The 109,831-nt window shown below is 45.4% G+C and overlaps 4 protein-coding genes across 4 annotated transcripts; 3 read left to right on the top strand and 1 right to left on the bottom strand.

Annotated features, from left to right (window-relative positions):
- Positions 1 to 11,151: 11,151 nt before the first annotated feature.
- LOC135897372 (uncharacterized) lies at positions 11,152 to 26,765 on the top strand. Its single transcript, XM_065425977.2, has 4 exons — positions 11,152 to 11,566; positions 19,770 to 20,758; positions 23,648 to 23,966; positions 25,751 to 26,765. Exons 1-4 carry the CDS (start codon positions 11,264 to 11,266, stop codon positions 26,660 to 26,662), a joined length of 2,523 nt encoding a protein of 840 aa, XP_065282049.2. The 5' UTR covers positions 11,152 to 11,263; the 3' UTR covers positions 26,663 to 26,765.
- A 4,920-nt stretch (positions 26,766 to 31,685) lies between these two features.
- Positions 31,686 to 37,081, top strand: LOC135897400 (scoloptoxin SSD976-like). Its single transcript, XM_065426015.1, has 2 exons — positions 31,686 to 32,017; positions 35,611 to 37,081. The coding sequence occupies exons 1-2, from the start codon at positions 31,712 to 31,714 to the stop codon at positions 36,328 to 36,330; spliced, it is 1,026 nt and encodes a 341-aa protein (XP_065282087.1). The 5' UTR covers positions 31,686 to 31,711; the 3' UTR covers positions 36,331 to 37,081.
- Positions 37,082 to 47,829: 10,748 nt separating this feature from the next.
- mRpS22 (mitochondrial ribosomal protein S22) lies at positions 47,830 to 68,649 on the top strand. The gene is made up of 8 exons (XM_065425999.1): positions 47,830 to 47,972; positions 48,115 to 48,296; positions 49,139 to 49,303; positions 50,942 to 51,085; positions 53,361 to 53,444; positions 59,839 to 59,984; positions 61,687 to 61,789; positions 68,475 to 68,649. Exons 1-8 carry the CDS (start codon positions 47,849 to 47,851, stop codon positions 68,595 to 68,597), a joined length of 1,071 nt encoding a protein of 356 aa, XP_065282071.1. The 5' UTR covers positions 47,830 to 47,848; the 3' UTR covers positions 68,598 to 68,649.
- Positions 68,650 to 72,894: 4,245 nt separating this feature from the next.
- Elp5 (Elongator complex protein 5) lies at positions 72,895 to 100,814 on the bottom strand. The gene is made up of 9 exons (XM_065426008.1): positions 100,796 to 100,814; positions 91,384 to 91,460; positions 91,226 to 91,286; positions 85,377 to 85,457; positions 83,609 to 83,790; positions 79,957 to 80,126; positions 74,820 to 74,900; positions 74,256 to 74,353; positions 72,895 to 73,052 (listed from the first exon to the last, which is right to left on the bottom strand). Exons 2-9 carry the CDS (start codon positions 91,436 to 91,438, stop codon positions 72,950 to 72,952), a joined length of 831 nt encoding a protein of 276 aa, XP_065282080.1. The 5' UTR covers positions 91,439 to 91,460; positions 100,796 to 100,814; the 3' UTR covers positions 72,895 to 72,949.
- Positions 100,815 to 109,831: the final 9,017 nt, after the last annotated feature.

A 109,831-nucleotide genomic window follows, 5' to 3' on the forward strand; every position in this document is an offset into this window, starting at 1 on the left:
CGTTGGTAAGATAGAGGAAGTGCAACATTCATCTGTGCCTGAACGCAGCAAACAACTGTTTCATTTCATTCCCCACATCGCACTAAAAAGACCACCGTCCGTGAAGGTTTGTTTTCCGCCCATGGCAGCAAGAGCGCTCAGCCATCTTCATGGTGTGCCATATTTGGCACAAAGCTTTATCTTTATTATTACAGTCGTGTTTGCTCATTCAATCAATAATGAAAGCTGAAAAAATGACTTTTCATAATTCATGCAATAGAGCGTCAAAAGGAATTTCACATATTTTTAATTTGTGATCTCGCCTTTGAGAAACATGTGGGCGGCTGAAAATACAATTACCTGGCTATCCCCGCATTAGAGTGGTATATGTTATGAAGAAATTTTAATCTGAGGTTTCGGCGACGGTGTTCGAGAAGATGCCAATTTAATGCCTTTTTGCTTTCTGTCATGCTAAGCATCCTGTCATAATTGCCAAGGACAAACCGAACTGCCCTGTTCTGCACTTTTTCTCGTTTATCTACAAGTTCTGTAGTATATGGATCCCAGCAAACACACGCATACTCTAGTGTACTGCGCACATGTGTGAAATACAGTTGCTCCCTAAGTTTCTGTGGCAAGCTACTAAAGATAGGTTTCAAGAAACCTAATGCTCCGACAGCCTTGTTCCTAACATGAGTAACGTGTCTGTTCCACCTTAGATCAGCAGAAAAAAATACACCTAAGTATTTATATTCTCACACTTGTTCAAGAGTAGCATTATTTATAGTGTTACGATTGCTGTCATATGAGCGCTTCCCGGTAAAGGTGACGTGGACACTCTTTTGCTCATTCAGTGACATTTTCCATTTTTCACACCATGTGGCAATCAAATCCAAATCATATTGTAGTGCTTGTTGGTCAGATTCGCTGTTGATGACCTTATATACTATACAGTCATCTGCAAACATTCTAAATATTTATTTATTTATTGACGTGTACCTTACAGGCCTTCGAGAAGGCATAGTGTAAGGGGGAAATACGGTAACATATTAGTATGGAATCGGGAAAGAAATAAACATCAGCATAATGAAAGGAGTGCACACAGAACATGGAAAATTAATACATTAGCAAATACAATATGTAGAGCAATAACAATAAATGGTAAACAACAACATAATAGCATAATAACATTGTAAAAGTTTTTACATGTTATACAGTAGTAAGTATTGTAAAAAAATTGGGAGCGCTGAAATTCTTTACCTTGTAGAAAAAAATGCAAGTAAATTACAAAAGACATGACGTGTTTAGACGGTTGAAACGGCATATTGATTGCTTAGCAGATTGCGAAATGCAGTGTGTTTAGATTGGCATGCAATGGTATCTGGTAGTGCGTTCCATAAACGGACCGCACGGGGCAAAGTTGAAAAATTAAAAGCGTTGTGTGTTGCCATAAATTCGGGTGTAGCTGAACTGATTGTTCAGTCGTTGTGACGTCGAGGATGCTTCTTTCAGGTTTGATAAGGTTAGGCGAACTGTGTGAACAAATCTGTGAAATAATAATCGTACAGAAGATGATATATTGTTCAGCAAGTCGTTAATGTAAATTAAAAAGAGAAGAGGCCCAAGTAAACTGCCTTGAGGTACACCAGAGGTGACGTCAAAGAGGCCAGAGGAAAAGTTAGCAACAACAGTGAACTGTTCGCGATTAGTAAGAAAATTACGAATCCATGATAGGGTTAGTGAGTTGAGTTTAATTGCTGAAAGCTTTGATATCGGGTGACTATGGGCTACACGATCGAATGCTTTCGAGAAATCCAAAAAGATGCAGTCAATTTGTTTATTACTGTTCATATGAAAATGTAAGTCTGACGTGAATTCTAGTAGTTCGGTTTCGCAAGAAAATCCTTTTTGGAAACCATGCTGTAAATGATGATGTAATGCCGGAAGTGGTGCCATGAATGTGACTTCTGGGGAACCCCAGAAGTCACAGGTACGTATTCAGAGGAACATCCGTTGAGAGCCACAGACATCTGTCTTGAGCGAAGATACTCGGCAATACATGCGATAACCTTCTCATCCAATTTGTAAAGTAAAAGTTTAGCGATCAGTAGACTATGCGTAACGACGTCAAAAGCTTTTTTGAAATACAGAAATATACAATCAACAATTTGTTTCTTGTCGACTGCTGAGACTAGCTCATGAGTGAATGCAACCAATTGTGTCGTACACAAAAAACCTTGCCGAAACCCATGCTGACTAGGATGAAGAAGGTTATTGTTATCAAGATGAGACATGATGCTGGTATACACATGTGCCATAACCTTACATACATAAAATGCTAGTTAAGGATACTGGTCCGTAATTCTCAACTCTGTTCCTCTGTCCACTCTTATGAATTGGCACCACTCGCGCTAGTTTCCAATCACCAGGAACAACGCTGTTATTTCAGAAATTTTGAAATAAGCGACAGAAGTACAAAGATGCCCGAGCAATTTATAAGGAATGATGTAGGGATATCATCCGGACCACACACTTTTGTTCGTTTCAAACTCTGTAATAATCACTCGATGCTCGTCACACTAAATACAACCTCAAACATTTCGCCGGCTCCGACCGGAAAATCAACTCTATTAACCCCCCTAATGTTTGAATGAGTAGACTGAAATACTGATGAAAGGTATTAAACAAAAATGTCGACCTTACTTGACGCAAGCGATAGTAAATAGCTTGACGATTTCCGCTCAAGCTCGGGCCATCTTCTGAGCGGCAACACTAGCGCGCGACCACACATCAGCCATAACGGCGGTGACTGAGCGAATCGCGACAGCACGTCGACTTGGCGTTGACCTATTGAAACCCATGCGCCTGATGTTCACCTCTTCGTCGGGCTCAAAGAACGGCGGGCAGACTCCGATGGCGCTCGCCCGCCCTCGCGGTCCGGGCAGGCTGCCTCCTCCGGTTCCTCTGTGATTAACACGTTTGTTAGAATATGGTGCGCAAAAGCTCCGTCAACGAGTGTGCTTACCTGGCTGCATCACGGCGGGCGTTATACACGTCTTTCTTCCACACGCCGCGCCATTGGGCTGCAGTTTTCACTGCCGGGCCCTCAGCGTTCAGCAAGGCAATCACTTGCTGCGAGAGCTCCTCCTTGCGCGCCGCCGTCAGCTGTTGACCCAGCACACACGACGCCTTCGCAAGGTAGGGGTGCTCTTCAACAAATGACACGAGTATATCGCGTTGCCTCGCTGAAACATGAGGACCCAGCAGCCTAACCTTCTGCGAGGACATCGTTTTGGATCCGCGGCGCGCAAACTGGCAAGTCCAAAACGTAAACAAAGCGAGGCAACTTGTTTGCATAGCGTATGGCACACCACCTAGCGACTAAATAAGAAAACAACACAAATAAACTTACAACTCCCAGTAGCGGTCTGCGCCGCAAGCTCACATTTATTACTGAAAATATATTTGCAAGTGTTCTGTAGAAACCAATGTTTTTTTATCAAACCAGCAACATCCTTTAATTGCTATACCGTCCCCCAAGTACAAACAAAAATGATGACGTGATCTTCCGGCAGACCGCCGCTCGTTGATTGGTTCGCCTAACGCCGCCCCAATCCACTCTTTCTCCGAGTTACGTAATCCCGACGTAACAGCCAAAAGGAACCGGTTCCCAAAGGAACCGTTACAGAATACGGCCCCTGTTCTGTTCTGGCTGCATGGCTGAGGTGTAAGCATTATGGAACGTTCTCGCTGTCTCGGACAGCTTGTATTTTCGCCGTACATGTTCGAACCGACAGCCGATACGGAAAACGATGGCGGCAACGGCGGCAACGACGATGTTGAGTGTGCCAAAAGCGAGAGCGATGTGTACACTTTCTCGCGCGCTGGAAATCTTAGCTGTTACGTATGCTTTTTTTTTTCATGTAGCTGCACGTTCCAATGACGGGAGAAAAAATGCGCTAAAGTGTCACTGGGAACTTGCTGCTGGAAGAATGGCGAAGCACTAACTTCTCATTAGATTGTAAACACGGGTACAATTCCGCGATGTCAAGCACCTTGCCGCTGCTTGTCTGAAGTCCCGTGGTTTTCTGAGCGTTGATACACGATCGCGAACATAAGTGCCGCGTTTCAAAGCGCGCACATGCAGTGCTGCGAGGTACAGTCATGGAAGTTGCTTATCATACACATCCAGATCGAGATGGTCAGGGGGATTATATGTGCACTATTCAGAATATGGTTCGACGACTTTGCGATTGTGGCTCGCTCAAGAATCGGTATGCGCGCTCCATGCTAGTGTTGACATAAAGATATTAGGCAGTTTTAGCACCGCCGTGTGGTAAACATGATAACTGCAACCGTACGTCGAATGTCACTAGGCAAGCCTATGCTCAAATTTATACCTCAGGTGCAACGCTGTGGAAGCTACGCACGAAGTCCGGTTACCAAAATTTATTACTGCGCGAGTTTCGCTGCGGCATTTGCTCGCGCGAGCATGCACGTGAAGCTGCCGCGACGGGCTGCAATTAAAGAATGCCGAAAAGAAAATTGATTTAAAAGAACGTGTTAGCAGCCGTATAAGTACACGGATTGTTTCTATGGGTAAATTCTTTTTTTTTTCATTCAGAACTGAGCTTATATATGAAAAGTTTTCTCAAAAATCGGGTCAAGAAACACCGAACTTTTTCTAAGTGCGAACGCAGCCACTGCAAGAAGTATCTCAAGCCTCCACAGCGTTGCACCTGATGTATGAAACGGAGTATAGCAACGCTAGCAACAACGCGTTTCCGCATTTGTCGTAAGGCTATCCGGCTATCGCGGAAATGGTCCGAGCACAGCACAGTTGATTTCGTCGGCACGAACTTATCTCTCCTCACCGCACTGCGCTGCAAGCTTCTTGTGCTTCGGGAACCTGTGAAACACCACATCGTCTCGCCCGCGTGTGTTCGCGCAGCCGATTGCTGCACAGAACGAGGGCATATTGGGCGCCCTTGGCTGTAGGCACTCACGCAGCACAGAAGGAAAGAACAGTCTACGAAAATCGCCAAACAAACGTGAGCGGCGGCGGCGGCAAATCTCTCGTAGCGTCTTTCAGTAAAGCGCAGGACGGAAGGAGGCATGGCAGCGCATGCCAGCACGCCGGTCCGGCAGTTCGGTCCCCGCCAGTGACGTCACTCTCGCCGGTTCTCTCCTCTGGTAACCTCCTCACCCGGCGCTCCGGGAAGCGATGGGGGCGTGTCCGCGGGGGTGATTTAGAAAGCGATTTCCGCCCCTTATATTAACAAAACGAAGAAAAAAATTTCGGAACCGTAAATTATTAGGTCTATTCTTCCCAATCCCAGCAATTCATGGAAATTGAAAACCGCTTCAGCTTCCTTTTAAGAACGGCCAGCTGCAGTGCAAGTTTTGCCGGCCAGTTGCGACAGTGTCGCAACTTTCCTGAAGTGCCGCTGCCAACCTCTAGCCACGGCGTGACTAAGTCGACTTCGTGTCGGGAACAATACGCGCATCCTCCACTCTCCGTCGCTTCAGCTAGGATGCGTTCGACGAAGCAGGCTTTGTGCCTGCTTCGTCGTAGGCCGAGGCCGCTTCCCACGCACCGTTCTTGAAGTAAGCCCCGAGTTCTGCGAAGACAGTCGGACGGCGGCGGGCACCGTGAACCTGTGTGTGGGTGTGTGTACTTCCTCGGAAGAGGCGGCTCGTCTCCGGGTCGAACGTTTTCCCTTACCTTGGATCGAGGGAGGACCGAGTGTATATAAACCGCTGTTGTGCGGTTGCTCAGTACACTCTCTCTCTCTAGCAGTCATGTTAAACTGACGTACTTTCTCTCGCAGTCACACTAGGCTGATGAACTGCATGTAAATAATGTAAATAAACCCATATTCCTCGTTCTAGATGAGAAGCAGTCCTTCCCTTCATCAACGTCCTCAGCGTGGATAAGTTGGACGACGGCATGGGCCAGCTACCTTCTAATTCATGCCGGACTCCAATCTGTACAACTGATTACGAGCGATGGGATTGAGCCCCCAATCCTGAGAGGCCTTTACCCTGCAGCGGAAGTAACCAGGCTGCTGCTGCTGCTGCTCAAACGTGTACTCCTTGCCTCCGCTGAACAGAGTTCACTACACGTGGACCGCGATCCACCACTTTCAACCAGCCGTGTTTCCTCAGTGGCTATGGTGTTGGGCTGCTGAGCACGAGGTCACGGGATCGAATCCCGGCCGCGGTGGCCGCATTTCGATGGGGGCGAAATGCCAAAACACCCGTGTACCTAGATTTAGGTGCACGTTAAAGAACCCCAAGTGGTCGAAATTTCCGGAGTCATCCACTACCGCTTGCCTGATAATCAGAAAGTGGTTTTAGAACGTTAAAGCCCATATTAAAAAAATTTAATCCACCATTCTAGCCCTCGTTACGAACATCCTGCAAGGGTACCAACCTACAAAATTTTCCCAGCCAGCCACAGCTGCGAGAGTGGCGAGCTTCCCACAAGTGACCATGGAAGCCTTCTCCACCTGCCGCGGCGACTTGTTTTGTAGGGACGACGGTGTGCCGCATCAACACACCCTCGGCGTCGCTATAACTAAACGCGGTTGGCGGACCAAGTATTGCTCGTGGATTTGCCGTGGCCGCCATGGCTTGTTAGAAGCGGTGAAACTCCTGGGAGAAGATGTCTGGCGGCCGTCTCACGGGGTTTAGAAGTCATGGACAGACGTGGCGGCCATTGTCTGCGGATTCAACAATGGGATGAAGAAGCGCCTGCTCGGGGCAAAACCCGTGTTCGCGAGAACCCACGCACCTTGGCGTGGTCAGCGAAACCTGTGTGGAAGTGTGTGTACGCCCTCCCCCTCAAAGGCGGGTCGGCTACGATGCTTTGAACACTCCGAATTGGTAGCAGGTGGAACGGCCGTTTTCCCTCACCTAGGGATCTAGAGAGGACACAGTGTTTTTAAGGAGCCTTTGGCGGCTCCTCAGTGTGCATTCCTCTTTCATTCATGTTAGACTGATGAACTGTAACGTTCTCATGTAGATACTGTAAATAAATTTTATATTCTTCTATGCCGATGTGAACAAGTCACTCCTTTCAACAACGTCTTCAGCGTGGGTAAGTTGGACGACGGCATGGGCCAGCTACCATCTATTTCATGCCCGACTCCAACCATTACACCCTACGTCCGCTGCCATCAAATGCGTCGACATCTGTTATCTTTAACAGATTCACTATACGTGCGATCAGCGCTTGCTCAAAAAACAGACTCGATTACACTCCAACGTTTTGTTCGTTGGTCCCTCCACACTAACAGGCAGCCTTCTAACTCGTGTTCCTGGTAAATGCAGATTATATTTAAACGAAATGGCAGTCTCTCCCTATGCTTCCCTGGATGGCGCGGTAGTTTCCACTTTTCCCTTTGCATAGCATACGTCTCCTCAGCAAGGTACAGAAAAATTCGGCCTAAGGCAAGCTTCTACAATACAAGCCATATTATTGAATTTTGACATCCAACACCTGCAGCTCCCCTGAAATTTTTAATGGAGCCCGTCGAAAGCCAGTATGAAGTCGCTTCTACGTGATTGCAATGCCGGCGTTCCGCAGCTGCAATTCTATATGTACAGGGCTGGTCTAACACCGTCCCGTCTTTCATTTTTGTAATGAACCTGAGACAACTGAAAATTTCTTTTTGTTCTGTCGTCGATTCACTTATACGAATCAATGCAGGCTCCGTTTCGCCAGCTTTGATTTTCACTGACTTCCGCAATTATCTTTTCTATGGGGGCCTCGGATCTGGGCTTCAGCCACAGGAATGTTTGCAATGAAATGTGCAATTTCATTAGCAACACGAAGATATGGCTGCGATATATGTAGATGTAGAGCCTAGACGTAATTGGCACATACCCACACTGGGGGATCGGCTAATTGAACCGGGTTTAAGCTACTGGCGTTGTCGCTCGATAGACAAAGCAGCAACGTGGCCTCACACAGGCCACCCAACGCCAACAACAAAGATGGCTGTGGAAACTGAACCATTTCGCCTTTGGCAATGGAACTGTAGGGGCTACGTTCACAAAAAGGCCCCCCTGCAGCAATACATTGGAGCCAAAAAAGACAAGCCCCAAGTCATTCTGCTACAAGAGACAAATACCGCTACACCCTCGCTATCCGGCTATGACGTGACCGCTACGACACCACAACACAAATACAGAGGTATCGCCACGTTGGTCAGCAACAAGCTAGCCCTCACGACGCGCTACATTGATCACGACCACAACAATTGCGAATTTATTCTCACGGAAGTCTTCCCTAGAGCCGAGAACGCCAAGAGCATATTCATCCTAAACGTTTACAGCAGTCCCAAGCACAGAGCACAAAAATTTAGGCAAATACTTCAGCTCGCCCACAACCGTACTGCCGACAACCCCATGATTGTAGCCGGGGACTTCAACGCCCCTAACACGGCCTGGGGATATGTCGCCAGCAGGGCCAAGGGCAAGGCCTTACTAAACGACGCCGATGAACTTGACCTAACGCTAATGACGAACGCCGCATACGCCACAAGAACAGTAACTCGGTCAACCGCGACACAACGCTAGATCTCACTTTCGTCCGCAACGTTCCAAACTATCAGTGGAACAACCTCTTCGAGGATCTGAGCAGCGATTATCACATTGTGGAGACAACGATTGGCACCCCATCAAGAGAACCTAGACAAACGACGTACGTCGACTGGGACAAGTTTCGCGAGTTAAGACACGAACGCCGAACAAGCAAAGAGTCAATGGAACAATGAACGTCGCAATAAAGGCCGACATTAAGGCGGTCACGAAGGAAAAGGAGGCAGATCTCCCAGTTCAAAACATGGACAGCAGACTGGCTCACATGCTCGAAGCCAAACAATCGCTCCCCAGTAGATGGAAAGAACAAAGACAGGAAAAGAATTTCTTCCCTCAACGGGCTGATTGCAGAATATTGCATACAACTATCTAACCAGCAATGGAACGAAATGTGCGACGCCGCGGACGGCCGCCTCAACAGCGGGATGATGTGGCACCTGCTCAAACACCTTTTAGACAGAACCAAGACCAAAGCGGACCAGAGTCGCTCGCTGAACATGATCATGCACGAGGAACTCAAGATTACCACGAAAAATGAGCTCATTGACCGTCCCGCCGACGAGTACCTCCCGCTGGCCAGAAATGCTAGAGGCACGACCACCGAAGCATATAGCGGGAAGGCCAACCCAGAGCTAGATCGGGACTTCTCAACTGAAGAGATACGCACGGCGCTTCAGAACCTAAACAGCAAGTCAGTGCCGGGGCCGGACGGCTTAAATAACAAGGCACTTAGAAACCTAGACGACATCTCCATCGAAACCTTCACAGAGGAAATCAACAAACTCTGGAGGAGCGGAGCCCTACCCGAAGATTGGAAAACGGCCCTCATCGTGCTCATCCCAAAGCCTGGCAAGCACCCAACATCACTAACCTCAGACCGATCTCGCTGACGCCTTGCATCAGAAAGGTAGACGAGCACGCGGTCCTAAACAGGCTCTTGAAACATCTCGAAGAAAAAGATAATGCGTTGAATCTTGTAAGACGCGTAGCAAACTGACAACACGGCCTTACGTAAGAAAATCTCCTCTAGCTAACACATGCCTTTACGCTATGCCACTTCATGTACGAGGCGGCCACGCACAGATGGAAGGTAGCGTAGAAGGACAAACTCAATGTGCGACTGAGGAAGCTAGTCAAACTAGCGCTGGGAATCCCCAAGAACACCGAGACAGAGCTCCTTCTGCAACTAGGGGTACACAGTACACTTGAAGAAATCGCCGAAGCTCAAGAACGGGCTCAATTGACAAGACTCTGGAACCAAACCAGGTAAGAAATCCTAGCCAAACTAGGCCATAACACCACAGCAATCAAAGATCTATACTAAAGCGTTCCAACGGACACACACAACTCCTACACGGTTTGCCCACTCCCGCGGAACATTAACCTCGCGTACCTTCAACCCAAAAGGCTGGCACGCGGATCGTTCATACTGCGCGAAATACGAGATAACAAGATCCTAGCCTGTTCCGTAGACGCGGCGCAGCACCCGTCTAGGAAGGCCTTCTTTGCCACCACGGTCAATAAGCAAGGTCAAGTCATAAACGCTTGCACAGTCAAGACCTACAAGTCCAAGATAGCAGAACAGGTCGCCATCGCACTCGGGCTCACAGCTCCGACCACCACCCAAGTCCATAGCGATTCACGCTCGGCCGTCAAAGCCTTTCAGAAAGGAGCAGTTGCACGCCAAGCACTACAATTTATCAATACATCCGCACCGCTGCAGCATCACACCATCTGCTGGTTCCCGGCACACCTCGGAGAGATCGATGACGTCCCTACCATTCTCTATGAGATGGCTCACAGGAGCGCGCGAGACCTAACCCTCCGCGACGCCACCTATTCTGGTCGTGACCATCCCAGCGTGAATCGGGACCCTACCTTCACATATACCGAAATCACAAATCACTTTTATCTATACTGCAGAATATACAGTACACTTCACAATAAGCTCACCAGGTCTCAAGCCATCATGTTCAGAATGCTTAAAACCAACGCGTGCCCCACGCAGAGCAAACTACATCACTACATCCCTGACCTATACACAACATCATATTGCGAAAATTGCCATAGCGCACTAGACGTATATAACTTGCTCTGGCCGTGTGGTCAGACGCATGCAAACAAAAATCAAGACTCCGCCAGGCTACAAGAAGCATTACGCAGCACGGACCTGGCGGAGCAGCTCTGGGCAGTCCAGCGACCCCACGATACGGCCAGGGAGTTACAACTCCCGGTCCCAACGTGGGAGTAGCCCGCTCTATGGGGCCTTGCGCCCCGTAGCTCGCGGGACCTTTCATTAAAGTTATTCCATCCATCCCCCCATATTATCGTCTTTCTTCTTTGTTCAAAATTGTTATGGAAAGTCCGAGTCCAACTTTATTCATATTCGAGCTATCCTCCGTGATTTGATTTTTGTCTCTTTTCTTGAGCTCTTTTATTGGGCTTTTATTTGTTCATTTATACCTTATATTATTGGATCGTCCGCTCCTTTGTCAGTTTCCCTATCTGGGTACGTGCCACAGTCTGGACATAATACTAATCATCATCATACCTCACGGTGGGTAGTGTAGCATCGCGTGAGATCATCATCATTATCATCATCAGTCTGAACGCCTGTGACCTCGCGCCCATCACGAGTGCGAGCGACGAGAAGCAGGAGCTCGTTCGAAGCAGCAAGATGGTAGCAACCGCCGTTGGCTTGCTGTTACTGCTGACTACGGCGGCCATCCAGTCGCCTGCTTCGGCTCAGTTCTGCCCGTCGTCATACCGCAACAAGAACCCGGAGCACACGGCGTGCAAGCGGCGGAACATGTGGTGCAGGATAAAAGGCGCTGGCGTTCACCCCAAAATTCGCGCCACGATCTTGAAGATGCACAACGATTTCCGGAGCCAAACCGCACTGGGAAAACTACCGGGCTTCCCAACGGCAGCTGACATGCAGGAGCTGCTTTGGGACGACGAGTTGGCAACCGTAGCGCAGGTGAGTGCCGTAGAGCTGAAGCCGGAACCGAAACCGGTTAATCACGTCCTCTCGCCTTCCGCTATACGCCTTAGCGCCGCCACCCACCAGCCGGCGCTCAGCGTTTCAATACAATGGGCTTCTTCGATTTTCCACTTCTGGCTACCCGCGGGCTGCCAGAGCCAGCCAGAGCGCCTTCGTTTTTCTCGGGTTGCTCCGCCCACCGCGCTACGCACTTCCGCCGGGCGTTCGTTTTGCTCGCGCTGGACGGTTCTGGCTACCCGCGGGCTGCCAGAACCTGCCAGGACGATTTTGGTCTGGCTGCTCTCTGGAAGTTCTCTGGCTAGCAGACGACTAAAAGAGGCGATGGGCGCTCGCCGCCATCTTTACGGGGACTTCACGGATTTCAACGCGGGCGCTTGCTCAGCCAACTGCATACGGTCATCTCCTGATTTCCTTACTTCTAACGTTAGGTGCTAACGCTCCGTTCCGCATCGCGAAGCGGTGTGATACGAGCCGTGGTGAACCGTTTGAAGCTTTTGTGTGTGTGTGTCCCCTGATTGCTTCTTCGCGGCGGTGAGCAGCGCGCCGCGCTCTCATGCGTGCATGTTATCTGCATCGTGTTCGACGCAAGTTTTAGACGCTCATTCACACATTGCGGTACATCTTGGTTTCGTCTTTCTCTGGTGGCGTTCCTTTTCACATATTTCGCGTATGTATATCTCTCCTTTCTCGGCAGTTAGCCCGTGTTCGCTCCGTCTCTCCGTCGTATGCTTAGGTGGCAGCTCGAAACCGATATGTGTTCGAACTGCAGGCCGTTGATCTAAGAATACACTGATTGCACTCGGTACATTTAGACACACGTACATTGGCTTATAGCTCTCATGATTGCGACCGATGTTGTTTTTCGTGTGAAACGTTTCGCTGGTCACAGGCGACGTGCATTTTCACGCGCCAGCCGCGTCCAGCTCCTTAAATGAGAAGCACCATCAGCCACAACAAACTTTCTGAAGTCGAAGCTCAAGCAGGTCGGCGCGAAATTTTATGCGTATGAGACGTACCCGATAACCTGCTTTCTCATGTCTTGTGATGATACAGCGCCAACTCGTCAATGTCGCCGGTGGGCGACATGATCGCTGCGAACAGGGATCTTCCAGCTATCGCTTTCGAGTATACAATCACGATTTCGCGTCTTGTCATCTGCCGCGTCGGAGGCCATCTGTTGCGCTGCGCAAGGCGAGGTTGGCACAGTACGCGTCCTGCGACGAGTCGCGCGAAATCGCGCGAAAGCGATCGTATTCCTGAATGCAACTATACATTTTCAAGGTGGCAACGCATAAATGGGCCGACTACGCCGAGCGCGCGTCAGCCTCGACGGGCGCTGCCATGCTGGTAGCATGTTTACATTTGGCCAGCTGTACCGGCGTTCGATTTTGCAAACTTCGGGCAGGTTCGGGTTGTCTTGGGATCCCAGCCCACGTGACTTCCTGTCAGAACCGGAACTAGCTGGCTGCCGTCTGGCTACCAGCGGGCTGCCAGAACTGCGAAAATCGAAGAGGCCCAATGTCGCGTTTAGACTTTCGCGTTGTAGCGGCGCCGACAATGCGCGGCTTTGAACCTTACCCGCTTAACAGAGGAGCGCGCCAAGCGGGCTGATGCGCGACCGACTCAGGCGCTAACGAGGAGCGGGAGAATAACTTTTTGTTACGAGATATATCTAAATATTTAGCCTGGAGGACATCACGGGGTGCCTCTAAAATTGGTCACTATAGGAGTCACTATATATTCACCCAGCCTGGGCCGTAGCGAACGTTCAACTTCCACAATCACCGGAGTCCGAAGCTGATGGGAGATATAACTGTTCAGCGGTCGACGTACGAGACCTTTAGAGCATTGGTGGAAAATACGCAGGGAAGAGGTGAAGCCACCACGGTCGTTACAGGGTTTATGTGCAGATATATTGGTTTTTAAGAGGTGATATGCTATAAAGTAGAGGTAGGCAAAATGCCAGACTGGAATATATGTAACAGACATTCATTAGGTCAAGCAGGCTAGGTGACCTTCTGGCCGCTGCCCCGTTGGAAAGGAAACGCCACTAGTCATCGTCATCAAACTTCTGAAACCGAAACTGATACAAATCGGAACACCACACAATCCATGCAGCTGCCATCATCCACGTTCAAATGACTGCGACAGTGGCACATTGTATTTCATACAGCTCGTCACCTTTCAGGTAACTTGTCACCGTTAAGAGGAAGGTTTAGCTCGGGCCACGCTCGGGCCACGCTCGGGCCCAACTCCGACGCGGCCTATTCAAATACATGTAAAAACGCAAAAACGTTTTTCTGAGATAACCCCTGGACCGATTTTGATGAAATCTGTTGCATTTGAGAGAGTAAGATAAATTCTAGTGACTGTTGGAAGCAGAATTTTGATTTAGGGCTTGAATTTTGTTAGAAAGATTTTCAAAAATTCAGAAGTTTGAAAAAAATAGAAGCATGAAGTTTACAAACTAATAGCTCTGCATCAATAACAGATATCGCGGTTCTGTAAACGGCATCCATTAGATCATTCAAAGCGGACAAATATTATATGTCATTTTACATCTTACGTGAATTTGTTACATTGTTTACGAGGGTTCTGCAAAAGTTGTAAATACATATTAATACATTTTTTGAGGTTCATGTGTAACATATCAATTTTGTCCGCTTTAGATGTGCTATCAGATACAATTCACAGAATTGCGATATCATTTTTTCTTATTGAGTTACAGAGTTGTAAACTTGATAGTTTCATTTTCTGAAAATTTGCAATTTTCGTCAATTTTTTATAAAAAATTGACGACCTAACTCAAAAATTTGAAACAAACAGTCACTAGATTTTAAGTTTTTCTTTTAAATGCAGCAAACCCAGTCAAATTTGGTGCAGTGGTTGCCGAGAAAAACGAATTCTCCTTTTACATGTATTTAGATAGGAGCACCCGAGCTAAAGCTTCCTCTTAACCTTTGCGCGCCGCATCCGAATTGAGCGATCGTCTGCAAGTGGAGGAAAACAGACGACACGTAGGCCCTTAGCTATCTCTCACTCGACCAATCCGCAATTCATTTATGCTCAATTTAGTAAACGACTTCGCCAAATCAATTGCAGCATTAGGCAGATGTGTCTTGCCGCTGTACTATCCATGCTGACATTTATACGATATCTTATTATTGAAAAGCGTTGCAGTATGCTTGTGGTTCAGTGTTTACGGATCTTTTTCCGAAATCCCATGCGTTTCATAGCATTTTATTTCTTCCGAAAATTTTTTGTTTATTTTTTTATCTTGAGGCATGTATTTCTCCTGATAAACTTTCGCCTTCTTTTTTCGTGCGTGTTAATTAATGTTCATATTCTACTTCGTCGAGCCTACCGGATGGTTCTATTTGTGAATATCAAGCTCACTAATTTTGTTGGCACTGAAATAAGCTTTATAGCTTGAGATCCTGCTATTGAACACTGTACAGTTGCACACAGAAGGATTATTGGAAAAGCAGTCTAACAACGCCATATGCTGGTATCACTATCCAGGAATGAAAAGAGATCCGAATGCAAATAACGAGAAGCTTTATTTGTAAACTTGTGCGAGTAAAGCGCTCCACGGTACAATGTGGAAAAGTGACAACGTGTGCATGACGAGGTCTCACGAGTAAATGCGGAAATGAAACCGTGTTTTGACCGTTAGAGGGCGCAAGGTGAACCGAACGGTAAAACCGGGAAAGGAGGCAGCCATCCGCCGTGTAGTATTCTGCGTCATTGCTCGTGCTTCCATGTTTTGATTCACGTTCTGGGCGCAAAATAAGCAACGCCGTTCGCACACGTGTGGCGGCCAAAGCTTCAAGGCATGTCGAAGAACAATGGTTGCGCGTTGAGGTGCTCATGCAAGAACGTGCCGGCGACAGCTTTTTTAATCATTTAATCAGGCCTCATGATCGGGGGCAGCGGCAGCAATGGAACGCCGCCGCTCAGCGGGAAATTTATCGCGCTTTCTTTGGTTATCTCGGTGTCTGTTGCACTCAAACAGTATACACGGGCAAGCGACGAAGTTGGTCACAGCCTACCCATGTTTTGGTTCTATTTGTCTAGCAGTGGCGCGTACGAGTTATAGACATATTGCTTACATAGGTACTCAATGCCGCATGCCTTTTCTACCGTTTGTGTCTTCTTTACTGCCTTGCTCCAGCTAAGGTGCACGAGTGTATCGTATGGCTTGCAAAGCATGTTTTTAACGCGATGACGTTAAGAACCCCATGTCGCATTAAATTCGGTGTCGGCATCGTTCTCCGTGAGCGAAAAGTGCCGTATATGTTTAGGTATATGTATATGCCACGCCTTGGTAAGTGACGTGCTGTATATGCAGGCTATACAGCCACGCCATTCTATAGCTAAAGTTGTCTCATACTTTATCTTGCCTTTTTGAAAAAGTTATTCCTCGTAAATTTGAGAATGACAGCCCACAAACAAATTTCGCGGAACAAAGCATGGACAGGGCATGCCTTTTAAGCTAAATATTCTCAGACTTCAACATTAAAGGGGCCAAACGACAATATCAACCTGAAAAGTAGGTAAACTTCTTGGCGCTGCTGTTCATTACCTTAGGGATCGGCCCATGCAATAGGCCGCGTTTCTACCAGAAAGCTCTCCTTCGTACTTCGTGCACTCATAAAGGCGAAGCTTAACTCTTTCCGTACAGCGCCCAGTGGGGATCGTAAGCCCACTAACGATTGTTTGAAACGCCGGTTTCGAGACCTTCCACGCCACTGGCTATAGTGTTGGGCTGCTGAACACGAGGTCGCGGGATCGGATCCGTGCCACGGCAGCCGCATTTCGATGGGGGCGAAATGCGAAAACACCCGTGTACTTAGATTTAGGTGCACGTTAAGGAACCCCAGGTGTCGAAATTTCCGGAGTCCTCCACTACGGCGTGCCTCATAATCAGAAAGTGGTTTTGGCACGTAAAACCCCATAATTTTTTTTCCGCGCCACTCACGGACTCACTGTGCCATAGGACGTGAAGGAGAAATGGCCGCCTCTGGGAGTGGCGCGGGCGCTTCCAAATATCGCAGACCTAGCGATTGCGCTGCGTTCGCATCTGGTCTTATCGATGGATCGAGCAGCAGCGAGTCTGAGGATGCAGTCTTTTCATCAGGCTTTGACTGTCGAGCAACGACCGCGCAAGCTAGCCCAGAACATCGGCGGACGCATCCGGGCACGTCAAACTGTAGTATGGGTATGAAGAACTTTATTTAGGTCCTGAGGGATCAGTCTGGGACTGATGCGGGCCACTCCCACGTCGGTACAGAGAGGCCGAGCCCCTCTGCTATCACACGGGCCCTCTGGACAGCCCTGAGTTGGTCCGCCAGCACTTCACTGTGCAGCATTCGCTGCCACCACTGTTCACCTCGAGAACCATCACCGGCCAACGCCAAGCAGCGCCACAGCATGTGTTGTAAATCGAGCAAACCCCCACACTTACTACAATAGACTGAAACCCCGCAGTCCGGATTAATTGTCAAACTGTAGTGCTTGCACTTAAATTGTTCTGGTGGTATACGTGCTCAATGAAAAATTTAGATTTTTTCGGATATAGTGCCTATTAAACGGCAGTACATTTTGTATGTCTCGTAGTCTCTGTTGCAGTTTTTTCTTAGTAGATACAAGCGTGTCTTTACGAAGTCTGTTCAGTTTTATCCCACTATCTTTATTGGGGCAAGTCATATCCTTTTATGATATAAATCTCGCTAAGAACTCGTTTGCAATTGAAAAGTTCATTCATTCTGCCTTTTGTTCATGCATTACATAATATACTGAGTGCTATAATGCCTTCAGAAAAGAAAATCTGGCGTAACCGACAAAAAATCACGTATTTTTCACATGGTACGGAAAGAGTTAAACGTCCTCCAATTTTTTTTTTTATTTTATGCGGCCCGTTAAATCGTCTCATCAGCTGTCACGCAGTTAATGTTACCTACATCCTGCTGGAAACAAATCGCAAGGAAAATACAAACTTATCACGTCAATAGTGACGTAGGAGCAGGAGGAAGGGGTTTGTCAACGCCACCTAGATACCAGTCGTGTACACTCCGCTTTATGTCGTCATGCTACTTGGAGAGAAATTTCTATTGCCAAGTCTGGCGTAATGAAGGGGGGGGAGGAAAGAGAAAAGAAGAAAGCAGGGAGGTTAACCAGAATAACGTCTGGTTGGCTACCCTGGCGTAATGAAAGGCGTCAAAACACTGCGACCTGCTCTCGAATCTAATCCCTATTAGATAATATTGTTACGTAGGAAGACGCAGACGAAAAGCTATTACAAGTATACTTACAAGAAAATGCGCCGCACTTGGCCAAGGAGCAGCAGCCCGCGCTAACCTCTAATCGTCGTCGTCGTAGTCTTCACACTGCTCGCCTCTTCGTGATCGTAAATACTGTTCCGTAGCAATGTGAGATTCGGGCAAAGTAACATGACGTCATGGATCGGAGTTCACCGACATGGTATGCTGGCAAGCCGCTCTTTGGCGACAGGCGAGCGTGGTTTGTTCGGGTGTTCTCGTGAACGTACGAACAATGCGTCGCGTCTTGCAAATTTCTTGTTATTCATTTTGTTCTCTTGCTTCCGTGTGCTTAATTTATTTCCGCTGTCATGAAACAATAAATATGCGCTTGTGTCAGCACGAAATACACTCCGCAGCACCTTCATCCGCGCAGCATCGTGCATTTATAACAGGAGCGATTAAAGATGACGGATTTCTCGGGCAGTCAAAGGTGCACATAGTCCAGAGCTGATTAGCGTCTTGATTTTTATTCACACGTTTAGCACAGTAAGATTACTGGAAACAAGGCGAAAACTTCAGAACAGATAAGCAATTTTCGTTCAACACTTCGATTCGTGCATATGAAGCGAACAACGGTGTCGAAATGTCCCAACTGATATTATAACGATCAAGGCAGAAAGCTGGGATAGTTGGTGTGACATCATTAATCAAAAGACTAGCGCAAATAACACGAAAACAGACGGAGGAAGCGACAGGCTGAGCGCTAAAGCAAATTAGCACTCGTCCTGTCGCTTCCTCCGTCTCTGTCCCTGTTATTTGCGCTAGTCTTTTGATTAATGATGCTATAACATTTCTAGCCGTTTTCGAGTCTCTGCAATCGGCTATGTGACAACGCGCAACTTCCGCTCAAGTTCTTTCCCTTGTGAGGACATCTGCAGTCGTCGGCGGTACGAAATTTGGTAGAAAAGGCTTGCCTATATTTTAGTCTTGAAAATATCGGTGTACAAAGCAAATTATGAAGAAAATAAACAATGTTTACCTCGATTAGCGCGAACTCAGGCCCAACATTACAAGTATGTATTCCCCAGAACCAAGTGCTACGAGTCACTGTCAGCTGGAATGAACCGAGAGACGCTGTTGTTACATCACTGAGGCTTCCGCAGAAACGTATATAATGTTATTCTCATGCAAGAACGAGTACTTTCACGGTCGGTAAGGAGTACAATGCGACAGCACGTCGAAAACTGGGTCAGCCCTTGTGGCCCGTCCGGCTCAGCGCCTACTTTGCGTGCGCGAGGAGACAGCGTGCCTCAAGCAACCATTCTTCGCGACTCACCTTCGCACGCTTACCCTCGCGCCCAGCAGGGTGTGCGGCTGAGGGTGCGATTATGCGGGCGAGTGGGGTTCGAAGGCGTGCGTCTCTACTACTCGTATTTCGCAGCTATAGGGTGCCGCCGTTAGCGCCACATATATAGGCCTCGACGCATGCGTTATTGTTGTGCTGGCATAGGGTCGGCTGGAAGAACGTATCAATTCTATTGCAGTGCTGTCCCCTCTTGCGCTTCGTCAGCGTCGCTAGCGACACTTCGCCCACTTTATCGTCGGGACCGGGCTGGCCGTTACCGGTGGATAAGGAGTTATTAGAATGGAGCAAAAGGAATCCTTGCGTTATATCAAGTCTGAACGCCAGTGCACCGCAGCGTTTAGGCCGAGCGCGTGCGTTTTTGGCGCCAAGCGCGCAGTTGCTCTAAACATGCTGTACAATATGTCGAATACTTTAACTGCGTTCTTATATTTATCTTCGTTTTTTGTGGAAAGCACAAATTCCACAAAGACCAAACACGACCATCCTGACTGATGTGAGCGACGAGATGAGATGAGCGTTGAAATTCGACCCCTCCTCGCCTCTTCTGCAGGCTCACGCCACTCTCTGTACGACGCCGGACGGTGACCTGAAGAATGATAAGATTGAGGACCGCTTTACGGATCGCTTCGCAGAGACGGGTCAAAACACGGCCTGGTTAGGCCGGCCCGATTACGTCGAGGGACCCAACTGGACCTGGGCTATGGAGAGCTGGTTCACGAAAGAGTACAAACTCTACCCGCCGCGCGACGTACCCAAGTTCGCTCCAGTAAAAGACGCCAAGATCGGCCACTTCACCCAGATAATCTGGGCAAAGACGCACTACGTCGGCTGCGGCTACGTCTACTACAGCGTCGACGGGGCTCTTTACCCGCACATGAAGCAATACACCTGCAACTACGGCCCTTCTGGGAACTACATGGGGCAGCCCATCTACCAGGAAGGCCCGACGTGCAGTGCCTGCCCGAACTCCACTCAGTGCGACAAAGCCACAGGTCTGTGCATTACGTCGCGCAGTCCTAACTGGAAGACGCCCGCACCGACTCCGTCTCGACGACCTCCGGTTACCTCTCTGCCCCAGCCTCCCACCTCTCGGCCCCAGCCTCCCAGACAGCGCTGTCCGCCCTGTCCGTGCCTGCCCTCCAAGCCGTCTCGGCCCGCATACCCAACTCAGAGTCGGAACCCGCCGTACGCACGGGATCCGGCGCCGAGGCCTTACGCGTTACCCTACAACCCGCGGCTGGGCGGTGGGCTGCCTCGTTGCAAGGATATGGAGGGCTACAAGCCAGGAAAGCCTGGGCAGCCACCCTGTGTGGAGGGTGACCTTGGCGGGGTCGGAAGCGGTACTGGGTCCGACGATAGTGACGGAGCACACAGTGGACGTCCTGGCCGAGATGGAGATATCTGGCTGCCCTTTGCTCTAGGCGCCGTCACTGGATTGGCGGCGCTGGCGCTGTTTGGTCTCTTAGTCTTGTGCCTCTCCAACACCTCTGCAGATCACACAGAAGCGAAGCTGTCGACCGGCGCGACGGTGACGCCGGCGTACTAGGGCACGCCGGCGTAAGTAGCCGCTAATGCCAAAGCGGGTGCCCCCCCTGCTCACGACGGCCGTAAATATTCGAAGCCCCGCATGCACCGGCCGTTTGCTGAAATAAAGAATTCGCACGGGCCACAGAGCGACGTGCCGGTGCGACGTTTTCAACTCCTGGCACAATTCTTTACAGCTTCATTGATAGTTCTATTTCCTTGTTCTTTTTTTTTATTTTCTTAAGCACGCAAGTGCCGATTTCTCTTAAAAACAGAAATGTGAGCACTGTTAAGAACCATGAATTTATATTAACGATTATTTGTAGAAATGATGGCACCTTCGTTTGCATAGATTAACGTGAAGCGAGTAATTTTACATGATTTCTAAAGTCACTGAGCTACAGCCATGCGGTCGGTACAAGAGAAATGAACAAAAAAATTCGCTGTTCCACCCGAAAGGCGGAGCACGGATGTCGATAGCAAATTAGTAGGTAGCTAATTTAAGGTAGCTAATTAGTAGGTAGCTAATTTAAGCGTTAAATTTTTTTTCTATTCGATGTTTTAATTATTTGATCTTTAACATCCAGCAAAGCTTTCTCATTTGACTTATCTTTCTGAAAGCTGTATTGACATTGTGCAAGGAGATTGTGTTTCATGAAAAAAATGTGAAAGTTTAGCATAGACAACACTTTTGCATTCAGTAGGAACAGAAATCGGCCTGTAATTTGATGATTGGTCTGCGCTTCCACCTTTGTATATTGGGAAGTGCAGAGGTGCATCACTTGAATTGCTGGGCATTGCACCTTCTGTATATCTCTTTCAGGGCTGGTAGAATGTAAATATTCCTTTCCATCAATTTTACTGATTTTCTTTCATGCAACACTTGAAAAGTTTAGCCGTTATGGTAATAAAAACTGGCTAATCTGGCAATAACATAAGCGGAGTACCATTCAAGCCACTGAAGAAAGTTGAACAGGAGTAAATCAGCTTCAATACATGGTGGCTATGACGCGTACTCGACTTCTTTAATCACTTACGGGTGCCCTAATTAAAAAAAAGGAAGGCCTTCGACATTGGCTGTCGATCACTGGAGGTGATATTTGAACATTACCTATAGCGTTATAATACAATGGTTACATTATTCCGGACCAGAAGGCCCTAATGGCCAAACACGCATGCCCTGCTCAGTGAGACTAGACGCTCAACTTTTCATCCAAAGCAATGGATACAACGACGAAACCATAAGGAAACTGGAAGGTTATGCAGCACAAGTCACCGGGATATTCAGAAGAATAGCTCTCAAGGGGAGAGGGCTAAGAGAAAGAAGCCTAGTTAAGCTAGTACAAGCGTACGTCATCAGCAGACTTAGCTACGCCACACCATACCTTAACATCCGGGCTTCAGAAAGAGACAAATTAGACTCGATAATCAGAAGATGCTATAAACGAGTACTCGGACTACCCATAAGCACCTCTACTGAGAGACTCCTAACAATGGGAATTCACAATACTTGGCAAGAAACAGCCGAAGCAGTTAAAACCGCCCAACAAGAAAGACTCAGCCAAACATATACAGGCAGAGCTATCCTGAACATGGTGGGGCTGCAGACAGACAGAGGCATGCAAAAGAAACGTGACATCCCAAGAGAAATCAGAGAACAGCTAAGGATAGACCCACTTCCCAAAAACATGCACCCCACCTTCAACAAAGAAAGGAGAGAAAAGAGAGCCGAAGCACTGGTCAGACGCTTCAGCGAAATAGATAGAGAGATAGTGGCGTACACGGATGCGGCCAGCGGCAAACTGGGTGCGGCAGTAGCCTCAGTGGTAGATGGCCAAGGCGAAGCAGTCACAGCAGCAACAATACGCAGCCGCAATCCGGAAGCAGCGGAAGAAGTAGCAATCGCGCTTGCTTGTGTCGGGACCAAGGCGAGCTACATAATAAGCGACAGCAAAACAGCCATCCACAATTACGGAAAAGGCAGAATCGCACCAGAAGCGATACGAATACTAACAGGAAAGAAAATTGACAGAAAAATCAGCCTCGTATGGGCACCAGCTCACACGTCGGTCCCAGGCAACGAGGTGGCACACTTCCTAGCCCGAGATCTCTATTTCCGGGCAGGAGCAGAGCCGCCCGCTTGCAAGGAACTAGACGAGAGACTACAGACCTACACAGAAATAATTGAAAACTATAAGCTTCAGCGTAGAACTGTCCCCCCTCCGGACAAGGAGCTCGGAAATAGAGAGGCGAGAGCCTGGCGCAGACTGCAAGCAGGAAACTACATAAATCCAGTATGGGCGTCACACGTACTGAAAGACGAAGATATAGACGATAAATGTAAGAGATGCGGGGAGAGGGGGACCCTCGACCATATAATCTGGCAATGCGTAGACTCCCCAGGTGTCAAGGAAGGAATAAATAGTAGAGAAGCCTGGGACACCCTTCTGCAAAGCGCGGACCCCGCCATGCAGAGGAGAGCCATCCGTCTGGCGGCAGAGGCCGCGAAGAGTCAACAACTCTTTGCCTGCATCTAGTCGCGGAGACCCCCACCCCTGTCCCTAGGCCTGCGCGCCAGGGGCAGGGAGTAGGGGGTCTCCTTCTCTGATGGAAATAAAAGTTTTTGGAACGGAACGGAACGGTGCATGACGTGCGATCGTTGCTTAAAAGCAAGCTCGGTATTCGATCTCATATTGCTCGCGACTGTACCTCTTACTCTTGAATATGCATGCTTCACTTCGATTTTATAGTTTTTTTTTCATAGTTTTTTTTTATTTCTCCCATTTGACAGCTTCGTTATTCAAGTTTTCTTTTTCAATTATATATTTTTTGTTCTCTCATAGCCGCGAGCTTCTTGGTCAATCGCCCGTAGTGGGGCGAATGCCACCAATTGGCGACGTGAAGGACAATGGCGACGACCGCCGCTGCCTTAGCGCTTCTTCTGACCACGGCGGCCATGTGGGCGCAGCAGTGGATGCGGGCCGCGGCCGCCGACTGCCCCGAATTTTACCGCCGCAAGAACCCGCAGCACACGGCGTGCAAGCCTCTCAACTCGTGGTGCAAGATCAAGGAGAGTGGCGTGGACGACGTCCAGCGCTCCCTCATACTGAAGCTGCACAACGACTACCGGAGCCGAATCGCACGTGGCAACGTGACCGGATTCAAGCCGGCAGCCGACATGCAGGAGCTCTTGTGGGACTCCGACCTGGAATACGTGGCTCAGGTGCGTGGTTATGCACACACGAACGTGGTGTAAGGCGGAAGTCACTGAAACGTGTACGTCTCTAAGCAACGTTTGTCAAATCAGTTCTCCGGAAGCCTGCAAAGAGCAGGAAGGAACACGAAAGAAATATTTCTCACCCACTGGAATCTCGCACGAATGATGCAAACGAAACCCGTACGGTTTATTCAAAAATTAAGCATCGCAGTTTCTTCTGTTTTTTATAAAATAATATTGTATCCTCCTGCTAGTGTCGTGGTTAGCAGGGACGACAACCCCGGAAAGATGATGGCCCAGGGTTCGCTCCGCGGATCAGTACGAATTTTTCACCAAGTTCGAAGCTTCATTTCCGTTACAACCGTATTAGGCTTCCTTCATAAACATGTGCTATATGTTCTGGTGGATGGCAATTTTACCCTCTCAGAACAACGTCTACGAAGCTGAGAAATGAAGGAGTGGTTACGGACCGGCGATTGGGGAGAAGCGGGAGGGGAGCGGGGAGAACAAACATTATCCGATGCGGGTGCTTACCACTGAGCATAAAGGCATATATAATCAATGCTATCTCACTGACCTTTACGAAATAAAGAACAACAAGAAAACTTGAAAGGAAGCTAAACGCCGTGCGATGAGCGATGATTACTACGATGATAATGATGACGAGGACATGACAATTCTTGTCTACCGCCAAAAGTGACCGTCATAAACTTTTCCCTGTATTCACGCCAGACGTACACTTAACGCTATGATACTTTACGCGTGACTTCAGTATACTATTCAACGGCGTTTACGCGTCATTTATCGGTGAGTATGGCTTGACTAACGCCGTTACCAAGCCAAGGTGATCGTTTTGACGCTCCACTAAACCGACATCGAAAGGAGGTGCCGTCTCCGAGTCTGGAGATAGCACTTTCTATGCACTCTGCTTCGGTTACAAATCGTTAGCGCTCTGGTCTAGAACACAAGGTCGAGGGTTCAGTTACCAGCCCACCTGCCTGCCGTATGACCAGTGGGGCACAACGCTATGCAGAAAGTCCGTGCGGACGTTGCTTACTCCACTGGTTAAAGAAGCTACGCGAGATAATAACTCAAACTAAAATTTCCATTACCATGCGCATGCATCACATCCCAGATGCACATAAGTATCCTTCGGACGTTGACCCAATCAATTTGAGCATAATAAAATACCGAAAGGAAAAGCAAAAAGAAAACAAGAAGACAACTAGTAAAGTCGGCGATGAATCAATAGGATATACTGATAGGCTAGATTTAAAAAAAAAAATATGGGGTTTTACGTGCCAAAACCACTTTCTGATTATGAGGCACGCCGTAGTGAAGGACACCGGAAATTTCGACCACCTGAAGTTCTTTTAACGTGAACCTAAATCTAAGCACACAGGTGTTTTCCCATTTCGCCCCCATCGAAATGCGGCCGCCTTGGCCGGGATTTGATGCCGCGACCTCGTGCTCAGCAGCCCAACACCATAGCCACTGAGCAACCATGGCGGGTGATAGGCTAGATTGTATGGCATCATGTACAGTACAAATGGAACACCATAAACGACAGAAGTACGGGGTCATATTGTGGTGAAGGCTGTTCGAGGGTACGTTAATAGTTATAGTTCTTTCAAAAACCACAATAGAGAGTTTTAGATTAGGGGACGCAAGCGGTTTGCGGCTCCTAATCTAAAACCCTTCAATTTCTTTTGCGATCGGGCCGCGTGGAGCTTGCGCCACGCCAGCTATCATAATGCTAGCATCAAACCTCAATCCCTTCTTCTACACAGGCTCATGCTAACCTATGTACAACTCCCGACGGCGACCTGAAACATGACGACGTGCGGGACCGCTTCACGCCACGCTTCAAGTTCACGGGTCAGAACTTGGCGTGGATAGGCCGGTCGTTCGGCAACGGGGGGCCCAACTGGACCTACGTGATTCTCGGCTGGTTTGCGGAGTACAGGCTCTACCCCGCAGGCCTGGTGTCTCGGCTCGAGGTCACATCAGGCGTCAAGACGGGCCACTTCACCCAGCTCGCCTGGGCCAAGTCGCGCTACGTGGGCTGCGGATACGTCTACTACACCGTCGACAAGGCCCGCTATCCGCACATGAAGCACTACACGTGCGACTACGGCCCTTCCGGGAACTACCTAAGGCAGCCCGTCTACCAGGAAGGCGCCACGTGCAGCGCCTGCCCAGAGCCGACTCAGTGCAACCGGCGCAAGGGCCTGTGCGACGGTACGTCGAACGATCCGGGTGAGATGAACCCGTTCATACGCTACCGAGCGCCCGTCCCGATTGTAAATGCTTCGCCATCCCAACCGCGTACTGAGCCACCGACCACGCTTGAGCCTATGACTGAAGGTCCCTACGTACAAGATTTCTACCCAAAACCATTGCCAATTCCGGAGTCCGATGATCCGTATTCAACGATCGAACCAAGTACAGATACGGTCCAATTTCCTCCAGTCGGAGTAGGCGGCGGTTCTCAAGATGCTCAGGGCGACGAGGACGCTTACCGGCATGTCGACGAAGAAGGGATTGGCTGGCTGTCCTTCATCGCGGTCTGCGTCAGCGGGGTGGCGGTCGCTGCGCTCGCCACGTTCTTCGTCTTCTGGCGATACATGGCCGCGACGCCGCTCCCGGAACCTGGCGGTGCGACGGGAGCGCGGAGTCTGACTACCTCGGCATTGCCGTAAAAAGCACGCAGACGCCACATCTACACTTATTCAACATATTAAATGTGCACGAGCTGGATCATCGAGATGATGGCCGAGCTTGTAGCAGTGTGTTCTATCCTCATTCAACGGCTTTTCCTTCTTTTCCAGCGTGAGACCTATTCCTTCAGAGTTTTACCGGGTTCCTTCAATACTGTTTTACCTAGGCGGGATACACGTTTCCGTGATACGGTCGTATTTCTTTTCGGTCGTGAACGCTGTCGCTGTGACACTATATACTGCAAAAAGTAAAGCTTGGAGAACGAACGGAAATGAGGGAGGTTCGACGTCTGAAGATGAGCCCGTAGGTAGCGCCGTACGTGCACAGGATGTCACAGCACCTCAAAGAGGTTGCTAACGGACATGGTGTGCCTTTTGTATTATTTCGATAACAATCGTATGCACACTGCAGCCGAACTTCCGCCATTGGCGTCGACGTCGACATGTGGGTTCTCCGTAAAGCCCCATTGCGAAAAGATCACGGCCGTATGCCGTATGCTGTATCTAAGCGGGTAAGGGTGAGCCGAATAGGATGGTGGCGTGATGCCCGGCGTCTTATCGCGCATGCAAATGGTAGCTGGGCAGGGAGAATGCGCGCGCTTGGAGAAAGTGGGGACGGTTAGTACGTGTCTTCTATTCCGGTCGCGGAGGTGCATGGTACGACTGAGTGCGGCTGCACACGTCCTATAGACTTCCCAGCCTGGGTAAGAGCAGTGCTACGGATGCTGTCTGGCGGCTCCACTCGCGGGAAAAATTAAAATGTTGTCAAGCAGCGCGGTTGCGTTATAGGCGTGTTGTGTATGGGAGTTGGCGCTACGAGGTTGTCTCTCCCGTTCATTTGTCCGCACAAGCGGGAGTTGAGTGCCGCAGCAGCCTCGAAAACACGAAGGGCCGACTACTACCCGTGAAATGCTACAGATTTTTGGGCAAGTTGTGCAAAAACTAAAGCAGACAAGCGGGCACCACTGCTGTTGTTGGCAAATGTCAAGTAATTCGGGCTTGTTCGCTTTCGCATGCGAAGGTATTTAACATTTACGCATGCGAAATTTTTATGTCTAACGCGCAGTGGGTGGAGGGGGCTCTCGCAGGCAACTGAGGTACATTACTAAAAGAGGGGACACTGGGACTCGTAGCCTCCGGAGGATGCTACCGCTGCACCCTGTGGCAGCGACATCTTCGCGAGGGTGCAGCAAGTGGCGTGATGTTATGTTCCTTTTTTTTCGCCTTCAGTGCCCCATTATTGATTGCCACCGTCAATCTTTCTAGTTTCATCCTTTTCTTTTACAGCCATTTTCTTCTTGCTTTATTTATCTGCTTTTTCTTTTTTTATCTGTCGCTAACGTCATATTTTAAAGATTTCGTATATCATAATTCAAAATCTTTGTGAACAGACTGCCTGATCCTTCGCCTATCCTGCATGGTAGGTAGTGCCTCTGTTTCCGAAGAGATCCTCATCAACGACAGCAGCAAGGCAAGCTTAATTCTTGTTCTATCCCCCACTGTTGATTTGTGACACTTTTTTTTAGAAAGTTATCAGCAGCAGCACGATTTGGCGGAGAAGGATACTGATTTCTATGTTAGGCTGCAAGGATGATTACACTTGACGTCTTTTTCACACAATTGCGCTGGCACATCTCAACTTCCCCCAGTCCTCGTGAACATTTACTTACACAGTTCAGGCTTGTTGCCATCTCCTTTGTGCTCTATTTGCAACGAGGAACGCACAATTTGAAACATCTGTCTATCTTGTGACCGCTTTACTGTTTACTGTTTATTTGTACTGCTAAAAGATAATGAATCTCGGAACTACCTCTTCAAAGTATTGGCCTGGGCTTATGAAACCCCATTGTTTTATTTGTGGGCTCAACTCACAGATTCATCAATAAGAGATGTTTACTCCGCCTTTATAGAATTCAGTTTTAAGTCGATGTTAAATTTTTAGTGCTTTTCAATTAAATATTATGTGCATCCTGTGCCGTCATTCCTCCGGTTTTATCGGTTTCGCCTTTCAACAGCATTTACTCTGTAGCGTGTCGATGGCTTTCCTTTCTGAATGCAACGTGAAACAATCCACCCATTTTTTTGGCCAGTCCCGCATAGTGGGTGCGAGCCACTGAGCGTTTTTGTTTGTTTTTGGCCCAATGTATTCGTTGTGGTCACCCGCTTCAAAGGACAGTAGCAACTTAATCATCATCAAGAGCCTGGGGATATGAAGATTTATTTCAGTACGATGCAAGAAGAAGAAGAAAAAGGCGACTTTGTGTATCGGTTGCTGTAAACCGATACACATTGGCGTTCTACGGACGCTCTCCCTAGGCCTCGTGTTGCGCGGTAATAGTTAAGCACCGGGAGCTTTATTAGTTCCTATTTTCGTTTAGTATTTTCTTCTGATAATCTGGCTGGTCTCACTATGAGTTCCTGATGTATCTTTCTTCTCTCAACCAGCAGTCTTTCCTCTGTAGGGCTTCCCTTCCCACTAATGATATCCCTATAGAGGTTTCCTTGCGCAGTGGCATTCTCAGCTTTCCCGTGGCCCTAGTGCCGACTAACCGGGCATTCATCCGCGTGAAGAATCCGAAGGCCATTCAAGAAGAGCTGCGGAAAGCTACCCGCACTTCCAGAGCATAGCCGATATCCTGCAATTGGGCAGAGGAGTAATTATATGTTGTTCGCTCGACCAAACCTGTGTCTCCGACCTTCAAAACTATGGAATGTTCGCGAGTCACCTAGTGAGCCCTTTTGTTCTTGTTCATCTAGCTTCCGTTCGAGGAGTCGACGCGAGTCTGCATGCTTCCGAGGCACTGCAGATGTTTTCCATGTAAGGTGCCACATCCGTCTACCGATCTTCACGAGTTTATGGATATCCGAGGCCCCAGGGAGTCGGTCATTGCGACTTTTGCAGGCACAACCTGGCCGTCAGAGATCAAGGCATGACCTTTAATATACAGGGTTGAAGCTCTTTCCCCCCGCCTACTGCAATGCATTCAGTGTTGGCGATATGGCCATGTTGCAACGACGTGTCCATCCCAGAGTGAGCGATGCTGTTTGTGTGAAGGTACCCGTCCTGCGGGCTGTTCGAAATGTCCTGCGAGAGGCCAAGACCTTCAAATTCTGCAAGATATAGAACGGGAGCGATGTTCGTGCTATGAGACACGGGTTGTTGTATTGGCGAAATCACGGTGCACACGCTGAAGCTGCTGCACGTCCCTCAAAAGCTATGGATCCATTTCTTGGTGATGTTGTAGTTGCTGCTGGGGGTAGAGCTACGGCAAAAGCCCATGACAGTCTTTTATTGAGCCTTTCAAAGACCATTGGACAAGCTTTCACTGCTCAGATGCCACAACTTTTGCAGGTTGCTGCGCGACAATATGTTTCTGGGATTACAGTTTCCCATGAGCATATAGACAAATGCGTATCGGTAGAGGCCTCACCCCGCAGTCCTGGCGACACTGAATCTTTGGAATCTCATGTCGAACGCGAGGGTGGTAACAGTTGTGAATCTAGTTCAGAAAATATTGAGAACATGGATTTTGATGCTCAAACGTGTAAACCTTGTGCTGCAGTTTGGTTGCGTGTTATTTTATGGAGGTCCTGCCTATCAATTACGCCCTGTCATTATTTCAGCGAATCATTACGCCTGTCTTGGCCTTCCAACACTTGTAGCGAATAATATTCTTTATCATGAAGCTCATCTGCTTTCTCTCCAAACTCGATTTCGGATACTCACAGTCCAAACATTACTGAATATGTAGGCTTCTCCCCAGAGGCACTCCTCCCATGCGTTTATTGGAGAGCCGACTGCATTCTTTTCGAATCAATGTTCTTGACTGCATCGTCCCCAGGTATTTATTGTGCAGAAGCTATTAGAACCATTAAAAGTATCAATCCGTGATGCGGTTATCCCAAGTTTACATAGTGCGACCGTAAGCATTGAATTCGATTATATATTTCCTAATAACGCTGAGCTTCTGCGTATTAGACACCTGAAAGGTTTGTTAGATGACCACTTTGAGAACCTCCATATAGCTACAGTAACAGCCACAGATGTTTCTGTCAGTAAAGAGAATGCAGGTGTAAGCGTTTCCTCGCCATCAATAAATTGGTCTTTCTCGCTTCGACTGCCCGACTTTACACCAATATTTAAAGCAGAGTTATTGCCTATCATTCTAGTTCTACGAAAACTTCCCTCGTCTATTATTTCAGCCTTAATCGTGACCGACTCCTTATTCGTATGTTCTGCTCTATCAGTGCCAAATTCATGCAATATTATCCGAGAGTTTGATTCATCTATGCCCAAACATTTACGCCTCATCCGTTTGGTATGGGTACCAGAACACGTGGGACTCACTTTAAACGAGTCAGCAGACGCACTCGCGGCGGCATCTCTTAAAGGCCCGCTGCTGAGACCCTAAAACCTTCGGCATACATCACGGCTGCAAGATTTTTGAAAATTTGTGTTCAAGAAGAACATGCCAAGTCTCGTGTATTAAATAACACAGATCTTCAGGAGCTTAGATTCTCTTGGCACCGCAGACGGTGTTAAACAAGAAAGTTTCATTCATAGAGAATGCGTTGCCGAATACCAACGCTTAATGTTTATTCCCACAGGCCGGATTTAGCACCTTACCCTCAATGTTTTCATTGAAACGAACCTGAAACCCGAAGGTCCCTTTCGCCAACTTAGATTGGTCATTACGCTTTCTATGATAGTTTCTCTTGGGGCGTGTGCAGTAGTATACTGCAATAGGAACGTATTTGATGCCATATTTCATTTTGTAAGTGTAACAAAGAGACGACCCTGATAATTTCATCGTTTTACTTTCCTCAATATCAACACAAGAATACTGACTTCAAATTTTAAAATAATATAGCCTGAAAATTGACATCAACGATTAGTATTCACATAATGGCATCCTTAAATTGCAAAGTTCTACTGAAGTATTCTTCCCTTTTTACCTACTGCCGCCCGATGCATGGCCGATACCCCGTAGTGGGTTGAGCCGTATCCGCAGGCACCGAACCAAGACAAGGATGACGACCGCCGCTGCTGTCGGCCCGTTGCTCCTGGGGACGGTGTGGACGTCGCTGTGGACACCAGCCGAGGCCCAATGCCCGCCGGATGTGCGCCGGAAGAGACCGACGCACACACTGTGCAAGCCGCCCAACAATCTGTGCACCATACGCGAGGCGGGCGTGGACGCCGCTCAGCGAGCCCTCATTGTGAACCGCCACAACGAACACCGGAGTGAGGTGGCGCAGGGGCGGCTGCGCGGATTTTCACCGGCAGCCGACATGCAGGAGCTGATCTGGGACGACGAGATGGCGCAGGTGGCACAGGTGAGTGTCTAGTCTGAATATTCATGTGCGCTCTGAAAAGAAAGGAATTGACTGACCGAATGACTGAGTGGATTGATTGCAGGCCTGCGAGGCGGCGAAGAGGCAAGACCTCGACGTCCCCACGTGGGAGGCCTATATGCCCAGACACTGAACTGCATACTGGGGCCCTATAACATAAAGTTATTCCAATGTGTTTTTATTCCAATCTCCTGACGTCAAATTTGCGTAACCGCCGACGTAAGCATCTGGCGGTGGCCCGCAGGGTTGTCTGAACAGACCAATCAAACGCTCTCCTCGTTCATGGGAGGTCACTTTTGTTTGCTTGACAAACGAATAACATTTCCTGCACTGTGCGGCTTGTGTTATATAATTGGCTGACAAGAGGCGAGAAGCACGCTCAAGTGGAGAGGGATTCGATGGGGCCGAGCCAGTGCACTGAAAATCGACAACCGGATGAAGAGGGTGAGGCCGGCGTCTGCGATTGGTTCACTTTTTCTGACTTAGCTCGCGGTGGCTGGTCGAAAATCGCGGCGGCATGCCATGGAAGCTTAAGAATGACGGTAAAACGGATTCTCAGCAAAGAAGAGTTGGCAGAACGAGGTCGTAAACGTGCCGAAGGCGCTCGAAAACGTTACGCGGCCACGGAAAAAGTTTCATAACACGCAAATAAACCAATGCTTTCCGGCTGGTGCGAGTAGCCATTGCCTGAGCGATCGGCGGCAGCCATCTTTTATTCCTTTCGGAACGGGGCAGGCTGCGGCTATTCAGAAGAAAATTCAGTTTTGTTCGGCATATTAATGCATCTTTAAAGCGTACACGTCACTTTGACGCGGGAGTATTCGCGGTTTTTTGACGTCACGTGACAGGCAGGTGGAGTGGGTGCAGCCCGAAAACTTTTGACCAATAGCCGAGGGCTAATTGCGAATAGGCATCGAATCACAAATAACTATTTTTCTTTTGTTCGGTCAAATCATGCATAATCAGTGTTTACACATCATATCAGATGGGGAGCTATCGCGGTGTTCGTGACGTCACGTGACAGACAGGTGAAATGGGGGTGTTCCAAAAAAGTTTTTGACCAATCGCGGGGGGCTGAGTGCAGAATTGGAATAGAAAACTTTGGAATAGTTTTACGTTATAGCGCCCCCGGTTTCAATAAAGGTTTGTTCCATCTCCTCTTCCTCGCTGTGTGTCGTGGCTGACAGCGTAACAGGACGGACGGGCGGACAAGGCAAACCCAGTTTCGAGCTGCTGGCGCAGTAAAAGTATCTGTTTTTCCCGAAGGCTAAGCATGGAAGGCGACGTTAAGGTTTAGCGTTGCGCTGCGAAGGCATCTCGGAACGGTGACGTAAGGGAGCCTTCATAGCTGAATCGCTCAGGCCGCGTGCGTGAGTATAAAAGACAGTTTTAGCAGAACACTTCCTGTGCCCCGCTCCGCTCAGCCAGCGAGCGGAGTCGGAAGTGCGCATGCGCTGAGCGCTCAGCAGCGAGCGTGCGAGCGGACGTGCGCCTCCGAGCTCGCCGAGAGGAACGCGCAAGCGCTGCAAGCGAGACGAACGAAAATACGCGTTAGGGTGGCTATCCTAGCCGCGGGTCGGCTGATCTGCTCGGAAGGCGCTTTGCATCATGGAGTGCCTAACGAAACGAGACGAGGGTAAGCACGCGGCGCCAAAAGTACGGTTGCGAATACCACGATTTTTTGACGAGTACACAAGTGGCACGTCCAGCTTCTTCGATTCGCTGTAGCCTCGCAGCCTTTGTGTGACAATGCCCCGCGCCCGTAAGGGAATATATATATATATATATATATATATCTATATATATATATATATATATATATATATATATATATATATATATATATATATATATATATATATATATATGCATGTCATCAATCGTCAAAGATTTGCAACATTAAAGTAATATCCTTGCTTGACACTCATCAACTCGAATAAAATGCTACATACTTGCGGCTGTTTATTGAGCTTCTATCAAAAGGTGGCACCGCATGCGACTACACGTCCTTTTTGCGCATGCACGCTCAACTAAAACCCATTCCTTTTTCGTTAAACCGTTGCGGCGGAGGTGGTGTACGCGAGCGGAGCGCGTATAAGAAAACGTTCTGCTAAAACCAGAGCTGCGAAGTGGCAACTCCGCAATTGAAACGAGTCCGGAATCATTCCACATTTTCAAACACCCAGAATGGAATGGGAACGCAATGTTGGCGCGCCAGTCTGGCAGATGGAATGGCAATGGAATTGGAGTCCGAGATTCCGGAATGGGTGCATAGTCCTTGAGTGCTGAATGCTAACTTTAGACGAGATAACAAACTGGGTAAATTTCCCAATTATATATATACCCTTTACTAGGCTTCGACAAATTAATTCCATTTCTCCATTTTTACTCAGTACCGCCTATTTCAACATCTACGTACAGGTAACTGCCGTTGCACGGTAACTATATTTAGAGTACTTAACACAGTCTACGCTTCTGAAGACCCAGAAACCTTCTTGCTTTAGTAATTTAAGTCCTATAAAGACACCAACTTTCAGCTAAGGAGTAAACTTCTTAACCTTTACTTAAAAGGTCAAGTTGACAAGAATGATCCGATTTAGCAAGAGCAGGCCTGACCTATAGCACACTAGGATGCAAGCAAAAAACGACGTCGCAAATGGTTGCACCCTGCGCGAGTCCCCAATGATTTGGGAAGCGCGCCATGTGTTTTCTCACACTGTCGACTATACAGAAGGTGCTCCAACTAGATTTAGTTAAATAGCGCACTTAAAAAAGCACAGAGAGATAGAAATTATGAGGACATGCACAAGCGCTCGAGCGTATCATCGCCCGCCTCGTGCGTTCGCATTTCTTCAAGTGCGCTGCTTAAGTAAATCATAAGTTATCAACTAGCCCATCAGTACCTATTAGGCGCGATAGCAGGCGGTCATAGTGGTGTGCTGTAATATAGAACCCAAACGAAGTAGACCTTTTTTTAGCGCCAAGAAACAGCCTCTCATTTGATATGAACGCTGTTAGACATCTGTGCCTAGAAAATTGTTCATTAAAAGACACCCAATCCCAGAATTAAAATACATTTCTTCCCCTTATGTACTGCAAGTGCGCATCGCTTCTTATGATGACAAACTTCCTGCTCGGCGTCCTTTATGACTAAGACTTACGATGGGGGCGAAATGCGAAAACACCCGTGTGCTTAGATTTAGGTGCACGTTAAAGAACCCCAGGTGGTCGAAATTTCCGGAGTCCTCCACTACGGCGTGCCTCATAATCAGAAAGTGGTTTTGGCACGTAAAACCCCAAATATTATTATTATTATGACTAAGACTTAACCATGACTACTTCGATCCAGTCAGAGACGACTGCAACAGATTCGCTAATTAAGCCAGAGACTCAAAACTGGGAGATGGGGACCGCTACTCGGTACTCGTCCATGTTCGAATGTTTTTTTTTATTAGAATCTGTACCGGCATTCTATCTTCCGCACCGATTATGGCTATCTCTTTCATTTTTCTTCTTCAATCAGTCGTGTAGATCTTAACACGTGCATCGGGATTTCCATCTATACGCTGTGACAGGCCCACGCCAACCTCTGCACGCCATCCGACGGATCTTTGAACCACGACACGCGCGATGACCGCTTCACGTCACGGTTCCAAATCACGGGCCAGAACCTTGCGTGGGATGGACAGACGTTCCCGGTCGGCGTGCCCAACTGGACGAATGCCATCGACGAGTGGTACGTTGAGCACACGTTCTTCCCGCCGAAGTACATCAGTCAGTATCCCGGCGTAGCAGTCTCATCCATGGCCACGGGCCACTTCACTCAGGCCATCTGGGCCAACACTCGCTACATCGGCTGCGGCTACGTCTACTACTCGGTCGCCGGGGCGCGGTACCCGTACATGCGCAAGTACACGTGCAACTACGCTCCGGCTGGGAACTACAGGCGGCGGCCCGTCTACCAGGAGGGCGCTACGTGCAGCGCGTGTCCACCGGCCACCCACTGCAGCCAAGCTACGGGTCTGTGCGGCGACCAAGCGCCCGCAGAGAAACCCGGGGACAAACCCTTGCCGGCACCTGGGCCCAATTCTCCACCGCCGAGCCCTCCCGACATGTCGCCTTCTTCCGAACCGGAAGCGGAGACTACGATGTGGCCTTACGTAACACTTGCCGTGTCCCTAGCCGTAGTGGTGTCCTTGCTGGTTGGCCTCGTCGTCGGTTGGCGCGTTATCGCTCGTACCGATTACTTGACTGGAACGCGGGCAGCTTCCGATGTCCCCCCGGCGGAGGAATAGTGGACCATGCCAACATATTTTGCATTCGTTTTTGGAACGGTTTCGTTTCTATGATCACAAACGCGTGACTGAAACTGGTTGTCTTGTGCTGCTGCTTCTCGCGATACTTTCTTCTTTTTTTTGCGTTACGAGCGGATTTCTTTTTTCATATCTGTGTACTTATCGAATGATTTAAGTGTGCCAACGGTACGTATAAGAAGCACATGTGTCTGCTGATAAATGTTGGCGAAGTGCTTATGAATTTAGGTTCATCCTACACGAGTCCAGCGTGCTTTTCTGCCGTTCGCATCGTTCCCCACACACCTTCTTTTGCGGGATAAGGGTGGGCTGGAGTTATTTGACGTCGTGTGACCGTAATAACGTAGACGACAGAGAACAAGAGAACATGCAAGTCCACAACATAAGCTATCAGTTTTACACCTTGACCAGTGACGTAGCCTGTAATCTTTCCGGAGGGAGTGGGGGTGGGCATGCGCTTGACCAAAGACTGAATGGAAGGAGAGAGAAGGGGAGGCACGTGTCCAGTGGGCCATCCTCCTGGTTACGTCCCTGATCCTGACGTTCCCCATTACGGGTCAAGAAGATTGATTATAGTTGAGCTCGGTGCACGCCTATGGCTCTCATCGGCTCTCGCAACGAGCAATTCACCTCACAATCGACTTTCCTGATGTGCCGTAGAGACAAACCACGTAGCATTTACATCTACTAATCGCGCATTTTCCTAACACTAAATAATATTACGTTTGGCCTAGTTGCCGTTCTTTTCTTGTGTGTGTGTCTTCTTCTTACGTTGATTATTCTGCATTTCACATTCACGCGCTTACTGTAATCTAGTTGTATTAGCCGCTATCTCTCTTTCAATAGCACCTCCTAAATGGTATTACTTATTGATGGTTTATATTCAGACACTTGCCTTGTGTCCACTGTTCTATACTATGTTTTAACTGCATATTATTTTTATGGCCCTGTGGCCGCGTATTTTTATTTCTTCCGCTGACAATTGAAACCGTTGTTCTTGTCCTCCTTGAGTTATACATGTTATCCGCGGAGCTTCATTGTGCGTTACTTGCCTTTTGTTTTTTATGTATCTACTACTACTACTACTCGGTGTTTTCTTTTTTATATATATTTGTGCTTTAATACTTGCCGTACATCCCCTTTACTTACAGAATGTATCTATCAACTTCTCAAATACTTTAAATGAATGAATGAATGAATGAATGAATGAATGAATGAATGAATGAATGAATGAATGAATGAATGAATGAATGAATGAATTGATCGCGCGTCCGTCGTCGTCTTCTTCCTCAGCTGACTGCGGTGCCGCTCATCACACCAGCATTCCCATACTGCCCCTCCCGTCGCGAAGGTGCCGACGGCACCGGCCCACTGCCAGTCCGTGCTGTGATTTCGGTCTCAAATTCATTTGCCTCAATATATGGCGAAATGAAAGCACCTATCGAGCTGCGCTCAAATTTCGTGTTATAGAGTATGGTAATCGTCAGGCATTTTTTTTTTCTTGAACGTAGTAATAGTTGTTGAAGTGTGTTATCTGAAACGTGTATCTCACAGTAGCCTCTGAGAGATTAACAACTAACGTCAAACCTCAGAGGACGCGCGCTCGAAACCCAGAAGTGGGAGGTGATGGCCTGCTGTCTTTCTTCTGGCCCTTCTCGCTCAACTTATGGACCGTTTGACAAGCGTTGCCAGCCGCTAAGAAGCTGTCTATAAAATAAAATAGCCTTGCGCAAAGAAAAAAAAAATAAAGTAAAGCTGTTGTCGTCCCGCACAAGAACCGAGTAGAAGGCGACTCTTCCGTTATGACAGAGTTGACAACCTTCCAACTTGGCTTTTCGTGCGTTGGCACCTTACTTTGCCTTATGCAGTTTAGCTCTGTACTCACCGATGGCGAGAATTCCCCAGAATGAGTCACGAAGGCCATGACGTCGCAGTGGTAACTAACTCGAAGATGAGCGCGTACACTTACGCAACGTTTTCTGACCCGCCACGTGGTTATCGTAAGCGCTCCAAAAATACTTTAACACGTGCGCTGGTTAGACGCTGGTTGCGCCACCTATTCTCCTCAGACGGCGGAAATTCCTGAAACGTCGCCGCGCAGAAGTAATCAACACAGCCGTGGTTTGGCTATACGCGAGGCACGACTCTCGCTATACGCGTGCGGTACTTCATTTCTCGTTCCATAAATTGCCACACACAACCTCGACCGTGTGCAGCTTCGCATCACGTGCGCGGTCGTGTCACGTGCCCGGTGTGTTGCAGAGAGAGAGAGAGAGAGAGAGACAAACTTCGTGCGAGTCCGTGCTGTACATTACGATTCTGAGAAGCGAATGCCAAAACAAGTATGCTTCTGACGCATCCGTCGGGCACGCTTTTTTGCACACGTCGTGCGATATGCACTGCCTCAAAAACTACAAACGTGACTTGTATTGGAATCTTTCCCCAAACAAGGAAAGTGACCCTATAGACAACTCGGCGGCGCTACGTAATATTCCTCCGCTTGCAACTGCAACAGAGCGCTGCGATTGTAGTGCTGCTAAGTGGGCGAAGAAGACACATTGTCGCACGTGCTTCGTAACCTCCCCACCCCACCCTCCATTTTCTTGTTTTTCTTTTAGGTTTCATCTTGCAAGAGTCAAACAGTTTCTTACAACTCTCGAGAAACCAATACGGCAAGATTCAACCGAGCAGACGTAAGGTACTTGCCAACAAATGGCCTTCTAGAAAGTGAGGTACGCCTGAGAGCTTCAAAAGCGTTGAATTTTTGAAGCTGCTTGTTGAGGTGCACCGGGTGCCATTCCCCTTTCGCTCTGCTTTCGAGAGTTCTTGCAGATGCCAACGACGGTACTTTATAGAGGGGCCATTTCGCAGATTTTGGGTCGTCCAATTTTGGAAGATCTGGGGCTCGTCGAATAATTGTGGAGTGTTACTGGCTGCAGTTTTATAGGCCTTCTTTTTTTTCTCTCTCCCCTACACATAGCCCATTGTTCTCACTTAAAACAAAATTCTCGAAACAGCAATTCGACTTATGGATTATGTGAGGCTCACTCGTATACGCTCGATAAAATGCTAAAACGCTGGCCTGCTTAGTTTCGGGAGCTCATTCACCAAACCACCGGGGCTCGAACTTCATACGAAGCCCATCCGCGCGGCGTCCCTCACATACCAATTGTGCTGCAGTTTCCGGACATTAAACCCAACAAGGTAATCTTATTTGACTCGGTGCAGTATACTGTTGAGGAACAAAAGTTAAAGCACTCAATTGTGGCGACCACGGCGGCCGCATTTCGACGAGAGCAGAACGCAAAAAAAAAAAACTGGCTGTGGCTTAGCTAAGGTAAGCCCAGGATGCGAAGCATACTAGCCTTTATTTTAACGCGACAGCGTTAAGGAGCTCGTGTCGCAGAAAAGCCGGTGTCGTCGGCGTCGGCTCAGGCGTGCGGCGCTTGCTCAGACGCACATTTCGTTGTCGCGCCGAACGCTGCGTTGCTCGACGCTCACCGCGTCCGATGCGGGGCGCGTAGTCGCTGCGCCGTAGCAAAGCCACCTAGAAACAGTCTCTGTAACACGCCGCAACCTTCGCTTCTCATTCCAACGAGCAGCTCTGTCTCCAGGAGGCATCTCACCTCGTGAGTGTCTAGCAGAGGCAAGCGCAGCTGCTTATATACCGCCGCGACGCCGCGAGCGACGGCGCGAGTTGGAGCCTCGTTTCTCCTTTGTCGTGACGTCACGGTGTCACGTGGTATTGAAGGCGACACCGCCGCGCCTGAGGAGCTGGGTTGAGCTCTAGTAATATGCTTCGCATAAAAGTTATCGTGTGTAATTAACAGTACACAGGAATTTAAACAAGATACACGAGCATGTCAAAATTTTGAAGTTATGCTCGTCATTTAAGTGAATGATAGAGGGAAAAAGAAAACTGGTCAATATCATCGAGGAGCGCTGCACAGCATGTCTCAAATAGTCCCGGTGTTAACATTGATACGTTAAATCCGATTAAGCAATCGTCGAGCAGTCGATCACAATTACGTTTATGAGGAAAGTGACGCACGCGCTTGTACCGTAAGACATATGTCCGAAAGAAGCGAGAACCAAATCAACAAAAACGCGCCCGCTGTTAACCTTCGGGCGCCATGTACAGGGGACACAATTAGAACCGCGAATCCTTCAATCGGCACTTTGATTACTGCGGATGTCAATCAATGAACAACCCGGATCCAGGATTTCAAGTTCTACTCGCGTGGTATAAAGAGCGAAAAGTAGCGGGCAGAGCGGGATGTCGCCATTCGGTCGGGACGGCCGCAGCTTATTAAGCAAGCGTGTGCGTGGACATCCGCAGAGCTCGATCGAGCGCGCACTGCGTCTCATCGCCACGCGTCGCAGTTCTCGCTACGCACGTGCCGATTGCCCGGTCAGCGCGCGCACTCTTTTGCGTCCGCTAGTCGGTAAACACAGAGGCGTTAGCGGACGCCATGCGCAGCTACCGTGGACACTCAAACTTTACATGCTTACTGTAATTGCTTGCCTCGAGGTCTCTGCGTCAACAGCACGACATTCTTGTGTGTGTATACGCGTGTGCAGACAGAGGCCTTAGGACGCATCACGTGAAACTATCGCACAAATACCCGAACTCCGTGAACTTGCATTGATTATGTGCGTCCAGGGTTAGTTCAGCATATGACCGCCGTGGTGTGTGCGTGTGTGTGTGTGTGTGTGTGTGTGTCGTTACTGCACAGTGGCCGTGAACTTCTAATAATCCACATGGAGCACTTCTCTGGTTAGATTTACACATGTTTCTGATTATATTAACGCGACATCGACAAAAATCTGGCGTCGGCTTCGGCGGCGTTGTCCGTGAGCGAAAAATATCATACCGAACCACGCAGGTCCTCCGCGTGACGCGTAGCCATTACCGAACTGATTGAATTTCTCAAAGTAAAATGCGTCGGAAAATTGGCAAAATACGACTTACATACAACCTATACAGACATGATAGCGTCGGATTGTAATTTGAATATATCAGAAAACATAATTCTGTTACGCGGCAATTCAAACACAAACCCGTTTGCCAGTTGCCGTTTGCGGTTTGGCACGGTTATGCACGACCTCCGGGATCGGACCACGGAACAGGCCGCGTTTCTACCAGAAAGCTCGCCTTCGTGCATACCGCTCGCCGCCAGCGTTTACCGGTGAACATTACGGTTACATAAGCAGCAGTTGCCGGGAAGCGTGAGATGCAGTCAGGAATCTTTGAATGCTATCACGTTCCACTCTTAAAGGCGAAGCTTAAGCATTTTCCCATGTTTTTACGTTTTTTTTATTTTGTTTGTTTGTAGACTAAGTACGGTCGTGTGTGTGGTATGTGTGTGCGTGTAAGTGTTGCAGGTAGCATCAGTTTCTTTATCCGCATGTGGAGACAGCCAGCTATAATCTAGACAACTTCGTTACTAATTAACAAACATTACCCTTTATTAACAAGGTTTGCTGTTACACACACACACACACACACACACACACACACACACACACACACACACACACACACACACACACACACACACACACACACACACATATAAATATATATATATATATATACCTTTCAGAGAACTCCATTGGCGCTTCAGTTACTTTCTTAACAAAACGTGGTGTTATGCATTGAAGCACCAAGGAAACTATAGCACGCCAATACATTTATCCGCAAAGTTCGGGAATTAATATCGCGAAGCTGGTGTAATCCTGAGAATTCGTTCCAAGTGGATCCGCCTTGCGAACTTCACGGCTAAAATGTGTAGATCGCAATATGGGCTACAAGAAAATTAGTTAAGAACTTAATTAGTGCATTTCTGTTAATTACTCGATTATGTATATCAATTTCTTGTGCAAGTAATATCTGCCTCTTCGAGTAGACCAGCTCATGAACTAGAATTGCGTATCTGCCACAGGCAACCTTTAATTCTTTTTTAAATATTAGAAGACATAATACACTCGCACCTTCTAGATTTCCTTGAGTACAATAGCTTCTTCTTCTTCCCCGTTTCCCAGCACGGCTACAAGGAAACGTTTTCGTGTGAAACGCAATTGTTATTTTTCGCTTACAACCTGTTCATTAATGCAGAGCTGTGATTTGAAACAGATTTTATATTCATTGATTTCGCAAAGGATTTTGATTTAATTTCGCATGATTTGCTCTTCTTTAAACTTAGTTTAATATAGACCCCGATGTCTTAGCATGGACAAAAGCATTCCTGTCTAACGCCACCCAGCATGTGACAGCTAACGACTGCTCCTCTGTCCCTACTGTAGTGACATCTGGTGTCCCTCAAAGGTGAGTTCTCGGTCCTTTGCTCTCTTTAATTTACATTAAACACCTTTCTTCACTTCAGCTATCTGGCTCTTCGCAGATGACTGTGTAATCTACCAAAAAATTACTAACAGTACAGATTCCCCTTGAACATCAATGTGACCTCGACAGTGTTTTTGATTGATGCACTAATTGGCTTACGACACTTAAACCAACTAAATGTAAACGCATGCGTATCTCTAGACGTTCGTCTGCTCAAAGTATGCCTACATGCTTCCTGAACAATGTTGCTTTACCCCCCGCTGATTGTTATAAGTATATCGGCATTCAAATAACATCTAATCTGTCCTGGGACATGTATATTTAATATGTGACTAGCAGCACGAACCGAAAGCTTGGCTATTTGCGTCGAAATTTTTCCACATAGCCGTCTCCCATCAAATTAATGCTTTACAAAATCATCGTCCACAGCCATGTCAGCCATCGTCCGTAGGGTCCGATGGCTGGCTGACATTCAATTATGCAAGCGCCATATGCATGGCCCCCCAGTCAAACCCCAGTCAAGCCACGCCAGCGCTTGCTAGCATTCCGCGTAAATAACGCTCCATAAACGCGTCCTAGAGCGCGAGGAGACACGCGATCTTACATGGGGGGCGCGCCACGTAGCGTCGATGCGTGCACGTTTTGCATTGCAGTTTATGCAGTATTGCAGTTTATGGTAGAAAAAGAAGTTTACGGAAATGTACGAAAAATGCTAGAAAATACATTATGTGCCTGATTAAATCAATCTGGCTAGGTGACTATGTCACTCAACCGCAGAACACTCCCAACCCCACAGCCACAGCTCCCGAAGACTCAAGAGACAACACTCAGATTGTTGCAAACCAAGGCGTTCCCCGCACCCAAGGAGACTCCATCTCATGTTCCCTACTGAATATGATGAACAATGTAGGACCCGCCACACTCAAGAGCTGTGGGAGGCGCTGCTGCCCAGCTCCCATCTCTGGGGTCAGATCATGTTAATTGAGAGGGTGGTCGCAACCAAGACGGCGCATGGATTCCCGTGAAGAAGGAACCACTCCTGCAAATGAAGCCATCTTTAGGATCATTAAAGATGTTCTCTCTCTCTCTCTTTCGAACGGCATGCCAATAAACCATCGTTGCCATCGTCATCAACGGCAATGTATACCGTGCCACCGGTCAAGGGATGTGCTAAGTGCGCGACGTAGCCTAGATACCTGTGTTTACTCTTCGGTACACGTTATGCTGTCTTGTCACAAGGTACGAACCGCTGCTGAAGAATGAAGAAATGAATCTAAGGGCGACGCGCACGGCTGTAACCAGGCAACACCGGGCTCAGCAGACCAGCTGTACATAGAGCAGGACAAGCTGCGACTTGCAGTCGATGCCGGGCGGACAGTTCAGACCCTTCTCATGAAAACAACGCGGAGAGACTTCGCCGCGAAGACTCTGTAGCGCGTGGTGCCGAAAATGGAGCTCCTGTGGAGCTGGGTGTGCCGCGCAGGCCTGTGACTTTTTTTTCTTCATAACATCTACCACTACAATAAAGTATGCATCTTGATTTGCAGTGTAAGTAATGGCCACCTCTTCAAGTAATTCTGCGCAATGTGTAGATTTGTGCTATCGTTCAACACACACACACACGCACACACGCACACACACGCACACGCACACGCACACACACACACACACACGCACACACACACGTACACACACGCACGCACACACGCACGCACACAGATATAGCACTTTTACATAACAATTAAATTTCGTTATCTAGGGAACGTATCATTTGATCCAAAGCAAATAAGTTACATTTTAAAGTCCGAGGAAAGAATATCAACTTTGCAGCAACATCATTTTGGAATAACTTGCCCAATCAGTTAAACCTTTCTGTGTCAATCGATGTATTTAAAAAAGACACATTGTTATTTAGTACAATATTGACGTTTTATTGGTTGCATTTTATATAACCTTACTTTAATTGCTTTTATTTTAATAGAGAACTTATTATTGGTTCAATCACTTCTTATCCTGGGCTCTGAAAGACGACATCTCATTGCAGCCTTTAGTAACGGCCGCTAGAAGGGAACGTACTTGAGTTATGAGACATACGTCTATATTTTAAACCACGCTTAATAACTCTCTGAAAAAATAAACATTTTCGATTAATTGATGGGAGATTATTGGAGGTAAACTCAGAGTTAGACTGTTGGAAAATATTTCTAATGCAAATAATAACAATAATGTCAAGGTAAAATATTGCTCGCAGTCTCCACATTCGTCCTTAGTCGCTCAGTTGTGTTTACGTTTGACACGGATCGAATATATCTTTCGTTCCACCACTCGAGATAATGTTGCCTAAGCTCTAAGTTACCTAGAACAAAGCACTTCTTGTAAGGGTGTGTGAATATTCCGAAATTCTTATACGAATCAAATAATTCTAGTTATTCAATTCTTATTCGGTTCGAAAGTTCGGTCTTGGAAGTTGTCGAATATTCGTTTCGTTCGATTACTACGGGACAGAAAAAAAGTTTTTGGAGTTTACAGGAGGAAAGGCTGATGCATGTGAACAGTCTGCGGAATGATTCTGCTGCATGGAGAACCGTATTGTTGCACAAAAGCATTAGTTTGTGAGCGAATGCGTTGAAGAAATCACCTATGCACAATAGTTTAGAGCTGTTAAACACGCGCATGTCTCGCCTTTGGCAGCCTATGAATTTTCACTCCATATTCAATTCAATTCAATTCAGTCTTTATTTTTCTCTTGTACAGAGAAGGAGACAGGACTAAAAGCTCGTAAGCTTGACAGAGGTCCTGCCCCCTTTATCAACTTGGCAGTACAGTACACAGACAGAGATTTTCAATTTTCCAAATAAACACTGAAACAAAATAACAAAACACTTTGTAAAAACAGCGCTATGAATTGCAGCACAAACATAGGTATTAGAAAGACAAATAAGTGCTCATGGGGAAACGAAAAAAAAAAGAATAATAATAATAACAGGTATAGGTTTAAACTGAGTGCAACATTACGTAATCTTGCTCCATATTATGCAAATATACTTAATGTTTAAGCAGTGCCGCCATGTATGGATTCATTTAGAAGGACGTGCGGTGCTGTATGGCAATGCGCTTCGCTCCTTAAGTGAGCACTACACTTCTAGGTGCATCTGTTGACATGCTTTTTTGTTTGTTGAATCACTGTCATTGTCATAGTGCACCAGGAGCACTTACATTCCCTTTGTTCAGATTTGCAAGCTTTTCAAATGAGTTGGAATTCAGTATCAAACATCGTAAATATGCCTTTTGTAGCCAAAAAGACTACATAAGAGCAGTGGCGTCGCTAGGTTGTCTGGCACCCGGGGCCCTTAGATCTTCTGTCACCCTCCCCCCCGCCCGACTGTAGCCGGCGGAATGAGGGGTGTCTTCAGACGTATAAGACAACCCCCCCCCCCCTCCTCCCGCTGGCCCCTTGCACCCGGGGCCCACGGCCCCCCGGCCCCCCCTGTTGCTACGCCACTGCATAAGAGGTTTTATGTTTTAGTTTCTGTAGAAGTCATAAGTACATACGATTGGATATTCGAAGCCCGTTTACGGAAGTTGCACTGTTCGCACAACTTTGTATATATATATATATATATATATATATATATATATATATATATATATATATATATATATATATATATATATATATATATATATATATATATATATATATATATATATATATATATATTATCAAGCCTGAATGTGGTGCCGCGCTTATTGAACGACGTATTTAAAACATACGCTGTAACGACAATGGCCCCACACTGAAATAATAGCACGGTCATTGCAACATTGTACAATTTTTTCCAGGCTAAGAATTATGTCAGGAAAAAATGTAAGCGGTGGCAAGTGAAGACGGCCTATGCACCTAAGATTTGATAGAATGCGGTGTATGGGTTTCAGCGCACTGCTTTAATACCTACTGTACCGGAATAAACCGCTCTCGCAAATGACTCGCCAGCCTTCCCGTAACAAGTACTCGCTCGAGACACGTGCCGTATGATGTGTCCACACACGTCGCATGTCTCTTGTGTTTTACCACCAGGAAAAGAGCAGCTTTACTGCCGCTGCAGTGTTCAAAAGAAAAAGAAAAGGAAATGCTGCAAGGGGGAGGGAACAGGATGTGGCGACATCGGAGGACGATTGTACCATATGTATACTTGCATGTTTGTGTATAAGTCCCGGATTCTACGGACCTTATGCTATGGGGGTTTGGCACAACGTCAACTCTATGCCAAGTTTCTGAGCGTGAATTAGCCTAAATAATCAAATTTAACGTATGTGCAAACTGCAGGCGATTAGTCTGGTCGACAACGCCCATTGAGAGAAGCTTAAAACCTCGACATATGAAGCTACGGGACCGTAACCTGCAGCTTACGAGCAAGCATGATTACGTATTTTTAAAGGGGCACTTTAAGTGCAACAGAATTCCTTAATTCCGAGTGGTAAATGAATTGATGCAGAACTCAATTTTAATTTCGTTTGGCGGGAAATTATTACTAGAATTAATGAGTGGATGAATGATTTATTCCGCACAGAATGTATCTTGACCTAACTAAGGAAGATGATATAGGTGGCAATTCATAATTACTAGAATTAATGAATGAAATAAATTTTTTTTTTCAGCACAGATTGTCTCTCAGCCTAAGAAGGGAAAATGAGATAGGTGGGAATGGGAGAAGAAAGAATGGCACTGGGGATGCGCGACAACAGGAATCTTCCGTTGTGGATCGAGATCCACAGTCACTTGGTCGGGCACCGAAGGAGCGGGAGCGCCAGCTTTGCAAGTTCAGCCCTCATAGTCGACACTCAGGCGCCTCCATTCTGCCGCTTCATGAAGGTTGAACTGAGGAAAAAAGACGCGCGAACCGTCGGGAGTGGCCGAAAAAGGGCTGCAAACATACGCACAGCAAACCATTTTTCGCGTTACAAGACACAATCCTTGCTTTGCAAACGCACACCGCCAACAGTTATGTATTCTTTGTCGAATAGTCTCTGGAATGTGATTGTCAGTATTATGGACATACCGTCATGACCAAGTTTCGGTTTCGGTCAACTGACTATGGATTGTGCATGCTTTTAGTTATCCTATCCAAGTCAGATCCAAGTGGCGCATCAAATATGGCGTCTGCCATGGCGTCAAAAACATGCTCTTTCGTCTCGCGGTGGAAGCATTTGTTACGACAGCCGGCTACTAACGCAAAGTCTTGGGCACATCATGCTAGAAGAACATGTTCAAACACAAGTTGGTGAACGTTGTCTATAAATTAAAATATGATTCACGGCGCTAAAAGAACTGTTCTTGCGTTGTGAGACCCGTGTTTGCGATCTGAAGACGCAGAACGTGAATGAAACCATTCACATTTCTTTTCTCTCATGTTTTACAGGCGTCGCTGATCCTTACAAGTGTTCCGATAACATAGACATCGAGGCTTTGTTCATCAGTCCGAAAGTGCAGAACTTTCTCCAAAAGCTCGCGGGTTTTGACCTCGACAAAATCTTCGCTCCGATCCCCGTGCCGTTGAACACGCCGCGCTACAAGTTCCTCACAGATGAACAACTTGAAGAGGTACGTTTAAGTTTTGCATTGTTGCGCGCCTGCTTAAATGTAGCTGATAAAAACTGAACTGCGTCGAGCAGTTGCCGCTGTAACGTCAGATAGGCGATGATTTCTGTACACAATTAAGAAAGGCCCCTTTCTGTGCCAGTTCTTAGTAAAATGCACACTTGGGTACCGTTCTGCGTCGCTGCTCTTGTTTTGAAGGACGCCTGCAATGATCCTGACCCGTGGTGCTAAATATTTTTCTGGTCATCTAGAGTTGGGCAGCCGAGCCCCGCGGCGGCCGCATTTCTGTTGTAGTGAAATGCGAAAGCGCTCATGGTGCTTAGATTAAGGTGCAGGCTAAGGAACCTCAGACGGTCAGAATTGATGCAGAGTCCTCCACAACGGCGCGGTGCCTCGTAATCACTTCTTGGCTTTTGGCACGTAAAACCCCAGAATTTCATTAATATTTTTTGTTCATCTACACGAAACTCGCTCAGCTAAACTGTATTGGAGCTCACATTAACTCGCACAGTGCGCCACTTACGTTTACAGGTAACACCATTCACACTCAAAATTATTTCACTAGTGTGCCGCATTATAACCATCATCATAGCAATCACGCTCACAGGCACTCCCGCATATCCGCCGTCACTCACATTCACAGCTTTGTAAGAAGCACGAGTGAGCATGAGTGACTGTGGTGACCTGTGGCTGCATGATTATGTGCCGTTGCATGAATGTGCAGGCTGCTTTTAGTTGTGATTTCATGCTAGTTAGGATCTAGTTAGTGTCTCGTGCAAGTATAGTTAATTGTGTTTCTAGCATGCTATTCTACCTTGCTCCCTCTTCGCTGCATACCCTCACAGGAACTGCAAGACTCCCGCCGTCGTGCCCGGCAAAAACTGCAGATGCCACCAGTGCTTCGAGAACGCAAGCCATGTGAGAAAGTGCTCGCCAAGGATCCAGAAGTCCAGGGCTTCTCCAATAGCACGCACATCTTCACGGACATTTCTTATGGCTACAAAGATCGCGTAAGTGTAATGAAGCGTCTTTGGGTGGGCTCCACTTGGCATTCAGCAATGCAGTGATCAAGTTGCTACTTTGGTAACTTAGGACTGTGAAAGCAGCAGTGGTCTCTGAGGTGCGCCAGCTGGCTAGGAGATGCCTTTTTAATTTTTTTAATGTTAGACCTACATTCACCGAGTTGCAACACAGAGGTATTCCTGGGCAGGAGGAACCCAGCACACCGAGGAACCACGAGGACACACTTAAGGTTGGAATGCCTTAAGGCAGGTTCATTGTGGACTGCGCCATTGTGAAGGAGAAACAGAGACAACACCCGTTCACTGGGCCGGCTGTTCTATTCTCTGCCTTGCCATCTTCCCTCTCTTCTAGCGCCCGCTTTGCGAGTGCCCGCAGCCAAGTTCACTTCATCTTCACAACATATATATATATATATATATATATATATATATATATATATATATATATATATATATATATATATATATATATATATATATATATATATATATATATATTACGCATTTTACAACACTATTTTCTTGGCCTCTATACAGCCGTCAAACACTACTTTTTGAAAGCCATTGCTTCATCGAAAATTAATAATCACTTGCTTGGCACTCTATGGCCTGAACTAGTCCTTGCACCAGTAAACTGCACGCTTCATCATCACAACATATGCTCTTGCCAAAGATAAAAATAAAATTGATGTTTTAGGTAACGTACAGGCCCCTTGTTCACAACAACAGTGAAGGGTAAGACCTGAGCCTTATGTGCAATGTGATCCACTGTTAAAAAGGTACAAGTGAGTTAGAGCACATGGAAATTGTTCCCTCTGGAAAGTGTGCAACCTCCTCCAGACTTTGCAGCAGATGGCTTATGGTTGGTGGCGCTGTCATTTTTTATACACAGCTGTGCAGTGCATTGACATAACTTATACCCGCTCTTGCAACTAGAGTTCCACAAAAGTTAGAGCCCTTAGTTTTCATTATGAACCACTTGGCTGTGGTGTTACGCAGCTAAATGCAAAGTCATGGGTTTGATTCCCAGTGGCGGCCACCGTGTTTTGGTGGGGGCAAAATGAAAGAACACTTGTGGGCTACGGTTTATGTCCACGTAAAGAACCTCAGGTGGTCAAAAATAATGCAGACGCCCCCCCAATATTATGAGCCTCATAATCGGATTGTGATTTTGGCACATAAGGCACCAGAATTAAATTGAAATAATGTAATTAGCTTTCATAAATAAAGTTTGGCCCATACCTTTCGCTGTTATTGCAAACAAAGGGGCACGTACAGGTCTGAAAATTATAACTTTATTTCGTTTTTTGCAAGGGGGTGTGGATTTGTTGGTGAACATCTGCCAGATGATGTTTCATCTCTTTTTCGGCTACCAAGTGCAACTACATCATGCTGTGAGATGTTGGTATGGCGCATACCATCCACTTCAGTTTCTTCGGCATAGAAATCACGGAATACATTTTTGCTCCACAAGAACGCTGATTTTAGATGTTTTGCAGAAGGTCAGCAGAAATGGCATAGGATTCTTAACTGTGCCAGCTGTGATGTGTGTAATGTTGACTTCATTCCCTGACACAGTGCAGCAGAATGAGTTTTCAAGTGTCATCTGCAAACCCGTATTTTCAGGAGCGCCTTATTGTCGTTCGAGAACCTGATGGCGTACTCCGTACCGCCAACTGGGAGGAGAGGGAACGCATGCTGCAGACCTACTTCACTAACAAGGACAAGTCCTTCTACATGCCCAAGATGTTTGAGCCCGGTTACTTACAGGTGACTGTTCAAGTTCATTTAAAAACTGTGCACATTCATTCACAGGAGCAGTGGCGTAAAGCTTTTTCAAATCTACCAGTGTATGTTCTAAATATGCAACCATGATGTGCTTTCAAACAGCCACAGCATATGGCAGCAACAGAAATAAAGTTGGTGCACTTTGTGTTGCTTGTACCATGCATACCTGATCACAGTTACTTGGTGCATGTTTGTGCTATTTGTGAAACTAAACACTTTAAAAGTATAGCCACATCTGCAGAAATACAATGTGTGAAACATTGCTTATGTCAAAACGAGCTAATGTTGGCATAGCAACACTGGCCAGTGTCTGTCTTGCTGGCTCCTGTCGGGGAAGTCTCATGACAGCTTCGCTATTCAGAAGTTCTTGACACTGCACTCAGTGATGATTTGTGACAGAATTGGGAGATGGTGACAGTGAGTGTTGCATGGTGCCTGCTATCATGATTGAATGGGCTGCTTCTTATTGGTTGAATAAGAATTCGAATAACAATAAGTTGAATTGGCTGAATTCAAATAATAGTAGTGCTTGACTGTCTTATTGGTCTCCTTGGTTTATTGCATATGGAAAGCCATAGTATGCAAATGATCATGGGACATTTTGCTGGGTCTAGCAGCTGTTCCTGAATAGTGGGGCATACTGTGCTCAATGGCAATCTTCTGTTGCATAGAAAGCTTTGTTTTCCCAGTTTTCTTCCATGAAACAAGAGAGGTTTTCCAATTTATAGCAGGTGCTTTCTGTGGTTTATCAGCTCATTAAGCTTGTCAGCTCATGACGTACAAAAGCGGGAAATGTGACGATCGGCACCAAACGTGTCAACTGTGGTCAGCGTCAACAGTAAAGGGTTCTCAAATCAGGAGGCCCACAGCAAGTTTGCACATTGTTCACCCACACCCCCTTCTTTTTTCGTCCATGCCCATCTGCTGTCCGTGTAAATAGGTCTACAGCTGAGGGTTAGGGCATTGGTCACATGATATCTTTAAGCCTGTCATGTGAATCCGAAGCTAGTCTTGTGATGGGTCGCTTAAAGCTACAAAAAGAGACCATTGTGCGCGTAAAAATGGTGTTTGGAACAAGGGGCCACTGTCTGGTGTTTCACAAATGCGGCAGCCACCGACAACAACCATCACATACACTAATTTTCGTTGGTGACGTGGTTTGTTGGTTTTTGAGGCTCGTGCGGCCGCTGTGAATCGATCTGCGTTGATTCGGTATGAAACGGTAACTTTTGTAGCCGATGGCTGATGATGCAGCTCCGATTAGGCTTAACAGGCTACACAGTGTGGTCGATAGTGTGGCAGTGATGAACATTTGCCGTCGGCCGTTGTGATAACGGCTGGAAACCATCGCGGCAAACTTGCCGCTAATATGTGCCTAGGACAGCTCATCAGTGATCGGTCGCGAGATCACGCGTTTGTGTGGGCTAGATTGACGGCCATCGAAGCGGCTTTCAGGTCCGTGGACAGGCAACTACTGTGAGCATGCGTGTCTCTTTGCTCGCATGTAGACAGACAGCTTCGTATTGTGCGAATCTGCGTTCGTGAACACCGAACATGTGTATCCGATGCGATCCACATGCGTTCTGGCGGGTAATCGGCACGATCGTCACACATGGTTTTGTGCATTCCATGTGCACTGCTTTTGTTGTTTCCTATGTCTGCATAGTAGTAACCCTTTCAATTAGTCCGGTTGACCTTGTCGGACCTTGTATTGACAGAGATTGCGCGCTGTGGGAACGCGATGCGTGTCAAGGCGCCGAACACAGCCCGGTAGTTCACTGAATGTCTGGAATATTCAAAAAACCTAATATTCGAGAAATCAAATACTAGATATCCGACTCATGAAGTGAAATATTTTGACGTTCACTATTCGATTCGAAATCTAATATTTGAGTATTCGCACAACCATACTATTTTCAGAATGAGATGAAAATGGCAGGATATGGAGCCAAAGAAATGAAGAATGATGCCTCTGCAAAATTTCTTCATGCACAAGTCTTCTCGTAAGCTGCAACATTCACCTCAACTACTTGTTCATTGACATGCCGCAACCATTGTACATTTCATAATATGCGGATTTTGATGGTCCATTGCTTTTTGACAGCAAAGTGCATGGCAACCTCAGTGTGCCACAGTCATTTGGTGAATGTTCTTGAGGCACGAAACACTCGCCGAACTTGTTTGGTGAATGCTTTTGGATTGGACGATGGATCTGACAGATATCTCTTGCTGTTTTTCTTTTTCACGTGCCTTGCAGGATGTTTTAGACAAGCAGTGGTATCGGTTTGTGTTGGACAGGGCCTGCATTCAGTTTGAGCCAGATGACGCCGAATATATCAGGGTGAGTACTTTTTTTTCTCCTCCAGAGGGACATCATTCCTCAATATGCACTGATGGGCTAGTTGATGTGTAGTTGTGATAAACCTTAGCACAAACAGGATAACACAAGAAGGAATTGGGACGAAGCACTACTCTCAACTGACATCCTTACTGTGTCACTTGCTTATTAACCCTTTGCTACTTATTACTTGTTACTACTTATTAACCCTCTAAGGGCCAAGCCCAAGTCTAGTTATCTCGCCACCAATGTACACTCTTGGCCGTACCCGAGATGACTTGTGAATGTGGAACATCTGCAGGTTAGTTGCACCATCTACATTGGCTAAGTTCAATTTTATAGCAGGTTTTGTTTTATACGACAGATGGTACAACTAAGCTTATCGACTGTAAGGATTGCTAGTGTTTCTCACTTTTTGACGTGTCAGACCAGTGTAAAAAGCCTGCATATATTTTAAATGATACAAAAATTCAAGAACTTTCCATAAACTCTGATTCAGAGGACTTGACGCTGATTATAAGGTGTCTTCAAAAGTCTTTGACAGTGTTGAAGGGGCCATGTTTCCTGAGGAACATAAATTACCCTGATTACTTATTAGCATCTCCTAATCCTTGTTTGCATTTTGACTTGAAAAAATTTGTTGAATGTTTGGTAACGTATCACCTATAAATATCATCTTCATTTAAGCCTAGTATAATGTGCTACTTAGACAGAAATTGAATTTATTGCACTTCAGAAAATCTCCTGGCACCCGAGTGTTTAAAAACCCAGTGATGAGGAGCATTTGGCGCAGAAGTCATCATGACATCAAAATGATTAGGAGAATGATGTCAGAAAAGATATTAACAAAATTGTTGTACAAAGTAGCAGAAGAAATTGTGGCGCATTCTGACAATAAGCTTCTAATAATTGTTGAGCTTTCTAATGTTATGATGCCGTGGCTTATTTACGCATGCTCATGTCTGGCTTCTCAAGAAGTAGAGCTGTGACTCCACAGAGATGTCAGTTGGGAGTAGCACCATGTCCTGTCTCCCGCTTGAGTCCCACTTGTGCCAAAGTTTATTATAGACACTGTTATTGGTGGACTAATTTCACACTTGCAGCAAGCTGCTTTGGCTGGATTCAAATAATAGTGGTGCTTGACTGTTTGTTATGTGTAATGTTATTGTATGGACTACCTGCCAACTTTAAGAATGAGTAAAACCCGTACGTACTATTGTAGAAACTTGCATAGTACATGGTAAGATCAGAGTTCGTACATAACTGACCTGACTTTTAGTGCTCCTTTATGATTGTCATGTCGACGCATACATTTTAAAATGTTTTACGATAGAATAACAAAGCCAATTTTGAATAAGACAAATAAAGTCGCTGAGTGACTTTTCTATGGCCCAATTTTTCGGACCTGTCTATTATACGGACCAACCTGTGCAGCGGTGACATCAACTGATGGATCCAATGTGAAGGGCAGCCGAATTGTCAATAGCTGTTACGTGATTATTTTGTTAATGAACTTAATAAGCATTTCTGCTTGTCTGCAGTGCAGATCGTTCTTGCTGTGATTACAGAGCTACTGCCTACTCATAGCACCTCTACAGAAAGAAGTCTGCAAGCCTTCTATAAATAGCGAACTTATTGAATAAGCAATCTTTTGTATTCTTCATCAAATTTTAGTATATTCTGGCCTTCTGGGTAGTGTTTTTCAAGTTCTAAGGTTAGCAGGTCATGGACAACATTGATGTTTCCCACATTTTACACGAGTTGTACTGCACACACAGATCCATTGCTTTTTTTGTGTTTCCTGGTGTGAAAAATAAAAATAAAAAGAGGGAAGCCTGCACCACCTTTAAGGTATAGCAGCCATAAAGCCAATATAAAATAAATAAAGAAGGTTTACAGAGGCAACCCAAATTGAATTTAGAGAAAAAAAAAACAATGTATGAAAAAAGAAAAAAACAGTGCAGTGGTAAGCCTGCTGAATTCCATAGATAAATAGTCATACATAATTGAAGATGGATGGAAGAGGCAGAATGCACTCTAGAGACTACCTCCAGAAAACGACGCACCAACTGCAATCAGCACCCAAGCCCCACCCCCGACTGCTCCCCAGGACCACCCGCCGACGCCCCTGCAGGCACCCGCAGCAGTGCCTCGTATTTTGTTGCATTAGTTCAGAAGAGCCGGTGTGTCCATCCACCTCAGCCGGACTCTTGCCATGCTGCTGCGATGCCATTGGTCTGGATGGCTGACAGCAGTACACGGTAGTAGTCGACCAGGAATGCTCGTCTGAGTGGTGTGCTGCATAAATTATTAATACAGTGATAGGTGACAGAGCCAATAAATGGACAACAGAGGCTAAAGAGGGAGCACATAATTAGGAGAATAAAGAATGCGGTAGAGCCGTCCAGTACGGGGGAGCCTCGCCATAGTTGGCATATACAGTGTGGATCGCGAAGAACAGTCATGTAAAATTAATATGAAGTGGTGAAGCAAGAGTGAGATGGAAGAGGTGATTAGTGAGTATCAGGGAGAATGGAAGAGAACAGAATGGGAGAGGAGGAAACGGAAAGAGCGACGAGCTGTACCAATATCAGAGGCAGGGCACAGGATTGTTTGGATTTCAGCAGGACGGGATAAACATCGGGTGATAGTGTGTTGACGCGTATGAGCGCTCGTAATTGAGACAGGCCGCCACTGGAATCTGAACCTTGCAACGTTTAACGCTAGAACGTTATCCAGTGAGGCGAGTCTAGCAGTGCTATTGGAGGAATTAGAGGGCAGTAAATGAGATATAATAGGGCTCAGAGAAGTTAGCAGGACGAAAGAAGCATATACAGTGCTAAAAAGCGGGCCCGTCCTGTGCTACCAGGGCTTAGCGGAGAGACGAGAACTAGGTGTCGGATTCCTGATTATTAAGGGTATAACTGGTAACATACAGGAAATCTATAGCATTAACGAGAGGGTGGCAGGTCTTGTTATGAACCTAATAAGAGGTAAAAATTGAAAGTCGTACAGGTCTGCACCCCTACATCCAGTCATGATGACCAGGAAGTCGAAAGCTTCTATGAAGACGTGGAATCGGCAATGGGTAAAGTCAAAACAAAATACACTGTACTGATGGGCGACTTCAATGCCACTGTAGGTAAGTAGCAGGCTGGAGACAAGTCAGTGGGAAAATATGACATAGGCTGTAGGAATAGCAGGGGAGAGTTATTAGTAGAGTTTGCAGAGCAGAATAATATGCGGATAATGAATACATTCTTCCGCAAGCGGGACAGCCAAAAGTGGACGTGGTAGAGCCCGAATGGCGAGACTAGAAATGAAATAGACTTTATACTCTGTGCTAACTCTGGCATCATACAAGATGTGCACGTGCTCAGCAAGGTGCGCTGCAGTGACTATAGGATGGTAAGAACTCGAATTAGTCTAGACTTGAGGAGGGAACGGAAGAAACTGGTAAATAAGAAGCCGATGAATCAGTTAGCGGTTAGTGGGAAAATAGAGGAATTCCAGATCAAGCTACAGAACAGGTATTCGGCCTTAACTCAGGAAGAGGACCTTAGTGTTGATGATATGAACGAGAATCTTATGGGCATCGTTAAGGAGTGTGCAATAGAAGTCGGTGGTAACTCCTTTAGACAGCATGCCAGTAAGCTATCGCAGGAGACGAAAGATCTGATCAAGAAATGCCAATGTATGAAAGGCTCTAACCCTACAGCTAGGATAGAAATGGCAGAACTTTCTAAGTTAATCGACAAGCGTAAGACAGCTGACATAAGGAAGTATAATATGGATAGAATTGAACATGCTGTCAGGAACGGAGGAAGCCTAAAAGCAGTGAAGAAGAAACTAGGATTAGGCAAAAATCAGATGTATGCGTTAAGAGACAAAGCCGGCAATATCATTACTAATATGGATGAGATAGTTCAAGTGGCTGAGGCGTTCTATAGAGATATATACAGTACCAGTGGCACCCACGACGATAATAGAAGAGAGAATAGTCTAGAGGAATTTGAAATCCCACAAGTAACGCTGGAAGAAGTAAAGAACGCCTCGGGAGCTATGCAGAGGGGGAAGGCAGCTGGGGAGGATCAGGTAACAGCAGATTTGTTCAAGGATGGTGGGCACATTGTTCTAGAAAAACTGGCCACCCTGTATACGCAATGCCTCATGACTTCGAGCGTACCGGAATATTGGAAGAACGCTAACATAATCCTAATCCATGAGAAAGGGGACACCAAAGGCTTGAAAAATTATAGACCGATCAGCTTACTGTCCGTTGACTACAAAGTATTTACTAAAGTAATTATAAATAGAATCAGGAACACCTTAGACTTCTGTCAACCAAAGGACCAGGCAGGATTCCGTAAAGGCTACTCAACAATAAACCATATTCACACTATCAATCAGGTGATAGAGCAATGTGCGGAATATAACCAACCCCTTCTATATAGCTTTCACTGATTACAAAAAAGCGTTTGATTCAGTCGAAACCTCAGCAGTCATGGAGGCATTATGGAATCAGGGTGTAGACGAGCCATATGTAAAAATACTGAAAGATATATATCTATAGCGGCTCCACAGCCATCGTAGTCCATAAAGAAAGCAACAAAATCTGAATAAAGGAAGGCGTCAGGCAGAGAGATACGATCTCTCCAATGCTATTCACAGCGCGTTTACAGACGGTATTCAGAGACCTGGATTGGGAAGAATTGGGGATAAGAGTTAATGAAGAATACCTTAGTAACTTGCGATTCGCTGATGATATTACCTTGCTTAGTAACTCAGGGGACCAACTGCAATGCATGCTTACTGACCTGGAGAGGTAAAGCAGAAGGGTGGGTCTAAAAATTAATCTGCAGAAAACTAAAGTAATGTTTAACAGTCTCGGAAGAGAACAGCAACTTACAATAGGTAGCGAGGCACTGGAAGTGGTAAGGGAATACATCTACTTAGGACAGGTAGTGACCACAGATCCGGATTATGAGACTGAAATAATCAGAAGAATAATAATGGGCTGGAGTACGTTTGACAGGCATTCTCAGATCATGAACAGCAGCTTGCCATTATCCCTAAAGAGAAAAGTGTATAATAGCTGTGTTTTACCAGTACTCACCTACGGGGCAGAAACCTGGAGGCTTACGAAAAGGGTTCTACTTAAATTGAGGACGATGGAACGAGCTATGGAAAGAAGAATGATAGGTGTAACGTTAAGGGATAAGAAAAGAGCAGATTGGTTGAGGGAACAAATGCGAGTTAATGACATCTTAGTTGAAATCAAGAAAAAGAAATGGGCATGGGCAGGACATGTAATCAGGAGGGAAGATAACCGATGGTCATTAAGAGTTACAAATTGGATTTCAAGGGAAGGGAAGCGTAGCAGGGGGCGGCAGAAAGTTAGGTGGGCAGATGAAATTAAGAAGATTGCAGGCACAACAAGGCCACAGTTAGTACATGACCGGGGTAGTAGGAGAAGTATGGGAGAGGCCTTTGCCCTGCAGTGGGTGTAACTAGGCTGATGATGATGATGATGAATTGAGACACAATGCATGCGGTTAGCATGCACCGAGGTCAAATAGCGTGTCGCATCAAGACGAGTATCCCCGCGTGCACACTGATCAGAGGCACTGAGATTAAAACGGTGAAGGCAATAGTGAAAGTACCTGTGCCCTGTGAAAAAATGAGCCAGAAAGCAGTTGGGGTGGAACCAGCACGGTATTTCGTAAACGCTGCGCACCCATTTGTAAAGGGGAGTGTTGATTCCCTCGCACTGCCAGTAACAGTGCCATTGATCTTGAGCAAGTTTGATAAACTTATTGCGCTGTCATGAGACAAGCGCGAACTAAGCTGGTGGCCGCTGTGGACAACACAGCTGAATTTGCTATTACATTTCCCACCAGGCCCCTGTGACCAGGGACATGATAAAGAAAGATAAAGTGTTAGCAACGGGCTCTTTTATATGTTCGAACAACTTCAAGCAATTTGACCCTAGCACCCTGGCTACAGTTGTGGCGATATGCGTCTGCAAGGTTTGATAACTCACCAACTAGCCCAACTTTCCACATTACTAGACTACACTGTACGTGACTGGGTAGTATTGGATTTCAGAAATGTTGGCTCCACTCCACTTTCTTGTGTCATTTTCTTTCTGGCAGGTATCATGCTCTTGAGAAAAAAAGGTGCATTTGTTCTTTTTTTCTTCTCTCTCTCTTTATTTCTTTCTTTTGGCACCCACCTGTCATTCTGCTTTTCTGTAAGTGTTCCCTTAACCATTTGGATAATCAAGCATTCTGTGCCTTGGTAGCGGTGGTGTCTTTCATGATCAAAGAACACTTCTGCAGTGTTGAAAGTTGTGGTAATTTAAACCACCTCCACTCTCCCTCCTCTCTTGGTGCAGGTTACGCACACGACGTACGACCACATTGATGCCAAGCGTGGCTTCCATGAGCTGCGTTCAACCCGGCATTTTGGCCCCATGGCTTTCTACCTGGCCGTCGTCGGCAAGGTGGACAACCTACTAATCGACCTGCTTCAGAGGGAGATGTGAGTTGCCTGTGCTGCTTTTACTCCATGTGACTGTACACAACTGAAGTGAATACCATATTTGCGCCAATCTACCACGTACTTTCTCAAAGAATGGGTCTGAAAATGGCTTGCATGGTACAGCCAGATGTGAAGCCAAAGCTGCATTTGCGGCATTGGCAACAGCCTACCGTCAGTGATGTTAGATGCAGCGTCGTCACCGTCATCACTAGGTTCTGCACTCAGTGACCAAGATCTGTCGCCCCCTTTGGTCTCGCTGCCACCTTGCAGTTGCATTAAAGAATCTTGCGTTTTTTTCTTCATCTCGCTACAATTGCATACTCAGTTTCAGTAGCTATTGCAGCAGAGCCAAGGCTACGCTATCTACGCACGCAGATTCTTGTGCAGCGAGATGTAGTGCCATAGTTCGGAATCGTTGCATGACTGGATGGCCTTGACAAGGGGTCTTGTCGGCAGGTGTTCACTTGGAAGTTTCCCTGCAGGTCGCAGCTGTGGCTTATTGCGCAATTTTGCTTAGTTTTATTTAATGAAATATTTGTTGAGGCTCTATATGTAATGCTGCCATGTAGACGTTAATTTGTATTTAAGAATTACTAGTAGCTTCGACAGTGGCTGTATTCATGTGTGTAGTAGGCACAGCCGCAAAACCGTGGAGGATTTCCCTCCTGGGTAATGCATTGTCCTTTGTAAAAAATAGCGTCCGCAGACTCGTTTGTGCAATGTCGTTCCACGCTGCTCTTTTACAAGAAAGGAACGAATAATTAGACGTTAAACATGCATGAATACTAATTAAGAAAATGACAGCACTTACGAATGTCAGCGAGCGCACCATGTGCAAGTGGATGCTGCAAGAGGTCTGAATGGATGGCGCCGCCATCCTGTGCGACACGCTGTCTGAGTGCTCCTTCTGATCCCTCCGCTTCTGCAACCCTCCTTCTCTTCTGTATTTTGATATGTCTTGAAGACACGCGCCTTTTTGGTGTCAGAATGAATGTGATACGAATTTTCTGCTGCTGCTATCGCAACAGCTAACCTTGCTGTGCAGTTGCAGTTTTCATAGATGCAGCTGCCTCCTGCACGGCAGTGCTTGCCGCTAGCAAATGACAGGGCCCGCAAGGGAAACCATTAGGTTGGGTTTGCTGTCCCGATTGGTCGAAGAAGCCTGTAGTTTTCACAGAACTAGTGAAACAGAGCACAGCATTACATTCTCCCATTTAGCAGATGAAGCCAATTGGGTGAGTCAGAGCTGGACTTGCGGCGAGATGAAGAGGAAGAAGGTGCCCGATGGACTGCATGAATTTAATGTTAAGCCATTTGGACTTAGCAATGTCTCCGATGCTTTGAAGAGATTTATGGACTCAATTCCTCACTGTCTAAAATGAGAGGTCTGTCTGTGTTATTTGGATGATGTCATCATTTTCAGGCATACTTTTGACAGGCATAAGTACTTCTTAAGCCTCATTCTAGACTGCATCGAAAAGGCTGGCTTGGTTTTAAACTCCAAGAAGTGGCAGTTTGATGAGTGACAGGCATTGGCTCTTGGTGACCTGTATGACAAAGATGGCATAAGACTAGACCTCCGGGCCTTGGATATGAAAAATTCATGAAAATATTAATTCTTTAGTTCTGTTAGCTTAGTATACTTGTCATGGCGCATCTGCCAGGCAAAAATTTATTTTTCTTTTCTTGCATTTAACAACAGGATCGAAGACACTGGTCCCCTGTTAAGGCTGTTCTACCACATACATCCACCAGCCGATGGCACACAAGTGGATGAAAACACAGACAACATTGAACTCGTCAAGGTAAGCAAATAAGTTGCTGCATTGCTAACCCTTTAAAAACATTAAGCCTTAGCTGTACTCATCCTGCTAGTTGGTACCAATAGAGCTCAGACGGCTATGACGCAGCTGCTTATGTGCAGCACCGGATATAATGCATTCTTTTATGACTTCCGTTTATCGTCCCATAAGACCAAATGTATACACATGCATTTATAGTGCAACCACGCGAAATGAAATAGCAGTTACAATGCAGTTGCCAAAAAATCTCACAGACAAGCGAGGCAGTGAATGTGCTTCTTAACGAGGTGTGCAGGCAAGGAAAGAACGATGAGGGTGATACAGCAAAAAAAGAAGTAGACGCAGAGTGAACGAGGCATGGAGGAAGAAAAAAAATGAAGCAGCGGCCTGGCTCAGCGGGCACGCAGGGGTTGCCTAGGCAACAGAGAAGCTTCTTGCTCCAGCAGCTTGTCATGTGTGCAGAAGTGCAGTTGCCAAACGTCTTTTTTGGACACTGACAGGCTCGTAAAAATATATGAATTATGGAGCAGGCAGGGAAAATGAATTTCAACGGTAAGTTTAGTGTTGTTTTTTACATCTCTAGCACAGCAAAAAAATTTATTCAGATCGCGAAACCGTTTCGCATTTGCTTGTAGGAGTGTGTGATGTCACCAAGTGCAGATGTGGTACGTGCCACCTTGAATTTGCGATGCTTTCATTTTAAACTGTGTTCTTCAAATTTATTAGTTTGAAAAGTTGCCCAGACGTGAACTTTTGCCGTTCCTACCAGTATTGTGAACATAATAGCTTTTGCAATACGTGTTCATGTTACTTTCTGGCTGATCGCTTGTAAACTCCATTTGACGCATGCTGCTATCAGTTAAGCCTGTACGCGTGATCCTGCGCCAGATCTTTGTGTATTTGTCTATGGGTCTGAGCATATATCAAGAGTGAGTCGCCCATGACGTCATGCCACGCGAGGCTCCCGCCAGCTAGGTCTAGGCCTAGGTTTAACTTTCGCTGTCAAGTTGGCAGCCAAAGTTGAAGTTTGGTGCAAAGTCAACGAAATGCTTTGCAGTGGCTTTATAGCACTTAAAAGAACTTCGCCAACGAAGGTGAGGGCACATAGAAATTGTTACCTTCGATTCTTGGACATTGGTTGCATGTTCACAGCCTTTGAAAAATTTTGTTTTGGTTATATACGTTACAAGCGGTCTATGCTGTATTACCCTCATGCGCGACCAATGGCGGCACTGCGGACGCGCTCCTGTGACGTCAGGCGGGGTACTCGCCTTTGTCTTCTGCTATGCTCCCGCTAAAATAGCTTCATTTTCATGCGTTTGCCTCCTCTCTGACTGTGTGCTCGCTTACCACAATGCTCTCCTATTGCCCATATTTTTTGCTAGTCTTAGATTTACAGATGCCAGCATTGGGAGGACAACAAACGTTGTATAACAAACGTTTTAATGTATCTTTTATGTGATCACCCGATATGTTAGCTCAGTGGTTATGACGTTGCGCTGCCAAGTTCGAGGTCGCTGATTTGACACCGGCTGCACTGCAATGGAGGTGAAATGCAAGAACGCTTGTGTGTAGTTATATTTAGATGCATGTTTAAAAAATCCAGGCGGTCAGAATTAATCCGCAGTCCTCCAAGACGGCATGCCTAATATTGATATAGTGGTTTCATCGCATGAGATCCCAGAATTTCTTTTTTTTTATGTAAAGACAGTTATTTTCATATAACCACAGCTCTCGTGGGCAGGGGTAGTCATAAAACACGTGACTCAGTCATGAAATAACACTCTGAGCGACTATGTGAGAGTCTATGCACATCTGAAAGTCAAGCCCAATTGCACAACTCATTCACAAAATTTTACGAAACACTAAGCGGCATTGTAGTTGAATACAAACTTTAGATTTCGCACATAATTCTAGTCACTTAGTGTTGCGAATATCAAAATTTTTATTGACAAGTGGTTTATCTCGAACATTAGGTGCGCTATTATCTATCATATTTCGCAATCATCAAGCATGCTTTTTCTTGCAAATAAATCACAACTTTCTAGCACAAAAATTTAATGTTTGATTAGGTCAGCATAACACTATTTCTGTTCAATGCACTTTCAAACTACTGGCAAATACACCGAAATCATCACTTTCTCAGCATTATAATGAAATATTATGTTATAAAGCAAAAGAAAATGCCAGAAAGCCTGTGAACATATTATTATGCCATTGTGTGTATGTTTAGTGTGCATTAATCTGGTGTGTCTTTAGAGCTCCAGCGACCTGTTTGGTCAAGTGTCAGCAAACCTGAGCTTCTCAATTTTCTTGTTTCAGTTCTAAATATGCATGATGCATTTACAGAACAACATATTTTGAAAACGGTAGTTTGAAGGGACACTAAAGTGAAAAATGATTTCTTCTGCATCGGTAAATTACCTTTATATAACACCAAAAACACCACTCTTACAACGATAAGACGTTTGGTGAGCCAGAAAAAGCACAAGAACGAAATATGGGTGGCGACGCCTGCTTAAGCTCCCGCACCTGGGGGCTGTGATGTCTTGGATTTTGATAGCATCTTCAAGGGCCTACTAATTATGTACAGCGGTACAGATTGACTACTTTGTCTTCTAAAGCAACCAAATATTCAACATGGCAAGTTTTGGGAACCTTTATCCATCCAACGTGGCCCAAATGCGAAAACATACTTTGGAATCCCTGGCGTCACGCTGACGTACCGGCGCTGGGGTTTCGGCACGAAATCCAAGTACTGATACTTGGACTTTCATTTTCTCATCTAATAATCAAACTGTTTTTTGAAATGCCTGCCTGCAGGGTTCTCAAACAATAATTCATTAGTCTAAACTGATTTATTGTTTTGCTTTAGTGTCCCTTTAAGCAAAGCTAGCTGCTTGTTTTTGTTATGCAATAGCAGTAATTCTCATTGATGGATGAACCTCGCCCATGCAATATGCTTGCTACCCATGGCAGGAGCAAAGAAACAATGGGTTACGCTGAACCGAGTAACATGCAGAGGCAAACTGTGTCACTGTGAAAGTAACCAAGTTTATATAAGATTATCTTGCAAAGGTCAGAACTGCAGCACAAGAGTACATAACTTGGTTTCCCCACTAACTTTGTCCGCCCTTGTATTAGACTGCATTTTGCTGCAATGCCACTAAAGCACTGTATTCCTCAACATGCCATGGTGACCACGTAGTTTTCTGTGAATGGCATCAAACGTCTTTCGTGATATGTTTAGCATGCTGGCAGCAAAAAAATGATAATGTCTGCGGCCAGCGGAGGAGCTGACCGGACACGCAGCATGCGCTGCTTTGCCAAACACAGTATTACAGTGCAGACACAGTAGCTGAGTGCCAAATGCTGCAGTTCATCATCAGAAAAGGGCTGACAAATCAATATGATTTCAACGATTTCGACAATATGACAACGAAACTGCAATGACAAAAAAAAGATACAGCGCCACACAAACTTGTGTACACGCTGATGACTGGCAGACGACGCCAGGAGCAATCCACCTAAGCTTGGTCACAACTACAACTCCGCTCAATTTTGCAGGGTACAGTGTCCTAGAACATTCTGTATAGTATAGTGTTCCACAAACGTGCCATCTCGCGTTTCAAATACTCGAGTAGAGCACATTGGCGGACAGCTTCAAATTGCCTTCACATAGCAACCCCACACATGGCACGACAGCGGAGTCCCCCTGCCGACATCGCATGCAAACGGGCGGCACTCAAAGATCTCGCTCGGGGCTAATTACCAAGGGTGAATCCTACTCGCTCTCGGTGAACATTTCTTTGGTTTGCTTTGTGGCAACAACTAGTGTTCCGCGAATATTCGAAGCTTCAAATATTTAGTTTGAATCGGTTGCTATTCAGTTCGATTCGAAATACTTTTTTTACTATTCGAAATACATACTCGATTTCCCCTAAAAATTGCTGCTGTCGTTTCTTTAAGTCAGCTTCGTCGCAATGCGGCCCTGTTATGCGGCGAAACATACAAATTGTATTGCGGTGAAGCTTCTATTAAAATTAGGAAGGGACACTGCCCCTGCTAGTGCTTAAAACACTACCAGCTCAGGCGCCCACACTGTACTGCCTGTTCGTGCATCTGGACAACACCAGCAGCCAGGTAGAAACCTCTGTGTCTTCTACTAATACAGCTAAGTGCCCAAAAAGACGATTTCCAAATTATATATATGACCAAGTGGCAAGCTTGGCAGTGTGTTTAGACCCTCATTCTAAAGTGGTTGAGTACCACCATTTGTGGATTACCTAGCTGTCTTTAGAAGCAGCAGGGAAAATTCCAACACAAAGGAACCAAGATATGTACTTAACAGTGAAAACTTGGGAAGAAATTCTTTCCATGTCAGCACCGTGTTCCGAAAGAATTTGATAATCTTAGCAACCAGCTGAAATTTTCACTGCCACAAGTTGAAAGATATGTGCATGATGACGTTATGGGCCAAAAAGGAGATGCATGTGAGTGGTGGTGCAAGCATGGTGTTGTACAGCAGACTTCGAATAATAACGACACCTTAAAACGCTACGCAGTAAGAAAATGACAAACGTACGTCTCCGGCCGCTCTCCCCTGCCAGCTCAACGCATGATGGCGTCTTATGCTGAAATGGTTCTTGCATAGTAGGCCCATCAAAACTTTCCGCCCAAATGCCTCAGCTGAAGAAGCTCCTGACACAGGCCGAATTTGAGGAGTGTAAGCATAAGCTTTCCAAATCCACAAAAATGACAGTGTGCATCTAAGGTTGCTTGAGCCTCACCATTTGGATGCCTGTTGGCATCTCGTGCTGCAATGATTTATGCAGCACTTTGCTTTGCATGGGTGTCAACTACAGTTGACTCTGCCAAATTTTTTAGGGACTTCAGGTTCTATGTTTTCCCGGTTGGTACGTTTTTTCTCAGGTTTTTTTACGAAACATATGGATCTATTCCACTAATGTAAAAAAAAAGTTCTCACATTTTGTGTGCAAAGTTGTGAGGTGGAAAGGTGCTAGCATATGCCACAGTGCTTTGGATATCAAATTATGAGTAAGTTTTGTTGGTTTCAAACTCATGCCAAGCAGTTAATAGCCATTTTCAAGGCTAGTTAACGAATCTGGTGACACAACTTGTTCAACTGCTCAGAGAGACGGGGCAACCTTAGCACGCAGGCTAGCGGTGGTCTAGGTGAGCACACATCATGAATTAGGCAGGAGTGTGGGAATACCATATTAAAAAATTGAAATAAAATAAAGTTTGAGTGCTCAATTTAAAATGACACCTGTTGCGCCGAAGAGGTCCCTGTCATCTAGTAAATGATTCCGAGATGTGTGCTCTCGATTGCAGTCGCGGCGTAGTGCATGACATGGAGGTGAATGATTGCTCTGGGTGATTAATTCTTCAAATGTGGGGAGCTCATGTGACTAAAAGCGGGGAGTGAGAGCACTTCTTGGCTTTTTTGGGGGTTACAAGCGGGTGTTTGTAAACCATAAAAAAGCATTTATTTACACTGTGGTCCAGTGACAGGTGGTGCACTAAATGGAGGCTAGCAGTGCTTCACCGATACAATTAAGATGAATTAAGCTGAGCGATCGCCGAGTACATGAACAATGCTCACAATTTGTAACGATGCATTAAATTTTTTTATTGCTATCATTCATCGTGCACAGTGCCCGGTCCCAGCAACAACAGTGGTGAAGCTTTGTCAGAGTGAAAGAAAAGGGGGTACAACTAAATGGGTCATTATAAAATACTGCCTCTTGGCAGCAGATGTTTGCCAGGAACTGCATTCACAAAAAGCTTTTGCACTAGAATTGTTTTTAAGAGGAAATTCCAGCCACTCCTATTGCTGGACTATATTTAGTGAAGGTGGCCAGCCAAATGCAAGGAGCACTTACGAAGGGAAAGCTTTGCGAGTTATGCAATGCACTATAGGAGCCACGGTTGAACAGGGCAGCATGCACCACATGTACTTAACTTCATACTGCAAGCCCCATGCTCCCTACGACCAAGGTGCAGTGTGCCGTGTGGGCCAGACATTACACAAGAGCGCAGGATCCGGCGTTCATGGCAGATTGCAGTTTGAGGTGGCAGCATTAGATTGTGTGTTTAATTGCTAACACAGCAGCTTGGCTGGTTGATGCATTGTTAGATAGGTGACAGCTTGGGTGATTTTCGAAAAGCTAATTCAAAGAACCCACAAGCAGCATCATGTGCTGCTAGATTTTGGCCTAAATGGCATTAAATGATCAGTAATTTTTCATTCTGAACTTTAATAAAAGGTTTATTATATCAATTTAGAGAAATATTTTGCTTCGTTAAAACTAGATTTCAAATGCATAGGTTTCTATTAGAATTTCAAGAAAAATTGTTTACTAGATTTAAGAGAAATTGATGTAATGCTCCATGGGTCCACAATGTGGAGTAAATGAATTGACGATTGCATTGTTATAGCACTCCTTAGTTTGTTATGACCTACTTTATTATAACAAGCTTTCACTAGTTATATAGTACATGTGAAGTTACCAGGACCTTCAGGTGTGCATTATTCAGGTTTGGATTGTCACAAGTAAATGGCAGTGTACTTACATGCTGTATTTTCTTTAAGAAAAAAGCAATTTTTTATTATACATATGCTCCTTAGACAGCCATTAATGCATTTCTTTTTGGCTTCCTACAGTTCTACACGAGGAACAACTCCCAGAAACGCAGCCACATGGAGCTAGCCCTACAGACCTACTTGGAGGTTCGCAGCAGCCGAGAAGAAGCAGAGAAGAACCTGGCCTCTGCCAGAGGCCATTAGTGATCACCCATGCATAATAAACATTATACAGTATAGTTGAACACTTTAGCAATTTTGTGCAAGACTCATTTTTAACCCTTCTTCTGCCGTTACATTAAAAAAATTTTAACGTGTTGGTTCGACAGACGCTTCATGCCGCATAAAAGCTGGTTCTTTGTTGTCACTTTTCCCGTGTTCAGAATTTACAAACAGTTTATAAATTCATTTCATGGTATGAATATGCAGTTGTGCAGAACAACTGAAGCACGAGAAGGACAACAGAAATGCCAACTGAAATGCATAGTAGTCGCCACTGTACGACTATTGTGGAGAACGATTCCTTTCATTTTACACACTAGGCAATTGGGTTGCCTCTCCTGTGCTTCCCGTGTCCGTGGCTTGCATGTCTACATATATGTGTACCACAAATCCCTACTAACTTTCTCAGCCATCTGTCATTCACAAGTCCTCTTGTCTCTCAGTGGTAACTGACCTGCCATACGAGCTTGCCATGGCTGCTCTGCCGAGACAGAACAGAGCATCGAGACGCGTGCCCCACCTTCTGTCATAAATTTAACCTGCAAGTTTTGAGTGTTTAAATTGTCTATCCATAGATAGCCGAACGGGCACAGTGTTCTTTTTTGCACAAATGCAGAGGCAAGGGAATGCACTGAAAACTTAAAAATGCGTATAGTAGTACTCGGGGAGAAGCAGGGTCTGTGCGAGGGTGGGCCTATAGCTTATTAAGGCCTTCCCTCCACGCCGCTAGATTTACATAGAAGCAATCCACAATTATGACAGAATTTCAGATGCCATATGGTGTCATCACTCAATTTTCCAAGCATACTTTGTGCATTCAACATTACAAACATGATTGTTGACAAGGTTTCTGCTATTGATGTTGTCCCCTGTCAGTGAAAACGAGAGTGGGTTCGTTTAGAAGGAATAAGAAAGCTTTATTACTCGTATGATTACACATTGGGATTTCACTAATATACAGTGGAATCTCGATAAACGGACATCGCTTAAATGGAACTGCCTCTTAATGGAACACCACCCTCTTGGCTGGTTGGTTTTGTATTCAGGCAGGTGTATTCAGCTTTGTCTCTCAGCAAGTGGAACTCCTGATAAACGGAACATATTTCCCTGGTCCATTAAGGTTCCCTTTAAAGAGCATCCACCGTAGTTCATTCTTCGGGCTGCATGCTGCACGAGACCTCTGTCATCCGTACCTCGAAGCCGACTGCCTCTCCTGTTTCTCCCACTCGGTTCCTCAGCAGACCATGGCGCAAATTGAAGCAAATTTGTGCTTCAATTGAGCGGTAGTATGGAGCTTTCTTCAGCGTTGCAATTTTGAACATGCTCAGTGATAGATGCATCCTGCTGAAGCATGCATTTTGCATGGAAGTCAAGGAATTCTTGCATCGTTATTTTTTGCTTGAAACGGGCAGCAAGAGCTTGTGTCCATAATTCTTGGGTTGTGAAATGTCTTCTGTAGATTGCATACCAGTCATGTGTTCAACCTTGTAGGCAGGTTATTGCGATCGCCAGTCTCGGGGACTGTGACTAGTGAATGAGAAATACAATACATTTGACTTCTGTTACCCAAGTCTGGATTTCTGAATGTACTGAGCTGTTGTAAAATGGAATGGCGACTGATGTATTGTTGGTCGAATGAACTTGTATAGCTTGCGTTTAGGTTATACAATCTGCCAACCTTGATTGGGCTGGGTTTCGACCATTAATGATTGACAGCAATCGAGTGATGATGTTAGGTTCTGTCACAGAGTGTTGAAGATTCCAGATGATCCATTAAAGACTTCACAAAATGTAGCACGCTCGGGTGAGTTTGACTGGGACACATATCTTGGCATCTTGACGAATGTTGTGACAATGTTCTGCTGGTTGTTTTTTGCCCCTCGAGATGAGTTGTCCTTCACTCTTTAGAGTTTCCATTTCGGCTTGCAGCTTTTCATTGACAGCATTAAGACTCTGGATGCTTACCAGCTGTTGGTTGCATCATTTGATACTCTTGAGTGTCGCGAGAGTGTCGCCATTCGTTGTCCTTGACGAGTTTAGTCATAAGCTCCTCTTTGCTGCCTGTGGGGCAGAGAAGACAAGACTTGAGTTCATAAGCAAATTCTTTCTTCTTGAGCATGCTCAGGTATTTTCTCTCATCGGAGAACAGCAGGTCACCGGTTGTGGTCATTGATGCAGCTTGAACGGGGTCTTCTGCAGCTTGGCACTCCATGCTTATAGTAGCCTAAGATATAGTTGAAGTTTAGTTACTGAGAATTTCACTGGTTTCATCCTGTCGACTGTGCCATGTTGGAGAAAACGAGTCGGTTCGTTTAGAAAGAACAGCGAAACTATAGTGAATGATTATGCACTGGGATTTCACTTGTATAGTTCATTCTTTGGGCTGCTCACTGGATGAGACCTCTGCCTTGGAGCTGACTGCCTCTCCTGTTTCTCCCGCTCTGCTCCTCGGCAGACTGTGGCGCCAACTTAACGCATGAGATTCACAGATAGTCTTCCAGAGATGTTTCTTGGAGGCACATTCCACAAACAATATAAGTGGTGCAGGTAGACAGCGGCCCCATCGTATTTTACATGGAGCTCCTGTGCTCTGTACTGACATGCCCATAGCCTAACACAACGTAGCGATTCTTTTCCTTCAGCTGTCGTCATAATGGTTAGCGCTGTCTTTCTGTAAGAGCTTGTATAAAATAACAATGTGATTGTATAACACCACTTGACATGCAAATCCAAAAAGACTGATAAAATTGCCCTATGAAGAACTACTGAAAGCCTACCGAATTCTGTAAAAAGTCTGCAGAACTCCTGCTAAACACAACACCACACACAAGAAGGACAGCACCGCTCTGTCAACTTACTTTTTGTGTTAGTATAGCAGGTTTTTTGAAGATGTACTAACTAGATAAATCTTCTACCTTCCTGAATGTCATAGGTGTGTTAGCCAGTGGTGGAAATGCCCTTCAGTGTTTTGCAGCAGCCTTCGGAGAAGGCAAAAGTGACTTTTGGAGCCCTCGCTCCTCCTGTGTTTGGATAATGTGCAATGTTTCCACGAACACACACACACACACAGAGAAAAACAAAATTTAGTCTTTTCTTTAGCTTACATAACCATTTCCTTATAAGAACTAGGAACAAAATAAGTGATTCACCGCAAATGCAACATTGGCGAGCCTACACAAAAAACGACATGCTACCGGCTGCGCTGCAGGAAAATGCACAAGTTAACTAACATTAAAGCGACACTACAAAGAAACTAAATCAGTTCAGTCTGGTGAAATATTCTTTCAAAACTGTTTTATTCAATCTCATGGCTATAGGTAGATTACATTAGAAAAGAAAATGTTCACAGCTCCACTTATTCAATTTTATGCTGAAAGCCTAGGCTGATATGCTGATATGCCAATGTGACCTCGCAGATATTGAAGTACTTTTTTGGCATTTGGGCCATTGCGGCACAGTAAAAGTTTTTGAAATTTGCCAAGTTCAGTCTTCAGCTCTTCGAGAATATTGTGACAAGGAAGGCGAGAGGAGAAATATGTAGCAGCCTATGCACAATAGGCGATACATAGTGAAATCCACACACGATCTGAGGCGTGCTTTCAACATCTTCCTTTTGCTGTGTCCTTGTGTGCGTGCTGGATAACTGTCCTGTGAAAATCTTGTGTAGTCTAACTTTATCAATAAACAGTTAAGTAGACTGAAGCACTCACCGTCAAAATCCATGATGTCATGACAGCGAGCTGTTGCAGGAACTCCAAGGTGGCGTTGCCACCTGGCTTTCATTCTTGCGTCTTTTCTGCCTTACCAAGCCTCTTTTCGTGGTATGAGTGGCTTTTCTGATATAGAAATGGGCAATCTGATATTGCAGCTCAAATTATTATTATTCTCTTTATTGCCCCTTTAAGGCAGGACCATTTCGCAAGCTTGATATTCTGCACATTCTGATTTTGTTTCATGAATCGTAGTGAGCAGCGCAAGCGCATAATGCTTTTTATTTTGCCACTGATACGCACTCACAGGAGGAAGTGTAAGGGCTACGCTGCTTGCTTGTTCGCGTTCTTTACCACGAGCGTTACCAAAGACTGTTGATGAAAAGCAAGAACCGTGGTCCGGTACCCAATCTCTGTGAGCATACATTAAGCCTGATGCTAGACTCAAGGACGCCATATTTTTTTTTAAACAGTGCAAACAGTTTTATAGAGCAGCAAGTTCCAATCAATGCAGACTGGTGCAGCATTCCCATCACTGGCCATGAAAGAAATAATGGCAACACAACATGGCAGGTATAAAATCAGCGTTAACTATTTACATAAATATGAAACAATGTATGGCAATCAGAAGTTCAAGTCATCATCCGGATCATCTTCTTCGTCAAAGTCATCCTCCCTTTCCATGACATAAGTGATCTCCCCTTTTCCAGTGCTGGAAGGTGGTTTCCTGCAAATGCGAAATACCAAACAAACTTGATGACATTAATTTATCGACTGAAGTATAAAAGCGCTTCAAATATTAGAACCCAACGTTGCACTAGAACAAAGTGACAATAATCTGAAATCATTTTCCGTTTTTAACAGAACACAGAGGGTTCAATGTTGGCCTGTACATGATTTGAAGCTGTAGCTTGTAACAACTAAGTAGGTGTGATGAATTGGTACAAATATTATGCCAGGTTACTTTTCTTCAGAGGACTGCCAATGCCAGAATGCAGCTTGCCCTATATTTAGAACCATGCAATGCTTGCCAACCTGTGAACTCGAAAATTCATAAAAATCCGAGACACAACAAAGTGGGAGGTGAAAAATAGCATGCATTTTTAAAAAGGTTCTCCTGAGTGCACACCTTTCTTGGGACATGTGCACACTTTATTAAAAACGATTTACTTTTATACACAGCCCACAAGCGGCAGCAAACGTGCAACAGCACAAACTGACAACCTTGTTTTTATATCACGGGGACTTTCTCACGACTTTGCCGTTTTCAATTTGGCATGCTTAAGAAACTTGTTTTAAAGGGCACCTGAACCACTTTTTATCGAAGTGGAGAAAGGCATTTGAAGTGAAAATAGGCTATTTCATAGGCACTGAGGCACTGAGCATGGAATGTCGGATATAGTAGAAACATGAATAATTTAAGGTTACTGTGTCTCGTGTGGTGCAAAAGAATGCTGTACTGTAATTCGCAAATTTTTCAGACAAAACAAAAGAAAAAAGGCAGAGGAAGAAATAATATGCACAGTTGCATTGCTCCACTTCTAATCTCATAGTTCTTCTGGGACAGTGCACTACATAAATGCTGTGTCTTTCATAAAACGTACAATGCTCCAACGTGCTTCAATGTGTAATTTACTGCAAAGGTTCTACTTAAACTACATACTTTGAAGTTCGCCTACACATCGCTTAGGCGTTCCCACGCGATTTGTACTCGGTTGTCCTGAGCACCTCCATGAAATCGTCATGTGAAAATGTCCCTGTCTACCTTTCAATTGTGCACAGTGATTTCAAAACCAAGAAAAACTTCATATGAAGCGATTTCATTCTAAAAGTGCTTAAAGTTTTCCATGATGCCATCTACCTATCAATCGCCTATCATCGCCGCATGACAACATCACACAAAGAGGTCACAAAATGTTGCAATGCATACTTGATATATGGCAGCACCAGGTTATCTTTGGCTGCTTTCTCCTCTTCGCTGAGCCGAAGGTTGAAGGTAAGGTTGGCCGTAGGATCAGGCTGCTGCACCTTAAGGAAGAAGAAGTAGCGTCAAGTCGCTATTTTGACTGCGCCATTGAAGCAGGTTGAAAATGGCTGTTTTCAGAGGGAGATAACACGTCTTCGACGCATTCACTTGACCCTAGCATAACCAAGACATGCGTTGCAGCCACTGGGGTCAGGTGTGTGCTTGCTGACCAGCCAAGTTTGAATTACCTGCCAAGGGCCAATTTCGTAATAAAATAAAGAAAGCTTAAGAAATAAAGAAATAAGAAAGAAATGTGCGGGCACCAGGAGGGACTCTATGGTCACAATTGAATTACAACCGAAAAATCTGACTAGCCACAGTTGAGTCTACTGAACCACAGAAGTCTACTGTATAAATGAACACAATTCGACAGCTAATTTTTACCACCACAATTGTTCAAAAACGTCTTATAATTACAACATCAGCACTGTACAAGGAAAATGGATGTTGCTGAACACACACACTTACAAAAGGTTTTGCATCCTGTTTTTGAGCTACTTTCTTGATGTCAGTGATGGACAGGTCTGGCTTGAGAACAAACTCTTCATCCTGAAAAAAAAACAATAGTGAGCAACAATAACAATGCAATAATTAATAGCTCAACTAGGCAGAATTGTATTTCATGTGCAAGTATTTCATGAACTACAAACTGCTTTTCATACATAGCCAAATCAAGAGGCGAAACTGCAAAAAATTGTCTAAAAAAGGAAGCACTGCACTGAATGCTGCCTTCTGTTTGCAATGCAATAAGTGGGAAATAAAAAGACTACGAACAACCACTGGCATTCAGCTGGTCACTTGCATGACCCAGTGGTCCTGACCCATGGTCTTGCTGCCCTGAGGTAGCATACAAAAGTGTATTGGCCAGTTGCCTGCTCCTAAATTTACGTACTATGTGATGCATATAGTTCCGGCCTGCTGCCATGGCTGTAAGTGACACTGGCTAACACTCCCAGGGCTATACTCAGTACACACACAAAAAAATACCCAAGAAAGTGGACAGGAGGATAGGCGCTGCCGTAGCTCGATTGGTAGAGCATTGCAAGCTGTCAGGAGTGAAAAGTGAGATGGGAAGAAAGTTCATGTCAGATGAAAGGAGAGCGAAAACGAGCCAAGTAATGGAGAAAAAAAGAAACAGGCAAGAAATGAGGAAGAAGAGCAGCCAGGTAGCATGTGGAAGAGAAAAGGCAGGAAAGAAGCCATTTTGGCGGATGGGCAGATGGGCGCATGCATCAACAAATGAATGGAAGGGGTGCAGCGTTCATACAAGTGAGTGCCACAGTGGGTTCCGCCACAGCGCCATGGTAACCAGAGATGTCTCCTTCGAGAGCTAGGCTCGGCGAGCCGCTGGTCTCCTTCATAACTAGCTCTAGTCCTAAGCTAACTGAAAGCTGTTGACACGTCAGCGCTTGAAGCGCTGACAGTGGATGTGCTGCTACTAGCCAAAGCCAGTGCCGTTCTAGACTGCTGGTCGGAGCTGTTCCAGTGCAACGTGAACACCAGCAGACACAGTTGCTTATCTGCTGAAGCCCTACGAGTACTGAGCAACAGTACTGAGTACTGAGTTCTCTTCGAAATGTCAGCAGGTGCGATCTGGGTCACAAACATGCTGCCGTCGATAGAGGGATAAGGCTATCAACACCCCCCGACAATGATGCTCCTGACTGGTTCATCGGTACTGCAATGATGTTCTCTGCTTCATAGAGGACCCAGATGCGAGTATTGAAGCATGCCTTGAGTAACCACAATATTGTGTAGAATATGTTTGTACGCTACAACACCACCTGTCTCTCCGGTGCATACATCAAGTGAGTTTCCAGTGCTGCTGCTGACGTCTGCGGAAGAAACACGGGTAGATGACCAACGAAAATATTGAAAAACAGGTGTTGGTGAAGGTAAGTGGACGCACTGAAACAGCCTAGTCAACTTGTTCAGTACTGCATTTGTGCAATGTTAATGAAAGGTGGGAGGAAAGTAACATAGAAGTAATCGATTACTTCTTTAGTAATTCCTCAGTACATTTCGTGGGCAGTAATGCGTCCCTGTGATAAATTCTAATTTTGAATGAAGTAATTGTAATTAGTTACCTTTTTATTTTGTAATGAGCACAAGTCTGGTTGGGGTGCAAGAGCGATTGATGAACTTTAGCACGCAAGAGGGATCAGTTAATACATGCCGTTTACATTTATATACTTTGATGCTTGTTTGTGTGTGCTTTGTTGCTTTTAACATGTCTCAATGAAGTGTTTGTTTGTGTAACAAGTTGCTGTCGAGCATTCATTCTGTTGACTCGAATAAACCTACCAGGCAGGTATATCTGTGACACACGCATTATGTGTAAGACCTGGGTACAGCTACTACCAGCAGCGAGTTGTCTTTTCATCCACTTTCCTTTTTCCTAATAAGTTGTACATTTCAATTGTTTCAAAAGTTGGTTTCACTGCACTCGCTTCTTTCAAAGTTGCATGGCAGGTGAAAAGACAGAGCAGCACGCTCTTCTAAGAGCAACTAGCTTTCCAAAATGACATCATCGTTTTGTAGAGGCTCTGACTGACGAGAACTCCCAATCTAGACTTCACGGAAAGGATGCAAATTCTCGGCTACTGACGTCCCGACTTGCCACTCGCCACTTCTCTAAGTATACATTCAGTCGTACTGCTAAAGGTCAAAGGCCAATAAGGAAGCACTTTGTGTAATCAAGGCAATGCTCGATCAGGTAATTGGAACAGAAACGCTTGAAGGCAGAGCAATGTGTCTGCGTATTGCCACTGTCTCTCGTCCCTTTTCATGCGCTAAAAAACCTCAGTTATGGAATACTACCAACATGCCCTAACCTAAGCGCTTGAAGGAAACCAGGGTGGGTGCAAAGAGTACGGCATGGCACAGTGCACCTTGAAGTGTCCTAGACGGAGGCCAACCTTTAGAAAGCTCGAAAGCCACTTTATACGAGCGCTCACCAGAGGGATAGTATCATCCCAGTTGAGAGCAAAAAACACGCCTTTTCAGCTTTCCTTACAATTTTGAAGTTTGTCAATAAAGTTTTTACAGTCAAAGCTTGATATAACGAACCTTGATTGAACAAAATTTGCAATGTATTGAACTATTTTCATTTCTCAATCTTAGTTGCATTAAAGCCATGTATTCCTTTTTTGCAATTTAACAAAGTAACTTCGTGACACAGTTTCAATTTAAAGAAGTTTTCGGGCATTTTATTCATGTACTTGGAGCCTGTATGGCCAGTAAATCTACCAAAAAACTATGCTGGCTAAGGCAAAAGTTAATTTAAGCATCCTTCTGCACGAAAAGTTCGAGTGGCAAAATTGCTGTCAAGCATGCACCAGGAAACACCACTGCACCATTTGTCGCGTTGGTATATAAGTAAAAAAAACACACGAGAGCTGATGATTCCTTCTGAGCAAAAGAGACGGGGAGGGAGTGAATGCGTGGTAACATGATCAAGCACGTGCTGGGTCGAGCAGGGGCAGGAATGCACCTATCTGCCTTTTTCTCCTCGTGCACATCCATGTGCAGGCCACGCACTGCTTCGATCTTGAAGGTAATCTCTCCGCGGCAAGCCAAAATGGATGGTGCCTCCACACGCATTTTGTTATTTCTGCACGTCTAGTGTTGGCAGTCGTGTAATCTCCAGTTTCCGAGACATGGTACGAACCGCTCACTCACGTTGTGACTGCAAGTTTGAGGTCATCGAGCGAAATCTGTTAATGTTTGCCTGAGCACACGTGACATAGATAAATCTATGAACCTTACTTTGTGTAGTCTGTTTGCTATAGCCTTCGACACTCCACATTTCTGGTGAAACTGACTATTTTTTTTTTGGCTCAGGACCAATATCAGTATCTTTTTACACATTAAACGTGGTCAGATATGGTGTCCAAGATTTATGGTGCCATGCGATGCAACACACACAAATTTAGGACGCCGTGAGCCGTGTCGATGCAATGCCTGTGGTACAATCTGCACAGCACGCGCTGGCGCTCATAACTGTGCTACAGTAAGACCTCGTTAAACCGTACTCGCTTAAACAACTGTTTCGTTTTAAAGTAGTAAAGTCAAATGCCCAACTCAGCGGCCATTGAACATAACGTGCGTTGTGTCCGCATAAACTGTACCAGCTTATAGCGTACGTATCGGTTAAAGCATAGTGTTTCCACTTTTTGTCAAGCAATCACTGCGGTCTTTCGTCCCCATCAGGCGGCCTTGGCAGAACTGCAAGCCTCAGAGATCAAAACAACGGCCTCCAAGTGCGCTGTGAGTTCGCGCGTGAGGCCATATCAACATCAACACCACTTCGGCGCCATGCCAGAGAGCATTGTGGCGTTGTGCAAGCTAGGACTCGCATCATGCCGAAGCTTGGACAGAAAACACTGGGTGCTCAGCATAGAAAAAAAAGTGGATATCGTTCTTGCTATTGAATGTGACACAAAGAAGTCGGCGCTGGCGCATGACAGGGATCTACTGTTGACTACGGTGTGTGGCATTTGGAATGCAAAGAAGCTGCTCGGCAGTGCTGCTGCGACCACGACAAGATGTCGGCTACGAGGTTTGACTTTTTGCCATCGTTATCTCTTGTTGCCGAAGTGTCACCTAATGACAGTGGTGAGGACGACAGGAAAGGCAACAGCATGGGAGATTCAGGCCTGACAGCGGTGGAAGCTGTGCATTATGTCAGCTTCATGAATGCAATTGTCACGACGAGAACAGCACCTCGCAATGAAAAAGGCGCCCTGCGACTTCTGCAGTGCTACCGCTTCCGTGCACAGAGAATTGGCAACGCCAACGAGGAATCAGCCATGCGAGTGTTTGCCAAGAAGAGCGTGCTGGCTGAAAAGCTGGCTCGCAGCTTCAGTAAGTTTGAGGCCGCTGTTGACACTGCTAGGCTGCCACGGTATCAAACGAAAATAACACTTTAGCAGTGCGAAGTGAATAAATACTGCATGTTTCTGCACTTCCATCGCACTTTCTCTGAGTTCCGTTTCCGACAGTTAAGTGGGTGATCTCGCACTATTTCGGTTAAGCAGTACCACTCTTCAGTATGTACTTTTTCCGAGCTCCGGCCAACTACGGTTTAATGAGGTTTCAATGCATTATGGCCTGACTTTCTTGCCATTTGTTTATAAGTGCTTACTTAAAGGATATTATCCACCCGGAAAGCTCTAGAATTTGCGAAGTTGTTTTTAATGCAGAAACTTTAAAACCTCAAATTAATGAAATTCGCAATGTAACAAAGTTTTTCGTGGCAGGTACAACTTTGTTCAACCTCTATATAACAAAGTTGTACTTGCAGCAAAAAACGTTGTTATATTGAGGTTCAACTATATTAGTGCTGCAGTGAAGCAAACTTTCACTTGTTTCTTTTTGGTGCCTTCTTACAAAACAGAAAAAACCTTTGGTATTATATCTTTTGGCTCTTTCTTTGCTAGGTGTTTGTTTGAATGAACAAATACAATTAGTATACATATTTGGGCCATTTTTTACAGAGAGTGCTTGGTAACAAAAGGGTTAGAAGAGTAAGCCTCATGTAGTAATACTTTAAGTTATGTCAGATTTGCGTGGGAAGAGCAGTGGCACACACGAGCACACTTACATCCCTCACGACACGTCCACTGGGCTTTTTGTGAACAATCTTACATCCAAGTGTGCCTGCCCTGTCGTGTGCATACGGTGTCAAGGTGGTGGCGGCAAGGTGGCATAGCTTGTCGACCTCGTGTTCCTCATGCACATCAGTGTGGAGAAGAGCCACGATCATCTGCAAAGCTGGTGAGGCAGTGAATGCATGAGAAGCAATCAAAGTAGTCATGGCATCAAATTTACAAGATGATATCTCTTTGCAGAAGCGTACACATTTAGGCTGGCTGATCCATGACTTGAGCAGAAAATAGCACAAAAGAACAAGACATAGGGAAGGGACAGACGATAGTGTCGACTAGCAATTGAATGCTCATTTGTTCTAGCAGCACTATTAGGTACGTATGCTTCTGTTTCATTTTTCCTGTTGTTTCTGGTTGAATGGTACACTACTTATGTTGCTTGAAAGAATAAATATTTGGTTGTCCGTCCTTTCCTTACATTTTGCTCTTTTGTCCTTTCTTCTCAAGATATTTCTTCCTTTGGGAGTAACATGCACATCATGGGGCATCACATTACTCGGCATGATACGCACAATGATGGCATGAATGATTTAAAGACACCTTCCAACAAAACATCATAAGCAGCGCTATGGCGTTAATTGAAACAAAGTGGCGGAGTACGAATCGCCATAGTCATAAGCCGAAATTGTATGCGAATGACATGACCTACAGAACGTTTCCTGCCTGTTTGTGCCTTGATTATTGAGTTCACCACCTTGTATATTGCAAGTTACACTCAGAGAGTGCCTATTCCACAAGTTTCTGCATTAGAATTTCAACTAGTACATGAGTGAACAAATCCAGGGTTACCAGCAGTTCTATTAATAAGCGCGTTCATGCTTGTTGAAAAAAACAAAGCGATTACTAGTTTGTAAAATCCTCCACTCATGTGGCACAGTTTTGTGGGCTTGCTGGCAATCAATCTTATTCAAAAAAAGAAAAGATGGCAAACTGACCTATAGTCATGCATTCCCAAGTGGCCTGACATGGAGCAACATCGAGACGGCTTCAAATGGAATGCTAATTTTGACCCGTTGGATATGAGAACAGCAACGCAAAAGCAATTGCCATCACTGCCTAGCACAAGGCTGCATTACAATTTGAAAAAGTTGGCTTGTCACTGTTTTCCTCAGCATAATCAACTAAGTCCCCCTTCTAGGAAAAAATCTACGAATGTGGAATGTGCAAAGCCCATTTTAAATTAAAATGAGGCAAGTTTCAAAGCACACTCCTTGAAATATGCTGTTTGCCTTCAGAAGCTTTTGCACAAGCTGCACCACTTATTTCAGGTAGTTTTGTGAGGCCTATCTGTTGACTGGCTCAAATTGTTTTGGGCACGCTGGCCCACTCCCTCTTCCTCGCAATCATCTCTCAATTATCCATCGGCTAACTTAGTCAGCTAGAGTAAACCTAAGCTTGCTGGTATTTTTTGTTTTTCACATTAACTGCAATGCAGCTGTGGCATCTGGGAGCCAGACCCACGACAAACGTGCTTGGTAGCTGACGCCGTGGCTACCGAGCTTTCGCGACCGGTACGTGCAATTCCATAGCTTGTCAGCTGAATGGAAGCAAAGTAGTAGCCAGATAATTTTTCTTTAGGGGCATGGCGGGCACAGGGTCGACAGCACCACTTTAATAGATGAGGCTGATTTGACTCTGAGGTGAGCAAGCAATTTTCATGCTGCTGCTGTGCCAAAACATAGGTCGTGACACCCACATTTGACTTGAGCGAGCCTAGCCCTCATATTCTAGAATGTCCCAGAATTTATTCCCAGACTAGCTGGCACATTATTATGGAAAAGTGAGCTTGTGTGGCCAGAATAGACAGGACACAAAGGAACATGAACATACAGTCGACCATAAACGTTTACAGACCAAGAGTTCTGAGACAAAGCTGAATATCTCCTCAGTCTTAAAACACAGCCTGTTATTCCCACTTTTAGCCTTTTGTGGCATATGCGAACAACATTGTGATGCACAATTTTACTGGCTGCTTTTAAAGGCTGCTCGTATATTTTGAATTTTCTGAGATCCCGTGGTCCGTAAACATTTTTGGTTGACTGTACATGAATGTTAGAGATGCTGCGCTCGACACTTTGCCTATACTTAATTAAGGAAGTAGAGGGCAGTGCCAAGCCTTGAGCAAAGCAGTCACTGCACTTCCATGACACGTGACACTTTGCGGCGACACCCGAGTGAAGAGCTTGCCACCCGGTGGTCTAGGCATCTTGTTGAATGCATTGGGGTGAAGGCACTGATGTTCCTCAACCAACTCCTCATTACAGGAATCACCCAGAAACATTATTAAAGTGCAGTGTATCCATCACAGGAAAGGTGGTGTTGTGGCACGACGACCTTCGAGTTGAAAAATTATGTGGAGAAGAAACCTCCAGAAATAAAGTGGTCGATCATGTCAAACATCTTAACATGTATACATCAGCACAGAGATGTCGAGCAAGTCTGTTGACCTGAGAGTTTGGTCAAGTGATGTTTAATCAGGTGTAGTACTTCTGTGTATGCTTTCTTTTTTTATATTTTCTTCTTGGCTCTTTTGGCTCTCACAGCAGCTGCTCATGAAAAAGGATAATGAGCTTCGTGCTCTCTTGCAGTTTACAAAAAGCTGCAAAAAACAGCAGACCACTTCAGAGTAAACGAACTGAAGTAACATCTGCCTTTTCTCAAGAATAAAGCTGTTACCACCACCACCACCACCTTTTCTCAGTGAAGGACAGAGAGACAAAGGTGCCCATCTCTACTTCTCTAGCTAAAAGGTTCCTGGGACCTTTGTTTCATCCTTTTATTTCCCTCTATGATAGATGGCCCTCTTGAACGTAAGACACATTTTAAGGTCCCAAAGCGAACCAGGGGCTTGTGAGACAACGTAGTGAAGTGCTCTGGATTAATTTTGACAAGCTGCAGTCCCTTAATGAGCACCCTGTGCTCGGCACATAAATGTTTCTGCATTCAACACTCATAAAAACAAGGTTGCGATGGTTAGGAATAGAACCAACACTATCAGACTCTGCAGCCACTCAGCCATCCCAGCAGGCGACGTGTGCCATCCACATGCTCACAGTCTTTGTCTCTTGCTGCGCATCCCAATTTTGGGCTACTAATTTTTGCAAAGAGAAACAAAGCAGTAAAAGGCCAACTGTGACGAAATAGTGGACCGCATAAGAAGACAAGTTTCAGACAGCATAGATATACAGCTGACTTTCTGGAATATTTTACGTTAGAAATACAGATGGATATGATAAAAACTTCTCCAAGGTAGATATTTCGGATACCAAAACATAAAACGAAAGCCATTATCACTTGCTGAAAATGAACCAGATCACAGGACTTTGAGAAACACTGTGACACATGAAAATGACTTCCGAGACTGGTGCGGTGCCCGCAGCGTGGAGAAAATCTTGGAAGCCATGTTATGAAATTTGTGTCATGCTCATCTGCTGAACCAGGTGGCATTTAAAGGCTGTTAATAAAAAAAATTACACAATTACCAACCCTGCAGCTTTGAAGCAATCTGCTTCTGTAGCATATACCAATAATTTACAACTAGTTAAGCAAAAGTGCAATTTCATTACGTGGGAAGGTGACCAGACTCACATTTTATCTTTCGCAGCAAGCACAGGAGGCCCATGTAGACATCGTCGAATGGGTGATAAATGAGGGCTGTCGAAAGTGAGTCAATGACCAGTGTAAACGGTTCCTTCTCCTTGCTGAGCATTTCGACCCACGTCGAAGGATTGCATTTGTCCGGCGAGCAAAAGGTATCGTGAATGGCTATCCTGAAAATATTTGATAAAGTTGCTTCTTAGTGCACATGTTTTTCCATTATGTAAGCAAGAAACCCTTCATGTAAAGAGTGTTTGTTTTGCTTCAATAAAACAACAGCATCAATTGTCCATGCTTGCAAAGCGGCTCATTATTAAAGAAAAAGTGGCACCATGAGACAGGCTCACTGTAAAAATACTCACAATACTTTGTTTATTATGGAGATGTATTCTCAGTTATGGCTTATTTGCTTCACTATTGCCCATACACATTTTGAGAGCATGATCGCACCACAATCTCTTAATGGATGCTTGTGTAATAAAGATGATTTGGTTAGTCCATGTGAAGTAAACCTGCATTCAACTGCATGTTTCTAATGAAAGCAATGAAGCTTGTCTTCTTTTGACCGAAAAGCACAAGTAATGGTAATGAATCAGTCATGGCAATGCTTTATGCTAGTTTGCACTGAACTGCTAGCTGCAACCTATCAAAAAGGATGCATTGATTTCAGCTGATAGAGGCTTGAAAGCTTAAAGGGACACTAAAGGAAAACAATAAATCAGTGTAGACTAATAAAGCATTGTTTGAGAATCCTGCAGGCAGTCATTTCAAGAAAATAGTTTGAATATTAGATGAGAAAATGAAGGTCCAAGTATCAGTATTTGAATTTCGCACCGAAAGGCCAGCGCCGGTACGTCAGCGTGACGTCAGGGATTCCAAAGTTTGTTTTCGCAGTTGGGCCGCGTTGGCTGAATAAAGGTTCCCAAAACTTGGCATGTTTAATATTTGGTTTCTTTAGAACACAATGTAGTCAATCTGTACCGCTATATATAATTAGTAGGCCCTAGAAGATGCCATCAAAATCCATGACGTCACAGCCCCCAGGTGCGGGAACTTAAGTAGGCGTCGCCACCCGTATTTCGTTCTTGCGCTTTTTCTCGCTTACCAAACGTCCTATCGTTGTTAGGGTGGTGTTTTTGGTGTTGTAGAACGGTGATTTACTGATGCAGAAGAAATCACTTTTCACTTTAGTGTCCCTTTAATAAAAGACCCATATAACTAAATTATGTATAAAAAGACACAAAGCATAAGCAGCTGTTTGAGTTGGATGTGGTACTTCCTGCATCCAAACATCACCTTTTTTGCAAAAAAAACTCTATCGTAACAAACACACAGACTTTGTGAAAAAGGCGTTGCTAGTGGCTTGTGTTTTAAATGTTTTCCCTATAAATGTATTGATTTTTAGCCTAGTTAATTTATTACTGATACTATCTTTTCCTGGCTATACTAAACAAGCATTTTAAGGCAAAATTCAGTGTTCTTAAGTTACAGTCAGTCAGCTTCAGTGAAACTGGGCGATCATTTTTGGTCAGTCATGAGTTTTGGATGCACAATTTTTCAGTCTATTAGAGCACTGCCAAACACTAAAGTGTCTTCGTGCGTGTAACAAGATAGTTTGACACAGCACCAAGAGCCTAACTAGAAAACTTATTTTTTAGGCATGTGCTCTAGTTAGATTAGATGCTGCACGCAGAGATCACGTACAAACCCATGAATTTAAAATATTGAAACTTGGGATCGAAGCAGTGCATCAACATACCTGTCGAGAGTGCTAGGTGGAAAGCACTTTCTGATCGTGCCTTCTTCTCTGTCATAGCCCAAGATGTGCACATTGTGACCTCTGAAAGATAGACAGAAAATATGTACGGGCAATTCTGGACACATTTTTCGTAAAATGCATTCGGGAATCAGAAAACGAAAGATCAGAGCAACAGAAGACCCTAGAGTTTGAGACAATGTATGCGTGAAGTCAGGGTCTGTAAACTGGAATAGGTTTCCCATAAAATAGCACTTACGTTTGGCTATAAAGGAAACAGAGTGACATCAACAAGCGTGCCAAGGCCTTTCTAACCATTCCTAGTTAATCCCGGACATGCCGCTGAATGCCTGCAGCACACTGTGGCACAACGAAAAATCTAAGAGCCTACTTGCTGGCACTTCTGTCATATGCTCTAACCACCAGGTACATGTGTCGTCTATTTAGGTGCTACTTAAAGGATGCTAATAATAAAATGAGACAATTACCAGCCCTGCAGCTTGCCAAGATTGTTTCAGTAGTACATACTACACATTTATTACCAATTTAGATAAAGTGAAATTTCATCACTGTTGGTCTTGAGCAGTTACTGCGTTTCAGCTTCGGGATTCCTGCTTGAGGTGTTGCTTATGGTGTTTAGTATGGCAGAGCATATGATTTGGTGCCAGTTCCCAATAACGGAATAACATTACAAGAGACAAGAAGGAGCACTGTGGCAAAATGCAACCGAGAATGGATTGACACGAGAATTGAAAGTAGGGATAGCTGGCGCTCGTTCATTATTGACTGCAGCGCGACAGGGTGACAACAGGCAGAAACAAAGCCAACACACACAGTGCTCTTGAACACACAGTGCTCTGCGAGTTAACTTTATTTATGTCCATTGTCTTCCTGTAGTGCTGCAATTAATAATGAGCGTGCACTGTTAGGCACACTACCAATGCAGCTAGGTATGAGCACTACAACTAACCAACATGTGAGCTGTGTAGTTCAGCTGACTGCTATTTCTTGTAAGTTCAATAATAAACTCAGTTTTGTTTACCAGCTTACCAGATGACCTGCATGATCTAAATCCAGTACTAGCTGAGGCAATCCTAAAGTGTTGAACAGTGCCGTGTGCCATTATGTGCTGCATGGCTTCTCAAACCTGTAATGCGTGGAACATCTAGTATAAGCTAGGAATGGCTAAGGATGGTCAGTGCGCCTGTTATCAAAACACATTCTATTTTTACTCCAGCGTAAACAGCATTGCAGCAAGGGTTAACGGCTAGAATGACCCTTGGTAACTGCATTTGGCCCAATGGCCCCACTTTCAAAAATAACCCCTACACATTTTTTTAAATTTTCTTTTTGCAAGTGGTACCCCATGCCTTTGGTATGCCTAGGCACTAGTAGTGAAGTTCTACATTCATTAATCAGGGCACGCATGATGAACGGCTGTTATGAAGATGCAAGGTTAGAAGTGTTGGTGATAGGCTGTGTATGGTAGTCCCTTTCGAGCCATCACTGCATCCACAATGTCACAAAATGAGGGACATGGCTAGAGAATTGGAAATCAGCAAAGTGGCCCAATTCAGTGCAAGCCAGGAACTATGGCAGGAGGGAAAGCAGCAAAAGAGCATATGCGGAGAGAATGCTGCTGAGGAGAGGGACAAAGTGGTTGCGAGTGACAACAAAGCTGACAAATGAAGATGTAAAAAGAGTTTCACATGGTGCTAGTAAGTAGTAGTAGTAGTAGTAGTAGTAATGAGTAGTAGAGGGGGTATTACCATTAGCAATAAAAGCAGAATAGAGGTTAGCAAGTCTTGCATGACTATGAGTAGTACAGAGTGGAGGAGAGACAAATGAAGGCCAAGAAAGACTGTGTAGGGCACCTTGTTTTACATTGTGGGTCATCAGTGAAAGCAGTACCTTGAAGGTTCTGCGCTTGTGATGCACATTGAATCGATAACCATGCTTAGAGCCCAAACTTCTTTCCAGGCACGTACCCAGGATTTTTTTTCGGGGGGGGCCCACCACCTCCATCATCATCATCATCATCATCAGCCTGTTTTATGTCCACTGCAAGACAAACGCCTCTCCCTGCGATCTCCAATTACCCCTGTCCTGCGCCAACCGATTCCAACTAGCGCCCGCGAATTTCCTAATTTCATCGCTCCACCTAGTGTTTTGTCGTCCTCGATTGCGTTTCCCTTCTCTTGGTACCCATTCTGTAACCCTAATGGTCCAACGGTTATCTAACCGGCGCATTGCATGACCTGCCCAGCTGCATTTTTTCCTCTTGATGTCAATTAGAATATCGTCTATACCCGTTCGCTCTCTGATCCAAACCACTCTCTTTCTCTCTTAACGTTATGCCTAGCAATCTTCGTTCGATCGCTCTTTGCGCGGTCCTTAACTTGCTCTCAAGTCTCTGCCCCATATGTCAGCACTGGCAAAATGCACTGATTGTACACCTTACTTTTCAATAATAATGGTAAGCTTCCAGTCAGGAGCTGGCAATGTCTGCCGTACGCGATCCAACCTATTTTTATTCTTCTGTGAATTTCCTCTCTATGATCAGGGTTCCCTGTGATTAATTGACCTAGGTAAACATACGTCTTCACAGTCTCTAGTGGCCGACTGGCGATCCTGATCACTTGTTCCTTTGCCCGGCTATTTATCATTATCTTCATCTTCTGCATATTAATATTCAACCCCACTCTTACACTCTCTCTGTTAAGGTCTCCAATCATTTGTTGTAACTCGTCTGCATTGTTGTTGAATAGAACAATGTCATCAGCAAACCGAAGGTTGCTGAGAGATTTGCCGTCGATCTTTACTCCTAAGCCTTCCCAGTTTAATACCTTGAATAACTTTGGAGAAATTCTGTCTCCCTGTCTGACCCCTTTCTCTATAGGTATCTCCCTGCTTTTCTTGTGTAGAATTAAGGTAGCTGTAGAACCTCTGTAGATATTCTTACGCGAAGGACGGTCAGTAAGACGAGAAACTATTTACAGATTATATTTACAACAACGGTTGCAGCGCTGACCGGTTAGATTCACAGCGCGAGCCCAGTTCGTTCTTCCTCCTCTTTTCTGGAGTTATGGCGCCTACGCGCCTCTTTCAAACAAACAAATACCACACGAATGTAGCAATATTTTCCAAGCTTTTTACGTAAGCGTTCTGTACTCCTTGATTACGTAGTGCATCTACGATTGCTGGTATCTCTACTGAATCAAATGCCTTTTCGTAATCTATATAAGCCACATTGCGAGGCTTATTGTACTCTGCAGATTTCGCGATAACCTGATTGATAACATGGATGTGATCCAGTGTGAAGTATCTCTTCCTGGAGCCAGCCTGTTCCCTTGGTTGACAAAATCCAGTGTTGCCCTTATTCTATTGGAGATTATTTTGGTAAATATTTTATATAATACTGGCAGCAAGCTAATGGTCCCATAATTTTTCAATTCTTTAACGTCTCCTCTTTTGTGGATTAGTATAATATCTGCATTCTTCCAGTTTTCTGGGACCCTTGCAGTCGATAGACACTTCGTATAAAGAGTCGCCAGTTTTCCAAGCATTATGTCTCCTCCATCTTTGATTAAATCGACTGTTATTCCACCTTCTCCTCCTGCAGGGCCCTTCTGACCTCATCGCTAGTTATAGGAGAGTTTCTGTATCCTATTCATTACTGTTTCTAAGTGAGCTATCGTGACTCCTCTGGGTACTGTATACAGGTCAGCTTAGAATTTTTCCGCTGCTTTTACTATATCTTCGAGATTGCTGATGATATTACCCTTCGTATCTTTTAGTGCATACATCATGGTTTGTCCTATGCCAGGTTTCTTTTTTACTGATTTCAGGCTGCGTTCATTTTTTACGGCTTCTTCAGTCTTTCTCATGTTATAGTTTCGAATATCAGTTATTTTCTCCTTGTTGATCAGTTTTGACAGCTCCGCGAATTGCGTAACGCTGTGCGGCCGCCAGTCCCATACAACCGCGTAGAGCGCAGGACTCTGCGATTCTAGACGTACTGCGCTCACCGCGAAAGGTTAGAAAAACACCCACATAAGCACAGCAGAGAAGTGGCTACGTGAGGCGGTTCAAAACAAGTAATTGTTCTCCACTTCCGGCGGTGTTTTCTCTACTTCCTTTTTAAATAAAAAGATGTTGATCCATAAATATTCTCATAAACAACGGTTAACTTATTTATTATTCGCTTTTGCTTGCAGTTTGGTTGTTGCCTTGGCTCTCTCCCTTAGTAGATCGCTTAATTTCTCAACTCCTTGCGATTTTTGTTTCCAGTTGCCAATTTTGCCCGAAAAGTGCTATACAATTAGGGAAAAACAGAGGAGGTAACGGGCGACAGTCATCTTACTTATGGGTTTAAGGATTATTGCAGGGTTTCATGATGGACGCTCTTTCACATTATTTTATTTCCCACCTTATCTAATCCATATCAAGTGTATATGGCTCCGGGCATCTTCCAGCGTCGCGGCGAGCCGTAACTCAAGGAAATAATGAAGCAAAGGGATAAGTTAAACGCAATTGGCGTTTTCTCCGGCCGCAACTCGTACCATGAGAGTACAGACCAGCTGAGTAACAGCCGCATCCCTCTCCTGGTCCCAGGATCAGCCCAAACAAAGAAGGTTGAACTAACAAAAGCAACAGCTATGCGCGGGACGGTTGAATAGATGGTGACAACTGAACGCATCTCGAGTTAATCGCGCGGGTGCAGAATCTATGAGAAAACTGTCCTTCACAACACAAGAGATGCCGATAACTACCGCCATCTAAAAGGAGTGAAAAAGGCAGCATAATGCTGACCGATGAACATCTGCCAAGTCTCAACATTGATCTGGCAGCGCTTTAGGAATGTGTGAGTAGTGGTGGCGTGGGCGGGGAGGGGGGGGTATGCCACTTAATTTCGGGGGGGGGGGGGGGCCGGGCCCCCCCGGGCCCCCCCCTGGGTACGTGCCTGCTTCTTTCAGTTTTACCTCGCATGATTTTATAGTGCAACATTTCGGTAGTTATGACCTCTCTATATTGTGCCAGAAGGCAAGTCTGACAGTCCTTGAAAACAAGCTCTCATCTGCCATTCTCTAGTGGCTCTCGAAGAAATCCGGCGTTTTTTTTTGTGTGTGTGTGTGCGACCAGGTATTTCAGGAATGTTCTAAATTCAAAAATTAGTACTTGCTGTTCAAAAGTAAATTCATTTGCAATGCAACCTGAGCTCATTTTGTATGTTACCTTACAAGACGATGTTTAAAGACAATGTATATCCTTACAAGACAATGGATATAAACAGAAGGATTAACGCTTGATATTTTCGCTACAAACAATGTTAAGCTATATATGAGTTGTCATATGCGCATTATGCAAAGGTTAAGTAACTCACATATGAAACACTTGCCTGTTGAACACGGCATTCTTACCTTTCAGAAACATTTCCATGAAGAGCGAACAATAACTCCAGAGTTCAGTGAAAATAATGAGGTACTTCTATCAGTACTTAGTACTAATCTCCAGTAATTTGCGAACGTCTTTCATGTATCATCTAATTATATGTTCGATCTGCTGCGCCGTAAGTTCATTAGCATCAAAAGTATGGACAGCTGGGTAAGTTGGTATGGCCTTTCAGTTTTTCAAGAATACAGTTTAATAGCACTGACCTGTTACTCTGTACAAGCGTCGCAAATCAAAACAACACAGAAAGAAGAACGACGAATTGCTGCGGATAAGCAGCTGTGCATCTAGCATCACGGCAACACGCGGCGTGTGCGTTGAGAGCGTTCAATGAAACGAATGAACATTTCATGAAACAAAATCTCCTGTATACACGAGAAACCTCATCTTTTCGGACAAACCTGTTGGCACATGTATTTGTCCAGGAATCCAAGAGCAAACGGGCTCTCTGTTCCAATGTGTCTGTTCAGAAACAAAACGACAAGCGACAATAAGGTTTTACAATTTCCTCAAAATAGATGCCATAATCGCCACATCTTCGAGTGAATTGACACAGTACCGTTTATCAGCACCAGTCCAGAAGTGCCTTGTTGGGAAAGCAAGCTTTGTAACATTACTGGAAGCGAATGATCGTAACTGCGAAAGAGAAAGCGGCAATCGAAACAAAACTGCGAGTACAGTACAAACAAAACTTATGGGGAGCGCCATATTAAGACAAGGTAGTGAACAGGGATTATTAAAAGCCGCCAAAAAAAATATTGCATCAAGAAAACTCTTTATTAATAAAGCTAAATAATGCTATGAATACTACTCCTGCCAATATGTTTTATAAAATAATTAGTTAGGCGTAAGAAAACTGAAATACGTAGCAGGTGGTGCCCGAAACTAGACCTGTATGACGTACTCGGTCTCCCCAAATCGCCGCCGCGTTCTACAAGCCAAAAGGTAGTGACTACAGTGACGGGGCCCGGCACTTTAACATCTGTACTACAGTGACGGGGCCCGGCGCTTTAACATCTGCCCTGCAGTGACGGGGCCCGTCTCCACTTTAACGTCAACACTGTAGCGACGTCAATGGCCGCACTTCTTTCAAACAGCATTCTATGCAAACAACTTCGAGCACTTCACGGCAGGCAGTGAACCTTATTAAGGTCCTAAGGAGCGACTCCGAAACTCTCTTATGAGGGAGGGGCCGCCGCGAGCCGCTCCCACGTTGGGACGGGCAGGCCGCACCTGGCCGCCTCCTCTCACTCTTCCGTGGTGTGATGATCGTGGTCCCGTAACGAGGGACACCGCCAGAGCATGTGTTCTAAAGGGCAGAATGGACCTCCGCACGGACGCGGCGTTAGGTTGCCCCTGTGATCCACAACGGCCGCTGCGAACCGGTCGGACGAACCGTATTAGGCGACGTCGACGAACGCGACCGATCGTGGATCGTCGGCGGCGGATCCGAGAAGTGCGGCCGCCCGGGCCCGGCGTCTGCCTACATTGCGTTGCGGGTGCACGTTGTGCGGGAACAGCGAGACCGTGACGGCCTCCCGCGACCACGCGTCGAGCGCGCACCGCCTTTCCCTGACGGGTTAAAGTCCAGCGCCTCCAGGATCCGCCTCCCCGCAGGCGAGGAAGCGAGCCTGACAACCTGGACTAATTTCTGTGACTCAACCTCATGGAAGGTGTTGTTGACCCCCAGCTGCATGAGCTTCGTGGTGCTGGCGTCTATGGGGATGCCGAGCACTTCACGGACCGCGATATTTTATTGCAGTACTGTCCCCATTATATTTCACATCCGGACCCAACCACTAGCTTGCGGTTATTGGGTCCAACAATCTTTTGCGTATGCACTGTAACACCTATGATGATTATAATAAAGAAAGAAGGTTCACTGTAATGGAAGGGGAATGATAAAAAACACATAAAAAAGGCACGGCACATGTTCGTGCTTGTGTAACGCCAGACAATGAATATTCTACTGAATTAAGAAAAAGAATCACTGGGTCGCTTAGAGAACCGATAAACATGCAGTTCGATGAAATTTGAGAAATAATGATATTGAAGCTTCCAATACTTTAGAAGAAAAGAAAAAGAAAATTAAGACTGAATCATCGCGACGGAACATCACAATTCGCCGTAGGCGTCGAATACCCTAGCTATAACGAAATTATTTTTGAACAGCTCCGATAGTGTCCATGCAACAATGGTTGCTTGCGTACTGTCAAATGCGCATATGCTGCGGCATAAAGCTCAGGCACGGTGCGAAAACGTGCTCGGAGCGAAAGCGAAACATCGTGCGAGGACATGCATGCAGACGCGAAGTCGGTCACCGTGAACCCGCGCGATCGCTGCATTAACTGTTATGCTACATTTAGTTACACAAACAGCCATCCCACCATAAGAACATACTTCACATAGTTTTCTCGACGATTGCTTACGTTTCACGCAAAACGGTTCGGGGGAATCGATCGCGGCGACCACGCGCAGTGTCCCAGCTTACTGTACGTAGTAAGCAGATAGCGTCTGTAAACCATTCTGTGCTTTCTGTTTGTCCAACATTATTATTTTAAAGGTAAAATACTGCCATTTCGAGAGTACTTGCACAATTGTTCAGGAGGGCTGCCGCGTAGTATGTTTATTTAGCCCCGACGCATGTGAGGCGCTTCCAACAGATGGCGACTCCGTAATCGCTCCCAATACCGACATCGTGACCGCCCCGTCGCTGCAGTGCAGTTGTTAAAGCGACGGGCCCCGTCACCGTAGTGTAGATGTTAATGTACCGGGCCCCGTCACCGTAGTGCAGATGTTAAAGTGCCGGGCCCCGTCACTGTAGTCACTACCAAGCCAAAAACATAACCTTCAAGATCTGCATTTTTGTTTGCTTCTGAACGAATCCTGAAGGCTATGTTTTTATCTGAACAATGAGGAGGAAGGAATTTCAAGAGCCAAAAATACGTCATAAACGTCGGTTTTTGAACATTTTAATCTGACGTCTCCCGCAACCGCTTCCGCCGCGTGCAACCAGTGAAAACATAGCCTCCAAGATTTGCATCTGTTTGTCTAGCGAGCGTGTTATGCTTGTTCTTGCTCAATATTGCATTGCATTGTACTGCACAATATTTTGAATATTTTGGCGTTACAAAAATGTGTCGTATGGCAGCGCCTTTGCGGTTGCCACTTCTCTCGCTCAGCTTTTCTTCTATAATACCTCTACGCCCTACTCTACGGGCGCAGACGAGAACCGCTAACAACGCGATCCCCAGCTTCTGTTCAGTATGGTGGCGCCATCTAGTACAAGAGTCTGCAAACGCATGTTCTCCCGTGCCGTAAAGTTCACATAAAAATTTTCTAAACAGCCATTAGAACTTAAAAAGAGATATACGGAATGAACGTCACAGAATGTCTTACGTGCGCTGCATGATTTTTCACAATAGAGTCAAACCTCGATATAACGAATTTTAACGAAATTCGCGATGTGCTAGGAATAAGATCACTTCCCGAGCTTAGTTGCACTGAAAACCATGTATTTATTTTTCGCGATTTAACGAAGTAACTTCGTGACACAGTTTCGATTTAACGAAGTTTTCGGCCATTTCAATCATATACTTGGACCCTGTATGGCTGGCAAGTCCAGCAAAAAACTATGTCGGCCGTGGCAAAAATTATTTCAAGCATCGTTCTGTACGGTAAGTGCGAGCGGTAAAACCGCTGTCAAAGCACGCGCGCCGGGAAGCGCTGAGGAGGAAACACCAGGATATGGAAACACCACTGCAGCATGTGTCGCGTTGGTAAAACAACTCGGTGAAACACGAGAGCTGACGATTGCTTAATTCGGTGCAAGGAAAATGGGGAGGAGTGAAAGCGCGGTAACGTGATGAAGCACGCGCTGGTGAGGAAGGGGCGGAACGCGCGTTTATTTGCCTTCTGCTCGCGCGCGTCTGTGCGCGGGCTACGCGACGTATGATGTTGGAGGTAATCCCTCCTCGGCAAGCCAATATAGATGGTGACTTCACGCGCATTTCGTTGTTAGCACGCGTCTAGTGTGGGCGGTCGTGTCATCTCAAGTTTCCGAGACACGGTACGAAGCGCTCGCTCGCGTTGTGACTTCGAGTTCTGGCATCGAGTGAGATTTGTTAATGTTTGCCTCAGTGCGCGTGACACCAATAAAAGTACGAACCTTACTTCGTGTAGTCGCTCTGCTATCGCCATCAATGCTCCACCTTTCTGGCAAAACTGACTTTTCTTTCTCTCTTTTTTTCCCCGCTCAGGACCAACATTTGTATCTTTTTACCCTTTTGTTTTCAATTGTGGGCGCCGGCTGCAGGCACTAAGTGTGGTCAGTTATGGTTTCGAAAATTTACGGTGCCGCGCAACCCAAAACACGCACATATCGGACGCCGTGATCCACGTCGATGCATCGCTCTCGGTGAGATCTGCATGCACCGCACGCGCAGGCGCTCATAACTGCGCTATTATGACACCACCTTCTTGCGATTTGTTTATATATGTTTACTAAGAAGATGTTATCCACCCAAAATGCTCTGGAAATTTGTGAAATTGTTTTTAATGTTGAAAATTTAGCACCTCGAATTAACGAAATTCGCGATTTAACGAAGTTTTTTCGCTGCGAGTGCAATTTTGTTATATCGAGGTTCAACTTACGTTAAATACATTTAGCGTAACAAAAATGAGTCCTAGCTATGGGTGTGCGAATGTTCGAAAATTTCGAATATTATGGAACATATTTTTAATCGTATTCCCTTCGGAACGGTGTTCGAAAATTTTGACATATTTGATTGGACATGAATATTCGAAACAAGTCGAATATATTGTTGGCCGGGCAGGACAAAACATGGTTCTTAGCGTTTATTTCTATCGAATCTAAGAATGTGTGTCTGATTTTGTGCTCATTTTTGCGATAATTTCATGCTGCTGGCGAAATTTCGCCTGTAAAACACGCTTAGATAATGGACGCCTAAGCATTGCAGAAAAGCCAGCCTCTCAGTGGCAAGGGGAATGGGTTTGTGAACAGCCAGGGTGCACTCTTTGCAGGTTCGACCCCATTCCTAAGCTTTTTGCTTGACAGCAAATGCAGTGAGTGACGACTGGTACAGGGTCAAATGCCTCTGAGCTTACGGGATATTGATGCGGTATAATAAGGCACAAGTTGCGAGAACAGAAAACTAGGAGAAATTATAAATAAATAAATAAATAAATTATGGAGCTTCACGTGCCCAAAACCATGATCTGATTATGAAGCACGTCGTAGTGAAAACCTATTTCAAGTACTTAATCAACCTACTCGTAATTACAATCTTCTTGATCTCATTTTAACAACAGGTCCAGAAACTGTCACACATATAACTTACTTAGATGGATTCAGTGATCACCAGCTACTCCAAATGACCATCGACAATCCGTGCGCGTCCACCGGTTTCAAAACAAAGCAAATTAGAGGCTACAATAAAGGTAATTATAGTATCATCGACTTAGAACTAGACAACTTCTTTATTGATGTATTGGAGCCATCCTTTTACAGCAGATCTGTCAACAATAATGGAGTTCTATTCAGGGATAAGTTGTCTGCATTAATTGAAAAGCACATTCCTTTTGTTACTATAATTTACGATAATTCCAACCCATGGTTTACTAAAGCTCTTCACAGAATGAGAAACAAGAACGCCTATTAATAAATACAAAAGCTATCCAAAAGTATCGCACAGCTTTATTGGTCGTGAAGGATAAATATTTCTCAAAAGACATACCAGGAATTCTTACAAGCAATTCAAGAAAATTCTGCAACATAGTTAGCCCTAGTAATAAGTGTAGTAATATTTCACTGCAGGATAAAAACAACTCACCTATTCCTGACAGTCAGTGCCCGACAGCATTCAACTAATTTTTCACATCCATCTTTACAAGAGAAGACAGTTCTAACCTACATTTTGTACGCGATTTTGATTTCCAGTACATGGCTCCCATCATTATCACTTTAAAAAACGTAGTCGATCTTATAGATAACCTTAAAATGTCTTCAACCTCTGCCATATATGGTAAAAGAACACAGTACTACTATCGAGCCCAATATTCTGCTACACCTATTTAACCAATCTCTAACAACTAGTATGCGTCCTACAGACTGGAAGATATCAAAAGTAGTGCCTGTCTTTAAGAAAGGTAACAGGAGTTCTAGTGAAAATTACCGTCCTGTATCACTAACGTGCATTTGCTGCAAAATGTTTGAACGCATTATCGCACCCATATATATTCTCATCTTGAATATAATAACTTTTTTTATCCGAAACAGCATGGTTTCCGAAAAGGATTTTCTTGCGAAACCCAACTACTAGAATTCATGTCAGACTTAAACTTTGATATGAACAGTAATGAAAAAAAACTGACTGCATCTTTTTGGACTTCTCGAAAGCATTCGATCGTGTAGCCCACAGTCGACTCATATCAAAGTTCTCTGCAATTAAACTTGAATAACTAACCTTATCATGGATTTGTAATTTCCTTTCTAATCACGAACAGTTCACTGTTGTTGCTAACTTTTCCTCTGTCCTGTCTGACGTCAACTCCGGTGTACCTCAAGACAGTGTACTCGGACGTCTTGTCTTTTTAATTTACATTAACTACTTACCTTAAGTATATCCTCTTCTGTACGATCATTTGCTGACGACTGCATTGTATACCGTTCGATTAACTGTTTCGCTGACCGCGCGGCATTCCAAAATGATCTTGCACTTATCAGTGATTGGTGTGCTACGTGGCTGATGTCCCTAAACGTGTCGAAGTGCAAAATAGTTTCCTTTTCTCGAAAAACCGTTAACTCTCACTTTTCTTATCATTTGGATTCTAACACAGTTGACCACACCACAGAATATAAATACTTAGGAGTGCTCCTTACGAACACTCTTTCATGGACTAATCACACAATCTCCATTTCAGCTGACGCCTCCAGATCATTAGGATTTCTGCGCCGCAACTTAAGAACTGCGCCTTCAGCACTAAGAAAACTAGCTTACATAACTATTGTACCGCCACACATTGAGTACGCCTCTTGTATATGGTCTCCTCATCAAAACCACCTCACCGAACTCCTGGAGAGCATCCAGAATAGAGCTAGCCGTTTCATTTAAAAAAATTATAGTAACCAGTCAAGTGTAACGCAAATAAAAGTCGATCTTTCGTTGCAACTCCTAACTACTCGCCTTGATATTATCCTTCTATTATTATTTCATAGATTCATTCACACAGTTGACCTAACTTTATCAAACCTGAAAAAAAAGCATCTTCGACGTCACAAAGACTGAACAATCAGTTCAACTACACCCGAATTTATTTCAACACACACGCTTTTAATTTTTCAGCTTTGCCCCGTGCGGTCCATTTATGGAACGCTCTACCAGGTAACATTGCCTGCCAATCTAAACACAGTGACATGCCGTGGTTGCTCAGTGGCTATCGCGTTGGGCTGCTGAGCACGAGGTCGTGGGGTCGAAACCATGCCACATTTAGATGGGGGCGAAATCCGAAAACGCCCGTGTACATAGATTTAGGAGCACGTTAAAAAACCCCAGGTGGTCAAAATTTTCGGAGTCCTCCACTACGGCATGCCTCATAATCAGAAAGTGGTTTTGCCACGTAAAACCCCAGAATTTCTTCAAACACAGTGCATTATTTAGCAATCTTTTAATCGATCAATATGCCGTTTCAACCGTCTAACAGGACTTGCCTTCTTTTAATTTATTTCCTGCATTTTTCTACAAGTTAATAAAAGAATTTCAGTGATCCTAATGTTTTACTATACTTACTACTGTATACATGCAAAAACGTTTATAATGTTATTATGCTAGTATGTTTGCCGTTTGTTGTTATTGCCCTACATATTGCATTTGCTAATGTCGTATTAATTTTCCATGTTGCGTGAATATTCCTTTCATTATACTGATGTTTCTTTCTTGTCGATTCAATAATACCATTTTACCGTATTTCGCCCCTTACACAATGCCTTCTCGAAGGACTGTAAGGTGTATGCCAATAAATAACCTGCAACACATCGAACTATATACACGTGCAGATGCGAAGCGATTTCAAAAAATGGCTGTGGCTTAGGTAAGGTTAAGCCCAGGATGCGAAGCATACTAGCCTTTATTTTAGTTGTTGAACCACTGTTTAGCCTGGTGAACTGCTGTTGCTTGGCTATATTTGGTTCGGCTAGACGAAGAAACAACTCATGCATTACTTCTTCGCCTTCAAGAGTGGAACGCGACAGCGTTCCCGTCGACCCGCCAAGGGGTGTAAGACAATGGGCTACAGGGCAGCGACTACGCGTCCCGCATTGGACGCGGTGAGCGTCGAGCAAAGCAGCGTTCGGCGCGGCAACGAAATGTGCGCCTGAGCAAGAGACGCACGCCTTAGAAACAGCGCGTTTCTAAGGCAACACCGCATTCACTAGAGGCGCTTTTGTACCGCTTTGAAGCGTTGTACTCGTGGCTCAGTGGTAGCGTCTCCGTCCCACACTCCGGAGACCCTGGTTCGATTCCCACCCAGCCCGTCTTGCAAGAGTTGAGCCAAAGCCACTTCTCCTCTGTCGTGACGTCACGGTGTCACGTGATTTCATGGTCACCGCCGCGCCTGAGGAGCTGGGTTGAGCCCTCGTAATATGCTTCGCATAAAAGCCTCCACAGCGTTGACTGCTATGTATGGAACGCATCATATTACTTTCTGAAACATTGTACATTCAAAATATATGCTATTGCAACGGAGCCCCGCACAATCATCGCCCAGTTTCTCAATGGAGCCAAATATTGTACCGACGGCTAACATATGATATCTTGGAAAGCTCCAGCACATGCTCTGGCTATAGTCTCCAAACTTAGTTTCCATATATAATTTGCATTGCAAACAACATAGGTGTAAAATTTTAAGGAGGACGATTTTTAAAATTTCATCATAGCCTTTAAAATTACAGCTCCACAGTCAAGGCAAATATTCCGGAAACTATATATTTCGACGCAGAACGTCTATCAGCACGGTCAGCACAGGGAGCTGCTTGCTGCAACGAAAACGTAATAACACGGACTTTCACCAAATTCTGTAAAAATATTAGGGAGCCTATACATGCATGTATTGGTTCCCTAGTAATACAGTTGAATCGCATAATTCCTTATTTTTATCCGGTGAAAGCATTTCACCGGCTAAGAATGTTAAAAGTTATGCGCAAGACGTGTTAAAGGCCCAGCGTAAGACGCACCTTTCTGTACCGGACGTTTCTCGAATGTTATATATATAGACGGTTCTATATGTTGTCACCGAGCCTCGTGTATTCGATTCCTGTGCGCGACGGGAATACTGGTGTACATTGTTCTATTGAGCCATGCGTTTCGCGTTTCGCCCCCATCAAAATGCGGCCCCTGCGGCCCGGATTTGATCACGTGACCTCGAGCTTAGCAGCGCAACACCAGAGCCGCTAAGCCACCGTCAGTGCGTTCTGCCGCTCACCAGTTACCCGTTTCACGCCAACTTGTGTTACCGGGAACGTGACCCTTGGGTCACTGGCTATGTGCCACTTAGTATGTTCCTCTTTTGAATGGCAAGAAATCATTTAAGATTTCTCCAGTGCCTCGGCGGAATCAAACCAGCTTCATGTATGCTCAGACAAACTTCTGCGAAGGCGTATCCACGTGAAACAGAAGCGCCACGCGCAGGCTTTGACGCGGCGCCGCTAAAAAGTCGAGGACACTTAAGATATATCCCTACGCGGATGAATGCGAAAGCATTGCTACGACTTCCCCATGACGACTCGTTTTAGGAAACGTCTTGGTTTGGTTTTCACGTTGCCTCGTATCATTTATCGCATCGCGTGCCTCGGCCTCGTTCGCGTACAGTACTTGCGTGGACGTCAAAAGGAGCCGGGCGCAGCTACTGACGGAGAAGTTGAAGGTTCGTCCATTGGAGCGCACGACGGAACTCACCGAAACAACCGCACCGACTGGCAGTGCGCCAGTGCCGCCAACACCTTCGCAGAGGCAGGGGCATTACGCTCTAAAAACAATTACACCGTTTGGGCTGTATCACGCAACAATAATCGTCTTCTGTCTTGCTTGCGTTTCCTTTCTTGAAAACGCTGCGCTCGCTACTTTCCTGTTGAGAACGCTCTGTCATACCGATAACGCGCATGCCGTTCGTGACTTGGAAGTACCGGGCTCGCAGCGTTAAAGAAAGCAAAGCGCACAAGACAGACAACGATTGTTGTTGTACGGCAAATATACACCGCGAAGGGTGCAACTGTTTTTAGAGCGAATGGGAACGCTATCATGGCGAGCGGCATCAGAGCCAGCTGTGGAAGACGATGACGAGTGGCAAGAGCGCGTCTCTGTGACCACGTGACCTTTTTTCATGGGCGATTATCTGCGCGTGTCATTTGTCTAGATTAGTTTGCACATATGATCAATGAGCATTTGTTCTTGTATTGGTTATTATGTTGTAGCATGCTCATTGTGATCACGTGACAGCTGTAGATATAAAAAACAATGTTCTCCTTCTGAATAAAATCAGTTGGAAGATGGCGAGCTTTCTGTCGTTGGTGTTCGTTGTCTTCGTCCAGCTTCCACCATGAATCAATATTTCAGCTGTTGTTTTCACGCAGTTCGAACTTGAAATCAAACACTTCTCAGCTTTTTTGATGTTGCTCTGATGCGCCGTAAATCACTGAACATTGCAAGAGTGATTTCGTCTCCATACATGCTGCCTAGTACGAGCGATACTTGCGAAGACGTCGCCTCTATACCAGCGTTAGTTCTTAGCTACACTTTGCCTACTGGCTCATGGCATACGACTTTGTATAGATCTCCTCAATGGGTGCATGTGACCGAACGTGCTGTGGTGTCATTGAAGCACTTCACCGTATGCAGGTAAGAGAGACCGAACCATGGTTGATACCACGCCGGGTATTTGTTGTCACTGTCACATCTGTTGCTGTGTGCGATGGTCTCTTCTTTCGTAATTCTTATCTGCCATGATAGGATGAATGAATGAATGAATGAATGTTTATTTCATCTTGAATAGAATTTCAAGAAAGGTGCAGGGGCAAAAGGCGCACAGCGCCTGACAGGGGCCCCTGTACCCACAAAACCCGCAAAATACGCGTGTATTATACATTATTTAGTGGCAGTCCATTGCCAGTGAGCGAGCACGCATAACATAACATATTTTCACCCATTACACATGAGTTTACACAGAAACTTAGAACAACAGAAATAGACAAATTATTGGGTTACAGTTGGTTTACAGATGGTGAAATAATTGATGTTTCCTTTTTCCCCCTTTTCCCCTTTCCTCTCCCTGTCCACAAGCAGTAAAATACAGGTTATAGAGGTAAATTACCATAGTGCACTAGAATGTACCATATCACCATGAACATGTATGCGTGCACGTAAAAGAGAAAAAAAATGAATAGAAGCGAAATATAATACATTTATGCTGCAATAATCACTCTCTCAAATACTGTGTTAGTAACAATTTGTTTACGTGGTCTTTGAATGCGTTTCTAGTCATATTGAAATCAATGTTACCTTCTAGCTTATTTAGGATTGTTAGTACCTGGTACCTGGTTGTTTGTTCACAATAATTGGGCCTTGTGTTGAGTGTGCATTTTCCTTTTATTCTCGTATCGTAAGGAACTTTATTAGTGTTTACGTGTATATATAAAACATTGATACATATGTACTGTAGTAGTTTAAAATCATAAACGTCGTTAGCTTAAAGCATTCGGTATTTAAAAAATAATGGTAACATGCTTTGTTCATAACATGCTCCCTGATAGTTTTAATAAATGCGCAATATCTTCTTTTTTAGAATTATGAGCGTGTTGTAGTTAGTTTTAATTGTGGTACCCCATACCAATATGCCGCACGATAATGAAGTATACTTCATTATACCGTATATCGCATGACAGTGAAGTATATTTGCTTTGTTTCAGCCAGATAGGTATTAAGTGTGCAATTTTATACAAGCATCCAACCAATCGGGAGAGTTCTGTAGCTAAACTATTAATGTGTACATTCCATGAAAGATGCTGTTGGAACCAAACACCAAGAAACTTTTGCTCCTATACCCTGGTTATCTGTTGCCCTTCAGAAGTTAAAACTATTTCCCTACTTAGTTGTTTGTTAAGTGCACGAATCATTATGTACTTTGTTTTCGCTATGTTAAGCTGCAGCCTATTTTTTCAGAGCCAGACCGAGAGGGATGCAAGGTATAGGTGTGTGGCCCTTCTTTCTAAATCTTTTAGATCTGTGGACTTTAAAAAGATGTTAATATCATCGGCATAAATAATAAGTTCAGGAGAGTTGGATATAGTTACAATGTCATTAATGTAAACAAGAAATAAAAAAACGGTCCTAATATTGACCCCTTTGGAACTCCTTGTGTTAACATGAGCTTTGGTGTTGTGGTCTCTTTTATTTTCACGTTTTGACAGCGATCACTCTAGTAGTTTTTAAGGAGTTCTAGTACAACTCCCCGCACACCGTATCTAGACAGTTTGTGCAGTAGGATATCGTCGTTTATTGAGTCAAATGCTTTCTTTAAGTCTAGAAATAAACCAAGCGTTAACTTCTTACTCTCAGTGTTGGTAAGTATGCTATCTTTAATACAGCACAACGCTTCTTCAGTTGATCAGTTCTGATGAAATCATTATTGGATACTAGACAAGGTTTTGTGATTGTCAAAAAAGACATGAGCTTTTGCTTAATCACACTTTCAAAGATTTTCGACAAAATGGGTAGCACCAATATCGGTCGGTAATTTGATAAATTATTTCTATCGCCTCCTTTAAATATAGCTGTCACTCGTGCTATCTTAAGTTTCTGTGGTATTAGCTGTGATTTTCTTGTGAGTACATACCTGCCAACATCTGAGTTTTATTATTCGTAAAAACTCCGCAGACGTATGAGAAAGGGGGAGGGAGAAGGCGGCAGGCATATTTTTTAGACCTTAGCTTAGAGCACACATTTTCGGTGGCATACACACGCACTTCATTAACAATGACTTGCACTGGCGAACTTCGCACTGCAGAAACCGGTAAGAACCCTGTTATTATTTAGATCTCAGTGACTTTTTTCGACCTTGATGATGCCGATTTTACCTGCTTCAGGAACTTGCCTGAATACACTTGCTCCAAGAAATTAAGTAGCTTTCTGCAGAATACATGGCGTCTTGCGCTGCCCCTAGAGGCCGGCTTAATTGCCATCGCTATTTCTCATTTTGCAAACTCGCACCGGCCCATCTTTACACTCCTTCAAAGCTTTTTCGCGAATCGAATTCCTTTTTTTCTCAAAATGTGGCGTAAACATAAGTCAAATTCAAGAAGAGGCCCAGAGTGCTTTCGCTGCCATTCCATCTTCACAGAGTGGAATGGGTGTCGTTTACTGCGTTGCGAGTCTGGCGTCGTTGCACGTTCGGAAGTGCATGGGCTCGCGATTGTCGTTTCTTTTTAGCGTCGCGGGGTCTTTCTTCGTCGGTGGTGGTTTCGCAGCGGCGCCGTTTACATTCTCGTTGCGGTTGCCTCCGGTGCTCCTCGTACGCATGTTGTCCTTCGGATGTACGAACTATACGTGTGCGTCCCATTGATAACGCAGCTGTTTTTAGCGTCCATGCCTCTCCTGCTTATATACTGCGATAACCTTGACGTCACGCTATTGTTCACGGCGAGCGTTCTAATCTGTTACGCATTTTCACATCTGCACCACCGCACTGCACCCGTACGGGTTTGTTAGAAATCGCTAAGTCCGTTTCTGTTGCCGGACGCCGAAAAAACTACCGAAGGTTGGTCATGAACCAGCACGCTCAAGCCGGTTCATGCTACAGGGTGCTATCTCCTGGGTGGTCTGTTCTCGGCTTGATCATCTAAGCCAGCACTCTAGTGTCAAGTTATCGCTACCGCTGTCTGCATCAAAGCGCTGAAAGCCGTTTCTGGACGAAGCTTGCTTCACCAACTGGCAACCCAGGCGTGCGACGACTACCCTCGACACAGCCTACGGAAGCCTTAAATGCCAGCCATCGACAGCGCACCTTGGCACCCGCAAGGCAACAAGCGAGGCGAAAATTAATCAGCTTTGCTAAGAATAAAAACAAGGCGTTTAAGTTGCATGTCGACTGAATGCGCATAGACTCTGAGACGTACACCTACAATTTCGCAACTGATGCAGTTGTCATGGTCAATAGATAGCTCCGGCACAATACGCATGTTCGCTATCACCATAAATCAAATCAAATACTGACTTCCTCCTCCTTATCATTATCGTTTGATAACATCCGTAGTATTGGGTCAAAGCGCGATCTTGTTTCTTCTTTTCTTGACAACTGTAATTTGAATGTTCTTGCTTTTACCAAAACCTGGGTAAACTCTGGAATAACCGACAATGAAATTTTCCCCGTTAACACAACTTACAACATATACTGGCGCGACCATGATAAGCAAAGAGGGGCCGGCGTCATGATAGGAATTAAAAAGAATATCACATGTTTTGTTGTTCAAACCCACACTAACCTCGAAATCATTTGAGCGGCTGCTCTGTATCAACCGTGAATGTACTGCTCGGTAACTGTTACCGTGCGCCGGATTCCGATCTTTCCTTCCTAACTGCATTACATGATAGTATTAATGAGGTAATTGGTCTTTATCAGCCAGACATAATGTATCTATTCGGAGATTTCAATCTTCGTTTAATCGACTGGGTTAATTTATCCTCGTCGTATCATATGTGCGCAAGCTAAATCTTAGTACACGGGTGTCTTCGCATTCAGCTCCCATGGAAATGCAGTCGCCGCGACGTCGGGCTTAGCAGCCCAACACCATAGCCACAAACAACCACAGCGGGTGGAAATGATTCAATTTTCCAAAGCTAACACGAGACAAATGAAAAATATTTTAGTATAATGGCTTATTTGTTTAATTTTCTTTTTACGAACGGCAATGTAATTGCAATGTTAAGAAATAGTAAAATAAGCCAAATTGTTAATAAATGCATGTGCACATCATTATTCGACATCGGATTCGTCTTCGAAAATTTTTATATTCGCAAACTCTTTGTCGCAGTAACATGGCGGCACTTCTGCGGGCACGACATTGAGTTAATTCCGTTGAGTGTTCACAGTTCCAAAGAATGTGCAGCTGTCCTGTTCTCGGGCATGATGTTTTAAGGATGGGCGAATGCGCAATATCAATGCATATTTGGTAAACTTCGCTTAGTCGACCATACATGGGTGAAACCGCGCTTGAGCAACATTTCTCAAAAGCTTTATTCGCACATAATGAAGTGGTGTGCGCTGCTGCTCTTTTCGCTGCTGAGAATGGTACTGCGTTACAGGACGTATAAATAAGTGAAATAACTGTTTCAAGCTCCCCATCGCTCAGGAAGTGCATCACTGTATCTGCAAACTCGTTAAAATTACCTCCATTCAGGATGCATAACATGTCACTTGCAGAGGCGATGATGTCGCTTGTCATGGCGTGCCCTGCTATTGCATTGTTTGTAAGTACTTATCCTTGTAAGTACTTGTGCTCCTCGATATAGTCCTGTGGGAAGAAGGTCATTGGGATCAGGAATCGCAGCCAGGAGGTTTTCTCTGTGGCGTTTCCGGAGGCAGCGCCTTTCCTTTTCAGGGCCTTGCTGTGGAATATCAGGGGAGGAGCCTATCAGTTGGGAGCGGTGATTGAGTCATCCCTCGTGGGCCAACTCGTTGCGGGGCTTTCCAGCATGGCTTGGCACTCACTTGATGCTAGTGTTACGACTTGTCTCCAGTAAGAAGAACCTTTAGGTTAGGCGAAACTCCGAGGACTCTATTTCAAATACAGGCAAAACGTAGAAATGCTTTTCTGGATAACCCCTGGACTGCGTTTAATTAAATTTGCTGAATTTGAAAGAGAAAGTTGAATTATTGTGGCTGTTGCAAGCGGAAATATGATTTAAAGGTTGATTCTTTAAATAAATATTGTAAGAAGAGAAAAATAGAAGCACATGTATTCGAATACCAAAAGAAAAAAATGGGGTCATACGCGGGCATCTTCCGTGTACTATCAAGCAACACTGGGGGCTGCTCCGTAAATTCTCTGCTACGCATGTATACAGCTCTCTGTGAAGGTCTCCTACGATACAGCCTTCCTGTGCTACAGGACATTTCCCAAACCAACATAAGTATACTAATATTTGCGCAAACAAAAGCCCTGAGGGTGTGCCTCAGCCTACCGAAAAACACATCAAGTGTAGGAACCCCCTGCAGAAAGCATACGCCTATCTGTTCCAGTGCTTCTGCAGCAGGAGTTCCTTCGAGTACACGTGCGCTTTGCTGACAGAGTGCCGGGTCATCCGCTTGCTTCAGACAGTGATCCTGTGGTGCGGAGCTTTCTCTCGCTGAATTATCAAAGCCCTTCTGTGCCGACAGAACCATCGTGGAAAATTGCTTCGTGGTCCATTTTCCCTTTCGTGCTTGGGTTCAAGAGCAAGATGAATACTCCTGGCCTAGCGCTGACATATGTTGCTCTAGGGCATGTTAACGCCTGTTACATGGCTCACCGTCATATTTAGGCTGATTGCTCCGTTACGCCTCCGTCATCTGCCATTGGTGTGTGGATTCGGTCTGCGAATGTCACCACGTCTGCCACTCTCAGTCACCGCACTTCAGCTACAGCCACTGAACTAGCTGCACTGCGGGACGCTTTAAATTACATCATCGGCCAGGAAGCTTAATCTTGGGCCATCTCCACCGACTGAACAGTAGTCCTGCAGTCCCTGAAGTAGCCACGCACGTAGGAACAACTCGTACTGGGCACCACACGCCTAAGGAATGAAGCCTGCGAACTGTAGCGTTGTGCTGCAGTGGTTACCAGACCACTGCAAAATACAAGGCAACGTCCAGGCTGACTATGCGGCCAAAGCTCGACACAATACTTCGAGAGAAACGGTTCATATACCTTTCTCGAAAAAAGACACGTGCGACGCTGATATCTGCACACGCTTAGCGTCTCCAGCGATACCTCTGGACAGACGCAAGCTACAGGTACAGACCTCTATGCAAAATAGGTCCTTCCTGAGACTTTTACATGCCGCGAGGCCTCAGTGGACAAGACCGAGCATGCCTTCACCGCATAACACTCAACGTAGCCTACACAAACTACTTCAGCTGTAAGCTTCAACTCACGGCCTTTCCAATGTATTCTGAACGTGACGCGCCTGAAGACATCCAACATGTTCTGCGCGACTGCTACCGCTACGCGTCAGAGTATGTGTCATTGGAGGAGGCACTGCACCTTCACTGGGGCTTGAGCTTGGAGATACGGCACATTCTCGGTCCGTGGCAAAGCAACACCTGCGCGTTACGCGCCACGAAAGCGCTGTTGACGTTCTTGCGGGCCACGAGCCTTAATAAAGAAACATTGTAATATCTGTATAGTGTGCTTATATGTGTGTGTGTGACTGTATGTGCTGCAAGTGTTTATCGCTGTATAAATACCATAATCATCACTCAGCACCTGCAGCAACATGACAGGCGAACAGCCAGGCTAACGTTTCCAGCGTACCATTAAAGCTTGTTTCTTTCACTCTCTCTCTCTCTCTCTGGAGCTAAAGCTCCCGGTTAAAAGGCGCCCGCCCGCAATCTTGATGCATTTGACCCTTTAGATCATGCAGAGACGTAGTATTGTCCGAGCAGATAATATTTTCGGTCTGCACTGGCACTTTGGCCGCTGTGGATGTTTGACCGAGCCAGAAGAGTGCGCGCCAAAGCATAGTGAAGTTCCAATTCTGCGGTCTTTGCGTGGTTCAAGATTTGAATCCATCACTCTTGTGCAGTGCTTCTGTGTGATTTCGCGGTATACTGTGACCACCGTTCTTTTGGTGCAAAGGCTCCAAGAACCGTAAACGTACACGCAGTTTGAGCGGTGGTTGGTCGATAGTGCAAGTGTATTCGTCGGTTAGTCTTAATTGGCAAGGACTTCGCGCCTGTACTACGAGCTCATATTCCAGGCGTGGTACGTGAGGGAAGGCTTTTCAGCACGCAACATTTATTGTAGTCATCGGTTATGAGCAGAGATTGACCTTGGATCGTGAGCGTACGGCATTTCTCTGCACCTTTATCACTTTGAGAGTTTTCATGCGATATAACTCTTTCACCTGTGTGTGTCGAGAAGACCAGCGAACGCGTACTGGCACCGTGCACATTGGTTCGAATTGAACAGTCTGCCTCTTTGCAAAACTGAAGCGCATGGCACCATATGCCACAGTGAAAACAAGAAGGATGGCCTGTACCAGAATGCGACTGATTTCTTTAGTAGCCACTCAAAATTTGGTCGAGATTACTTTGATGAGGTGGAGGAGTTGATGGTACTTTGCCTGAAGCTGTCGAATAATTCCCTTGCTCCTCCCTTTTCGTTCGCAGAAACCCCCAGTATTCGCATCGCTGAAGTTAATTATTTGCTGTTCCTTGGCTCGCTCTCTTGGCTCATATATCCCTTGGAGCGCCCTTGATGAGTATATATACTTTGTCTTTTCTGTGGACATCTACGTTATCGTGGGAGTGAGACCCTGCTCGAAGACCATTACTGCTTCCCGGAGATTGCAGCCGCTCTTATAGGTGACAGGGTGGCCTTTCACTTCTGCGCAGATTGTGACACCATCGAAATAAGCTGTGAAGTGGATGCCATCTACATGAGCCAGATGTCGCACTACTCGGGCCATCCCGACTTTACGAGCGGCGAGAGAATTGCCCTTTGTGACACCCCTGCTTGGTTGATAGATACTTGCATCAGGACGTCGCAGTTCTCAAATGTGCGGTCGCCTAGAAACTTCCAATTCAAAATTTTACCGGGGTACGCCATATGCCCCATACAAATATATATGTGCACATAATGATTTGATGGAAATTGTTTTAATATTTCAAATTTATCTGATCTTTTTCTACGTTGAACGATACCACCAGATCTCGAGCACTCCCACTTTCGTCTCACTTTA

This window comes from Dermacentor albipictus, chromosome 2 (assembly GCF_038994185.2).
Source record: "Dermacentor albipictus isolate Rhodes 1998 colony chromosome 2, USDA_Dalb.pri_finalv2, whole genome shotgun sequence".
NCBI lineage: Eukaryota > Metazoa > Arthropoda > Arachnida > Ixodida > Ixodidae > Dermacentor > Dermacentor albipictus.

Excerpts from the sequence above, each read along its gene's own strand:
- Elp5 (XM_065426008.1), bottom strand. The coding sequence starts at position 91,438 with ATGTTACAAAGCTTGCTTTCCCAACAAGGCACTTCTGGACTGGTGCTG. Across the intron at positions 74,901-79,956 it reads GTGGACGTGTCGTGAGGGAT|GATGAAGAGTTTGTTCTCAA; the intron begins GTAAGTGTGCTC and ends TTTTTTTTTCAG. Across the intron at positions 73,053-74,255 it reads CTGGTGCTGCCATATATCAA|GAAACCACCTTCCAGCACTG; the intron begins GTATGCATTGCA and ends TCGCATTTGCAG.
- LOC135897400 (XM_065426015.1), top strand. The coding sequence starts at position 31,712 with ATGACGACCGCCGCTGCTGTCGGCCCGTTGCTCCTGGGGACGGTGTGG. Across the intron at positions 32,018-35,610 it reads AGATGGCGCAGGTGGCACAG|GCCCACGCCAACCTCTGCAC; the intron begins GTGAGTGTCTAG and ends ACGCTGTGACAG.
- LOC135897372 (XM_065425977.2), top strand. The coding sequence starts at position 11,264 with ATGGTAGCAACCGCCGTTGGCTTGCTGTTACTGCTGACTACGGCGGCC. Across the intron at positions 11,567-19,769 it reads AGTTGGCAACCGTAGCGCAG|GCTCACGCCACTCTCTGTAC; the intron begins GTGAGTGCCGTA and ends CCTCTTCTGCAG. Across the intron at positions 23,967-25,750 it reads ACCTGGAATACGTGGCTCAG|GCTCATGCTAACCTATGTAC; the intron begins GTGCGTGGTTAT and ends TCTTCTACACAG.
- mRpS22 (XM_065425999.1), top strand. The coding sequence starts at position 47,849 with ATGGCGTCTGCCATGGCGTCAAAAACATGCTCTTTCGTCTCGCGGTGG. Across the intron at positions 48,297-49,138 it reads CAGATGAACAACTTGAAGAG|GAACTGCAAGACTCCCGCCG; the intron begins GTACGTTTAAGT and ends ATACCCTCACAG. Across the intron at positions 61,790-68,474 it reads ACAACATTGAACTCGTCAAG|TTCTACACGAGGAACAACTC; the intron begins GTAAGCAAATAA and ends GGCTTCCTACAG.